This window comes from Bos javanicus, chromosome 20, assembly GCF_032452875.1.
Source record: "Bos javanicus breed banteng chromosome 20, ARS-OSU_banteng_1.0, whole genome shotgun sequence".
NCBI lineage: Eukaryota > Metazoa > Chordata > Mammalia > Artiodactyla > Bovidae > Bos > Bos javanicus.
This window is the reverse complement of record NC_083887.1, coordinates 27,520,375-27,633,234: the sequence shown is the minus strand read 5'-3', so window position 1 is coordinate 27,633,234 and position 112,860 is coordinate 27,520,375. Positions and strand designations below refer to the sequence as shown.

Genomic DNA, 112,860 nt, shown 5'->3' with positions numbered 1-112,860 from the left:
AAAGGAAGCCCATGCCAGAATTCTAAGACAGCCTCCAAGGTTCTTAACCTCAATTATATATGCCTTTTCATTGTGGACAGGACCTTTAAATATGACGGCATCTCACTCCAGTTATTAGGAGACAGTATGTAGCAAAAGTGAAAGGACTCTGAAGATGTAATTAAGGTCCCAAATCAGTTGATTTTTGAGTTAAAGGGAAATTATTCGGAATCCCCTGACATCATCAGCTGAAGCCGTTAAAAGGACTGCATCCTTCCGGAAGAGAGAAGGTCCTCTCCTGGCCTTGAAGAAGCTAACAGACACGTTGTGAATTATGGAGAAGGCTACATGGCAGACTCCTGAACTAGATGTTGCGAGTAGTTCCTGGCTAAAAGCTGGTATGAAAATGGGAACCTCAGTCCTACAATTTCTAGGAAATGAATTCTGCCAACAACCTGAGTGAGTTTGGGAGCCGATTCTTCCCCCAGTCAAGCCTCCTGATGAGAATGCAGCCTGGCTGACATCTTGACTGTAACCTTGTAAGACCTTGAGCAAAGGACCCACCTAGGCCACGCCCAGACTCATGATGCAGGGAAATTATGAGATAATAAACAAGTGTGGTTTTAAGTTCATAGATTGGTGGTAATTTGTTATGCAGCAATAGATAACAAGCACAACAGTTCACAGGTGGTATGGTGACTCTAGAAAATAAAAGAGATCCAGAAAACCCTTCCTCATGGTCATTCCAAAGACACAAAATGGCTGCTGGAACTCCAGGCACAATGCCCAAGTTCCAGTCAAGGAGAGAGAGGAAATAAGAGCAATAAAGATGCATACCAGTTGTCAGTTACCCTTTAAGTAGTTTTCCCAGGAGACCCACATATATACCCCCACTTAAATCTTACTGGCTACTCCTATCTTCAAGAAAGGCTAGGAAACAGTGTATTTTAGCTGAGACTATAGCCAATAGGCAAACAAACACCAAATAGGATTCTATTAGCAAAGAAGAGGAGGAGAGGAATGGATCTTGGTAAACAAATAGCAGTTTCTTCCACAGAGAGGGAAAAAAAGGAACAGTTTTCTGGCAACAGCCTTCCAGATGTTCCTTTCTTCTGCTTTAAAAGCAGTAAGCAAAATAGATGAAGGGGGTCACAAGCTGCAAACTTCCAGTCATAAATGCTTTGGGTATATAATGTACAGCATGGCGACTATTGTCAATAATACTGTGTTGCATATTTTCTAACTTTGAATAGTGATGGGGTAAACTCATATGAAGAAAGGTTTCTAGTCAACCTTTGTGATCTAGAACTCCTTATTGCCAATTCCAACTTAAATTTAAGAAAGTAAGGAAAACCACTAGACCATTCAGGTATGACCTAAATCAAATTCCCATGATAATACAGCAGAAGTGACAAATAGATTCAAGGGATTAGATATCATAGACAGACTGCCTGAAGAACTATGGACAGTTGTTCCTGACATTGCAAAGTGAAAGTGAAGTCGCTCAGTCGTGTCCGACTCTTTGGGACCCCATGGACTGTAGCCCACCAGGCTCCTCTGTCCGTGGGATTCTCCAGGCAAGAATACTGGAGTGGGTTGCCATTTCCTTCTCCAGGGGATCTTCCCGACCCAGGGATCGAACTTAGGTCTCCTGCATTGCAGGCAGACGCTTTAACCTCTGAGCCACCAGGAAAGCCCATTGCAAAGGAGGCAGTAATCAAAACCATCCCCAAGAAAAAGAAATGCAAAAAGGCCAAAGGGTTGTCTGAGAAGGCCGTAGAAATAGCTGAGAAAAGAAGCTAAAGGCAAAGGAGAAAAGAAAGATATACCCATTTGAATGCAGAGATCCAAAGAATAGCACAGAAGGATAAGAAAGCCTTCCTCAGTGATCAGTGCAAAGAAATAGAGGAAAACAATAGAATGGGAAAGACTAGAGATCTCTTCAAGAAAATCAGACACACAAAGGGAATATTTCAGGCAAAGATCAGCACAATAAAGGACAGAAACAGTATGGACCTAACAGAAGCAGAAGATATTAAGAAGAGGTGGCAAGAATACACAGAAGAACTATACAAAAAGACCTTCATGACCCAGATAACCAGGGTGATGTAATCATTCAACTAGAGCCAGATATCTTGGAATGTGAAGTCAAGTGGGCCTTAGGAAGCATCACTACGAACAAAGCTGGTGGAAGTGATGGAATTCCAGTTAAGTTATTTGAAATCCTAAAAGATGATGCTGTGAAAGTGCTGCACTCAATAAGCCAGCAAATTTGGAAAACTCAGCAGTGGCCACAGGACTGGGAAAGGTCCAATCCCAAAGAAAGGCAATGCAAAAGAATGCTCTAACTACTGCATAATTGTACTCATCTCATAGGCAAGCAAAATGCTCAAAATTCTCCAAGCCAGGCTTCAACAGTACAAGAACTGAGAACTTCCAGATGTGCAAGCTGGATTTAGAAAAGGCAAAGGAACCAGAGATCAAGTTGCCAACATCCGTTGGATCATACAAAAAGCAAGAGAGTTCCAGAAAAAACATCTATTTCTGCTTTATTGACTATGCCAAAGCCTTTGACTGTGTGGATCACAACAAACTGGAAAATTCTTAAAGACATGGAAATGCCACACCACCTGACCTGCCTCCTGAGAAATCTGTATGCAGGTCAAGAAACACAACAGTTAGAACTGGACATGGAACAACAGATTGGTTCCAAATCGGGAAAGGAGTACGTTAAGGCTGTATATTGTCACCCTGCTTATTTAACTTTTATGCAGAGTTCAGTTCAGTTCAGTCACTCAGTTGTGTCCAACTCTTTGCGACCCCAAGAACCACAGCACGCCAGGGCTCCCTGTCCATCACCAACTCCCAGTTTCCCTAAACTCATGTCCATTGAGTCAGTGATGCCATCCAACCATCTCATCCTCTGTTGTCCCCTTCTTCTCCTGCCCTCAATCTTTCCCAGCATAAGGGTCTATTCAGCTCTTTGCATCAGGTGTCCAAATTATTGGAGTTTCAGCTTCAACATCAGTCCTTCCAATGAACACCCAGGACTGGTTTCCTTTAGGATGGATTGGTTGGATCTTCTTGCAGTCCAAGGGACTCCCAAGAGTCTTCTCCAACACCACAGTTCAAAAGAATCAATTCTTCTGCTCTCAGCTTTCTTTATAGTCCAACTCTCACAACCATACATGACTACAAGAAAAACCATACCCTTGACTAGATGAACCTTTGTTGATAACATAATGTTTCTGCTTTTTAATATGTTGTCTAGGTTGGTCCTAACTTTCCTTCCAAGGAGTAAGTGTCTTTTAATTTCAGACTGTAGTCACCATCTGCAGTGATTTTGGAGCCCCCCAAAATTAAGTCAGCCACTGTTTCTACTGTTTCCCCATCTATTTGCCATGAAGTGATGGGACCGGATGCCATGACCTTTGCTTTGTGAATGTTGAGCTTTAACCCAAATTTTTCACTCTCCTCTTTCACTTCCATCAAGAGGCTATCTAGTTCTTCTTCACTTTCTGCCATAAGGGTGATGTCATCTGCATATCTGAGGTTTTGATATTTCTCCCAGTAATCATGATTCCAGCTTGTGCTTCCTCCAACCCAGCGTTTTTCATGATATACTCTGCATATAAGTTAAATAAGCAGCATGACAATATACAGCCTTGATGCACTCCTTTTCCTATTTGGAACCAGTCTATTGTTCTATGTCCAGTTCTAACTATAGCTTCCTGACCTGCATATAGGTTTCTCAAGAGGCAGGTCAGATGGTCTGGTATTCCCATCTCTTTCAGAATTTTTCACAGTTTATTGTAATCCACACAGTCAAAGGCTTTGGCATAGTCAATAAAGTAGAAATAGATGTTTTCCTTGAACTCTCTTGCTTTTTCAATGATCCAGTGAATGTTGGCAATTTGATCTCTGGTTCCTCTGCCTTTTCTAAAACCAGCTTGAACATCTGGAAGTTCATAGTTCATGTATTGCTGAAGCCTGGCTTGGAGAATTTTGAGCACTTTACTAGCATGTGAGATGAATGCAATTGTGCAGTAGTTTGAGCATTCTTTGGCATTGCCTTTCTTTGGGATTGGAAGGAAAACTGACCTTTTCCAGTCCTGTGGCCACTGATGAGCTTTCCACATTTGCTGGCATATTGAGTGCAACACTTTAACAGCATCATCATCACAATGATGTGATCACTCACCTAGAGCCAGACATCCTGGAATGTGAAGTCAAGTGGGCCTTAGAAAGCATCACTATGAACAAAACTAGTGGAGGTGATGGAATGCCAGTGGAGCTATTTCAAATCCTGAAAGATGATGCTGTGAAAGTGCTGCACTCAATATGCCAGCAAATTTGGAAAACTCAGCAGTGGCCACAGGACTGGAAAAGGTCAGTTTTCCTTCCAATCCCAAAGAAAGGCAATGCCAAAGAATGCTCAAACTATGCACAATTGCACTCATCTCACACGCTAGTAAAGTAATGCTCAAAATTCTCCAAGCCAGGCTTCAGCAATACGTGAACCGTGAACTTCCAGATGTTCAAGCTGGTTTTAGAAAAGGCAGAGGAACCAGAGATCAAATTGCCAACATCTGCTGGATCATGGAAAAAGCAAGAGAGTTCCAGAAAAGCATCTATTTCTGCTTTATTGACTATGCCAAAGCCTTTGACTGTGTGCATCACAATAAACTGTGGAAAATTCTGAAAGAGATGGGAATACCAGACCACCTGATCTGCCTCTTGAGAAATTTGTATGCAGGTCAGGAAGCAACAGTTAGAACTGGACATGGAACAACAGGCTGGTTCCAAATAGGAAAAGGAGCTCGTCAAGGCTGTATATTGTCACCCTGTTTATTTAACTTATATGCAGAGTACATCATGAGAAACGCTGGGCTGGAAGAAACTTATATTATGTCCCTTGATATATACTGGGGGAGGGATGTGGTGCTATGTCATTCTTGGTAGCCTTGTCGAGAGTCACTATTCAGTTACCTATCTAAAGTTTTTACTTATACAAAGAATGTCTTGATGAGGAGAGATTATGAAATGAGGCAAAATGCTAAATCTAGTAACATAAGAGATATACCTGAAAAGTCCTGAAGATCCACAGGCCAATAACAACCAATAACCTTTATAAATCAGTGTTACACCAAAATAAATGGTATTGGTGCTGAGAAAGAATGCAGTGTTGATAACTAATTGTTATCAGGAGTATTTCTATTATTGAACCACAAATAATTTTCCTCTTTTTTTTAACATTAAAAATCTTTAAGTGTCTTCTGCCATGAGGATACTCTCAGTAGCTACTTTGGGCCTAGCAAAGATCAACCTGACCTTGGCCAATCAGCTTGTACTTTGAAGAGTATACTTAGTGAAACACGTGAGTGGAGAAGTAGTCATAATTGGCAGAATTTGCTGTCTCTTCTGCTCAGTATTTTACCATGATTAATCCCCATCCATCTCTCTTCACTGCTGCTGCAGTGGCCGAAGTCAATGCTGTCAGTCTCATATTTCTTCTCTGTAGCAGACGCTTTTCAAATGTTGTTGGGCTCTGGCTGGGTATGACCTTTTATGGGCCACTGCTGCCTCCTATCCGGCTTTTATGGGCTTGCTGGTTTGTGCACATGGGCAGACACTCTGACCTCATGACCTCCAAAATAGATTCTTTGAGGACAACTGGATCTAACCTTCCCAACATTTTGGACACCCCAACTCTTCCCAAGGGCAGGGGTGCAAAGAATGCTTCCTTGTGGTTTTGGCTTACATTCTTCTCACATCAAAAGAACGAAGTCTGGGAGACTGTGAAGCCAGGTCAGAAATGCTAACAGAGCAGCGATTTTCTGGCAGCCCTTCAAGTTCCCTGGCATGAATTTGAGCAGAGAGCAGTTTTTTCACATCTTTCAGTTTTTATTATGGTTTAAATGAGCAGTTCCAAATATGTGAATTACATTTTCTGCTATAATCCAACCTGTAGAAAGGGCAACAACTGACCAAAACTCTGGAAAACCCCAAAGACATTTTTGAAAATTCCTTCTCAGTTCTAGTTCTTTCTTTTTTTTTTTTTTTGAGTCCTGAATCTTGTTGTTAATGAAACCAGTTACAAGAAAAATTGTAGGAATCCCTTCTATGGTATTTTAGTAACTTTAGTTTGTCTTTTCTATGCTGATTCAGTTTACCAACAATGGGTTTATTTTTGGTGAGCATTCTAGTATTGGTTTGGGGAAAAAAATTGACTCAGGCTTTTCTGTTCCAAAAACCCTAACAAACTTTTGGCCAACCAATTTAAGATACTTAAAGGTACAGTGAAACTTTTTAAAATTATTGTCAAATAGTCTACAAAAACCTCCCCCCTAAAAAAAGAGTTTTAAAGTTTAAATGCCAGATTACAGTAACTATAAAGTCTATTTTTCCCATCTTCTTTCTCAACCTCCATCTACTGCTAGTAAAGATCTGGGTGCTGGATGAACTGGGTCACCAAGACCTGTTGCTTTGTTCCTCTTGACATTTACTCTACTTTTTTCTTTTCCTCACTAAGCTTTCTCTTACCCTTCTCAAAACTGAATACTTTACTCATCTTAGTCTAATATCTATTTTCAGCCTCTCTTTTGATGGCGGATAAAGTTATGTACACTCAATTCTTTCTCCACCACCGTATTCAAAGGAGTGATTTTCCATCCACTTACCTTTTCTTCCACTTTGAGAGCTGCATTCATGTTTCTTCCTCACTACTGGCATCATTCAAAAGACTATATTGCCCTAGCACAGCATATCCAAAGTTACATCAGCAGATCTGCAATGACTTGGGTACAGGATCACAAAGAGGCACATCACGTGACATTTGGCTCAGCTAAATTACTGTCTCAGGATTGGAAGAAACACACCATTAAGATCTAAAAAGATAAGATTTCTATTCTTCCATATAGCATAGGAGATTCCAAAGCCAGTGAAACTATACCCAATGCTTGTCGTCACTATCACCAGTTGTTCATGCAGCTCATAAAAAGGAGAGGGAATAATAAATTTTCACACTGAGCAAAGAAGACAAAATAGCACATTGTACCACACTCTAAAGTGAGACATAGCATACTTCAAGTCCTGATATACAAGTGAAAGTCAGCAGGATGCTAGTTATAGGTAGTATTGCAATATCCCATTTTGCATTACATTTGATGCAGTGATCTTCCTAGGCTATTACATATATCTGGAGAGTGAAGGGAGGATTCTTAAAACTGGCAAAACATTAACTACACTCAAGTGAGAGCACACGTGATACAATAGTTCAATGTTTTTGTAACTAAACTGAACACTCTGAGAGCATAGTGGATAGCTACATATACACAAGTGAATCTTCTTATTGTTACTATCTTTTGATAGTAGACTCTAAGTAGCATTATAGAACGTAATATTCACTCTTTCACTTTATATGAATATCTTGTAAATCATGGGGTGATGAAGCTATCTAGTAATATTAATATATTAATATTTACATTTAAATAAAGAAGAGCACAATACTGTCAAACCACAAAAGTTAATCATAGTCATCCTTAGGCATTATCTAGGACTTATTTCTTGCTGATATGATGTGACTGGAAATTTCAGAATAGCATATGTAGAATACGTATTTTAAATGCACAACTGAAATAAAATGCAATTGTGCAAAACAGAAGGTTATCTCCTTATCGAATTGACCTGTAGCAACCTAGTTAGGAACCATTATGTTTGATGGGATTTTGGTCCATGAAGTTTCAGATTTTGTTCTTATTACAAAGCGCCCTGAATATCATTTTGAAGCTTGCTAATTATTTTCTTGGAAGGAGAGTATTACAGTGTAGTATGAAGTGACATTTCAAACATTTCTTTCTGGAATTACAATATTAAATAATGCTATCATTAGCACATAATTATAACATACACAAATATATACAAAACTTTATAACTTGTAATGTTTTTCATACATTTCTGAGGTATGTACCATCTACACACAAAAGTCAGTTAACAGAAACCTCTATTGCCGTCATTACCTTTTTGCCTTTTTTTTTTTTTTCATTTTTGGATCGAATTTTGTACAATGGAGGCATTCCAGATATAAGTCAACAATAGAGAATCAAGTAAAGGCAACAAGGTAATTGTTGCGTCTCGCCTGATGAACTCTTAAATCAACAAAGAAGCCTGCCTCTATGACTAATCAGCCTGTGAGGGTCTCCCGCCTGATAGGAGAACAGAGAAGTGAATCTACGCTGTGGGGTTTCTCTCTTGTTTTCCAATTCAAACATTTGCCACACGAAGTGAGTAAAATAAACCTAGGGAAAAAATGCCAACTGATACTTGGGGCTACTTATATTTTAGAGGTGATAGTAAGAATTAAACTAGTCACTCCGACGTTCTGTATCAGTAACTATGCCATCACTTCCGGACGCTGCCACCAAGGCAAAAGCAGAGGGAACGTCGTCCTCACAATTTTCCGGAATGTAGGCGCCCAGAGCAAGTTGAGCCTCTGGCAGATGGCATAAAGAGGTGATCTGACAAAGAGTTTGAAGCAGTTAACGTGGTACCTTGATTCTTTCATTTCCAAGTATTCATTTGGGGGGGAACCCTGGGGATTGGGGTATGGACAGAGAAGGCGTAAAACCTAACACCAAGTTTTACCTTCCGAAAGGGTTTAGTCTTTGCGTCTGTCTGCAGCCAGGAGTTGCGCTTTCTGCTCCACTCCTGGTCTAGAGGGTTAGAGGGTCTCCCAGCAGGGACCCCCCCGCACCCCCCGCAAGGTGGCAGACAGACACTCGGGCCCTTTTAGAGCTCTGGTACCGCGAGCTGGAGATCTGATTCATCTTTCCTTTCGAGTCCCCCTACCTGGGCCCACCAGTGCGCGACAGAGACAGGCCATCAGGGGAGCTCTGCTCCCAAAGATGGGTGGCAAAAATTCACAGTAAGGAAGTGGCCTCTGGGGGCTAGACTCGCCAATCGGACCGAAAGAGGTCTGCAGGACGTTATTTTTTGTTTTTGTTTTTTGTTTTTCCTTAAGTCTAATAGGAATTAGGGCCGGGAGTGTAGCTCCAGTTTGATTTTTCCGCGCCTTACAATGGCAAGACACATTGAAAAATGCCCTTAAGCGCAGAACCTTGAGGGTGGCGGAGGTTGGGGGTTCCCAGCAGAGGTTTGCAAATCGGAAATTCGTAAGGGAGGAGGCCAAGGGACGGCGGTTGCTGGTGGGGGAGGGGGGTGGTCTCTTTGTTTCTCGTTGCTCTTATCCTAGGACTTCGGGTAGGCTAAATTAGTACGACCTACGCGCTTGAACGTAGGCGAGTGGGGTTCTAGGAAATTCCAGAAACTTGATCGCAAAGCTCTTCAAAGGAGAGTCAGGCAGGATTTCCTGGGCCTCGGTGAGAGGCTACCTGTGGTAGGAGTGGTCGACCCGGCGCCGCGCGCTGCGCCGGTGGGAAGAGAAGGCGTTCTTGACCCCTTCCGGGAGACCAGTTATTAACTCGGTTGAGTTGATCAAATGACGTTCTTCCTAAAAGGGGTCGTCTCCTGAGCCCCTTTCTCAGTTGGAATTTAGCAGGTAGAGGAGCGAAGCAAATTCTCCTTTCAACCTAAAGTCGGGGAGAATTAATGAGAGTGCTTAACAGCACGGATCGGGAGGCGTACAAAATTCTAAAGGCACACGCGCCGCGGGCAAAGCCTCCCATTCACCTCCACGGAATCGAATCAGACAACCACCTTTAAGATTTTCCCTAAAATCATATCTTCCGAACTGACTAGCCATTCACTGGGGTTTGCAGAATTTTCTCCAGTCCCGAAACCACATTTTCTCCCACGATCTACGGGTAGATGCCACCAATGACTGCCTCTCCACTTAAAGACAGCCCCCACCCACGCTCCTCTCAAGCTACATTAAACGGCCCTGACACGCTTTAGCCACCAGTTTAATTCATAGAAAGTAGCAATAACTCTTGACATCGCTTCCGCAGCCCACCCGAGGACTCCAGCCCAGGACACCTTATTTTGAGGCTGATTTTTTGAGCGCTGAATTCTGAGACCTGAGAGAAGGTTATTTGAGGCTTCCTGGGTAGATTTCCTGGCCTCCAACTCCCTCCCGCGCTGAGCTGGTAATTTTCTGCTGCTCCTCCTCCTCCTCTTGACCTCCAACAAGGTACCTTCGCCTCCCCTCCCCCTCTCCTTCCCAGTAAACCTCCAGTACGAGTTGGAAATCAATCCTTTGGCGCTAAATTCAGACCTGCCGGTTCGACAGGATTGTAGTGGGGGAAATGGTGTCACTTCTTTCAGAAAGAATGTCATTTGATCAGCTACACTTGAGTTAATTCGCTCCGGGTTTCCCGAGAGCTCGGGTGGGTCCGTGGGTGCTTTGCTGGATTCCGTGCATTTCTGGTAGCTTTCAGCTGAACCGCCCAGGACCTTAGGGGATAAAGCTTTTTCGCCCTCAGGACTCCAATTACCCCCCCCCCCCGCCCCCATGATAATCCGGTACATTTAACAAAGGTTTTGCCAGAGGTAGGGTTCAACGCATCCTGGGGTCAGAACCTCTTAGCCCTTTGCACTCATAGGCTTCAACCTGGGCTCCAGGCATAACTCTGGTCCTGTTAAAAACTGTTCCTAGTCACATAGGGTTTCAAAAAAGAACAAAAAACTTTTTAAAGGAAAGGGTTTCACCTGACATGGCCGGCGCTTTTGTGAAATTATAGTAAATACTTCCAAAAGCACAATTTTAAAAGGAGGGTGCAAATTTCTGTCTTCGCTTGGTCGAAGTCCTATCGGTAATGAGATGCGGAACCTCGCATTCTCAAGACTGATCTGAGGTTTGTGGCTTCGCCGCTGCCGGGAGCGTGGAATTCTATCTTGGCTGGGAACCGAGCAGCAGACCGCACAGGAACGCGGCCTCCCGGGCTGCCGTCTGCCAGTAAAGAAGAGCTGGTGACAGACACAACTACCTGAACTCAGGCTGAGAAGCTCTGCGCGCGAAAGAAAATTCGTGCTAATTCACCCAGATTGTTTTAACTGGTTAATAAAGCAACTGACACTCAACAAAACCACAATCACAGCAGGAGTCTTTGGCAATATAGTAAGAATCAAGACTAAAGTTTTGTTGTTGTTAACAACTACCTTTATTATTATTATTGCTTAGCATTATGGGGCTGGGGAGTAAAAGGAGAGGGGAAAGAAGAGACAATCGTTTCCTATCCAATGGTACAAACAGAACTTCGCTTTCATTTTTCTGTGAAATTAGAGTGCAGATTCTCTTGATTCATCATTAAGCCACCACCAGAAATTGGAAGAGAGGCAAAGTAGCTCTAAATATCCACATCCACTGCCTTCTGGTTGGAAAATAAATAGTTAATCATGACTCCCTTTATACACATATAATTTATCTGACACTTGGATGTGATTTAAGATACTTATGGTTTGTATAGCTGTATTCTACATGATAGACTACACAGGAAAAGTAAAAACAAAAAGTGTGAGTGGGATAAATATATATGTATTCCATTCCACATTTTCTGAGGTGAATAAAATACATCCATGTTTCATTTTGACCCCCAAAATTACATATTTGTGGATATCAGAAAATACAAGTCCTTCAGTTATATTTTTTCTGCCAGAACACCTTATTTGTGGGAAATTGGCATTCCAATTGTTATTCACAAACTTGATCTTGGTGTGAGCTAAACATCACCTCCCTGGGAATAAGTTCAGGGAAAGCTGATCAAAGTTGCCTTTCCTTCCTAATTTTGGTTAGTTGGTGAGGAAAAGCTTTCTCCCTTACTGTACATAATTCCCCCCCCCCAAAAAAAAAAACTTTTTAACAACAAAATTAAAAATCCACTTATATCTGCCAGAAGTTGTTGGGAAATAAATCCTAAATATGTAATGCTACTTGACAATTGCAGTTAAAACCTATTTAAATATTTGAAATGTATCTTGAGAACATGATATTTGTATAGGAATCTGTATTTGGCATTTTTGATACAGAATGTTTAAAGTTTAATCAAAGGACAGAAAGCAACAACACACAAAAGACAGGCATAAAGCCCACTAGGAATTTTAGGTGGAAAAGCCCAATAAGCCCATGTGGGCAGATGCCACAGGCTTACATAGAACTTAATAAATCTCAGCATTGTTTTTATATTCAAGGACACCAAGTATATTTGGGGTGGCCTGGAGGTAATGGTAACTAAGTACTCATATTTTTCTTTTCTTTCTCATCAGTAGAGGAGCTTACAGAGGGGATTCACAAAACTATTTTTAAGGGTAGATTTTTTTGACCTAACAGACTATCAAAGGTCAAAATTGAGTCCATTTTTGACAAGAGGGTCTAATCCCCCCTTTGAACACAAGAGGTCGCTCCTGTGATCAAATACTGGGGGAAAATATTGCTAATCACAGTTTGATGTATTCTATAAAAACATTACAATTTTTTTTACAGACATGTTTGATGCATTAATGTGTATAGAAATCACTTAAAGAAACAGGGGAATAATCTGTGACCAAATTTGAATCTCAAGGTGAAGGGAAACAATAATGCCTGCTATCCTAACTTTGATTTTAACGCAAAATGTATTAGCAACACACAGACCTCCGGAGTACATCCATCGTGGAGCAATGTAACTACTGGGTTTCTTCAGATTACTCCCTTTGCCAGAGGGTATCTTCTGCATGATCTTTTTACCTCTAACAGCTTAAGAACTTAAGAAAATACTACTTATTTACAGTAACAGTATGGGCTGAAGAAAGAGAAACACTCGTTGTCTTCATTATGATGAAATTGCCAGTTACTAACGCTTTTCCTCCAAGCCACATACCAGGTTTTCTTTTTGGACTTGCTATCATCAGCACTAATTCTTTAGTGTGTTTAGTGTGTGTGTGTGTGTGTGTGTGTGTGTGTGTGTGTGTGTGTGTGTGTGGTTGAAGAAGGATGGATAGTGAGGGTGCTTTCTGGATCTCAAATATAAGTCATCAGGCTTCTGGCAGCTTCCGTTGTTTAATTCCATGTTATAAAGGTGACATGATGGAATATGATTGGTTAAAATTCTCTATTTACTTTCTGGGGATATAGTACCTTTTGAAAACAAAACAAAACTAAACTAGTGTCAACTTGGTTATCTGTACAGGAAACATGCCCATATACTGGGACGATTTGCTTCATGTGGTCATTATCAGCATCAGTTTTACCAAAGCAGCCTGACAAAAGACTCCACGCATTTAATACCGGAGACACTAGAAAACTATGAGCAAAAAACAAAAACAGTAACATCCTGCCCCCCACCCCCAACCTGCTAAATCTATCAACATCTAACTTTCGATTTCACACACCCACACCGATATAACTTATAATAGAAATAGAAGGAATGAGATCCAGTTAGAAATTTTCCTTGAGAGAAAACAAAAGCATGTTCTTGGTAAAGCCCCAGCCATATCACTAGGAAATTCACCGTCTTTGCTTCTCTCTGCGCTCTAGAGAAGCATACTGCTGTAAACCGAGCCACTCAGGCCGGCGGAGGGCTCACTCCTCTTATCGAAGGCTAGATCTGACGAATGATACAAAGAAAGGAGTTTCCTAACACACCGGGTTTTCTCAAGGCAATGAGACACCGAAATTAAACCTACTACTGCGTGCATTTGCGGAGCTTTTCAGATAAAACTGGCAGTCACACTAGATAAGGAATCAATGTTTAGAAGCTTTTGGAGATGCGGACGGGGTGAGGGGGGTATTCTTCGTGGCCTCCCTGTGACTTTGTTTTGGAGAGACAGTAAGATATGATGGAACATGTAAGAAATTATTCAAGAGGGTTACCGGCGAGTTGAAGTCACCATTCTTCTCTCTCCAGGTTGTTGCTCGAGATAAAATGATAAGGTAAACACAGCCGGTGAAATGAAATAGGTATTTCGCTGTTCTTCTGTGTTAGACCCCTCCCTACTCAGGCCCTTAGATTGACGCATTTTTAAAATCTCTAGAGACGTGGAGACTTGTCCTTACAATGATCTACACACCACCAGCTAACTGTACACAGTTGCTTAAAAACAAAAGCAGGAGACCGGCAGAGAGAGGAATCGGATAGGCGTAATAGCTTTACAAACTTTAAACTACTGGAAGACCACTTTGCACTTAGGCTTCGGGTTAGTTCTAGAGTTAAACTGCAAAGCAGACCCCGCGGGTCCGAAAGAGAGAGAAGTCCGCGGAGTCAACTTGGTTATACCTGTGCACTTCCAACCTGATTCTCCGCTTAGGTAAGAAGCGCCCCTTTACCCCCACCCCGCGTTTCTGGAGATCTGAGGTAAGGGGTTTACGGGGTACTGGGGTAGCAGCAGCGAACAATTCCTCTGGGTCCATTCATCCCAGAACCAGCGTCTTCCCCTAGGCAGCTCCCAGCGCGCCACGCGCAGAAAATTCGGGAACTCACCCGCCCTGGCAACCAAGCCCGGCCGGGCCCGGAGCTGTGTGCCAAAGCGCGAGACCAAACCGAGACAAACGGCCTGTTCCAAGTCGCCCTTTTCCTAAAGTCCGGAAGGGTCCTCGTCATCTAGAACACCTACCCACCAGCCTCGCCACCAGAGGCGGAAAAGTGAGCCCCGCGCGCAACGCGGCCAGCCGGACTGCGGGGACCCCAGGAGCGCAGGGCAGAGGAGCAGCGCGACAGGAGGCGAGGGCGCTGGCGGCGCGGCCGGCTAGGAGCAAGGGGGAAGGCGGGGCGGAAGGAGGAGAAGGGAGGCCAAAAGCCAGGGCCGCCGGAGCACCGGGGGAGAGCGGTCTGAGCCCCGAGCGAGTCGCCTCGGGAGCCCTAATCCTCTCCCGCGGGCTTGCAGAGCGGTCAGTGGCGCACCGCGGCAGCGAGGCTGAAATATGATAATCAGAACAGCTGCGCCGCGCGCCCCGCAGCCAATGGGCGCGGCGCTCGCCTGACGTCCCCGCGCGCTGCGTCAGACCAATGGCGATGGAGCTGAGTTGGAGCAGAGAAGTTTGAGTAAGAGATAAGGAAGAGAGGTGCCCGAGCCGCGCCGAGTCCGCGCCGCCGCAGCGCCTCCGCTCCGCCAACTCCGCCGGCTTAAATTGGACTCCCCGATCAGCGAGGGCGCGGCGCAGCCGGGCAGCGGGCTCTCTCAGCCTTGGCAACCCCAGGGGCCACTGTTTCCCACTTAGCCACAGCTCCAGCATCCTCTCTGTGGGCTGTTCACCAACTGTACAACCACCATTTCACTGTGGACATTACTCCCTGTTACAGATATGGGAGACATGGGAGATCCACCAAAAAGTAAGAAGCGATTTTACCTTGTGGGGCTCGGTGTGCTGTTCTTGTGCGGGGGTCTCTCAGGCACGGGTGCCAAGGGCTCTTCGGAGTTGGAGTCATTGCTTGGAGAGAGAGAAGGTGGCTTTTTCTTGTTGCCGCCACGCCTGCATGCTTGCTGTCGGTTCCGATCTTCGGGAAACTGATCGTACCTTGTGTTTGAATTCGCCTGCGAGTGTCCTCCAAAACCTTAGCCTTCCGGTGCTAAGCGGCGGTTTTCTCCTTGGGACTCTGGAGCTCTCCGAGAAGGTTATTCTGTTGCAAAGATCTGCCAGCACGTACAATACCCGGAGATGTGAATTAGCATTAGACTTGCAAAAGAGAACGAGTGACAACTGTATTGATGTCTGCTCTTGCTAACAATATCCAGTCCTATGTGCTATTTAAGAGCGTGCTTCATGGAAAATATAGACATCCCTGCGTTCACTTAACGCTTCTAGTCAAAACCTTTTCTTTGACTTGACTTATCCATAATCTTTCCCAATGATTATGGCAAAGAGGGAGGAGGGAGGGAAAAGAAATACAAAATGAACGGGTTTGATTGCGTGCTAGGCTTGCAAATGCAGACTATTCAAATCTGCATTTTATATATATTCCACCTCCTTTTAAAAATGAGTCAAGGTTTTGATGGCACACTTCAATTACCATCCCAAAGTGCAATACTCTTAAAAAAAAAAGAAAGAAAGAAAGAAAAAAAAAAAAACTCCCAGAGTACGCCCTATAAGAGAACGACACTAAAAGTGTGTTTATCTCTGTAGGAAGTAAACGGTTAGTCAATCATGTATTTATTTTCATTTCAGAAAAACGTCTGATTTCCCTGTGTGTTGGTTGCGGCAATCAAATTCACGATCAGTATATTCTGAGGGTTTCTCCGGATTTGGAATGGCATGCGGCATGTTTGAAATGTGCGGAGTGTAATCAGTATTTGGACGAGAGCTGTACGTGCTTTGTTAGAGATGGGAAAACCTACTGTAAAAGAGATTATATCAGGTACGCCATTTATACCGTTTACTTAATTTTGTGAGAGTCCCCTTCCTCTCCCCATTTATTTTGTGTGGCTTTGTCTTTTGCCAGAGTATGCCTTAATGGGTACTAGCGTGCAGAAGTTACCCCTGTAAATGTAGTAAATTAAACTATGCTGTTCATTTCACTTTTCAGGGGGAAAAAAATGAGACTCAATAGTGGTTTTCATAAATAACGTGGTCTGAAGCTTTGTTTAATTGCTCTTCGAATTTGTGATGCTGAAATTATTTTCCTGTTACCCTCCCCTTTCCAAAACAAACTTAAAAAATTCAGGATGAATAAGTTGGGGTTTCTAAACTTTTTGAAAGGTTGGATTTTATTCTGTTATACATTGTTTTTCCTTTTTATTTTAATTCAGTATTTTATTAGTAACTTCCAGATTCTTTGAAGACGTCAATGCAATAGGTAAAATAAAAGTTTGACCTAGGCATGTTTAAAAGTGTACTTTGCAAGAGCAAATAGAGGTGTTGCCCTTTACTTTTTGGGTAAGGGATCCTGCTTGGAAAATTTAAAAACCAACTCAAATATTCTCTGTAAAAACCACTGGGAGATTTAATCTTTTTAAATATTAACCCTTTGGTGACATCTGACTGTCTTCTTATCTTATCTGAGCTGATGAACTAGACAGAGCAGATCAAATTGCCCATCATCTGTCTATGAACAATCGGTATATTTAGATAATTGAACAGCTTCCTTTCTCACATTAAAATCTGGTAACTGATAAAATGAGCGAATTGCCCATACTGACAAGAATAAAATCACATAAGGAACGTCCTGAGTTTTTTTCTTTCAATTTATTTTGCATCTAAACTTCATGCATTGCCAATCTCAAATTTTCTCAGACTTGTGTATACATATGTCAGAAAGTTTATTTTCTGCCTAAGGAAGGAAGTAGAATTTCCAAAGAAAATATTATTGTTTTAAGAACAAAACAGGAGAGATAACACCTTCATTATTACGTTGAATAATAAAGAATATTATCTTTAAAAATAAATTGTCCAGTGGCTATTAACAAGTAATTAGCTTTGGAAGTTACAGAGTTTATGGAGCTGAGAACTTAAAGTTTAGTTAGGATTTAAGTATGCAGTTAACGATTTTTTTTTTTCTACTCACTTGGTGTTCAGTATTTTTTCTTATTTTCAAACCATGAAGTGGAGAGCATAATTTTAATAGATAAAGGTGAACAGTGCAGGGGGGGGGAAGTTTATAAATACTTCGGTGGTGGGAGAGGAGAATGAGAGCAAAGAGGGGAAGTGGGGAGCTGGAGGAAGGGGGAGGGATTTTCCCAATTGTTTGGTCACAGGCAAGGTAAAGTCCTCATCCTATGAAATGGCAGATCTCACATGGAGTAGGCGGAGGGAAGGAAAACTTTTGAATCTACCTTCTAACCTCTGACAAATGAGCCGTTTTCAATTGTTTACTTGATTGGTGTATGAGCTCCAGATTCTGGAGAGGGGGCCATCGCTCCTGTGGGGGTCGTGTTTTGCTCAGCTGTATTCAGACCTGCATGTGCCTAATTCTGCATACATGCTTGTGGAAGGAACCAATTGCTTTTACCTTTTCTTCTCCACTCTTTCAACTGTGTGTCTGTGTGTGTGTGTGCGCGCGCACGCTTGCCCGCGTGCAACTGTGTGTATCCCTTTGAAATCCTGTAGTTTTAAGAGAACAGAGAGACCGTTGAGATTTCCCAAAACCTTTCTCCCCTTGGGGGAGCGAGGTTCCCCCCACTGCCCCTCTTTGTCTGGGTCTTTGCCTCTCCTCCATTCTGTTTGTAGGAATGCCCCCTCTCTGGTTATGTGGAGAGGGGGCCAGGGCAGGGCCTCTAGATGAAACCTACAAGGATTGTCTGTTGGTAAGGAAAGGTGAGCTGCAAGGAAGACTTTACAAGTGAGTCTTTTCATTTTTCTGGCAGGTCAGAGTTCTCAGACAGACAGAAATAGAGGTAGATGTTTCAGCGACTGGATAAAGATGGAAGGAACCCAAGCAGATTTAAAAAAATTAATGAGAGGAAGAACAGAGAGGAAACTTTCTGGTAACATTGTTGCCTGAGGAAAAAATCTTTAGCTGGGGAAACAGCAATGGGCTCCTGATCCAGAAAGGACTCTGGAAACCCTCAGAGGTTTCATTTTGTTCTAATGCCTGTGCATTTGTGTATGTTTTGTGGGGTGACAATCTCATTGCCCAACCTCATTTTCTTTTGAAAGGAGGATGCAGGTTGCAGTTTTAGAGATGTTTCTAGCAGCAGAAATTGGGGGATAGGAAAATGTGGGACCAGTGGCTCCCGGATTCACCCCGGGATTCCTTCCTGCCAAGAGGAGCAAGAGCCACCCGGGTACTGGTCGCTGGAGCAGCCGCCCAGGCTTCCAGCACATCAAACATTTCTCTCTAGTTTGGACTGGGCGTTCTCAACTAAGAGGTACAGACCGAGACACAGAGGTTCATAGGCAAGGGAAACAGAGCGGGAAAAGAAAGAAATCTAATCGTTTCCATCCTCCCATTCCCAGCTTGCCTGCTAATGCTGATTTCAGTGTCTCAGGGAGTTATGGCCGAGGTCGCCAGCGACCCTAGACCCGGGGCAGCGCCCGCCTTAAGTGACTCCCTCTCTTTGCTTCCCTTCCTTCCCGGCCCGCCCCCCATCCCACTCCCGCGCAGGTTGTACGGGATCAAATGCGCCAAGTGCAGCATCGGCTTCAGCAAAAACGATTTCGTGATGCGCGCGCGCTCCAAGGTGTACCACATCGAGTGTTTCCGCTGCGTGGCCTGCAGCCGCCAGCTTATCCCCGGGGATGAGTTCGCGCTGCGGGAGGACGGGCTCTTCTGCCGCGCCGACCACGACGTGGTGGAGAGGGCCAGCCTGGGCGCCGGCGATCCGCTCAGCCCCTTGCACCCGGCGCGGCCGCTGCAAATGGCAGGTACTCCTGGGAGCTGAGGGAGGCCCTCCTCGGGGATGCCGGTGCCAGGCGAGGCCAGCGCCGTGCCGCAATCTTGGGACCCACGCGGCAGCCGCTGCAGCTGCCAGTTACACGGAGGGTTCTAGGTGCGGTTTGCACAGTGCTTCCCTCTTTTTGCGGCCAGCTTCAATGCACTCAGTGTCTCCCTTGACTCGCCTGGCACACCTACACTACACGTCTGTGTGTCTATGTGTGGGTGCCCGCGAATGTACACCACTTGTGCACGCATGTATACACACGCCCAAACAGTACTTCCAGTTCACCTTGGCCTCCAAACCGTGGCTTTCTGACAACGGGCTTCAGCTTCCCTCCAGGTATTCTCTGCCGCTTCCTAATTAAAGGGGTGGAGCTCTGGGCCCCTGGAGCTTCCTCCTTTAACCCAATGAAGGAAGCTTAAGTCAAGTTAGCCCCTCAATTCCTTTTTTCCTTGCCAACTGCCCCGCGGCTGCCGCGTGGGTCCCAAAATATTTTTGAAGTGTATCTTCATCCCTTTGTGAGACAGGGGACCTAAAAAGATACAGTTTTAATAATTGCAAACCTTCGCACAGAGCCGTCATTTAAAACTGTCAACAAGCTAATCTGCAGTAATTGCCTTTTAAAGGGAGCCTGCCTCTTTAAACTGTTCATTCTACTTGATTTGGTGAGAATTTCATCTTCGGGCCTGTTGCTGTGACACCGAGTTGACCTCATAGGTGTTGACCTGACCCCGGGGGTCCTGGAAAAATGCAAGATTTGTAACATACAGATCTGAGGGCCCTTGGCCCAGGAAGGAGAGTAGAAATAGAACAGGGTTGGCCCGGAGTGGGGGCCACAGGTAGGAAGGCTGACAAAGTTTCCAAACCTGCTTTCCGGTCTTGAATGGAACTGTCCTGTGTATAATCCGCCGGGAACCCTGGTGGTGAAAAATCTACAGCTCTTCCCCCTCTGCTTTTCTGGCAGAATTCTCTTAAGAATTCTGTCAGGGGGATGGGAGGGGTTGTGACTTAGCTTGCGGGGAAGCCAAGCCAGTGGTGGCAACTTCTGTTAGTGCAACCTGGGCTCTGCTGTGGAACACGTAGAGTATTGGGAGGGGGTCAGGAGCATACCCCAACTGTCTTTTCTCTAGAGGCCGGGCAGCTCTAAAGAGTATCGGTTTTCCTTTTTTGGGGAGCAGATAGCATCGGGAACCATCCAGGTAGATTTAGTAGATCCAGGTAGAGTACGAAGGATCAGAAGCTGGAGAGACAGCCGAAATACCGAATTTCTTTATCCTCTTGACATAACTGTCCTCCGGGGACTGAAGTTCAACGCTCTCCGGCAGAATTCTTCTCCGCCTTAGTTGCAGACATCCCACGGGGGTAGTGTCTCTCGGTGTCACTGGGTGTTCTGCCTTTCCTTCCCTTGCAAGGCCTGTGACGGGGGGAGGGGAATCTGGGCCCCGATCTGGATCCTAGGAAAGGCGAGAAGGGAGGAGAAACTAGGAAGAACGATGCCACCCTTGCTGTAAACCGGGAGACAGAACCTGAGAGATGCGCCCCTTTGCTAACCCCGCCGTGTTGACTCGAGCAGGGGCGGAGGCCGCTTTCTTGGGTCCAGACTACTTAGCATTGACCTCTTAAGATTAGAGAGCGAGATTTCATTCTCCTTTTGCGTCCCGCACCCCTACCTCTGCCGCCTCTGCTTTGTCTGTCGAGGTCGCAAAGCGCTGGCCATTGTCCCATTTTCCCGGGATCAGCGCGGGCAGGCGGGCGGCCGGCCCGCGCTCACTGCGCCCCTTGCCCCGCAGCCGAGCCCATCTCCGCCCGGCAGCCAGCCCTGCGGCCCCATGTCCACAAGCAGCCCGAGAAGACCACCCGCGTGCGGACTGTGCTGAACGAGAAGCAGCTGCACACCTTGCGGACCTGCTATGCCGCTAACCCCCGGCCCGATGCGCTCATGAAGGAGCAACTGGTGGAGATGACCGGCCTCAGTCCCCGTGTGATCCGGGTCTGGTTTCAGAACAAGCGGTGCAAGGATAAGAAGCGGAGCATCATGATGAAGCAGCTCCAGCAACAGCAGCCCAATGATAAAACTGTGAGTGGGCCTGGGCCTGGCAGGGGGCTTGAGGAGGCCTGCGTGCTGTCTGCCCAGATGGGTTGGCTCTCTCCCTCCGGCTCCCGAGCAGGAGCTGGCCCTGGCGGCCCCTCACTCCCACCCGCACCCCGGGGAGAGGCCACTGGCCCCGGCCTACCCGCCAGGGCCCCAGATGCTCCCGGAGGCCCCTCTTGCTGGTTGGAGGCCCACCCGCCCCCAGCCCACATGGGTGGGCTCTCCCGCCCTTCAATTTCACCCCCTTGCCCCATCCCAGATCTAGAGGGGCAGTCGCCCCCACCGTGAGCAGAGAGGCCTTGAGCTGGTTTGCCAAAGTTGTGGTTGTCAGTTCCTCAGACACCCGAGGGGAGGAAGGGAGGAATCCTTGCTTTCCTATTTAATCCAGGGTCACTCTGGGTGCCCCTTGGTGGGAGGCCTGCTGCAGAGCCCCCAGGCCAGGAAAGTCCCCAAGTTGACCCATGAAAATAGGACACCCTCTGCTCCAGGTCAAGCCCAGGTCTCTAGAGATGTCAGGCCCCTGGCATCCCTGGGCCGGGACAGCACCCACCAGGCAGGCCTCCTGGTTAAGTTAAAGAGTTTTTGTTTTTTTTTTTTGGCTTTTCCTTTTTACTGCTTAGGCCCTATTTTTAAATGCCATAAAACCTGCTGTCATTAAATGTGGCAGACCAGCCAAGCCTGGGCCAGGGCACTTTCGAAGTTGGTTAGTGCATAACAGCACAATAGCTGCCAGACCTAAATGCTTGGAAGTGGGGGTTGGCTCCCAGAGAATTGCCTGGAGAAAATCTAACCAAAAGTCTGATTCACCGAAACTGCCCAGAAAACCACCATGTCTAGAGGCTGAAGGGAGGCCCTTCCTGCTCCAGTTTTCTGCTGAGATGCTGTGGCTTGGGAAGGCAGACAGGGGAAACTGAGATGACTACTGAATATAAGAGGAAAGAAGAAAGTTCAGACAGAATTTCACTTCCTAAGGTTCAAGCATAGCTAATAGCTCAGCCCACAGAAGCAGAAAAACAAAACATAATAAAACAAAACTGAACCCTGGCTAATATCCATAGGTGCAGCAGATTAACTGAGTCAATAAAGGCAACTATATAGATAAGATAATACCAGGGTATATTTGTTTAGCCTGCACAGACAATGGAGGGAGGGAGTTTGCTCATTAACATGTTGGGGTTGGGGGTTGCCTATTCACAGAATATCCAAGGGATGACAGGAACTCCCATGGTGGCTGCCAGTCCGGAGAGACATGACGGTGGCTTACAGGCAAACCCAGTGGAGGTGCAAAGTTACCAGCCGCCTTGGAAAGTACTCAGTGACTTCGCCTTGCAGAGTGACATCGATCAGCCGGCTTTTCAGCAACTGGTAAGTGTCAGCTCCCAGGTTGGGGAGGCTGAATCTCCAAAGAAAGGAGATTCTGATCAAACTGTCACACAATTAAAGATTCTGGGAGTATGGAGGGGGCCACTCTAGCCCCAGGGTTGGGGAGAGCCTAGGGAGGCCTGGTGGAAGGAAGGAATGCAAGGAAAACAGGCCTCTTGTGAGTCTATTCTATGAGACTTCGTAATGTGACCATTTACGTTGAATTTTCTATCAGTCAGGCCTGCTCTTAGAGATTAGCTTCAAGGTACCTAACTCACTAGACACAATGTGGGAAGGGGTGTACTGGGTTGCAGCATCATACATCTCCAACTTGTAGAGTCAAAAGGGACATTAGAGATCATCTTGGCATTTTGATCAGCAGCTAGTAAATATACTCCTTCCTCAGCTCCTAGAGAATGATCTTGTTAAGGCCCTAAATCAAGGTGATTATAATAATAATCAGTGTTGTTATACATAATCAATTTTATTATCAGTGGTTAGCGGGCACCCATATTGCAATTTTCAAACCTATCAATAAAGAGTTCAGTTATTCAGAGATGTGACTGATGCTTTTTGTAACTATATCCCTTTCTGGGACTGTATCTTAATCTAAAATGTTGGACTGCTTAAACATTTTTTTAGGGTATAAGTTCAAATAGCATACACAGTCATATTCTGTGCGGCATGTATAGCAAATGGAATCAGAGTTCTATCAATCGGATAAGAATATAAAAGCCTCTCTTAGCATTAATGTTTTACACATCCAGAGAAGAGAAAATCAACTCACCTTTCATCTACAAAAGGCTTAAGGGTAAAGATAACTAAGATTATTAAGTGTATGTCCTTGTGTTATGACATATGTTCATAAGGCTTTTTTTTCCTTAAATAATAAACAGCCCTATAGAATCTTGTTCTATAAAACATGATCCATCATAAAAACTTGTTCCCTTCTTTGAAAATAAAGCTTGATTTGAGGTTAGTATTTTACCCTCACATTTACCTGGAGGGCATTTTCTTTCTTTGTGGCAACAGTTGGGTTATGGACCACAGGCAGTGCATTAAAAAGGGCTTGGCCCAGGTGTCTGTTTGCAAATGGGCCAGTCTAAAGGAGGCGAATTTGAAAAGTCCCTTGACCGTCACAGGGGGAAAGTTCAATAAGGTAGGAAGAAAGGTAGACCCTGGAATTAGGAAAAAGAGCTGATTTTTAGTGTCACGTTAATCTTGCCAGTTATTTGGATCATAGAAGGCAGGTAAGGGGAGGTTTCAGGGCAGCCAAGTGTTTGCACCTTCTGAATCTTTAGTGTCAGCTGAGAGCAGCCAAAGAGTGGGGCGGGGGCGGGAGTGTTGAGAGCAGAGTGGAGAAGAAGGTTTACAACAGCAACACAATACTTTGGACTTAAGAGAAGGAGCCAGATATTTATAATATGGGTGACGTTATAATATATGGGTCTCCTCTTGGAAGGAAGAGCCTGATTGAAAGAGAAAAAGAGGCCAAAGGCAGCAGGACCAACAAGAAGGAAGAAAGCCCCTGCTGTGAACTCTCTGAGGAGTTAATCATTGTTCTCTGGAGCCTCCTCTGAATCTCCCATCACAGGATCTAAGCGTTGTGTTATGGATTTTTCAACTGGAGAAGAGAGGCTTTGATGCCTGGAGACTGAGAACTCGCCTGCTCCCAGGGAAACATGTAGCCGGCAGGATAATTTTATTTTCAGCATGCATGGTAGAGTTGCAATGCCATTTTACAGTGGGAAACACATTTGTTCTTAAATAATTTAATGCAACATAATGTTGGGAATTCAGTTTCATTTAAAACAGATCTCTTGGAAGATGGGAAAGTGAGAGGATTTCTTCTCATTTTTTTTTCCTTATAGGTTTTCTTTAAGCCTGTTAAAATTCAATTATATGTGCAGATATCTCTATATCTATCTGTCTGTACACACACACAAGACAAGTTTATAATCCTTTTGTGAATACGATCATAGCCTCCTTTATTCATGTCTCAACCTTCTATGCAGGTTAATTTTTCAGAAGGAGGACCGGGCTCTAATTCCACTGGCAGTGAAGTGGCGTCGATGTCCTCTCAGCTCCCAGATACACCTAACAGCATGGTAGCCAGTCCAATTGAGGCATGAGGAACATTCATTCAGACGTATTTTTTTTTTCCCTGTTGGAGAAAGTGGGAAATTATAATGTTGAACTCCGAAACAAAAGTATTTAACGACCCAGTCAATGAAAACTGAATCGAGAAATGAATGCTCCATGAAATGCACGAAGTCTGTTTTAATGACAAGGTGATATGGTAGCAACACTGTGAAGACAATCATGGGATTTTACTAGAATTAAAACAGCAAACAAAACCCAAACCCAACATAACGCTATCCAATGACCTTAGGAATACTGAAAGAAAAAAAAAAAAAGACGTTTTTGAAACGTAGAGGATTTATATTCAAGGATCTCAAAAAAAGCATTTTCATTTCACTGCACATCTAGAGAAAAGCAGAAATAGAGATTTTCTAGTCCATCTTATTCTGAATGGTGCTGTTTCTATATTGGTCATTGCCTTGCCAAACAGGAGCTCCAGCAAATGAGCAGGAAGAGAAACTGGCCTCTTTGGCTGAAAGAGTCCTTTCAAGAAGGTGGAGCTGCTTGGTTTGCGATGTTTTTAGTTGACTTTAACAAGGGGTTAATTGAAATCCTGGGTCTCTAGCATGTCCTGTAGCTGATTTCTTTTTTCCTTTTGCCCCTCCCCCCTCTTTTTTTTTTGAGATCCATCCTCTATCAAGAAGTCTGAAGCGACTTTAAAGGTTTTTGAATTCAGATTTAAAAACCAACTTATAAAGCATTGCAACAAGGTTACCTCTATTTTGCCACAAGCGTCTCGGGATTGTGTTTGACTTGTGTCTGTCCAAGAACTTTTCCCCCAAAGATGTGTATAGTTATTGGTTAAAATGACTGTTTTCTCTCTCTCTGGAAATAAAGAGGAAAAAAGGAAACTTTTTTTTTTGTTTGCTCTTGCATTGCAAAAATTATAAAGTAATTTATTATTTATTGTCAGAAGACTTGCCACTTTTCATGTCATTTGACATTATTTTTTGTTTGCTGAAGTAAAAAAGAAAAAGATAAAGGTTGTACCGTGGTCTTTGAATTATATGTCTATTTGTTTTGTCTTTTTTTTTTCTTAAATATTATGTGAAATGAAAGCGCCATATGTAGAATTATATCTTCAGGACTATTTCACCAATAAATGTTTGGCATAGATAAATAAATAAATGCAATGATCCAGGGTCCCTCTTTTATATGTTTACAAGTTAAGTCATTAAAATGTCTGAAATTAAGGACTGCATGTGAATGGGGTAAACGGACATACAATAGGTGTGATATTTTATTGCAAATAGTTAAGGTGGAGCTTGCAAATTTGCATTTCAATAGTTGGGGAAAACTGGTCGGAAGCTTATAACTCTCAGCTGTGATAATGTTATTGGCTTTTTAAAAAATATCCTCAGTCCTGTTCCCCACCTTTCTTTCCTCCTCTTTTCTTGCCCTACCCTCCATCCTATCCTATGCCACCCCACCGAAAATAGGAAGAAGGTCCTGCTTAAAAAGGATTTTGATCGAGTCACTATTTTTACCTTAGAATGCTTTCTACCAAAGTCGCCTGCTTAGGATTATTGAAATGACCCATATTTCAAGTATAAGCTCTTGCTAAAAGAGAGGCTTTCTGCCTAGCCAGTGAAGTATGACCATTATTTACCAGTGGCGGCTGTCAGCCGATAGAGAAATGCTGCTTTATTTGCGCAGAAGACCAGGCCAAGAGAGGGGAGTTTTCTCACCAGTTCCCAGACGAGCCAGCGTGGGTCTTTGCTTGCCTCTCCCTCCCACCGCCGCTTCCAACTCGTTTCCTACGCGCCCCCTCCCCTTCTCTCTCCCCCGACTCCGACCCCCCAGACCTTAGGAGGGTGACGGGTTAGGGTGGAGAAGCGCTGCGGGGGCTCGGTCGGGAACTGCCTTTTATGGGCAGGGGTCCGTGTAGCGTGCTCCGCCGCCCCGTCGGCGGTCTGAGTTTCGTGGACGTGCGGGCTCCACACCTTTCCCGCTGGCATTGAGCCGTAGCTCCTGTGCTAGAGGCAGAACCTAGGGACGGAGAAATGGCCCTGCTCGAAATCAGCTGGCTTCTCGGTTCGTTTGCGGGTATAGAGCCAGGATTTGGGGCTCCACCCTGTCCCCTCTGCTCCCCCCACCCCGCCACCATGATACCCTGGCTCTTTAGAAACGGGATGCATTTGTACGCACGAGTGTAATGCCTTTTTAAACATCTGACAACTCGTAATAAACACGAAAGCTAACGTACCCTCAATCGTGTGTCTCTGGCGTGCGCCCCTACGGACCCTTGGCGAGTGGGGCATGCCCGAGGCTGGGCTGGAGACGGAAGAGCCCCGCGGCTCCCCACCTCTCAAGTCGCTTTCACCCTCTCCAAATCTGCCGCAAGTCGGGAAACGAGCTTCAATTAGGCTTTTGTTTGGCCTCGTTCTACATAACGGGTTAATTACAGGCTCTAACGTGGGGGCAGAGAGAAAACAAACTTTGCATTGAAAATGCTACAGTGCATTAGACATGCCCGTTGATTACTTTGATTGTTGTGTCTAATTCTTGACAGAGGGGTAATAATTTGGCCGGCAGTAATAATGGCTTGTAGTCGTCCGTTGAGAAAAACACGAGTTATGTCTTATCTCACAGGGATCGAGAAAGGCTCCCCCCAACCCCTTTTTTTTTCTTTTCTTTCCTGTCTCACTCCTCTGTCTCTTGGACCAAACTGGACTTTTCAGCTTCCCATTCACTGTTCCTATTCACCTGTCTTTTCGATTTTAATTTTTCCTCACAGTCATACCTGGGATATGTGCAAGGATGGCAGGTACAACATGAATCTGGCGTCAGGAGCCCAAAGTTATCCATTGCCCAGGCCCTGGTTTGAAAACTGTTAAATCCTCTTCCCCAGGCATAGCCTTTAGTAGACACTTGAAAACCTTAGGGCTTAGAGACGGGGGAATTAGGAATTGAATGCAGTGGAGGTACTTAAGTGAGGCACACATCTTTGTGATAGATTTTCATACTGACATTTATTTCTAAGATTAGGTGTGTGGGGTGGGGGGTAAGGGGAGATACTATTGTATCTCCTGTGTAGATACCTGTCTATTCTGAAGTCCACAGCTCGAATTTAAGTACAGTAATTTGTGAGGGAAGTGTTGAATGATTTTGTTTCACTTGGTAGATTCAAGATATTTTCTGCCTGTTGGCTGAGAATGGATTGACTGGTCGATAGCGTTCCAGTTCTTGTATTATTCATATGAAAGGTGTGTTCCCTTCTAGACTCCTCAGCATGTTCTCTAAAACGTGTAGCTGAGATGTCTTCTTGTTTGCAAACCATCTTCAGCACATACTCTCCTTTTCCATGCACACCTCTGGAGACCGAGTTTTGAGTGGTGCTCTTCTAATGAAATTCCTCCTGTTTGCCATTATCTTTGATCCTCCCTCCCCTTATTACTCTGAATTCTTCCTTCTGGACATTATGACTCATTTCCTCTAGCTTCTGCAAGCTAAAATTGAATGCAACCAAAAAACATCCAGGACACTCTCCTTAAATCAGAGAATCCGTATCAACATCTATACTCAAAACGACTGGATTTTTTTTTCTCCCTATTGTTTCAGAGCAATAACATCCTGTATGACAGTTTACTATATCTGTCTTTCCCTTGCATCAAATGGACCTGGGTTTTCTTACTGTTTAGAAAGAAGGTCTTCTCAAGTTAGAATCATACTTAAAGAGATTTTTTTTTCTAGGTTGAAATAACACTTTCAGTTATTTGAGATTCTGTGTGGGTGTGTGTACCCATTTCCCAATTCATAACTTTTTTGGAAGTCAAGATTTTGTGATGGCCTGCTGCTCTTCACTCTGATCAACTTGTTAAACTCATCTATTGACTTCCTTTCTGGTCTGTCTTACCTTTTGACTAAAAGGCATAGTGTGCTTTTTAAGGTACCTCAAAGTACTTGATATTTTTCTAGCACCTTGAATTTTTAACCCTTAAAAACAGTCTTATTGAAATCTCTTTTAAAAGTCCCATGTGGATTTTCCCTTTTCTTAAAAAAAGAGGGGAAAAAAGTAAAACTAGGTCCAAACCACCAGAAGAGCTAAATTTGGATGAAACACAGCCAGTTTGGGTCTAATCTCACCCCTAATACAAGTAAACTATCTGAGCAGAAAGTACTTATTTTCTTATCTGTAAAGTTCAGTTTATTTCACTTTTGTAAAAGAGATTTATAATCCAAATTATGCTTGGGTTCTATTCATTAAAGACTATTTACTTCCTCACTGCTAATCAACAATTAAAGATTATGTCACAACATGGCAAGTCATTTTCTTTGTGGGCACTGGGAGAAAGGGAGAGAGGATTTTTTCTTTTCTTTTATGTTTTTGTCTTTAAAGTGTTACTTTCAAAAATGACTCCAAATCCTGAATTCTCATTAACTATTTAAAATAAAAAAATTAACTTGTACAGTGTGAGTTGGTGTTTTTAAAGTAAAATGCAAGTAGTTAATTCAGGGCGCTGGCAGCCGATTCTGTTTACTGATCTTTTCTGATTGTTGTTTTCTTGATAACCGAGCAAGCCACTGAATGGCTGTTTGAGCCCAGGCGCCACAAACATAAACTTCACAGCTTACAATGTCCCAAGTCGTGATGGAGGATCTCTCCACACCTCCCGGAGACTTCTGAAGTGTAGACAGAGAAGTTGGTTCACGGGAAGCGAAGGAGGGGGAGGGGCGGGAGGGGAGGCTGCTGAGTGTTTGCTGGGAGCATTGTTACTATCACATCCTTTAATTTTTATGGCGCTTAAGCCGTTGGCTCAGAGAACCCAGTCTCTGTGCATTGGAGAAGCCAGGCTCTCCCAGGAACCCCACTTAAAGGCTACTTGATTCTTTTAAATTTTTTACAATTTATTTTGCAAGTCTTTCTGCATAATTATGCCTCTGCAAAAGCTCTCAGCAATGATAAGCAAAGCATTCTGAAAAGAAAACCATTCTCCCCCCAAAAGAGGATGCCTATGATTTTGGGGGTGGGGGGGTGGGGCATGGGGGTAGGGGGATTGTGGGGTAAGATTTCTTTTCACCAGGTGGGAAGAAAGGCACCTTAACCTGAGCTTTAGGACAGCCCCAAGCAGAGATTCTGCTCAGCCCCTCTGCATGCCTAGGACCCTCTTTCCCTTCCACTGAGCAAAAATTGGTGCTCATTTTAAGGCGATGTTATTTGTGGATTTGATTGAATTGCAACTTATTTTTCCGGTCTTTCTAGGGGCTTCTCCCCACTGGTGTGTTTCTCACCTCCAGAGAGCAGGGCAGAGCCGGGCTGCACTCGGGTTTGGGTGTTAGGAACGGGAGTGTGTGTGTGTGTGTGTGTGTGGTGGGGGGAACCCGACACCGGGACACCGGTCTAACCAGCCCTGTTTCTCCCGCGGGCAAGCCAGCCCTTGATCCCTTAACGTAGGGACAGTCGTGGCACCGGAGAGGAAAAAAGGGTGTTGCTGGCCCCGTCTCTTTCAGGGGTTGATCAGGTTGGCAGATCTGGAGGGCTAATCCAAACAAGGCGCTTGACTTGTGAGGTCGCGAGTCTAGACAGAGCTGGTGGCTCGGCGGCTCCTTATCTTTCCCTGGAATCAGCCGAAGAGGCGCTCCCCGGGCCACTGCGCCCGGCTCGCCCCGGCCGGAGCCACCGCGCGGCGCAGACGGCACAACAAACACAGCACCTGAGGCTTTACAGCTCGCTTTATTGTTTAATGGGGAGGGCCGCGAAGCAGTCATTTGTTTTCTCGGCCCCCGAGCCGGGCAGTTCTGCGTGGCGGCGGGCCTCGGACGCCGGGTGGGGGGCTCGCCAGCCCCACCGTCCTCTCGGTGTCCTCGGGCCCCCGCGCGCGCGCGGTGGCTACCCGGGCCCGAGGCCAGCCGGAGACCCCAGAGCTGCCCGCATCTGGATCTGAACCCGGGGAGTGAGGGGTGGAGGGGCTGTGGGAGAAAGCTCAGCGTGAGTGTCCTGGACTGCTCCGGTATCTCTTCCTGCTGCCTGGAAATGACAGTTTTGCGCTATCACCACTTATGGTCTTCGGGGTCAGTGGGCTCTGACTCAAGGGTGATCGATAAAAACATTTAGTTCAGTAATAAGCTTCTCCCCCCGCCCCCCACCATGTACCGAGAAAGATGCGTCACCATCTTGGACAGGGTGTCCCTGAGCGGCGAGCGCCCTTTCTTTTCCCAGCAAGCACAGAAAGTGGCGTGACTTTCTTGTGTTTTCGTGACCACTTCACTGGGCACACCGTGGAATCCTGCCTTGATCGTCCAACTGGCTTCCACCACAGAGCGGCTAACACTGCCGTCCACTTGGGAGCCGGGGGACCATTGGGAAAGCGCTTGCCCTTTTCGGAATGACGAATAACCCAGCTTGGGGATTTATAATCCAGGATTTTGTGGCTTGCATTTCAAATTAATTGAGTACGATTAAGTTAATTATAATTTTGGTCCTTCCCTGTGGCGTTTTTCTCTTGTTTCAAAAAGAAGGGAGGGTTTCTAGTTACATCTGGCTACTCACTATTCTAGTTTGCAAACATTGTACGTGTATATGTGTCCTTGGCATGGAATAGATAATACTGCCTCTGTTTAAAAACTAACCATCAGTGGAGGTCAGGAAAATTGGTTATGTGCTTCACGTGATAGTAATACAGACAACCCCATCTCCCAGCTTTGAGGTAGATGAGTTCACATCATGTTCTTCCCTGCCTGGTCCCAGTCTCACCAAAGTGTCAAATAAAAAAAGACAAAACTCAAGTTTTCCTGAAATGAAAGAATTTCCATAGGGAGCTTTAAAGAAAAATTTTTTTATTTCTCCAGAAAATAATCCTTAACTGTAACTCAGGCACTGACTTTCCTTTTTCTCATGGGTAAGAATTGCTGTTTATTTTGAACTGTCACAAATACAAGTGTTGTTTGAAACTTGTTAAACTTAGCAGGTATATGGAGATAATACTAGACAGGCCACTGAATATGATAAGGTAAAATATGGTGGGAATGAACTTTTAGGGGCTATAAAGGAATTTAGTTTTTCCCAATAGTTTTTCAATTAATCTCTTCAAAATGTTTCAACTATTTTTTCACATTTCTGTAATATCATACAGTAAACAGTTGTTCAAGGTGCGTTAAAGACATGACTAGCAAAATGCTACTTGTGCAGGTACTGGTCTGCAGTTATTTTGCGTATAGTCTCAATTAGTTTTAGATAAGTTTTTTTACCTTTAGTAAAAAAAAAAAATGCCCACACTTAGTTAAAAATACATTTTGTCTTAGAAATTTCAACAATTACTTATTAGATCAAATATTGATTTGTTTTTATTATATACAGGAGGTTTGTTGTAAAAATAGGTTTAGCATACTAAAAGGAATATCTGACTTTGGGAGAAAACGATCAGGAAATAGAAAAAAAAAGTTATATTTGGGATGAGAGCGTATATTACTTTGAAACAGTATATTTTAAGCAATAAAAGAGAAAGTGCCTGTTGGCCAAATAGTTAAAATCTCATGTTAAATTCAGACTATAATTGATTGTTATTTGAAATTATGTAACAGTTGTCCAAAAATTTTTGTTGCGGGGATATAAGTTCTCAAGAAGAAATACTTGAAATAAAAATAAACTGGCAACCTAAATAACATTTAAGATTTAATTCATCAAACAAAATGAGTGACTTTATTTGTAAAATACAATAATTTTCTTCCATTAATGATGAATGCAGATGTCTAAAATAATTAAATGTAGAGAATACTTTATTGTCAGTTTCTGGAGAATGAAACTGATTATCATTTTTTGGAGAGTAAAAATACAGAGTAAATTCTGAAATCATTCATTTACTTTCTTCAGTAATGTATGGAAATACTTTAGAGACTTATTGCTTAGACTTTTATTTTTGTATCAAAGTACATTTCCTATTTTAAGACTATGCTGCATCTTTGAAGACTTTGCAACTTCTGAGATACTTGTCACTAAGGCATTCTATGCATGACCAAATATCTACCTGTTTACCAGAAGTTGAACACTTGGATGAAGGATTGTAAATCACTAATAAAAATTCACCTTTTAGCTCTATTATCCCATCAATGGATTCATAGGTCTCATTAATGTTAATGGAAAATGTCCTTTTGTGTCATTTGCAAAACAGGGCTTGGACATATTTCACCCAGCAATGTCTTTATAGCAAGTATGTCAAGGCCAAAACGACCTAAGAAGTAATTTCAATCACATCTGGGCCTAAATAATATATTAATCTCACAGGTGAAAATGAGCATATGAAGTGGTAAGATTAGAATTGACTTTAAAAACAAACACTTTTTTTTTTAAAAGGCTTGAAAGTATTTCCCCCATCTTTTAGAATTCTGAGAATAACCCTTATTAGTTACCTGATAGTTTAGAAATTTTCCTGCCAGGCAAATCATATAACTTCTCTACCACTGAGATCTAGGACCAAAGCTGGTCCTAGAAATACTGCTTACTCACCATATAGGAACTTGTTTTTAATGAATTATTTACTGGAATTTGAGTGATGCTTTGTTTATTTGTTTTCATTTTGTAGTGGTGATGGACTCTGTGAAATCATTCTTGTGGATAAATGCGTTCATTTGTAATGTGTATTATGGCAGCCTTTGGCCCTAGAATACAGTTTTCTCTAGGGCCAAGCCAAGTGGCTGTATTAGAATAGAATCTGTAACATTACAGAATTGAATGATGGTCAGAGTATAAATGATGAATATTGTTCATTGTGAATGCTGTTTTGGTTATATTCAAGTTAAACACTTCTAGAATCATTGTACTGTCAAAGAATATTTTAAGTCTTCTTTATAGGGAGTATCAGGGAAGGAGGCTGTTTCTCCTAGAGCAAGAGATGCAGAGTGGTTGTTTCTGCCATGACATGACACTTTTCCATCTGTAAAGCACTTTACAGTCGTTAGTTATGCATGAGAGGCACTGAGCCTGTTTTCCTAATGACTTCTCTACCTGTTTCTCAGCACAATTCTCAGTTCCCTTGTCTTTCCCTCATATGTGTAAGAGCAGAACATCAAAGAAGCAATATTTTGTCCTTGATGGCTTTAGTGAGGACTATGTTAGATCAGAGAATGGAAACTGTTTCATAGACATTTTCAGTGAGGTCCACTCTCCTTACTTCCAGGAAGTGAGGGGAGATGCTGAATGGGGAAGTTGGTGAGTTCAGTTGACTACTAGCAACATTGTCCCTCAGTTCAGTTCAGTTCAGTCGCTCAGTCGTGTCCAACTCTTTGCTACCCCATGAATTGCAGCACACCAGGCCTCCCTGTCCATCACCAACTCCCAGAGTTCACTCAAACGTCCGTCAAGTCGGTGATGCCATCCAGCCATCTCATCCTCTGTCGTCCCCTTCTCCTCCTGCCCCCAATCCCTCCCAGCATCAGAGTTTTTTCCAGTGAGTTAACTCTTCGTATGAGGTGGCCAAAGTACTGGAGTTTCAGCTTTAGCATCATTCCTTCCAAAGAACACCCAGGACTGATCTCCTTTAGAATGGACTGGTCCCTAATCTCCTTAAATAAGGGACTCTTAAACTTTTGATTTCAGGACCCCTTTACACTCTTTAAAATTATTGAGAATCTCAAAAAGTTTTGGTTTATGTGAGTTATATTTGTCATTGTTTACTGTATAAATTTTAAGTGAGAATTTTGAAATACTTATTACTTGAAATAATATGCCATAGGATCACATAAATTACTTTTTAATGAAAAATAAGTATAGATTGCAAAGCAAAAAATCTAGTGAGAAGAGTGGTATATAGTTTTCTATTTTTGCAAACCTTTTAGATATCTGGCTTAAAGAAGACAGCTTAATTCTCATATCTGCTTCCTCATTCCAGCTGTGGTCATATCACATCCTGTAGCCTCTGGAACAGTTCATGTCCTCATAAGAGAATGAAAGTTACAAGGTAAAAAATGTCAGCGTTATTATTATGAAAAGACTTTTGACCTCATAGACCCCCTGAAAAAGTTTCAGAGATACCTCCTAAGAGGTCCCCAGATCACATACTGAGACCCTTTGCCTTAAAAATGTGCTTTTACAAAAGGATTATAGAGAAACTACTGCATGAATTTAATTTAATTGCTTAGGCTAAGTTCTAGTGATATGGGTTTGCTTTCAAGGCAAATCTCGGTTGCAGTTTTACTTTGTGACTTTTCAATTCCATTATCAAACACTGATCTGAAAATCGCTTAGATCCAGGGCCTTGAAGAAAAAAAAAATATTGTGATATTATATAACTGAAAATTTAAGACTTCTTTCTTAGAACCTTTAGGAGAAACAGACCCATGAGTGTGGACTAGCAAATGTCATATGTGCTGGACTCATTTCTCCTTCACTTTAGTGAAGCTAGAGGATGCTGAGCACAGAAATCCATAGCAAACAATTCTGACGATGTATGTGAGAATTGCTAGCCAAAGCATTTTGAGACAACAAATTAAAAATGATGGTTATAATTTGAAAAAGTCATTTGGATTTAGGAATGAAATAAGCTTATGAGATGAAAGACTAAAGTCTAGAAAAGCAACAAGTCAAGGATCACAGTGGTTCAGGCAGGGGATGGTCTTTTTTGATTTGGCAGGAAGAGAACAGAAGGAATTGGTCTAAAAAATATTCTGAGAAACTAACTGATGTGGAGCAGACTGGCAAGTGTCTCATCAGAATGTGTTTTTCCCTTTTCATAAGCTCTTGAATAATAGGCTCATATCCCAGGTTCCCTTACAGGTGTGTGTTGGCGGAGGGGACACATGATTACATCTTTACCAGTGGAATCTAAGCAGAAATAATGTAGGTTATTCTAGGCTTGAGCATGTGATTCATTCATGTTTTCTTTTTCCGTCTAACTAGCTGGAGCCCAAGAAAGTCCAGCTTTGAAAGGACAGATGATGAAAGTGCCCTATGGGTATGGTGGCTCAACATGATAGAAATAACTTATGTTCTAAATAATTTCAGGGACTGGCATGCCCAGCTTCCCAGTGGAGCTTGAAATAGCTCGAACTATAAGTGAGAAGTAATTTTTTATCTTCTTTAAGCCATTAAGTTATTTTTAGGTCTATTTATTACTTAAGCCTAGCTTACCCTAATACAATACTGAAACTCCAATACTTTGGCCACCTCATACAAAGAGCTGACTCATTGGAAAAGACTCTGATGCTGGGAGGGATTGGGGGCAGGAGGAGAAAGGGACGAGATGGATGAGATGGCTGGGTGGCATTACTGACTCGATGGACGTGAGTTTGAGTGAACTGCGGGAGTTGGTGATGGACAGGGAGGCCTGGCATAGTGCGATTCATGGGGTCGCAAAGAGTCGGACACGATTGAGTGGCTGAACTGAACTGAACTGAATATAATAGGATATAGACTAGAGCATTGAGGTAGTGAGAAATCGAAGGATGGTTCTAAAATTCTGAATCTGAATGACAGATTCTGAATGAATCATGTATTTATTTACTGAGTCATTCACTCATTCATTAACCCATTATAATTCTGATCTTATAGTTACTTCATCCTAGGTAGTGTTTTATATGTTGGCTATATAGCAATAAACACGAAGCTTTCATGAAATTTATATTTTTGTGATGCATTCAAATGACATACAAATAAATGCATACTACAGTGAAGGCAATAATAAATGCTCTGAAGAAAAATCAAGCATATTTTAGAAAGGGAGACAGAATTTGAGGTAGAGTGATCAAGTACAACTTCTCGGAAGAGGTGACATTTGAAGAGATAGTGAGCACTGGAAAAAATGAAAATGAGATAATATATGTACTGTATCAATTCAGTATACTGAAACTGTATATTTGAGTTTAAATGTGCCCTTGATGTACAGAAAGAAATGGATCAATGTTAGAGAGGTAGCCGTAAATTATTAGTTTACATAACTTAGTGAAAACAAAAGAATCTCTGTAGAATTAAAAAAAGCAGGAAGACACAAGGAAAACAGTAATTCATCAGAGATATGTTTGGAAGAAAAGTGACTGGAAAGGTATAAGGAAAAAAGAAAGACAAAGCAACGTGAGAAATAAGTGAAGAGACCAGGGTGGTGATGAAGAAAAATAAATGACAATAGAAGTGTCTCAGGAACTAAAGCCAGAAGCCTTCAAAGGGGCAGGTATGAAAAGCTGTGCCCCATACATCAGAAAGATCAAGAAGATAAGGACAGAGAAAATGCCTTTGAACTTGGCTGAATTGAGATCATTGGATGCCATAAAGAGGCAAAGATGGAAGCCAGATTTAGAGGGGAATTAAGGGGAAAATATTTTAAATATAGTTCATCTAACTCTTCACCATTGTTATTGGACATTTATTGAGTGCAGTGATTCTATAGAGTGCTGCTCTGATAACCAAAGTATTCACTGAGTCCAGTTACCAGTTCTGTGAGGAGTGACAGAAGTACCAGAGCCTGGTACTTCTATTTTAGAAGGGCTCTGGAGGACAGAATTACCTAAAATGTTTTCAATTCCTTGGGCCGTCTGGCTTTGCTGATTTCAGGAAGACTCAAGTATCCACAATCTAAGCAGACAAACCAATTAGATGTTAAAATCCCAGAGGCTAGAACTAAGCTGTCAAAAGAGAGTGAGCGTGGAGAGGTCATTATGCAGTAATTATAAGAACCTAGGCAAAAACCTAAAAGAGAAAAAGGCGTATTGGCATGTTGTAAAACTCTTTGAGAGGTTAGCAATTTGCTTAGTTTTGTTGACAAGTAGGCTAGAATAGACGATGTTTCATCAGAAAGTAGGATTCCTTGCACTGTATATTATCATGCTATTGAAAACTCAGCTGAAAGCACTTTGAGAAAAAGCAACAGGTTTGAAAATCACCTGAAGTAAGGAAAAAAATACTTGGGCCTTAGAAACTCAAGTGGCAAGAAGCAAAGCCTTCATATATTTTGTCTTATAACTCATCATCCAGCTGATGTTTTTGCCAGTCTGAAAACACCACAGAATCAGATGGTATGTTGGTTTGTATCACAGAGGTGTCTGTGGGAAGAGAAAGCCAGTGGTAACATCGGCCATAATTTACCTCTCATGGATTGATTGCCTACCAAGAATATATATTTCTGTTAGTTTTATTTTACTCTCTGAGAAATGATAGGGTATATATGTACCACTACAGATGTGCATAAAATGTAGACACTTTGGAGGGAAAAGTAAAGTCTAAATCTATTAACATAAAAACATACTATGTATTAATAGTTAGATAATTTTAAAAGATTAAATACTTTTAATCCAGTACTTGGAGTATACACAAGAAGGTAAAACATAAAATCTTTGTTAAAAGAAGGAATGGATGGAGGAAGAAGAGAAAGGCTTATGTGATTATAAGGGCCAATGTAGAGGAAATAGGAAATCTCATCTGATGCGTAAATGCACAAGGTATAGTATGGAAAAGTGTGTAAAGACAAAGCAAAGGACTTTAGTAGGGATAGTTGAATTAGTCAGTTTTGAAAATGTTAAATCTTGATGAGTTCTTACTATTTTCCCCTAAAATGAGAGAGATCCCATCTCTCCCCAACCCCGATCTCTAATTTTGAGATTGTGTTAAAGTGCATCAAACAATAAAATGAAGACACCTCCATAACTGTAAAGGTTTTAGTTATTCTTTTCTTTGTGGAATCCAGAATTGGCATACAAAATACTTTCCAATACAATCTTCTGTTTTCTTCTGAATGAAATATCATTTGTGTTCATCTGATGAACTTTCTAAAATACGCATCATATAAAAAGTATATTAATAATGTAAATGTAATTTACCTGTTATAACTAAATTAATTTGATGGACAGGGAGGCCTGGCGTGCTGCGATTCATGGGCTCGCAAAGAGTCGGACACGACTGAGCGACTAATCTGATTTGATCTGATATTAGTTGTCTTTTTTTCCAAAGACAAAATTTTGGTTGTTTCTATTTGTGGAAAAAAAATGCCACAGCAATCCAAACTACATTCGTCTTCAGAAAAGTGGCTTTCTGAAACCAATTGATTAGAGAGAAAATCATTTTTCTTCAAAATGAATGATGATAAATCTATTTTTATGCTTGAGAGTTAATGAGAATTGTTTTCTTCCCCACTACCCACTATCTCAGACTGGCAGCTCTGAATTGCTCACTATTGCTTAGCAAGACTGTATGAGCATCATAGTCTAGAAAGTTATAGAGTTAAATAAATGTCTTGGTCTTGACATTATGCAATAAACTCTCAGAAGGAAACATGCCAATAAATTCACGACAGTTAGACTCTCTACATGAGTCCCCAAACCTCTTGGCATTCAATTAGCTCTATAGCAAGCCGTGCATAAGCCAGATGGGTGGCTAGATGACACAGGCAGTGAATGAGAACTTTTGTGACCCATCCTATGAAGTGTAGGCATGTTCTAACTGTGCCTAGAAGCCTTATCCTCAATGAATCAAGGCTTCCATTCCGATCTATAGCTATTGATCTGTAGCACATATTCTTATAGGCAACATGAATGCATATGGAATAAGAGAAAGACAGGGGAGCTTTTGAGTCATTAACAAGGTTGAAGTTTGCTGTCAGTAAAATAATCATGTATTTAGTCAGTTGGTATTGGGAACAAAGTGTGAGGCAGATAAGCAAATGGTTCTTCCTTCTTTTTTTTTCCCCCTTTCCTTCTTGTCACTAAAATGATACTTTTTGGGTATTTGGCTTTCTAAACTATTCTACTATATGTGTGTGCTCATTTGCTTCAGTTGTGTCTGACTGTTTGCATCCCATGGATGGAGGTCACTAGGTTTCTCTGTCCCTGGGATTCTCCAGAGGCAAGAATTCTGGAGTGGGTTGCCATTTCCGCCTCCAGAGGATCTTCACAACCCAGAGATCAAACCGGAGTCTCCCGCAGCTCCTGTATTCGCAGGTGGATTCTCTACCACTTGAGCCACCTGGGAAGTCCCACAGTCTTCTACTATAGTTGTTATTTAGTGATGTCTTCAGAGAAGGCAATGGCACCTCACTCCAGTACTCTTGCCTGGAAAATCACATGGACAGAGGAGCCTGGTAGGCTGGAGTCCACTTTTCACTTTCATGCATTGGAGAAGGAAATGGCAACCCACTCCAGTGTTCTTGCCTGGAGAATCCCAGGGATAAGGGAGCCTGGTGGGCTGCCGTCTCTGGGGTCGCACAGAGTCGGATACGACTGAAGCGACTTAGCAGCAGCAGCAGCAGAGAGGAACAGAAAAAGAGGGCTATTTCAAAGTTATGGCTGGACCTTAATAAAATGATGATGATGATGGTGAGGAGAGAGAGATATGTGATGTAGAGCAAAGACAGAATCAGGCAGCAGTCTTGGATATGAACACTTGCTGTTTGACCTTGGACATGTTACTTAGCTTCTCAGAACTTGTTTCCACGTGTCTAGGAATGGCTTGTTAGATTAGTTTGATGTGTGCCTGCTATGTAGGATGATTATTGTATTCTGAAGGGTGTGAGAAAAGTATTATTCTCTTGAGTGAATGTACTTAGTTCTTTGCATCTTTTTCTTTGTTACCTATTGAAATAGATACTGAGCCTTTGTGTTTTTTTCTTATTTTTATTTTTTACACTTGTTTTCCTTTCTGTGGTTACGTTTTCCTTCATGAGAATCCTTGTATGCATAAACTTCTATGGCTTCCTTTAACTGAGGAGAATATGCAACATTAAAAGGATTTTAGCAAATGACTAAAAGACAATTTTAAAGAATTACACCACCCTACCTAGCACAACCCATTCCCTTTTTTACATGTAGCTTCCCACAAGCACAGATTATCATATAGTTACGATTATAATGTATATGTATACCTATATTTACTGCATATATATTAAAGTATGAGTGAATATAAGATTATATCAATATCATATATATATATATATGCATTGTTTTCTACCTTTCTGCTCAATATCCCATAGTAAGTGTTATGTGCACTTCCAGAATCAAAAATACCTTGGGAAAATGGTTCTATTACATCTGTGGTTCTTTAAGCCATTTTCATTGGTGACCATTACACAGTCTTAATGCAGTAGTCCATTTAACATTTATTGTGTGTGCTTAATTATTTCATCACCTTTCTTGTGGCATAGACTCCTAACCTTTTAATTATGGGAAAATATTCAAGAGGTTAATGAAACAAGCCCCAGAGGAGCTTCTGGTACAGTGCAGTGGCCCAGGCTTATTTCCTTGGCTGAAATCTGATTGTGTGAAAGAATAGTGTGCACCTCAGTGTAGGCTAGCAATTCCGCCATCAGATAAATGATTGCGCCTTCACTGGGCTGGCTCCCTTTATTTGAGCTACTGGTTGTGGAGCTGAGAAACAGAAGCCTGCATGGAGAATGAAGGCCCAGACTTTTTTTTTTTTTTTAACTGAAATGTCAAGCTATGTGACTATGCCCGGCAGAAGACGACCCCCTGCGAGATGTGATAAGCCCCAGGCCTGCTCCACACACTCGCTGAAAATGCCGTGGGAGGGCTTCCCAGGCTGATGGAACTAATGACAGTAATAGCTCTGGGTAATTTGTCTTTTTCCTTACTGTGCACATTCTCTACATGGGGTGCACTTTACACCTACCACCGGGCTCACATCTGGAATGCTACCACCCTCTCAGGCCTGATTCAGCTAGGTTGAATTCTCCTAAAGCAAATCTGACCTCTAATTTTCTTAATAATTCAGGATTATGCTAATGTTACTCAGCAGCCAGTGAAGAGCAGTACAGGAGCACTGAAGAAAGCTTAAGCCAGCGTATTGGGCGCATGACCAAGTTTTCCCTGCATATTGAGTTAGAATTGTTTTCCTCTACAGCCTTCTAAGAGAGAAAATGTACATTTTGGAAAAATGTGTATTTTACATTATTTCTACATCATTTCCGGTTGTAGGACATCCTCTGCTTAAGAATTATTTTGTTTCTTTTTCTTGGTAAACGGATTTTCTACAGAGGATTTATAAGAATCCTAACGATAGGTTTGGGTTTTTAATTCTAACTGTAAAAGATACTTAGATAGTTAAAGAGACTGACAAAATAATTTCAGGAATAGATAAAGCAGACCTCACAGCAACTTAATCTCATAAATGCAGAGTGCTTTCAGGAATATTTTAACAATAAAAATCCTGTTTTAGTGCTGGTTCCATAACAAGAAGACTCTACTTTTAATATCATATTTATGTCTCATATTTTCTGTATGTATGTATAAAATAGCCATATTATTAAAAGTGTGAACATCAGAGCATATCTTTTAGAAAAACATAAATGGGCTTAAGTTTTTAAGAAATGTTGTATACATTAAAAGGGTCAGCTCTCCAAACCTAGCTCTCTGTGAATAAAGGGAGAATAAAATATCTTCATACATTAGTTTGTGAAAGATTCCCCCAGAGAGCAAGAGATTTTCAGCCATCCTGGAGTGTGGAGAACTACACTATTTGCCAGAAAAAATAGATATGCTTGTATTGGTATCTGAATCATTCTGTCAACATACCTGCAAAGTTATTTCTAAGTTATAAATAAACAGTTTTATTAGTTTTTTCTTCAATTCAGGTACAGAAAGGTGCTAGTGGAGCATTTTATTTCGAAGACTAAAGATTGTGCACAGAAACCCACAAATTACAAAATTTTTGTTAATAATTTATGTTTCTCACAAAGTAGAAATTGTAAATAATTTTCTATAAATAATGTCTGTGGCTATAATTGGTAAACAAAATGATAAATCATCAGCAATTGTGGCCTCTCTCTCAGTATCTCTATTGACTCAATTACTCAAAGTCCACACTGATTTAAAGGCAGAAGAGTTTGCATCTCTAAGTATCGAATCACCTTGGAATTTAACCATGGACTCAGACCACTCTGTTAAACCTAATAAGTATGTCCTAAACAGGTGGTGGGACTTCCCAGGTGGCGCAGTGGTAAAGAATTTGCCTGCCAGTGCAGGCAACGCAGATCTGGGTTCAATCCCTGGGTTGGGAAGATCCCCTGGCTTGGAAATGGCAACCCACCCCAGTATACCTGTCTGGGAAATTCCATGAACCAAGGAGCCTGTGTGTCAGACAGAACTGAGGACATGCACACACATACACACACACACACAGATGGTACAGGAGGATTTAGCAAAGAATTTTTTTTCTTGGACTCCTAAGAGGTAGGCACTTACTCCTTAGTTTATGGTAAAACCATTCAAATTAGGGAGGTAAAAACAGATAAGAGAGGAATGGCAAGCGGAGTGTCCCTCCAGGAACCATTCCCTTCTGCCAGGTCTGAGCTGCTAGAAAGGATTACTTGAGGGAAATAATGATCATCATTATCCCTGGGTGAAGCAAAGGAGGCTGCAGAAGGATTGCTAGAGAGGCTGACTGTGACAGGTGTACTCTGTGTACTGAGCTGACCCTTCCGGGCCTCATCCCCTGGGCAAGACTTGGGCACAGAGTGGAGCCTTCTGCCTAAATGATAGATCATGTGGAATGAGGTTGCTAAGAGCAGTTCAGCTCATGAGTTTAGGGTTAAACGAGGGTGACCCTTTATATATATATATATATATTTAAAGACTGTGTAATATATTTATATACTGTAATAATATATTTATATATAATATAAATATATATAAAGAGTGCATACTATACTATATATATATAAATATATATATAAAGTATATAATATAATATTATATATATATAATCCTTTTAAGATATTTTTGACAAAAAAACAACAACAACAAATTAGGTGATATAATGTGATACAATGTGATTTCAGTAGAATCTGTGAAGGATGAAATATCATTCAGTTCATTTCACTGAATTAGTTGATAGTCTAGTGAGGAGAGATCTACAAGGACACTCTATTCATGACAAGACCAAAGTTGACCATCCTGGCTGTTTTAACCAACACTTTCCATTTTTTGAGTTCAGGATCCTCATATGCACCACCTTAAACACTCCTCACAGCAGCTCCAGATGGTCCAAATTGTTATTGAGAAGGAAGCTGAAGATCAGAGGAGTTCAGTACAGATATGAACCAAGCTAAGTCTCACAGCAAAACCCTCCGTGGGCTTCCCAGGTGGCTCCATGGTAAAGAATCCACCTGCCAATGCAGGAGATGCAAGTTCAATCCCGGGGTCAGGAAGATCCCTTGGAGAAGGGAATTGCAACCTGCTCCAGTATTCTTGCCTGGAAAATTCCATGAACAGAGGAGCCTGGCATGCTTCAGTACCATGGGATCACAAAGAGTCAGACACGACTGAGTAACTGAACAGTAACACTAACGCCCTCTGTTTATTCATCTCCTCTCTCATTCTCTAGACCACTCTTCCTCCTCTTCCTCATCCCTTTCCCCAGCATTTGTCATTTTACTCTCAATAGTCAGCAGAGTTCTAAGAAAGCCGAGATCTGTAGGAAGAAAGAATCAGGTGTATGGGGCCTTGAATTCTACTTCTGCCAGTTGGGTGACCCCAGGCAGTTACTCAAACTCTCCAGATCTCACTGTTCTTCTTGACAAACCATGGATAATCCTAACTCAGAGAAGACTTAGTGAGAAAAATCAGATGAACTGCCGAGCATGGCAGGCACTCAGTGAGTGCCAGGCATTAATTTATAATGATAACTCTTCTAGTCAGAGTTTAAAAGACTTTCTTTTCTTTCCTTTGAGAATCTGAAGTAGAGGTCTTTACAAATCCATATCCCTTTTCTTTAGAAGTCTCCTAAAATTGAAGCACATTTATACAGAAAGGCATATTTACTTATGTTTTTATAAAACAAGGCATCAGGATATTTGGGCACAGTTACCATATGCGAAATAGTCTTTGAAATATTTTTCTTTAAACCAGTTTCTTTAGTTGGTAAAAATGATAAGCATGGAATTTTGATTTAGGAAGTAGTCAAGATTTTATGAGCTTCCTTGGTGGTCTAGTAGGTAAAGAATCCACCTGCAACGCGGGAGGCCTCCTGCAATGCAGGAGACCTAAGTTTGATCCCTGGGTCAGGAAGATCCCCTGAAGGAGAAAACGACAACGTTCTCTAGTATTCTTGCCTGGAAAATTCCATGGACAGAGACTGGCAGGCTATAGTCTGATGGGTCTTATGGGTTGGACATGACTTAGCGATTAAACCACCATCAAGCTTTTATAGCTGATTCTAGAGAGATCCTGATAGTCATTTATCTTGAACTGCCTTCCTGCTAGTACCACCTTTCCTCGAGAGGTGCTTCTTTGTATATTGAGGGTAGAATGGGGATGGTAACTAGTCCTTAAGAGAAGAGAGTATATAGATAAGTATTTTGGCCACCATCAGCCATTATGCTTTCATTGCTTCATTGATTTCATATATATTTATTGAACTCAAGAACAATGTCTAAATTCAATGAGATTACAAGAGTATGTTTAAAAAAAGGCCCTTTGATGCAAAGCAAAGCAGCTTATTGTTGAGTAGGGGTATATAAACTGATGCAAACCTGTGTAGTGGGGAAAAATTGACTTCAAAAGAGGAAGGAATCACTTCAGCTGAAGGGATTAGCCTTCATGGATGGGTGATTTTTGAACTGGGTTATAGGGTTAGGGTTGGGGTTGAACTGGGTTATAGAGTAGGGGCTTCCCTGATGGCTCAGAGAGTAGTGTCTGCCTGCAATGTGGGAGACCTGGGTTTGATCCCTGAGTTGGAAAGATCCCCTGGAGAAAAAAATGGCAACCCACTCAAGTACTCTTTCTGGAAAATGCCACAGATGGAGGAGCCTGGTAGGCTGCAGTCAATGGGATTGCAAAGAGTCACACATGACTGAGCAACTTCACTTCTCAAAGAGTAGGAAGGATTTGGATGAAGATAAGGAGAAGGAAATAAAACAATAGAATGGGAAAGACTAGAGACCTCTTCAAGAAAATTAGAGATACCAAGGGAACATTTCATGCACAGATGTGCTCAATAAAGGACAGAAATTGTATGGACCTAACAGAAGCAGAAGGTATTAAGAAGAGGTGGTAAAAATACACAGAACTGTACAAAAAAGATCTTCATGACCCAGATAATCATGATAGTGTGATCACTCACCTAGAGCCAGACATCCTGGAATGTGAAGTCAAGTGGGCCTTAGGAAGCATCACTACATACAAAGCCAGTGGAGGTGATAGAATTTCAGTTGAGCTATTTCAAGTCCTAAAAGATGATGCTGTGAAAGTGCTGCACTCAATATGCCAGCACATTTGGAAAACTTAGCAGTGGCCACAGGACTGGAAAAGGTCAGTTTTCATTCCAATCCCAAAGAAAGGCAATGCCAAACAATGCTCAAACTACCGCACAATTACACTCATCTCACATGCTAGTAAAGTAATGCTCAAAATTCTCCAAAGCAAGACTTCAACAATACATGAACCATGAACTTCCTGATGTTCAAGCTGGTTTTAGAAAAGGCAGAGGAACCAGAGATCAAATTGCCAACATCCACTGGATCATCAAAAATGCAAGAGAATTCCAGAAAACCATCTATTTCTGCTTTATTGACTATGCCAAAGCCTTTGACTATGTAGATCACAATAAACGGTGTAAAATTCTGAAAGAGATGGGAATACCAGACCACCTGACCTGCTTATTGAGAAATCTGTATGCAGGTCAATAAGCAACAGTTAGAACTGGACATGGAACAATAGACTGGTTCCAAATAGGAAAAGGAGTTCTTCAAGGCTGTATATTGTCACCCTGCTTATTTAACTTATATGCAGAGTACATCATGAGAAACGCTGGGCTGGAGTAAGCACAAGCTGGAATCAAGATTGCTGGGAGAAATATCAATAACCTCAGATATGCAGATGACACCACCCTTATGGCAGAAAGTGAAGAAGAACTAAAGGGCCTCTTGGTGAAAGTGAAGGAAGAGAGTGAAAATGTTGGCTAAAAGCTCAACATTCAGAAAACAAAAATCATGGCATCTGGTCCCAGTGGAAACAGTGTCAGACTTTATTTTCTTGGGCTCCAAAATCACTGCAGATGGTGACTGCAGCCATGAAATAAAAAGGTATATACTCCTTGGAAGAAAAGTCTGACCAACCTAGTTCAGTTCAGTTCAGTTCAGTCGTTCAGTTGTGTCTGATTCTTTGCGACCCCATGAATCGCAGCACACCAGGCCTCCCTGTCCATCACCAACTCCCAGAGTTTACCCAAACTCATGTCCATTGAGTCGGTGATGCCATCCAGCCATCTCATCCTCTGTTGTCCCCTTCTCCTCCTGCCCCCAATCCCTCCCAGCATCATGGTCTTTCCCAATGACTCAACTCTTCGCATGAGGTGGCCAAAGTACTGGAGTTTCAGCTTCAGCATCAGTCCTTCCAATGAACACCCAGGACTGGTCTCCTTCAGAATGGACTGGTTGGATCTCCTTGCAGTCCAAGGGACTCTCAAGAGTCTTCTCCAACACCACAGTTCAAAAGCTTCAATTCTTCAGTGCTCAGCTTTCTTCACAGTCCGAATCTCACATCCATACATAACCACTGGAAAAACCATGACTAGATGGACCTTTGTTGGCAAACCTAGATAGCATATTAAAAAGCAGAGACACTACTTTGCGTACAAAGGTCCATCTAGTCAAAGCTATGGTCTTTCTAGTAGTCACATATGGATTTGAGAGTTGGACTATAAAGAAAGCTGAGTGCCGAAGAACTGATACTTTTGAACTGTGGTGTTGGAGAAGACTCCTGATAGTCCCTTTGACTGCAAGAAGATCCAACAAGTCAGTCCTAAGTGAAATCTGTCCTGAATGTTCATTGGAAGGAAACTTTGGCCACCTGATGTGAAGAACTGACTCATTTGAAAAGACCCTGATGCCGGGAAAGATTGAGGGTGAGAGGAGAAGGGGACGACAGAGGATGAGATGGTTGGATGCATCACCGACTCAATGGACATGAGTTTAGGCAAACTCTGGGAATTGGTGATGGACAGGGAGGCCTGGCAAGCTGCAGTCTATAAGGTCATAAAGAGTTGGACAGGCCTGAGTGACTGAACTGAACTGACTGAAGGAAAAGGCATTTCAGATGGAGAAAGAGCTGAGCAGAACAAACAAAGGTTCAGAACCAGTAGTCCGAGAGGCACGTGTGCAGAGAACAACAGAAGGCTTGCTCTGATGAGCACAGAGAAGGAGTTCAGCCTAAGTTGACAGCCAGTGACCTGTGGAGCTTATGAAATGTCCATGCTCCCAGGCCCCTCCCCAACCTGAGACAAGGTTCAGGAATCAACATATTTAACACATGTGTGCTAAGTCATTTCAGTCATGTCCAGCTCTTTGTAACATTATGGACTGTAACCTGCCAGGCTCCTCTGTCCATGGGATTCTCCAGGTACAGATACTGGAGTGGGTTACCATGCCTTCCTCAAGGGGATTTTCCTGAGCCAGGGGTAGAACCTGTGTCTCTTATCTCCTGCATTGGCAGACAGGTTCTTTACCTCTAATTGCTGATAGAACCACTGAGAAACAGAGGCATGGCTTGGGTGACTGAAGTAAAGGGATGGCTGGAGGGTGGACAAGTAGCTCTTTGCCCAGGATGCTCCTGCAGTAGGGTCACAGGGAGAGTTCCCTCCTCCTTCCTACTTTCCTTCCTCTTTCCCTTCCTCCCTATCTTCATTCCTTTCTTCTTTCTGTAATTTTCTTTCTTCCTCCTCTTCTTTTCTTCCTCCTGCTTCTTCTTCTCCTTCCTCTTTATTTCTGCTTCCTCTTTTTATTCTCTCTCTGCCTCTCCTAGCTGAGCCTCAGGCCAATTACATTTGAATTTCTGAGGTTAGGGCCTTTGTATCAATGTATATATGCATTTTGCTTTTTGTTATGGGAAGATTTAAATATGTATAAAAGTAGGCAGTGCAGGATAGTGAACACCTCTGCACCCACCCCATCACCCAACTTCTGCAATTGTAAACTCTCCTCCACCCAGTCTCATTTCACTTGTACCCCTACCGCTCCCCATCTTCTATATTGTTATGAGGCAGATCTTGGACATTATGAAATTTCATCCATAACATTTCAGTTCGTGTGTGCTCAGTCGCTTCAGTCATGTCTGACTCTTTGTGACCCTATGTTCCTCTGTCCATGGGATTCTCCAGGCAAGAATACTGGAGTGGGCTGCCATGCCCTCCTCCAGCGGATCTTCCCGAGATCAAACCCACATCTCCTGTGTCTCCTGCATTAGCAGGCAGATTTTTACTGCTGAGCTTCCAGGGAAGCTGCAACATTTCAGTTTGTATTGCTAAATAAGGGCATACAATGATACCATACTTTTATAATATCATGAAATAGCCAGTTGTGTTTTAATTGGTTACTGTTTCATCAGTGTGAGTGTTTGTGCACAGTTTTCTACAGATTGAATTAGAATTTTGATGGTTAGATAGCATCACCAACTCAATGGACATGACTCTGAGCAAATGCTGGGAGATTATGAAGGACAAGAAAGCCTGGTGTGCTGCTCTGGGTCTCCAAGAGTCAGAAATGGCTTAGTGACTGAACAACAGCAACACAATAATGTTGGCTGGTATATCTCTTTTAATATATAATATTCCCTCTCCATTTCTCTCTCTCTTTGTTCAAAAAACTAGACTGTTCTACCAAATTTTCTTTACTCTGCATTTTGCTGGTTTCTTTCCTATGGTATCATTTATAATCTGTTCAATAACTTATTCATGTCTGACTCTGCAACCCCCTGTACTGCAACATGCCAGGCTTCCCTGTCCATCACCAACTCCCAGAGTTTGCTCAAACTCATGTCCATAGAGTTGGTGATAGAGTCAGTGATGCCATCCAACCATCTCATCCTCTATTGTCCCCATCCTCTCCTGCCTTCAATCTTTTCTTTCCCAGCATAAGTGTCTATTCTAATGAGTCAGTTCTTCACATCAAGTGGCCAAAGTATTGGAGCTGTAGCTTCAGCATTAGTCCTTCCACTGACCATTTAGGACATATTTCCAACTGGTTTTGATCCTCTTGCGGTCCAAGGGACTCTCAAGGATCTTCTCCATCACCACAATTCAAAAGTATCAATTCTTTGGCACTCAACTTTCTTTATGGTCCAACTCTCACATCCATATATGACTACTGGAAAAAACCGAATTGGACTATAAGGACCTTTGTTGGCAAAGTAATGTCTCTGATTTTAATATGCTGTCTAGGTTTGTCATAGCTTTTCTTCCAAGGAGCAAGCGTCTTTTAATTTCATGGCTGTAGTCACCATCTGCAGTGATTTTGGAGCCCAAGAAAATAAAGTCTCTCACTGTTTCCATTGTTTCTCCATCTATTTGCCATGAAGTCATGGGACTGGAAGCCATGAACTTTGTTTTTTGAATGTTGAGTTTTAAGCTAGCTCTTTCACTCTCCTCTTTCACCTTCATCAAGAGGCTCTTTAGTTCTTCTTCACTTTATGCTATAAGGGTAGTGTCATCTGCACATCTGAGGTTGTTGATATTTCTCCCAGCAGTCTTGATTTCCGCTTCTGTTTCATCCATTCTGGCACTTTGCATGATGTCCTCTGCATGTAAATTAAATAAGCAGGGTGACAATATATAGCCTTGACTTACTCCTTTCCCAATTTGGAACCAATCCATTGTTCCCTGTCTGGTTCTAACTGTTGCTTGCTAAGTCGTTTCAGTCGTGTCCGACTCTGTGCAACCCCATAGACAGCAGCCCACCAGGCTCCCCCGTCCCTGGGATTCTCCAGGCAAGAACACTGGAGTGGGTTGCCATTTCCTTCTCCAATGCATGAAAGTGAAAAGTGAAAGTGAAATCTCTCAGTCGTGTCCGACTCTTAGCGACCCCATGGACTGCAGCCTACCAGGCTTCTCCATCCATGGGATTTTCCAAGCAAGAGTACTGGAGTGGGGTGCCATTGCCTTCTCCAACTGTTGCTTATTGACCTACATAACAGATTTCTCAGGAGGCAGGTCAGGTGATCTGATATTCACATCTCTTTATGAATTTTCCATAGTTTTTTGTGATCCACACAGTCAAATGCTTTGGCATAGTCAATGAAGCAGAAGTAGATGTTTTTCAGGAATTTTCTTACTTTCTCTATGATTCAGTAAATGTTGGCAATTTGATCTCTGGTTCCTCTGCTTTTTCTAAATCCAGCTTGACCATCTGGGAGTTCTTGGTTCACGTACTATTGAAGCCTGACTTAGAGATTTTTGAGCATCACTTTGCTAGTGTGTGAGATGAGTGTAATTGTACAGTAATTTGAACATTCTTTGGCATTGCCTTTCTTTGGGATTGGAATGAAAACTGACCTTTTCCAGTCCTGTGGCCACTGCTGAGTTTTCCACATTTGCTGGCATATTGAGTGCAGCACTTTCACAGCATCATCTTTCAGGATTTGAAATAGCTGAGCTGGAATTGCATCATCTCCACCAGCTTTGTTCATAATGATGCTTCCTAAGGCCCACTTGACTTCACATTCCAGGATGTCTGGCTCTAGGTCAGTGATCACACCATCATGATTATCTGGGTCCTGAAGATCTTTTTGTACAGTTCTTCTGTGTACTCTTGCCACCTCTTCTTAATGTCTTCTGCTTCTGTTAGGTCCATACCGTTTCTGCATACTAGCATATGAAACGTGTTTAGCATATTTTCTAGTTATTTATAGTTGGATTTATAGGTTTTAAAAGATTTGCATTCCAGTTGTTTTTTTTTTCAAGACCAATATCTAGGTAATGATGTGTTCTTTCATTAGAAGCACTTGATATCTGTTTGCTTCTCTTATTAATATGTTAGCAACCACTGATGAGCAATGCCTTGATCCATTAATTTAACAGAAATTGCAAAATGATGATATTCTATCATCACTCATTAACTTGTTGAAATGCTTCTATAAAGAGACATTTTCTTTCATCTGCTAGTTGCTTAAAAAGTGGTACAGTATAGACAGGAAAAGCAGGATACATGATTCTTTTCCTTATTTACCAGTTTTAAAAATAATGAATTTGTTCATTAGCATCGTAAATTCAATTATTTAGTTAGTTTATTTAGTATTACTCTGAATTTAAACATGTTTGGCATATTCCAGGCCATTGCAATGTTACTGTTACTGATTCTCAGGTCTTTCTTTGCCTGGTAGGGACTTCTTAGTTTGGCTCCAGCATTCTTCTGACATGACCTTGGCTGCTGCTGCTGCTGCTGCTGCTAAGTCACTTTAGTCGTGTCTGACTCTGTGCGACCCCAAGGACGGCAGCCCACCAGGCACCCCTGTCCCTGAGATTCTCCATGCAAGAACACTGGAGTGGGTTGCCATTTCCTTCTCCTTAATAGTATTTAAAACATTATTTACTTTCTAGTATGACAGAATGTGTCAGGACCATCTAGGACACTTCCTGTCCAAAACCTGAGGTGGAGCTTTGATATCTTTCATTAAGAAGCCATATTTTAAGATTACATGCTGGATACTAGTGGTTTGCACTGCTATTAGGCCATGTTTCTAAGCCTTTTAAATGGAAAGTGCCAGAGAAGATTTTATTTTCTAAGATACTCTCACCTCAAAGATCTATAGATACATTCCATTCAAACTCAGCACCACAGGGTTTGTTTTATGTCAGTATGTTTTTTCCCTAAGTCTCTTCTGAATCCCAGTTTTCAATGATATGAGGAATGTTAGAAGAATATTTTATAATAAGCCATTTGCTTTGACTTGTAGTGATCACACAAAAGTTTCAGATTAACAACAAACACCTCTTTTCTAATAATATTGTTACTGGAACCTTTGTTATCTTTTTATTCTTAGTGTATATGCCACTAGGGGTTACAGTCAGTTTGTATGCCTGCTCAGTCACTTCAGTCATGTCCAGCTCTTTGTGACCCCATGGACTGTAGCCCGCCAGGCTCATCTGTTCATGGGGTTCTCCAGACAAGAATACTGGAGTGGGTTGCCATTTCCTCCTCCAGGGGATCTTTCTGACCTGGGGATCGAACCCGTGTCTCCTGTGTCTCTTGCACTGCAGGCGGAGTCTTTACCACTGAGCTCCCAGGAAGCCCACAGTCAGTTTATCCATTTGATTGCACCAGCAATTGGTTATCTGTTAAAGCCCATTTTATTTTCATTTACAGAGGCTAATTTATAAGTTTAATTTTCTTTTATAATTGTATAGGATATTTACACGTTTCCCATGTTAAATTTACAAATCAAGTTACTGTCAAAGTAATTTAGCCTGTCCCACCAGTTCACTCCAGTCCTCTTGCCTGGGAAATCCCATGGACAGAGGAGCCTTGCAGGCTACAGCCCATGGGGTCACAAAAGATTCAGGCATGACTTAGCAACTAAACAACAACAAAACTACACCAGCCTATATACTTCTTCCCCCTATGGATAACCATTTAAACAATGTGTGGTTTGTCATTCTGTTGTTTATGTTTAGTACATCACTATTAATCTCCCCCAGTGATCTTATGTGGAGTAACTGGAGATCCTTTACTATAGAAACTGATGAGCTGAAATGTTAATCTTGTGGAACAGAGATTTTGTTCAATGTTTTAAAAACTGTATTTCCTACCTCTAGATTAGTGGCCAGGACCTAGCAGGTGATCAATAAATGTATGAATGAATGAATGCTTATTAGAAACCTGGTATCAGAAGAATGAGAGGATCAAAGATGAGCTCTTTTGAAAAGTTAATCTGACAGCAGTGATTAAGGTAGCTTGGACAGAAAAGCTGAAAGCTGGGTCATCAGTTTGGAGGTGATTAATTGGAAGATAGTAATTTTGAAGGAAAACACAAACACTCAAGAGAGTGTGTGTGTGAATTCCATGGATTGGCAAGGTGCACTGGGCTGGCTGCACTGATCTTACTTACTCATGTGTCCATGGTGAGCTGGCAGGCTGCTTGGCCCCACTATATCCCTGGCAGTTGGAAGACTTTTGCCTGGAGCTGTCTGTTATCTGTGTCACCTCACTTCTTGGGGTCTTTTCATCTTTCATCCTACAGGAGGCTAGCTTGGGTTCTTTTTCATCCATGATGGTCATAGGATACCAGTATAATAAAAGGCAAGCTCCAAGATGCAAGTGTTTCTTACTCATTTCTCTGCTGTGGCATGTTTGCTGTGGTTCTACTGGCCAAAGGAAGCCATAGTGACAACTCTGATCCAGGCAGTGAAGAGATAGACTTCAGCTCTTGGAAGGGAAGATTTATGGCTACTTTGAGTTTCCCCATGTGAGACTGTTTGAAACAGATACATGAGAAAGTCATCTACTTCTTATAATGTTTAGTTCTAGTCCCTTACATGGTTATTAGTTTCAACTTTGTGTCCTTTCTCATGTCCTTTCCTGAAACATTTTTTTTAATCCACACTAGTTCATTTTGAGTTCCATATCCTCATCCAATTGCCTAGTATTTCACTTCTAAGAATTTCTCTAGTATCTCTGCTATTACCTTGGTGATTGCCTTTTTTTTTTCTTTTTAAATATAAATTTATTTATTTTAATTGGAGGTTAATTACTTTACAATATTGTATTGGTTTTGCCATACATCAACATGAATCTGCCACAGGTATTGCCTTTTAATTATACACTGTTTTGTGTTTTTGTTCTCTAAATTCTTTATGTGTGCTTCTCCTGAATTCTCCTCTAACTTGTCTTATGTTTCTGGTGGAATATTTGGTGAATTTCAAATAGTACTGGAATCTAAGTTCTCTATAAATAATTATTACTTGAATTTTGGATTGACTAAGAGAACCCTTCTGGAATTCAACATTACCATACCCTCTTTGCTTCAGTTTCTAGTGGATCTGTCCAATCATGATTTGCCATGTCTAAATACAATGGTTAAAGCTTCCTTTGTGGCTCAGCTGGTAAAGAATCTGCCCACAATGCGGGAGACCTGGGTTTGATCCCTGGGTTAGGAAGATCCCCTGGAGAAGGGAAAGGCTACCCACTCCAGTATTCTGGCCTGGAGAATTCCATGGACTATATAGTCCATGGGATCACAAAGAGTCGGACACAACTGAGAGACTTTCACTTCACTTTCAAAGCATTCTGGTTAAATTCAGTAGATGACTTGTTTTTAAGTATTTTGGCAATGGGATCAAATCAGTTAAAATAGTTTTATTGTGCTTTTTGAATGACTTTATACATGCAAGGATACCACTTTTAAGCCTTGTATGTATAAAACCCTTAATAAGCCATGTGCATGTCTAAGGAAAGGCCTTGCTGTGGTCTGCATAGTAAAACAAAGCAAGCAGCAGAGATTGTGATAATCCAGAGTGTGGATTATCACCCTCCCAATGAGAAACCCTTGTTGGGAGACCTCCTTTATCATGTTGGAGAAATCTCAAGAAGACTTAGTGGTGAGAGAGAGAAAATAAAGATGAAGGCTAACAGGACAGGTGGGAGAGAGCAGGGTAGGTAGTGCAATGCTAGGACAGCAGAATAAACTACAGCTTCTGCTTTGATTTAGTTTCCATGGGTTGCAGAAGAGTATTTAGAAATCCTCGGAGTAGGAAGAACTAAAGAAGCCCTTTCCTTATCCTTTTTGAACATTGCAGAGAAATGTGAAGGCAAATGGTGATGCTGCTGAGAGAGGAAAATATTGGCTGGGATCATTCTAGATCCTGGAAGAGAGAAAGAAAGAGAGGTGAAATGGAATTTGTGCAAAAGCCTCTCCTCTTAAGACAGTGTTGACCTTTGCACCATGGTTGAAGAGATCTCTACCCAATTATGGGTGAAGTTTTAAATTCAAATGAAAACTGCCCATAAGGCCTGACTCTAATAAAATTATCTGTGATATGATCCACCGTTTTGGTGTAGGATGCTGGGGTATTAAAAATTGTGTTGTTGTTTTTTTTTTTTAATAGAAATTTTGTTTTGTCTGAAGAATATCAATCTAGACTAAAATGAACCTCAAAAGTCTACATCTATCTCCTATTTAAAAAAGAACTACAAAGGAGTTAATATGTATATATGGAAAGAAATGAGACTTAGCAGTATGCATAGCAATTCATCAGTGAGACAGCTACTAGTGCACAGAAGTCTAATAGATGCTGTCCTTGTCAATAATTGTTGGAGACTGCTTATCAGCAGATTGGATTATTTGTCATAGGCATTGACAAACTAAAGTATCCAGATCTTGAACTTACTGCATATGTTTTAAATATTTAGGTAAATATATTATACATGCATGTGTATATTTTTAATGAGATGAATGTTTTCCTTTGTTACAAAGTTTCAGGATTTGTCTAATGAGGCCTGAAATCTTTTTACTAAATGGTGGAACTTGTTATGATATTTATATCCCCTAACATCCAATCATCCTGGTTTTAATGAAAATATTTTCCTTAAATATTTTGAAAGTAAAGCATCTTCACTGAATCAAAACTGACATTTTAATTTGAACTCTTCACTCTGGAAAGAGTTTGCAGTCAAAATTTGTCATTAAAAAACTCGATTAAATGAAAAATAATGATATACAGGCTTGCTCCTACAAGCCTCTGGAGCAGAAATGCTGAAGTTACTGTATTTTAATGCTTGGTTTGCTTCTTTTACTGCCATGCAGGGATTAAGTGGGAGGCAGCTCTCAGCGCAGTTGGAAAAGGCCATGGCCTTAAACTCAGAAGAACTGCATTTAAGACAGAACCTCCCCTGGTGGCTCAGATGGTAAAGAATCTGCTTGCAATGTAGGAGACCTGGGTTCTATCCCTGGGTAGGGAAAATCCCCTGGAGAAAGGACTGGCTCCCACTTGAGTATCCTTGTCTGGAGAATTCCATGGACAGAGGAACCTGGTAGGCTATAATCCATGGGGTTGCAAAAGTCAGAGATGACTGAAGCAATTAACACACTTGTCATTTATCAGTGGGATGATTTTGTTGAAGTAACTTAGTTTCTTCATCCTTAATTGGGATGAATAATAGATATATTACAAAGGCTTCAGACAATACTGTATGGAAAAGTATTACATGCAAAATCTTATAGAAATGTAAGATTATTAAAAATATGTTTTATATGTTTTCTAAGAAATGGTCTTGTTTATATTCAGGTCTTTAAAAATACATTTGTTTCTATATTCTTATTACAAAAGCAATACATGGTAAAGGCAAAAAAAGAAAAAAGAAAATTAAACAAAGGAGTAACAGAATCATCTATCATCATTCCAATTATTATCACAGGTTTATATCATTTTAATCTGAATTTTTACCTATGCATATAGGTTTTAAAAGTATACACTGTTGTTGCTGTTGTTTTTAGTTGCTAAGCTGTGTCTGCCTTTATGCAACCCAATGGACTGCAGTACGGCAGGCTTCCCTGTCCTTCACTATCTCCCAAAGTTTGTTAAAATTCATATCCATTGAGTTGGAGATACCATCCAACCATCTCATTCTCTGCCTTCCTCTTCTCCTTTTACTTCCAATCTTTCCCAGCATCAGAGTCTTTTCCAGTGAGTTGACTCTTTGCATCAGGTGGCCAAAGTATTGAAGCTTCAACTTCAGCATCAGTCTTTCCAATGAATGAATATTGGGGGTTGATTTCCTTTGGATTGACTGGTTTGGTCTCCTTGAAGTCGAAGGGACTCAAGAGTTTGAAAGCATCAATTCTTTGGCTCTCAGGCTTCTTTGTGATCCAACTCTCACACATGTACATGACTACTGGAAACACTATAGCTTTACCTAAATGGACCTTTGTTGGCAAAGTAATGTCTCTGCTTTTTAATACACAGTCTAGGTTTGGCACATCTTTTTGTCCAAGGAGCACATGTCTTTTCATGGCTGCAGTCACCATCTGCAGTGATTTTGGAGCCCAAGAAAATAAAATCTGTCACTGCTTCCACTTTTTCTCCTTCTATTTGCCATGAAGTGATGGGGCCAGATGCTATGATCTTAGCTTTTTGAATGTTGAGTTTTAAGCCAGCTTTTTCACTCTCCTCTTTCATGCTTATCAAGAGGCTTTTTAGTTCCCCTTCACTTTATGCCGTGAGAGTGGTATCATCTGAGTATCTGAGGCTGTTGATTGTTATTTCTTCTGGCAATCTTGATTCCAGCTTGTGTTTCATCCAGCCCATCATTTTGCATGATGTACTCTGCATAGAGTTTTGCTGAGAGAACACACTGGTCATAGTAAACACTCTCTTCAGCAGCACAAGAGAAGACGCTACACATGGACATCATCAGAGGGTCAACACAGAAATCAGATTGATTATATTCTTTGCAGCCAAAGATGGAGAAGCTCTATACAACCAGCAAAAACAAGACTGGGAGATGACTGTGGCTCAAATCATGAACTCCTTATTGCCAAATTCAGACTTAAATTGAAGAAAGTAGGGAAAACCACTAGACCATTCAGGTATGAGCTAAAGCAAATCCCTTCCGATTATACAGTGCAAGTGAGAAATAGATTTAAGGGACTAGATCTGATAGAGTGCCTGATGAACTATGGGTGGAGATTTGTGACATTGTACAGGAGACAGGGATCAAGACCATCCTTCCAAAAAAGAAATGCAAAAAAGCAAAATGGCTGTCTGAGGAGGCCTTACAAATAGCTGTGAAAAGAAGAGAAGCCAAAACCAAAGGAGAACAGGAAAAATATACCCATTTGAATGCAGAGTTCCAAAGAAGAGCAAGGAGAGATAAGAAAGTCTTCCTCAGTGGTCAATGCAAAGAAATAGAGGAAAACAACAGAATGGGAAAGACTTGAGATCTCTTCAAGAAAATTAGACATACCAAGGGAACATTTCATGCACAGATGGGCTCAATAAAGGACAGAAATGGTAAGGACCTAACAGAAGCAGAAGATATTAAGAAGTGGCAAGAATACACAGAAGAACTGTACAAAAAAGATATTCATGACCCAGATAATCATTATGGTGTGATCACTCACCTAGAGCCAGAAACCCTGGGATGCAAAGTCCAGTGGTCCTTAGGAAGCATCACCACAAACAAAGCTAGTGGAGGTGATGGAATTCCAGTTGAGATATTTCAAATCCTAAAAGATGGTGCTGTGAAAGTGCTGCACTGAATATGTCAGCCAATTTGGAAAACTTAGCAGTGGCCACAGGACTGGAAAAGGTCAGTTTTCATTCCAATCCCAAGGCAATGCTAAAGAATACTCAAACTGCCACACAATTGCACTCATCTCACATGCTAGTAAAGTAATGCTCAAAATTCTCCAAGTCAGGCTTCAACAATATGTGAACCATGAACTTCCTGATGTTCAAGCTGGTTTTAGAAAAGGCAGAGGAACCAGAGATCAAATTGCCAACGTCCGGTGGGTCATTGAAAAAGCAAGAGAGTTCCAGAAAAACATCTACTTCTGCTCTATTGACATGCCAAAGCCTTTGACTGTGTGGATCACAATAAACTGTGGAATATTCTGAAAGAGATGTGAATACCAGACTACCTGACCTGCCTCTTGAGAAATCTGTATGCAGGTCAGGAAGCAACAGTTAGAACTGGACATGGAACAACAGGCTGGTTCCAAATAGGAAAAGGAGTATGTCAAGGCTGTATATTGTCATCCTGCTTATTTAACTTATATGCAGAGTACATCATGAGAACACTGGGCTAGATGAAGCACAAGCTGGAATCAAGATTCCTGGGAGAAATATCAATAACCTCAGATATGCAGATGACATCACCCTTATGACAGAAAGTTGAAGAACTAAAGAGCCTCTTGATGAAAGTGAAAAAGGAGAGTGGAAAAGTTGGCTCAAAACTCAACATTCAGAAAACAAAGATCATGGCATTTGGTCTCTTCACTTCATGGCAAGTAGATGGGAAAACAGTGGAAATCGTGGCAGACTTTATTTTCTTGGGCTCCAAAATCACTACAGATGGTGACTGCAGCCATAAAATTAAAAGACGCTTACTCCTTGGAAGGAAAGTTATGATCAACCTAGACAGCATATTAAAAAAGCAGAGACATTACTTTGCCAACAAAGGTCTGCTTAGTCAAAGCTATGGTTTTTCCAGTAGCCATGTATGGGTGAGAGTTGGACTATAAAGACAGCTGAGTTCTGAAGAATTGATGCTTTTGAACTGTGGTGTTGGAGAAAACTCTTGAGAGTCCCTTGAACTGCCAGGATATCCAACCAGTCCATCCTAAAAGAAATTAGTCCTGAATATTCATTGGAAGGACTGATGCTGAAGCTAAAACTCCAATACTTTGGCCACCTGATGCAAAGAACTGACTCATTTGAAAAGACCCTGGTGCTGGGAAAGATTGAAGGCAGAAGGAGAAGGGGACAACAGAGGATGAGATGGTTGGATGGCATCACGGACTCAATGCACATTAGTTTGAGTAAACTCTGGGAGTTGGTGATGTTCAGGGAGGCCTGGCGTACTGCAGTCCATGGGGTCGCAAAGAGTCAGACATGACTGAGTGACTGAACTGAACTGAAGCGACTTCATATAAGTTAAATAAGCAAGGTGACATTATATAGCTTGACGTACTCCTTTTGTGATTTAGAACCAAATTTTCCATGTCTGGTTCTAAGTGCTGCTTCTTGATATGCGTGCAGGATTTTCAGGAGGTAAAGTGGTCTGGTATTCCCACCTCGTTAAGAATTTTCCACAATTTGTTGTTATCCATACAGTCAAAGCTTTAGCATAGTCAATAAAACAGATTTTTTTTTTTTTTTTTAGAATTCCCTTGCTTTCTCTATGATCCAAGGAATGTTGGTAATTTTATCTCTGATTCCTCTGCCTTTTCTAAACCCAACTTGTACATTTGAAAGTTCTTTGTTCACATACTGCTGAAGCCTAACTTGAAGGATTTTGAGTATAACCTTACTAGCATGTGAAATGAGCGCAATTGTACCATATTTTGAACATTCTTTTTTTTTTCATGGTTTATCTTTTGATGTTTCAGGTTTTTAATTTCTTTCAATAAAGTTTTAAAATTTTATTCCTAAATCCCTTATATTTTTATTGCTACTGCAAATGTCTGTATAAAAAATATACACAAATTCTTTCTTTGTACCTGTTTTTTTATTATAATTTATTTATTTTGATTGAAGGCTAATTACTTCACAATATTGTATTGGTTTTGCCATACACTGACATGAATCTGCCACGGGTCGACACGTGTTCCCCATCCTGAACCCCCTCCCACCCATACCATCCCTCTGGGTCATCCCAGTGCACCACCCCTGAGCATCCTGTATCATGCATCGAACCTGGACTGGTGATTCGTTTCATGTATGATAATATACATGTTTCAAAACCATTCTCCCAAATCATCCTACCCTCACCCTCTCCCACAGAGTCCAGAAGACTGTTTTATACATCTGTCTCTTTTTCTGTCTCACATACAGGGTTATCATTACCATCTTTCTAAATTCCATATATATGCGTTAGTATACTGTATTCGTGTTTTTCTTTATGGCTTACTTCACTCTGTATAATAGGCCCCAGTTTCATCCATCTCATTAGAACTGATTCAAACATATCATTTTTAATGGCTGAATAATACTCCATTGTGTATATGTACCACTGCTTTCTTTATCCATTCATCTGCTGATGGACATCTAGGTTGCTTCCATGTACTGGCTATTGAAAACAGTGCTGCGATGAACATTGGGGTACACGTGTCTCTTTCAATTCTGGTTTCCTCTGTGTGTATGCCCAGCAGTGGGATTGCTGGGTCATATGGCAGTTCTATTTCCAGTTTTCTAAGGAATCTCCACACTGTTCTCCATAGTGGCTGTACTAGTTTGCATTCCCACCAACAGTGTAAGAGGGTTCCCTTTTCCACCCCTTCTCCAGCATTTATTGCTTGTAGACTTTTGGATCGCAGCCATTCTGACTGGCATGAAATGATACCTCATTGTGGTTTTGATTTGCATTTCTCTGATAATGAGTGATGTTGAGCATCTTTTCATGTGTTTGTTAGCCATCTGTATGTCTTCTTTGGAGAAATGTCTATTTAGTTCTTTGGCCCATTTTTTGATTGGGTCATTTATTTTTCTGGAACTGAGCTGCTGCTGCTAGTGCTTCTAAGTCGCTTCAGTCGTGTCCGACTCTGTGAAACCCCATAGACAGCAACCCACCAGGCTCCCCATCCCTGGGATTCTCCAGGCAAAAACACTGGAGTGGGTTGCCATTTCCTTCTCCAATGCATCAAAGTGAAAAGTGAAAGTGAAGTCGCTCAGTTGTGTCCTACACTTAGCGATCCCATGGACTGCAGCCCACCAGGTTCCTTCGTCCATGGGATTTTCCAGGCAAGAGTACTGGAGTGGGGTGCCGTTGCCTTCTCCGGGAATTGAGCTGCAGGAGTTGCTTGTATATTTTTGAGATTAATTCTCTGTCAGTTGCTTCATTTGCTATTATGTCTCCCATTCTGAAGGCTGTCTTTTCACCTTGCTTATAGTTTCCTTTGTTGTGCAGAGCTTTTAATTTTAATTAGGTCCCATTTGTTTATTTTTGCTTTTATTTCCAATATTCTAGGAGGTGGGTCATAGAGGATCCTGCTGTGATTTATGTAGGAGACTGTTTTGCCTATATTCTCCTCTAGGAGTTTTTATATTTTCTGGTCTTACATTTAGATCTTTAATCCATTTTGAGTTTATTTTTGTGTATGGTGTTAAAAAGTGTTCTAGTTTCATTCTTTTACAAGTGGTTGATCAGTTTTCCCAGCACCACTTGATAAAGAGATTGTCCTTTCTCAATTGTATATTCTTGCCTCCTTTGTCAAAGATAAGGCATCCATAGATGTGTGGATTTATCGCTGGGCTTTCTATTTTGTTCTATTGATTTATATTCCTGTCTTTTTGCCAGTACCATACTCTCCTGATGACTGTGGCTTTGTAGTAGAGCCTGAAGTCAGGCAGGTTGATTCCTCCAGTTCCATTCTTCTTTCTCAAGATTTCTGGCTATTCGAGGTTTTTTGTATTTCCATACAAATTGTGAGATTATTTGTTCTAGTTCTCTGAAAAATACCATTGGTAGCTTGATACGGATTGCATTGAATCTATAGATTGCTTTGGGTAGTATACTCATTTTCACTATATTGATTCTTCCAATCTATGAACACAGTATATTTTTCCATCTATTAGTGTCCTTTTTCAGAGAAGGCAATGGCGCCCCACTCCAGTACTCTTGCCTGGAAAATCCCATGGGCGGAGGAGCCTGGTAGGCTGCAGTCCATGGGGTTGCTAGGAGTTGGACACTACTGAGTGACTTCACTTTCACTTTTCACTTTGATGCATTGGAGAAGGAAATGGCAACCCACTCCAGTGTTCTTGCCTGGAGAATCCCAGGGATGGGGGAGCCTGGTGGGCTGCCGTCTATGGGGTTGCACAGAGTTGGAGACAACTGAAGCGACTTAGCAGCAGCAGCAGCAGTGTCCTCTTTGATTTCTTTCACCAGTGTTTTATAGTTTTCTATATATAGGTCTTTTGTTTCTTTAGGTAGATATATTCCTAAGTATTTTATTCATCATTGCAATGGTGAATGGAATTGTTTCCTTAATTTCTCTTTCTATTTTCTCATTATTAGTGTACAGGAATGCAAGGGATTTCTGTGTGTTGATATTATATCCTGCAACTTTACTATAATCATTGATCAACTCTAGTAATTTTCTGGTGGAGTCTTTAGGGTTTTCTATGTAGAGGAGCATGTCATCTGCAAACAGTGAGAGTTTTACTTCTTCTTTTCCAATTAGGATTCCTTTTATTTCTTTTTCTGCTCTGATTGCTGTGGCCAAAACTTTAAAAACTATGTTGAATAGTAGTGGTGAGAGTGGGCACCCTTGTCTTGTTCCTGACTTTAGGGGAAATGCTTTCAATTTTTCACCATTGAGGATAATGTTTGCTCTGGGTTTGTCATATATGGCTTTTATTATGTTGAGGTAAGTTCCTTCTATGCCTGCTTTCTGGAGGTTTTTATCATAAATGGATGTTGAATTTTGTCAAAGGCTTTCTCTGCATCTACTGAGATAATCATATGGCTTTTATTTTTCAATTTGTTAATGTGGCGTATTACATTGATTCATTTGCAGGTATTGAAGAATCCTTGCATCTCTGGGATAAAGCCCACTTGGTCATGATGTATGATCTTTTTAATGTGTTGTTGGATTCTGATTGCTAGTATTTTGTTAAGGAATCTTTCATCTATGTTCAGCAGTGATATTGGCCTGTAGTTTTCTTTTTTTGTGGCATCTTTGTCAGGTTTTGGTATTAGGCTGCTGGTGGCCTCATAGAATGAGTTTGAAAGTTTACCTTCCTCTGTAATTTTCTGGAAGAGTTTGAGTAGGATAGGTGTTCAGATCAGATCAGATCGGTCACTCAGTCATGTCCAACTCTTTGCGACCCCATGAATCGCAGCACGCCAGGCCTCCCTGTCCATCACCAACTCCTGGAGTTCACTCAGACTCACGTCCATCAAGTCAGTGATGCCATCCAGCCATCTCATCCTCTGTCACCCCCTTCTCCTCCTGCCCCCAATCCCTCCCAGCATCAGAGTCTTTTCCAGTGAGTCAACTCTTCGCATGAGGTGGCCAAAGTACTGGAGTTCCAGCTTTAGCATCATTCCTTCCAAAGAAATCCCAGGGCTGATCTCCTTCAGAATGGACTGGTTGGATCTCCTTGCAGTCCAAAGGACTCTCAAGAGTCTTCTCCAATACCACAGTTAAAAGCATCAATTCTTCGGTGCTTAGCCTTCTTCACAGTCCAACTCTCACATCCATACATGACCACAGGAAAAACCATAGCCTTGACTAGACGAACCTTTGTTGGCAAAGTAATGTCTCTGCTTTTGAATATGCTGTCTAGGTTGGTCATAACTTTCCTTCCAAGGAGTAAGCGTCTTTTAATTTCATGGCTGCAGTCACCATCTGCAGTGATTTTGGAGCCCAGAAAAATAAAATCTGACACTGTTTCCACTGTTTCCCCATCTATTTCCCATGAAGTGATGGGACCAGATGCCATGATCTTCGTTTTCTGAATGTTGAGCTTTAAGCCAACTTTTTCACTCTCCACTTTCACTTTCATCAAGAGGCTTTTTAGTTCCTCTTCACTTTCTGCCATAAGGGTGGTGTCATCTGCATATCTGAGGTTATTGATATTTCTCCCAGCAATCTTGATTCCAGCTTGTGTTTCTTCCATCCAGCGTTTCTCATGATGTACTCTGCATATAAGTTAAATAAACAGGGTGACAATATACAGCCTTGACGAACTCCTTTTCCTATTTGGAACCAGCCTGTTGTTCCATGTCCAGTTCTAACTGTTGCTTCCTGACCTGCATACAAATTTCTCAAGAGGCAGATCAGGTGGTCTGGTATTCCCATCTCTTTCAGAATTTTCCACAGTTTATTGTGATCCACACAGTCAAAGGCTTTGGCATAGTCAATAAAGCAGAAATAGATGCTTTTCTGGAACTCTCTTGCTTTTTCCATGATCCAGCGGATGTTGGCAATTTGATCTCTGGTTCCTCTGCCTTTTCTAAAAGCAGCTTGAACATCAGGAAGTTCAGGGTTCACATATTGCTGAAGCCTGGCTTGGAGAATTTTGAGCATTACTTTACTAGCGTGTGAGATGAGTGCAATTGTGCATAGTTTGAGCATTCTTTGGCATTGCCTTTCTTTGGGATTGCAATGAAAACTGACCTTTTCCAGTCCTGTGGCCACTGCTGAGTTTTCCAAATGTGCTGGCATATTGAGTGCAGCACTTTCACAGCATTATCTTTCAGGATTTGGAGTAGCTCGACTGGAATTCCATCACCTCCACTAGCTTTTTTCATAGTGATGCTTTCTAAGGCCCACTTGACTTCACATTCCAGGATGTCTGGCTCTAGGTCAGTGATCACACCATCATGATTATCTGGGTCATGAAGATCTTTTTTGTACAGTTCTTCTGTGTATTCTTGCCATCTCTTCTTAATATCTTCTGCTTCTGTTAGGACCATACCATTTCTGTCCTTTATCGAGCCCATCTTTGGATGAAATCTTCCTTTGGTGTCTCTGATTTTCTTGAAGAGATCCCTAGTCTTTCCCATTTTGTTGTTTTTCTCTATTTCTTTGCATTGATCACTGAGGAAGGCTTTCTTATCTCTTCTTGCTATTCTTTGGAACTCTGCATTCAGATGTTTATATCTTTCCTTTTCTCCTTGGCTTTTCCCTTCTCTTCTTTTCACAGCTATTGGTAAGGCCTCCCCAGACAGCCATTTTGCTTTTTGCATTTCTTTTCCATGAGAATGGTCTTGGTCCCTGTCTCCTGTACAATGTCACAAATCTCATTCCATAGTTCATTAGTCACTCTATCTATCGTATCTAGGCCCTTAAATCTATTTTTCATTCCACTGTACAATCATAAGGGATTTGATTTAGGTCATACCTGAATGGTCTAGTGGTTTTCCCTACTTTCTTCAATTTAAGTCTGAATTTGGCAATAAGGAGTTCATGGTCTGAGCCACAGTCAGCTCCTGGTCTTGTTTTTGCTGAATGTATAGAGTTTCTCCATCTTTGGCTGCAAAGAATATAATCAATCTGATATCAGTGTTGACCATCTGGTGATGTCCATGTATAGAGTCTTCTCTTGTGTTGTTGGAAGAGGGTGTTTGTTATGACCAGTGCATTTTCTTGACAAAACTCTATTAGTCTTTGCCCTGCTTCATTCCGTATTCCAAGGCCAAATTTGCCTGTTACTCCAGGTGTTTCTTGACTTCCTACTTTTGCATTCCAGTACCCTATAATGAAAAGGACATCTTTTTTGGGTGTTAGTTCTAAAAGGTCTTGTATGTCTTCATAGAACCGTTCAACTTCAGCTTCTTCAGCGTTACTGGTTGGGGCATAGACTTAGATTACTGTGATATTGAATGGTTTGCCTTGGAAACGAACAGAGATCATTCTGTCATTTTTGAGATTGCATCCAAGTACCGCATTTCAGACTCTTTGTTGACCATGATGGCCACTCCATTTCTTCTGAGGGATTCCTGTCCGCAGTAGTAGATATAATGGTCATCTGAGTTAAATTCACCCATTCCAGTCCATTTCAGTTCGCTGATCCTAGAATGTCAACATTCACTCTTGCCATCTCTTGTTTGCCACTTCCAATTTGCCTTGATTCATGGACCTGACATTCCAGGTTCCTATGCAATATTGCTCTTTACAGCATTGGACCTTGCTTCTATCACCAGTTAGGTCTTCTCTAAATTTTTGGTAGAATTCAGCTATGAAGCCATCTGGACCTGGGCTTTTGCTTGCTGGAAGATTTCTTAATACAGTTTCAATTTCCATGCTTTTGATGAGTCTGTTAAGATTTTCTATTTCTTCCTTGTTCAGTTTTGGAAAGTTGTACTTTTCTAAAAATTTGTCCATTTCTTCCAAGTTGTCCATTTATTGGCATATAATTGCTGATAGTAGTGTCTTATGATCCTTTGTATTTCTGTGTTGTCTGTTGTGATCTCTCCATTTTCATTTCTGATTTTATTGATTTGATTTTTCTCCCTCTGTTTCTTGATGAGTCTGGCTAATGGTTTGTCAATTTTATTTATCCCTTCAAAGAACCAGCTTTTGGCTTCGTTGATTTTTTCTATGGTCTCTCTGTCTCTCTGTCTCTCTCTCTCTCTTTTTTTTTTTTTTTGCATTTATTTCTGCCCTAATTTTTAAGATTTCTTTCCTTCTATTAACCCTAGGATTCTTCATTTCTTCCTTTTCTAGTTGCATTAGGTGTAGAATTAGGTTATTTATTTGACTTTTTTCTTGTTTCTTGAGGTATGTGTGTATTGCTATGAACCTTCCCTTAGCACTGCTTTTACAGTGTCCCATAGGTTTTGGGTTATTGTGTTTTCATTTTCATTCATTTCTATGCATATTTTGATTTCTTTTTTGATTTCTTCTGTGATTTGTTGGTTATTCAGCAGCATGTTGTTCAGCCTCCATATGTTGGAATTTTTAATAGCTTTTCTCCTGTACTTGAGATCTAATTTTACTGCATTGTGGTCAGAAAAGATGCTTGGAATGATTTCAATTTTTTTTGAATTTACCAAGGCTAGATTTGTGGCCCAGGATGTGATCTATCCTGGAGAAGGTTCCGTGTGCACTTGAGAAAATGGTGAAATTCATTGTTTTGGGGTGAAATGTCCTATAGATATCAATTAGGTCTAACTGGTCTATTGTATCATTTAAAGTTTGTGTTTCCTTGTTAATTTTCTGTTTAGTTGATCTATCCATAGGTGTGAGTGGTGTATTAAAGTCACCCACTATTATTGTGTTACTGTTAACTCTCCCTTTCATACTTGTTAGCATTTGTCTTACATATTGTGGTGTTCATATGTTGGGTGCATATATATTTATAATTGTTATATCTTCTTCTTGGATTGATCTTTGGATCATTATGTAGTGTCCTTCTTTGTCTCTTTTCACAGCCTTTGTTTTAAAGTCTATTTTATCTGATATGAGTATTGCTACTCCTGGTTCCTTTTGGTCTCTATTTGCATGGAATATCTTTTTCCAGCCCTTCACTTTCAGTCTGTATGTGTCCCTTGTTTTGAGATGTGTCTCTTGTAGACAACAGATATAGGGGTCTTGTTTTTGTATCCATTCGGCCAGTCTTCATCTTTTGGTTGGGGCATGCAACCCATTTACATTTAAGGTAATTATTGATAAGTATGATCCTGTTGCCATTTACTTTATTGTTTTGGGTTCAAGTTTATACACCCTTTTTGTGTTTCCTGTCTAGAGAAGATCCTTTAGCATTTGTTGGAGAGCTGATTTGGTGGTGCTGAATTCTCTCAGCTTTTGCTTTTCTATAAAGCTTTTGATTTCTCCTTCATATTTGAATGAGATCCTTGCTGGGTACAGTAATCTGGGCTGTAGGTTATTCTCTTTCATCACTTTAAGTATGTCCTGCCATTCCGTCCTGGCCTGAAGAGTTTCTATTGAAAGATCAGCTGTTATCCTTATGGGAATCCCCTTTTGTGTTTTTTTTGTTTGTTTGTTTGTTTTTCCCTTGCTGCTTTTAATATTTGTTCTTTGTGTTTGATCTTTGTTAATTTGAGTAATATGTGTCTTGGGGTGTTTCGCCTTGGGTTTATCCTATTTGGGACTCTCTGGGTTTCCTGGACTTGGGTGATTATTTCCTTCCCCATTTTAGGGAAGTTTTCAACTATTATCTCCTCAAGTATTTTCTCATGGTGTTTCTTTTTGTCTTCTTCTTCTGGGGCTCCTATGATTCGAATGTTGGGGCATTTAACATTGTCCCAGAGGTCTCTGAGATTATCCTCATTTTTTTTAATTCGTTTTTCTTTTTTCCTCTCTGTTTCATTTATTTCTACCATTCTGTCTTCTACCTCACTTATCGTATCTTCTACCTCTGTTATTCTACTGTTGGTTCCCTCCAGAGTGTTTTTGATCTCATTTATTGCATTATTCATTATATATTAACTCTTTTTTATTTCTTCTAGGTCCTTGTTAAACCTTTCTTGCATCTTCTCTATCCTTGTCTCCAGGCTATTTATCTGTAACTCCATTTTGCTTTCAAGATTTTGGATCATTTTCACTATCATTATTCAGAATTCTTTATCAGGTAGACTCCCTATCTCTTCCTCCTTTGCTTGGTTCGGTGGGCATTTATCCTGTTCTTTACCTGCTGGTAATTTCTCTGCCTTTTCATCTTGTTTTTATTGCTGTGTTTGGGGTGGCCTTTCCATATTCAGGCAGTTTCTGGAGTTCTCTTTATTGTGGAGTTTCCTCGCTGTGGGTGGGGTTGGACCAGTGGCTTGTCAAGGTTTCCTGGTTAGGGAAGCTTGTGTCGGTGATCTGGTGGGTAGAGCTGGATTTTTTCTCTCTGGAGTGCAATGAAGTGTCCAGTAATGAGTTATGAGATGTCAGTGGGTTTGGAGTGATTTTGGGCAGCCTGTATATTAAAGCTCAGGGCTGTGTTCCTGTGTTGCTGGAGAATTTGCGTGGTATGTCTTGCTCTGGAACTTGTTGGCCCTTGGGTGGTACTTGGTTTCAGTGTAGGTGTGGAGGCATTTGATGAGCTCCTATCAATTAATGTTCCCTGGAGTCAGGAGTTCTCTGGTGCTCACAGGATTTGGACTTAAGCCTCCTACCTCTGGTTTTCGGTCTTATTCTTACAGTAGTCTCAAGACTTCTCCATCTATACAGCACCATTGATAAAACATCTAGGTTAATGATGAAAAGTTTCTCCCCAGTGAGCAACACCCAGAGAGGTACACAGAGTTACATGGAGAAGAGAAGAGGGAGGAGGGAGATAGAGGTGACCAGGAGTAGAAGAGGGGGAATCAAAAGAGGAGAGAGCAAGCTGGCCAGTAATCATTTCCTTATGTGTGCTCCACAGTCTGGACTGCTCAGAGATGTTCATGGAGTTACACAGAGAAGAGAAGAGAAGAGAAGAGGGAGGAAGGAGAGAGAGGTGGCCAGGAGGATAAGAGGGGGGAATCAAAAGGAGAGAGACAGATCCAGCCAGTAATCAGTTCCCTAAGTGTTCTCCACAGTCTGGAACACACAAAAAGATTCTCAGAGTTGGGTAGAGAAGAGAAGGGGAGGGAGGAGACAGAGGCGACCTGGTGGAGAAAAAGGAGAGTCCAAAGGGGGAGAGAGCAGTCAAGCCAGTAATCTCACTCCCAAGTAAAAATGGGTACTGAAGATTGGGTTCTTAAAGGTAAAAAATTGATAACAAATACCAAAAAGCAAAGATTAAAAATCTAGAGTAGAGGTTGGAGTCTCAAAAATACAATATTAAAGGAAAAAAAACAAAGTCACAAAAATTATAAAATATGTATATATATGAAGTTTGTTTTAAAAAATAGGGTCTTTTTTTCTTTTACAAATAATAGTAGGTTATAAAAATGAAAATTAAAGGAGTAATAAAGGACCTAAAAATTTTAAAATTTAAAGAATGATAATAGTAAAAATATATCTAGGACTTTCTCTGGTGTTGTTGTGGACAGGGTGGAGTCAGTTCATTTTCAGATAGTTCCTTGATCCGGCTTATACTTCTCAAGATTTATAGGCCCCTTCCTATGTAGTCGGTGCTAGCTACAGGGTTTTAATCTATTGCACCTGTCACTTCCAGGGCAATTCCCTCTGATTTAGCTTCTTCTGTTCGCTGGTCTCTTCAGTGACCCAAGGGGGCGGTGGTGGACACTTTTTTAGGCTCACTTTTTCAGTCGTACTGTGGGGAGAGAGGAACGCTGCAAACAAATAACACTGGCATGTGTGGGAAGTGCTCCCAGCGTCTTGGCCACACTGGGTTTGCCCCCGCTCATGCCGTGTGTGCTTTCCCAGTCTACACTGCTCAGGTTCTAGCTTGCTCTGCCAGGAACTGTCTGAGGCGGGCCCTGGGTTGCATGCACTTCCCAGGTCTAAGGCACTCAGGTTCAGGTACTTGGGTACTCCTCAAAGGCGCAGACTCAGTTGGGCCTGCGTTTTGTGCCCTTCCCATGTCCAAGCCACTCAGGTTACCAGGTGTTTGGTGAGCACAGTAATTGCAACTTTTCACCTCCCCCATCCCTGCCACTCGGTTTTCTGAGTGTACAACCAGCGCACCTTCTCAGGCGAATGTCAACTGTCCAGAATCCCAAGAAGTCTTGGTTAGCAATGAAGCCTGCTTGCAGTTTGGTAGATGATGCCTCTCTGGACCTGCAATTTCCCCCTTCTGGCTCTGGCTGCCCTTGCCTGCCTGTCTCCGGTGGGGGATGGGCCAGTCTGCAGCTGGCTAGCTCTGGTCAGTCCTTTGTTCTATGAGCAGGCCTGGCGGTGTTTTAGTTTAGGGTTTTCGTGGGGTAGCTATCCCATGGTCTGGTTTGCTATCTCAAGTTAGTTCCCTCAGATTGCCCTAGGGGCATTCAGACCTGATCCTTACTCTGAGCAATGCAGCCTGTGCCTCCCTGCCCAGCCCCCGCTTGTTAGTGGCGGATGCACGTGTCTGTGCTGCTTCTCCGCTGGGAGTTACCATTGGGCTCGTAATCTGTGGGTTTTAATTATTTATTTATTGTTCCTCCCGGTTGTGTTGCCCTCTGAGGTTCCAAGGCTCGCCACAGACTCACCAGTGAGAGTGTTTCCTGGTGTTTGGAAACTTCTCTCTTTTTAAGACTCCCTTCCCAGGACGGATCTCTGTCCCTACCTCTTTTGTCTCTCTTTTAATCTTTTATATTTTTTCCTACCTCCTTTCAAAGACAACGGGCTGCTTTTCTCGGTGCCTGTTGTCCTCTGCCTGCATTCAGAAGTTGTTTTGTGGGATTTCCTCAGCGTTCAAATGTTCTTTTGATGAATTTGTTGGGGGGAGAAAGTGGTCTCCCCATCCTATTCCTCTGCCATCTCAGGACCGCCCCCCAATTTGAGCATTCTTTGGTATTGCCCTTCTTTGGGATTGGAATGAAAACTGACCTTTTCCAGTCCTGTGGCCACTGCTGAGTGTTTCAAATTTGCTGACATGTTGCGTGCTGCACTCTCACAGCATCATATACCCTATCATTGCAGTGTACAGTATGCACTTTGCTGTTTGTTCCTTTCCCCTTAGCATTAAATTATGATCATGTTTTTATGACAGTTACATGCATTTTTTGGATTGCATCCATTAATATATACTCTTTCATCTGAATGAACTATAATTACAGTTTGCTTGCAATTTTCCTATTCACAAAGCTTTAGGATATTTCTAATAGGTGAATTCTTTCTATTAATCTTTTTTATTAATAAAATAACAAATATAATCTTTATTAATATATAATTAATATATATATAATTAATATAATCTTTTTATTAATCTATTATATGTTTACTAGTTCCTGGATGAAAGAGTGAACATCATTTTGAACCTTTTGATATAAGTTATCAACTTGTCTTTCAGGTAGACTGATAGTTTCCTCTCACCTCAGCAGTATGGATAAGAGCCTGTTTCCCCACATCCTACTTATTACAATAATTGGATGCATTTTGCATACAAATGATGTATGCATTTCTAACTCACAGGTAGTAATGCTTCATTTGGTATTGTCCAAGACTGAGGGCTTCCCTGGTGACTCAGATAGCAATGAATCTGCCTGCAATGCAGGAAACCCAGGTTTGATCTCTGAGTTGGGAAGATCCTCTGGAGAAAGGAATGGCAACCCATTCCAGTATTGTTGCCTGGAGAATTCCATGGACAGAGGAGCCTGGCAGGCTACAGTCCATAGTATCACAAAGAGTCAGACATGACTGAGTGACTAACACAGTTACAGTTACAAGAATGAGGAATTCATATAAATAAAGTTTCAAAATAATTGAAGCCCTTTTTAATGCAAAACATTAAAATGGGACAATTTTTAAATGAGAAATAATTTAAATGAAAAAAATCCTTCTAAATTGTATTATATACCTCTCTGTCCCCTTATACAGAGTGTATTGAATGAATACGGTTATATTAAGGTGTTATGAGCACTTCAGTTTTTTGCTTTTTTTTTTTTTAGTCTTTAAAATAACCTTGCAAAATAGTTATTGTTATCTCCTTTTACAGCTGGGGTAACTTGGGTTAAATACTAGACCCAGCTTATAAATGGTAGAGCTATAATTTGAATACGAGCCTAGACCCACTGCTTTTGCTAGTACACTCAACACACTTCTATTGTGTGTTAATAATCTGAGGCCCTCAAGTCTGTATAATGTACAGGGATTTATTTGCATGACACCTGCATTGGAGGTTCATGCTCATTTTTAAAAAATAGATTTTATATATACTTCCTCAGTTTCAGCAAGATAACTCTAAATGTGTCTTGCTGTTACGGAACTTGCTCTGATTTGGCAACAATAACAAATACAGTTGACCCTTGAACGACTTGGAAGTTTGGGGCACCAACACACTACATAGTGGAAAATCTGCATATAACTTTTGATACTCCACAAACATAACTACTAATAGCCTACTGTTGACCAGAACCTTTGCCTGTAACATATACAGTTGATTAACAGCATATTCTGTATATTATATTATATACTGTACTCTTACAATAGAGTAACTTAGAGAAAAGCAAATGTTATTAAGAAAATCATAAGGAAGAGAAAAAGCATTTACAGTACTGTACTGTATTTATTGATACCATAAGTTTACATCATCTGTTTCACAAGATGAATGTCTGTTGGTACCTATATCAATACTGTCTTATATGATTCAGAACACTGAGAATGTCATATGTATTACTAGCACTAGACATCAAAAATGAAAAGATAATGTGAAAAACAAATTCATGTTTATTTGTTAAATGTGGAATCAAAAACTGACACAAATGAATTCATTTGCAAAACAGAAACAGATTAACAGACTTCAAAAAAACAATGTATCGTTACCAAAGAGGAAAAGTGGGGGTGAGGAATAACCATTACAGTGGTTGCTTGGAGCTTTCTCTGATCATTGTTTTGATTTGCTACTCTTAATCTGCTGTAGGTTGGAATATAGATAGCTGGATTTGTAAAAACAAAAAATGGTTAAAACTTCTTTTCTCAAGTGATGTCTGACTTTTCTATCGGTAGATCCTGAGTATGTTTTGCCTCAACCTAATTCTCAAATTTATTCATGCCCGTGTCATGATCTGCAAGTAAATACTTTAGTAACTTTATCTTGTTTAGTTATTAATGTAATGCTGCAGTTTAGAATTATTACCCATTTTCATTATATAGCTAAGGGAATAATTTGCCTGATATTCTATTACATAGACTTTGGGGCTTCTGTTTGGAACCTGAAATTTTTTTTAATGTATTTGTTTTATTGAAGTATAGTTGCTTTACAATAGTATATTTGTTTCATGTATACAGCATAGTGATTCAGTACTTTTGCAGGTTAAAGTCCTTTAACAGTATTAGATGAAGATTGCTTTAATTCCCTATGCTATACATATATCTTTGTTGCTTATCTGTTTTGTCCCACTCCCATCCCCTCTACCCTCTGGTAACTGCTAATTTGCTTTCTAATCTGTGAATCTGCTCCTGTTTTATATGTACATTCATTTGTTTTATTTTTTATATTCTACATGTGATAGCATTAAGTGTCTTTGTCTGACTTATTTCACTAAGCATAGTACATTCAGGGTCCATCCACATTGTTGGAAATGGCAGAATTTAAGTCTTTTTTAATGACTGAGTAATATTCATATATGGGGTTTCCCAGGCAGTTCAGTGGTAAAGAATCTGCCTGGCAAAGCAGGAGATGCAGGAGACATGGATTCGATTCCTGGCTTGGGAAAATTCCTTGGAGTAGAAAATGGCAATGCACTCCAGTATTCTTGCCTGGAAAATTCTATGGACAGAGGAGCCTGATGGGCTACAGCCTATGGTATTGTGAAGAGTCAGACACTACTGAGCAACTGAGCACGCATGCACGTGTCATTCATATATATGTCTTGGCTATTGTAAATAGTGCTGCTATGAAGATTAAGGTGCACATATCTTTTCAAATTAGTCTTTTCATTTTTTTCCAGATATATGTCCAGAAGTGGAATTGCTGGTTCATATGAAACTCCTTATTGCTGACTTTAGGCTAGGTTGCAAGATAAGTAACCTTCAGTTGTAGGAGTCTGACAGAAGAGTGTGAAAAGTAGAATGTTTTAAAAATTTGTTTATGTGATTTAAGCCATAAAGAAAATGTGCATTTTTAAATAAAGTTGAATTTAATGCCACAACATGACATGCAGATTGAGTCTTCTTTCTTTGCTTTTATAAACATCTTGTCTTCTGCTAAACATGTTTGCAGTGTGCTACAAAATGAGGTTCCTCTTATGAGAATGTTTATATGGAATAAATCAAAAGTGATTATAATAGTATCAGATTTGACATTGATGATTCAGTTCAATCTGTATTTGTTGAATGCTTACCTATAGTGTTTATAGGTATAGTTTGGAAAAAGTACTAGCATGTTTAGTAACTATGCATTACAGAATAATATTAGCATGTAACTCTATATTTACAAAGCACTACCATATTAGATTTCCCTGGTGGCTCAGATGGTAAAGCATCTGTCTGCAATGCGGGAGACCCGGGTTCAACCCCTGGGTCTGGACAATCCTCTGGAGAAGGTAATGGCAACCCACTCCAGTACTCATGCCTGGAAAATTCCATGGATGGAGAAGCCTGGTGGGCTACAGTCCATGGGGTCGCAAAGAGTCAGACACGACTGAGCAACTTCACTTTCACCATATTAGAGTTATACCTAAGTGTGTTCCTAACTGAAAGAAATCAATGGAAGTCGAAGAAAGACATACCTTGGGTTGCAAATGAAGGTGAGATTTTTGAGACAGAATGAGAGAAAACTCAGATAAGGAGGAAATAAAATTGTATTGATCGTCTTTTGGCAGCAAATAACAAAACTGACTTGGTTTTTTAACCGTTTATTTTATATTGGAGTTTAGTCAATTGACACTGTTGTGCTGGTTTCAGGTGTACAGCAAAGTGAGTGGATTACACATGTACAAATTCTCTTCCCATTTAAGTTGTTAGATAATACTGAGCATAGTTCCCTTTGCTATACAGCAGATCCTTCCTGGTCATCCATTTTGAATACAGTAGTGTGTGCATGTGGTGGATGCTGGGGTCTCAGCTAATTCCATCATTTTCTCATTTAGTTGGCCCCTGTTGTTGTTCCACCAATTTTCCAAACATAGCCAAATATATCTGACCCCCAGCTTGTGTTTAAGTTGATATTTCACTATAGATACAATATTATTTGCAATTGTCATCCCTTTTTTCCCTCTAAACCAAACCAAAAAGGCCAGTTTATTACTAACATAGTTTTTCCTTTATATTTTTACACATCTGTTCTGATCAGTAAAAATGAGGAGATAGTATAGCAGCGGAATATGGAGCCAGTCCGCTGGGTTCAAATCCTGAGTCCACCTCATACTGTTTGAGCTAACGAAAGTCACTTAAACTCTTCGGTTCTTAATTTTATCATCTATAAAACAAGGGTCATGACAGTACCTAACATTTAGAATCGCTCTGAGGGTTGAAAGAGTTCATACATATGATATTCTTAAGTCTGTCTGTGCATGGATTAACTGTTACTATTAGTGAAAAATCTACATGGATCCCACCCTATATAAAAAATCTTTTAGATTCATTCAAAATAATTAGGATCATATTTCTGAGATTAATTAATTGATCTTTAAAAAATTAAAAATATCTTAATGTCAAACATTTCAAATAAAAATTATTACTTATAAAACCTAAAATGTACTATTTATTTATTTTTGTTGTATTCTAGTTTGTCAAAGGATTAATACTAATTACTCTCTTTTTAAATTGCTCAGTTGTGTCCAACTCTTTGCAACCCCATGGACTGTAACCCAACAGGCTCCTCTGTCCATGGGATTCTCCAGGCAAGAATAAGGAAGTGGGTTGCCATTTCCTTCTCCAGGGGATCTTCCTGACCCAGGGATTGAACCTGGGTCTCCTGTGTTGCAGGCAGATTCTTTACTGTCTGAGTCATCAGCAAAGCCTCCAACTATATTTAACAGTTTCACTTTAAACACTTCATAGAGGATGATAATAATGCATTTTTTATATGATAAAATATCTCTGGGTTTAGTAATGCAACCTTTAAAATTCTTTTGCTGTATATTTTCCCACTGTGTTTTAATCAGTTAAAATTCCAGATTTTAGGAATAGCCATTCCTTTTTTTCATGAAGTGGTGAAACTAAGGGGATTGCAGGGTAATTCCTCTTCTGCATAATTGTTAATTGGATTATATATGAGAACATTTTTCATAATTTTGATAACTTTAGCACACTAACAGAAATTTACTTCATTTTGCTTTGAGGTTCTGTAAAAGACCACACAAAAATTTAGTGAAGATTATATCACAAAATCTTTCTTTATTTGAATTATTAGTCAAATGTCTTTAACCTATGACAAGAAGAAAATTTCAAGTTTAAGTGGTCTTTATATGAAAACAAAATAAAAATCTACTGGTTTTTTAAAAATACCTTGAGTTTTCAGAATGGAGAAAGACAGCAGGAATACATAAGGAACACAAAATTGTGGAAATTCTTATTTTTTAAATGTTAATTTTGGTTTTTCCATTTGTGATTGATGTCTCAACATCTACACTACAGAATAATAATTGTGTTAAGTTTAATGGCTAGCTGATGTGTAGTGCACACTTGTATGTAGTAAACAGGAACAGTGTTAAAGCCAGTGCAATGAAACAGTGGTGTTTTTTGTTGTTGTCATTTGTTTGTTTGGTTTTTTGCCAAGCCTCATGACTTGCAGAATCTCAGTTTCTCCGAACAGAGATTGAACCCAGACCACAGTAGCAAAAGCTGGGCTTAACTACTGGCCACCAGAGAATTCCCAGGGAGTGGTGTTTTTTATGTAAGAATTCCCAAGTTAGACCAGAACTGTAAAAGCGGAGACATTACTTTGCCAAAAGAGGTCCGTCTAGTCAAGGCAATGGTTTTTCCAGTGGTCATGTATGAATGTGAGAGTTGGACTATAAAGAAAGCTGAGCGCCGAAGAATTGATGCTTTTGAACTGTGGTGTTGGAGAAGACTCTTGAGAGTTCCTTGGACTGCAAGGCGATCCAACCAGTCCATTCTAAAGGAGATCAGTCCTGTTTATTGGAAGGACTGATGTTGAAGCTGAAACTCCAATACTTTGGCCACCTGATGTGAAGAGCTGACTCATTTGTAAAGATCCTGATGCTGGGAAAGATTGAGGGCAGGAAAAGAAGGGGATGACAGAGGATGAGATGGTTGGATGGCATCACCGACTCAATGGACATGGGTTTGGGTGAACTCCAGGAGTTGGTGATGGACAGGGAGGCCTGGCGTGCTGTGGTTCATGGGGTCACAAAGAGTTGGACATGGGGTCAGACACTGAGTGACTGAACTGATGTTCAGAAATTCTTAATTTCTTCTTTTTCTCAGGAATTTTACATTCCTTGATGTCAGTCTACTAAAAGTCATAATCCATGTATATTACTTTTTTCCAATTTTAATGGTATATCATTTACTGAAATAAAGGTAATTCCCCTCGGGAACCTCACTATATAAATTGTAGCCTTCAAGGATGATCCTCTGTTGTGTTAAAGTCAGAGCTGCTAATTATATGTCCAATAGAAAAGGAGTAAGTTCTCAGGGGGTTTCTTCTCTTCTGCTCTCACAATTCCCATAGATACACTTGTTAATTTTACCTCCAACAAATGTGGAATAAACATCTTGAGCCAAACTCCATAAAAGAGAGACAAGAGAAGTTTGGGCAGTTATATAGGCAGTGTAGATATCATCTCTGCTTAGCGTGTGACTAAATTGTGATTCAAAAGGCTATATGTGTTTTAATATTTTATTGCTTTTTACAGCATCGTATATGGTCATGTACACATCCTCTTATTAGTACATCATTATTGTTACTATGTATTTTCCAATTATTATGATGACAGAGCCCAGAAAGTATATTCCATTTTCAGTGATAGACTGTGGAAGGGGGGCAGCTATGGGGTACTGAGATAAGATGTTATGGGAGATATTTTGAAGTACTCCACGAGGGCATCACTTACTTGATGGACATGAGTTTGAGCAAGCACTGGGAGTTGGTGATGGACAGGTTAGCCTGGTGTGTTGCAGTCCATGGGGTTTCAAACAATCAGACCACTGAATGACTGAACTGAATAGAACTGATTCTTTACCATCTGCACCACCAAGGAAAACCTTATCTTTTACTACAAAAGTAATGAACAATATTACATATTTAACCATGATTTTAAGCATTTTGAAGGTAGAAATAAATATAAACTGTGATCTATTACAACAGATATTTTAATCTAGTTTTCTTCAATTACCTAACTCAGTTGTGTAAAAGATAAGTTTTGCTTGAATTATTTTGGTAATTATTTAAATGTCCCCGAATGAAAACATTCATAGATAGTCTCTGAATTGACTTCAGCTCCCCTTTCATATTGGTGGTTGACACTCTGCTTGGCAGAGGGTAAAGGAATTTTTCCTCACTTAAATTAGACCACTCTTCAATCAGTCATTTTCATGTTTTACTTAGATTAAAAATGTCTTAGTGACCCACATCCAATGGGATATGTATTTCTAATTTGTTTTTTTTTCAGGTTCAGTTCAATTCAGTTCAGTTGCTCAGTCGTGTCCGACTCTTTGTGACCTCGTGAACCGCAGCACTCCAGACCTCCTTGTCCATCACCAACTCCCAGAGTCCACCCAAACCCATGTCCATTGAATCGGTGATGCCATCCGACCATCTCATCCTCTGTCCCCCCCTTTTCCTCCCGCCCTCAATCTTTCCCAGCATCAGGGTCTTTACAAATGAGTCAGCTGTTCGCGTCAGGTGGCCAAAGTATTGGAGTTTCAGCTTTAACATCAGTCTTTCCAATAAACACCCAGGATTGATCTCCTTTAGGATGGACTGGTTGGATCTCCTTGCAGTCCAAGGGACTCTCAAGAGTTTTCTCCAACACCACAGTTCAAAAGCATCAATTCTTCGGCGCTCAGCTTTCTTCACAGTCCAACTCTCACATCCATACATGACCACTGGAAAAATCATAGCCTTGACTAGACAGACCTGTGTTGGCAAAGCAATGTCTCTGCTTTTCAATATGCTATCTAGGTTGGTCATAACTTTCCTTCCAAGGAGTAAGCATCTTTTAATTTCATGGCTGCAAACACCATCTGCAGTGATTTTGGAGCCCCCAAAAATAAAGTCTGCCACTGTTTCCACTGTTTCCCCATTTATTTGCCCTGAAGTGGTGGGACTGGATGCCATGGTCTTAGTTTTCTGAATATTGAACTTTAAGCCAACTTATTCACTCTCCTTTTTCTCATCAAGAGGCTCTTTAGTTCTTCTTCACTTTCTGCCATAAGGGTGGTGTCATCTGCATATCTGAGGTTATTGATATTTCTCCCAGCAATCTTGATTCTAGCTTGTGCTTCCTCCAGCCCAGCATTTCTCATGATGTACTCTGCATATAAGTTAAATAAGCAGGGTGACAATATACAGCCTTGACAGACTCCTTTTCCTATTTGGAACCAGTCTGTTGTTCCATGTCCAGTTTTAACTGTTGCTTCCTGACCTACATACAGGTTTCTCAAGAGGCAGGTCAGGTGGTTTGGTATTCCCATCTCTTTCAGAATTTTCCACAGTTGATTGTGATCCACACAGTCAAAGGCTTTGGTATAGTCAATAAAGCAGAAATAGATGTTTTTCTGGAACCCTCTTGCTTTTTCGATGATCCAGCAGATGTTGGCATTTTGATCTCTGGTTCCTGTGCCTTTTCTAAAACCAGCTTGAACATCTGGAATTTCATGGTTCACGTATTGCTGAAGCCTAGCTTGGAGAATTTTAGGTATCACTTTACTAGCGTGTGAGATGAGTGCAATTGTGCGGTAGTTTGAGCATTTTTGGCATTGCCTTTCTTTGGGACTGGAATGAAAACTGACCTTTTCCAGTCCTGTGGCCACTGCTGAGTTTTCCAAATTTGCTGGCATATTGAGTGCAGCACTTTCACAGCATCATCTTTCAGGATTTGAAATAGCTCAACTGGAATTCCATCACCTCCACTAGTTTTGTTCATAGTGATATTTTCTAAGGCCCACTTGACTTCACATTCCAGATGACTTTTTTCAGGTAGGGGTTATGAATTAAGCCTTACTCTTTTATAGCTTTATTTGTCCCTTGGTATATATTGATAACATGTTGATTGGGGAAAAGTTATCACCAAAAGCTATTACCACTGCATTTCTCTGTCTGTGATGATATCTGTATTTTCAACAATAGCACTGACTGTTAATAATATTCCTAAGAATTTTTCCTGGGCTTCCCAGGTGGCTCAGCGATAAAGAATCTACCAGCAGTTCAGGAGATACAGGAGACATGGGTTTGATTCTTGGGTTGGGAAGATTCCCTGGAGAAGGACATGGCAACCCACTCCAGTATTCTTGCCTGGAGAATCCCGTGGACAGAGGTGGACTGCCATCCACAGTGTTGCAAAGAGTCGGAGATGACTGAAGCCACTGAGCATGCACACATGCCAGCAAGAATTTCTTTCAATCCAGGTATCCCTGAAGTCTCTCTCTTTTCCTCTGTCTCATCTGGGAATGAGAACCCTCTTGTGCTTCCTTTTTCAATGGCTGAAATAAAAATGTGAGTCCCTTAATTCATGGATAAGACAGAACAACTTGTGTATTTCTTTAATAAGTTAGGATTGCAAAAATATGCAGTTGTGAATTTTACTTATTTGTTTTACATCAGTAACTTCAGCAATATGCTCTTACTTGAGATATTTAACAGGTAAGTGTTGATGATTTTTTAAATTGCTTTAAATTTAAAATTGTTTTTAGTCATGTCATATATGATAGAAACACCTTGTCTGACCAAATATGGCTCAGTTTCATGTTTGACCAAATGTGAAAGAATAATCTATTCCTATGTTGTTTATCTTCCATATTTTAAAATAACTAACCTCTTGAATCTTCCATATTTACAGAAGAGCAAACATTGGAAATGTTATTTTATAAATAACTCTAACATACCTTTAACATATCTATTTTCTGAGCTATAATGCACACTCTATAAAATGTACGCATGTTAAAGTATGTTTCAATGAGTTTTGAAAGATGTATCTATCCATGTAACCACTACCACATCAAGATACAGAACTCCATCATCCCAAATGTTTTCTCCATTCCCTTTGTAGCAACCACTGATCTGCTTTCTGTCACTATAGCTTGGTTTGCCTTTTCTAAAATTTTAAATAAATAGAATCATATACAGTGTTTTAAGTCTGATTTCCTTTGCTCACATGTTTTTGTGATTCATCCATGATGTTATGTGTATCAGTAGTTAATTTTGTTTTATTTCAGAATAGAATTGAATGGATATACCATGTTTGTTTATTCATTCATTTGTTGTTGGACATATTTCCAGTTTTTGACTAATGTGAATAGAGATTCTCTACTTTATGTATGTAAGTCTTTGTATGAACATACTCAGAAATACTGGGTGATGCAATTAGTAAAAGATACAATATAAAATGATATTTTAAAGAACTTCACACTCAAGAAAAAAAACTAGATTAATAATAATTGTCAATAATATAAGCTGGTAAGTTCTGTAACAGAGGTGTCAATAAAGTGTAGAGAGAATAGACAAGGAAGGTATTAAGTTATACAAAATCTTTGTGTGGATATATGCTTTCATTTCTTCAGGTAAATACGGATGATTAAACTTGCTGAGGTGCAATTGCCTTAAAAGTGTGGAGCACAGTGACAAAACACCAGCTGTCGGCTCTCTGTATCCACCACCATTTGCACATCCTACCCACAGGCTTCCCGTGCTTCCCAGCCATGATTCAGCACAATAGGGAAATTAGAGACGCCCATGAGAAGGCAATGGCACCCCACTCCAGTACTCTTGCCTGGAAAATCCCATGGACGGAGGGGCCTGTTGGGCTGCAGTCCATGGGGTCGCTAGGAGTCAGACACGACTGAGCGACTTCACTTTCACTTTCATGCATTGGAGAAGGAAATGGCAACCCACTCTAGTGTTCTTGCCTGGAGAATCTCAGGGACGGGGGAGCCTGGTGGGCTGCCGTCTATGGGGTCGCACAGAGTCGGACACGACTGAAGGGACAGCAGCAGCAGCAGCATGCTACTGAGATGTGAGACTCCTCCAATGGATGAGTTTGACTTCAGTTTTTTTGATCTCATCTTTCTTGAAATTGTACAAGAATTCAATATACTTTCTACCAATCCTTTCTTCCTTCCCTCTGTGTTTCACAGGTTATCAGACGTGTATCGGTTTGAAGGCTATTTCTCCACCTTCTCTGGGTCCTACCCTTTATTGTTTAGAGGTGCTCCTCCAAACAAATTCCTTGCATCTCTCAACCCAGTCGTGACATCTACTTCATAGAGAACCTGAAGTAGTAACAAGTGGGTCTTATAAATGGATATTTAAATCCACTATAAACTGTCAAACTCAGTTCTAAAGTTATAGTACCATCTTACTAACTAACACATTCTCACTGGAAACACACAAGAGTCCCAGTTGTTCCAGATCCACCAACACTGAGTATTGTCAACCTTGCACTGAAAAAAAATATAGACATTGTGATTCTGTCCCCATTAGCCCAGGTTATTAATCAAGACTGAGCTTATTCTATTTGAACTTCTATTAAACATGAATTGAACAGATAAATTACAAATCAATATTTTAAGGTCGGTTAAAGCTTAAAATTAAAAGAACATAGAGCTAGCTGTATTGAGTTGTTGAAAGATTTCCATAATTAATTTTTAGCAAAGTGTAGCCCTAAATGTGGATGGCAACAACTCAATTAATTTTACAAATATCAGGGTTTCATTTTCTCTTTATTTTATTCTTTAATTGTGATTTTATTGGTTCTAGGGAGCATGTAGTGGTATCTCATTCTGGTTTTAAATTTGCATTCGTTGGATGACTGAAGATGTTGGGAAATGTTCTTCTCTGAATTTTATGTAATGCTTATTGTGTATTTCTGTAAAATATGGCAATAATGAGGGGTTGAATGAGAGTGAAACCCAGAGAAGAGCGGAGGTGGGGCAAGGGTGGAGAAAAGAAAACAATGAATAATGAAGGTATTTATGGAATTCCAAGCCTTAAATTGTCTTCTGTTTTCCTGTTGTTGGCTTGGGAAATATACTGATGGTTCTACCAATTGTGCTTTGTAGATTATGAGTAAATGAATCAGTCTAAGCAAATAGTGTGTGTGAATTTCAATAGGATGAAAGCAATTAAACAGTGCAGGTTATTCATTTTAAGAATATAAAAACTAGACATAAAAAGGAGAGAACAGACTTCTGGGCTTCAAAAAGCTAAAATTATTCCTTCTCTTCAAAATATAAATTTCCATTTAAATTTTCATAGAAAAGTTGTCAATAAAGATATATTGCCTCTGAAAGCAAACAGATAGTGTGACTCTGACTTTATTAACCCAAGTTCCTGATCAACACTGAGTGTATTCTACTTGAACTTCTGTTAAGTGTGAACAGATATTAAACAATAACATCAGTATTCTAAGGTCAATTAAAACTTAAAATTAAAGGAACATACATAATAGAGCCATATTGAGTTATTAACAAAAGATTTCCAAACCCACCCAAAGAGAGATGGCAACAATCAATGAATTTTAGAAATATCATGCTTTCATTTTCTCTTCTGCAAAGAAGCCTGTGGAGAGTCAACAGATGCATGTGGATTGCAGCATATCTGTCACGAAGCTTTCATATGCAAATCCACACAAGAGAATTTCTGTCTACATGCTAGCGTGACATTGTATAGTTTTAGACACTATGTCTTGGTGATTACCACATAACCCAACTGCCACATAAATTATCTTTATAAATAAAACTTTGCATACATATGCAACATCTAGAATGGAGTAATAAATTGGTCATGACTCCCTGTCTCCAATGGCGCCACTTCATCGCTTCCCTTGGCAAGTTGGGACTGAGGGCACACTGGTGAACGCCTTTGTCTAATCTCCAATCATGATGCACCTCATATTTCAATATAAAACTGGTACAGTTGGCCTTTGGAGGGAAGAAACATTCAGTTTCCTACATGTCAGTATTTTTACTTTCCTGCCTACAGTAAACTTAAAAAAAAAAAAATTCCTTGGGAGAAATGTTAAGCAACCAAACCTTTTACAAAACATGTCAAGATTAATTGCTGGTTTCACTCATGAGCTATGTAGACTGTTTCCTAAAATTCTCATCTTATTAGATACAATGATTCATATTTCCTTTCTTGGCCAAACATCTGCTTCTTTGCAGATATCCCCATCAATAATGTAGGCAGTGATGGGGGTTCTGCCAACCCTGAATTCACTTAAAAACATAAAGAATAAAAACCTTTTAAGAACCTCTTTGCTATCTTTGACATTAAATATTTGGTCATTCAGAACTCTCATTCTGCTTAACTCCATTATAAGAATGATCTGAATGCATACACTTTTTAAAAATTGGGGTACAGTTGCTTTACAATGTTGTGTTAGTTTCTGCTGTTCGATGAAGTGAATCAGCTGTATGTATACAGATATCCCCTCCCTCTTGGCCTTTCCTTCCCCTCACTGCCCCTCACCCCCCTGCAATCTAGGTCATCACAGAGCACCACACTGAGCTCCCTGCGCTGTACAGCAGGTTCCCACTAGCTGATTTACATACGACAGTGCACATACATCAATTCCAATCTCCCAGTTCATCTCACTCCCTTCTCCCCACCTCTGAGTCCACGTATCTGTTCTCTACGTCTGTGTCTTTATTCTTGTCCTGCAAATTTATTCAACCCAAATTGGAAAGCTGTTAATATGAGCTACTGAGTATTCTTACCCATATTCTTCTCTTCCATGATATTACAGTGCTAACCAGGAAGCTTCCTGCAATACTTGCTTGATCTTTTCTTCTTGTAGTCTAACTATGGCAGAGCCTGAGACTGGCTATTTTAAGATCAGTTCTCAACTTCATTTTCTCTACACTGTTTGTTTTCTTAGCTTCCCTTGTATCAAGAAAAGGTTGTGTGATTTGTTGCTGTTCTTTAGTTGCTCAGTCATGTCCAACTCTTTGTGACCTTGTGGACTGTAGCTCACCAGGCTCCCCTGTCCATGGGATTTCCCAGGTAAGAATACTGGAGTGGGTTGCCATTTCCTTTTTCATGAAATCTTCCCAACCCAGGGATCGAACTCATGTCTCCTGCATTAGCAGGCTAGTGTTTAACCACAGAACCACCAAGGAAGCCCAGCCAGGCCTGTGAACCACTGTCAAAAGCTATACCCTGTCTCCAGATTTCTTGTCCTGTGAGAAAAACATTCTTCTACTTACTCAAGCCACTCTGTGGCAAGATTTCTTATCTTTGCAGCTGCAAATAAACTGATAAGATTGCAGTTGGATACCATAATAGAAGTCAGCTTTACATTTGGACCCCAAATGTCCCACTGAATGAGAGGGAATCTTTCATCTAAGAATAGATCTAAAGAGCAGTGAAATAATAAAGTAAGCTTTATTTTTGTCATTCTTCAGACAAACTTTTATTATAGCCAATACTGGGTGAGTGATAAAACCAGACCTTGTATTTGTAGTGATGATGCAAGCTCATTAAAACCTAAACTCTTTAGATAGAGATTAAAGATCTTTTCCTCCCTGATGGGAGTATCTATTCAGAGTTTCTGAGAAAAACATGTGAATTCTGACATCTACTTTTTTCTCATGACTTACTCAAAATGATATACCAACTCATTTGCTTTGTTCCTATTTCTTCCTTTCATTCAAAACCACCTAAGCCACACCTTACCTGTTGCTACAATCTACCTGACACACAAATCACCGTAATCATTCCCTGTCCTAAAGTAGGCCTTGCTTACTTATCATTAATTATTTTTCATATTGCAGCTCTTATAGCTCTTTATTCTGTTCTGGGGTTTGAATCTTCAACTAGACTAGGTGCCAGATAAGAGCAGAGCATGTGTGCACTCAGTCACGTCCAGCTCTTGCGATCCATAGACTGTAACCTGCCCACCTCCTCTGTCCATGGGATTATCCAAGCAAGAATACTGGAGTGGGTTGCCATTTCCTCCTCCTGGGCATCTTCCTGACCCAGGCATCAAACCCATGTCATCTGCATTGGCAGGTGGATTCTTTACCACTAGAGAAGCCCCTTGAGAACAGAGAATGTGTTTTATACTGAATGTAGTATTACAGCAGCTTCTTCTTAGTAGATACACAATGAATGTTTGTTGAATTTATGTGTGTCAGAGCAGATACTTCTAATTATTTTTCTTTCAAGCTTTTTGTATAGCTACCACCATGTTACATATTTGCCTACTTTTAAAAACCCTACTACCTGTTAAAGAAAATATGAGCAAGCATAAATTACTGTGATAAATCTCAATATAAAAACACTAGATCTAGAAATGTTAATATGTCTCACTATAATTACATATATTTTTCTTTCCTCATATTTCCTCTGATTTTTAATATATCTTTGTTTCTTTGTTGCTAGGTGTCTAATGGTTTATGATGTCCTTCTTTGTCAATTGTACCATTTATCATTAAAATATTCATCTTTGCTTCATTTAAAAATGAATAAATTTAAGTGAAAAAATAAAATGAATATCCAAAAATTAATAAAAATCACTAATGTTGGATTCTTTGTGACCCTGTGGACTGTAGCCTGCCAGGGTTCTCTGTCCATGGAATTCTCTAGGCAAGAATACTGGAGTGGGTTGCCATTTCCTTCTCCAGGGGATCTTCCTGACTCAAGGATTAAACCTGTGTCTCCTGCATTGCAAGCAGATTCTTTGCCATCTGAGCCACCTGGGAAGCCCCAAAAGCCAAATAGAAAAGTTCAGAAGAACTTGATTGGATAATTCACCAGTAAGCTGAAAGACAAGAAAACTCTATGAAAAGAAGTCAATCTTACTAATACTGAGAAAAATGCAATTTAAAATAACAAGATACTATTTTTTCAACTATCAAAATTAATTTTTACTTCTAAGATAGTATTGTGGTGCAGGGAAAGAGTCATTCTCATAATGCCTCGGGAATTTCACCCTCACTCTTTCTGGAAAGCATTATGGCAATATATTCAAGAGTTTTAAGAGTTCATAGCCCTCTACCTATTTTTAGCAATATTCTCATAGAGAATAATGAGAAAAGGAGTAAAAGTTAACTGAAGTATTTTTTAAAGTAAAATCAAATTATTAAAAAAAACACTTACCAATCCAGAAAGAGTTAAATTGTTCATATGAGACTAGGTCACAGTGACAAAGCTATCAGAATATTTTTCTAGGAGCTCTAGAAAAAGAAGAAAGAAGAACATTTCTAAAAAACTGATTAAAAAAAGATAGAATTGGATATAATAACACCAAGGTGGTGAAGAAGCTAAAGATAAGGCCACTATTTTTTATAAGTATTTCATATATGAATTTATAAGAAATGAAAGATCTTTAACATTAGTATTTTGATAATAAAAATATTTTAATGCATTTTACCACTCCTAATATATCTATATTTTGGAGAAACTAATAATAAGGATTATAATTTCTAATATTTATTGAGTGTGTAGATTCCAAATACTATACCGAACATTTTATACATATTTCCCACTTAATTCTCTCTACAACCCTATAAGATAGTGAATTATTTTACAAATGAGACACTGAAGCTTCAAAAATGAAATAACTTTGTCAAAGCAACACTGTTACTAAGGGATGGTGCCAGAATTTAGTCTTGTATTTATCTGACTCCAGCTCCAAATTTTAATAACTTTTTGGGTAATCTATTTTGCATATTTGCCTATGTACATTTTAGTGTTATTTCTTAAGGCTAAATAATTACCTGATAGACAGAGAAGCCTGGAAGGCTGCAGTTCATGGGGTTGCTGAGGGTCAGACACGAACTGAGCAACTTCACTTTCACTTTTCACTTTCATGCATTGGAGAAGGAAATGGCAACCCACTCCAGCGTTCTTGCCTGGAGAATCCCAGGGTCGGGGGAGCCTGGTGGGCTGCCGTCTATGGGGTCGCACAGAGTCGAACACAACTGAAGTGGCTTAGCAGCAGCAAACTTCAAATGTATTTACATGGGAAGCATCTAAGTAGCAAAGAATGCAGTTTCTCTGACTCTCAGTTCTGTCTCCTGGCTTTGGGCAAGTTATTTACCCTTTATAAACCTTGGATTTTCCTGTAAGATGTGAATAATAATTTCTACCTTGAAGGATTATTGTGAAGGTTTAAGTAATGCATCCATCACAGTACCTGACACATGAATGCAAAAGGTAATCTTTAATACTGTCAATCTACCAATAATATGATTTGGTTCACAAATACTGGGAAGCAGCATCATTAGTTATAAAGTACACATAGAAGGGAGTAAGCTGTTTTTTTTTAACTGAAATATATTTGACAAATAGCTTGTGTTAAGTTTAAGGTACATAGCATTTTGATTTGATACATTTTTATATTGCTCTATGATTGCCACTATAGCCTTAGCTCTCACCTCTAGTACATCACCATGCTTGTCATTTCATTTTTATAATGGGAATAATTAAGATCTAGTCTCTTGGCAAGTTTGGTGTTTATATACAACACTGTTACTTATAGTCACTATCTTGTGTGTTAGGTCTCTAGGACTTACTTATCTACAAGTTGCAAGTTTGTACCTTAAACAACATATTTCCTATTTCCACACCCCTTCAGTTCCTTGTAACAACAGTTTCACACTTTGTTTTTTGAGTTAAGCTCTTTTTAGATTCCACATACTGTTGTTTTTCAGTTCCTAAGTCATGTTCAGACTCTGCAACCCCATGGACTGCAGCACGCAGGTTTCCTTGTCCTTCACTGTCTCCGGGAGTTTTCTCAAATTCATGTCCACTGAGTCGGTGATGCTATCCAATCGTCTCATCCTCTGTTGCCCCCTTCACAGTATTTGTCTTTCTCTGACTTATCTCACTAAGTATCATGTCCTTAAGTTTCACCCAGGTTGTAACAGTTGGCAGGATTTTCTTATCTCATGGCTGAATAATATTCCATTGTAAATAATCTTCTTTTTTAATTATTAGAATTTGTAATCGAGGAAATATTTTTGTATAATAATATATCAGGTTTTTTTTTTACCCATTTTGCACTACCTTGACCCCTTCCTCTCTGGTAACCACTTATCTGTAATCTGTATCTACATGTTTGTTTTGGTTTTGGTTTGATGTGTTCACTTATTTTTGTTTCTTTGTTTTTCATATTCTATGTATGAGTGAAATCATAAAGCATTTGACTTTCTTTGTCTGACTTTTTCCACAGCATGATACCCTCAAGGACCACCCATGTTGTCTCAAATGGCAAGATTTCATCTTTTTATTAATGGCTGAGCAGTATTCATTGTATATATTTACCACATCTTCTTTAGCCAGTTATCCATTGATGATCACTTAAGTTGTTTCATATGTTGTCCATTTTAAATAATGCTGCAACAAGCACAGGTATATATTTATATATACATTTTGTATTCTTTGGATAAATACCTAGAAGTAGAATAGCTGGATCATATGGTAGTTCTCTTCTTAATTTTTTGAGGACTCCTCATACTATTTTCTATAGTGACTGCAACAGTTTACATCCCCAAAAATAGTGTATAGGGTTTCCTTTTCTGCACATCCTCATCCTCACCAACACTTGTTATTTTTTGCTTTTTTGACAGCCATTCTAACTGGCACAAGGAAATATTTCATTGTAATTTCGATCAGCATTTCCCTAATACTTAGTGACATTGAGCATCCTTTCATGTACCTATTGGCCACCTGTATATCTTTTTTAGAAAGATGTCTATTCAATTCCTATGACCATTTTAACAATGAGCTTGTTTGGTCTTTTTGTTTTTGGATAGTATGAGTTTCTTTAAAAATATGTATTTGGATATTAACCCCTTATCAGATGTATAATCTACAAATATTTTCTTGCATTCTGAAGGCTGCATTTTCATTTTCGTGATAGTTCCCTTCGTGAGCGGAAGCTATTTGGTTTGCTGTAGTGCCACTTGTTTATGCTTGCCTTGTTTCCTTTGCCTGAGGAGACGTATCCAGAGAGATACTGCTAAGACTGGTGTCAAAGAGCATACTGTCTGTTTTCTTATGGGAGTTTTTATGGTTTCGGGTTTTACATTCAAGTCTTTAACCCATTTTAAGTTTATTTCTGTGTCTGATTTGAGATAGTGGTCTGGTTTTGATTACTATAGCTTCATAATATAGTTTGAAATCAGGAGTTTGATGCTCTCAGTTTTGTTCTTTTTTTCAAAAGAATTGCTTTGGCTCTTCAGAGTGTTTTGTATTCTGTGTAAATTTTTACAATATTTGGTTCTATCTCTGTGAATAATGTCCTTGGGATTTTGGTAGGGATTGCACTGAATCTATAGATTGCTTTAGGTAACATCTTAATGATGTTAATTCTTGCAGTCCATGAGCACAAATATAATAATGGAGGAATTTTGGCCATGGCTTTGCAAAAATGAGATCATGGAATATATACTTTTCTTACTGTTCCTTTCAATCAGTATCTTATAGAAATTCTCATATCAACTTGGGCAGCTCTAATATATTATTTTGGGGGCTGCATATTATTTTGCTGTTGATACACTATGATTTGTTCAGCCATAATAAACCCAACTATAAAACACTCATTTTGTTTTCCTTCAGTTACAGTTTGTTGGAACCCTGAACAATTTATCTGTATACAGCCCTTTCCATATATCTTTTTTTTCCCCATATATCTTTATATACTACTATTTGATTCCTTTAAGATATATTCCTAGGAATAGGGTTGCTTGATAGAAGGGCAGCTGTATTTTTAAATTAATAAGCTTTCTCAGATTACTTTCCAAAACAGCAGCAAAATGTGCATTTCACCAGCAATGCTGGGAACATATTCTTGGGAATATGCTTTTCTGAAAAATTTCCCTATTGTTCAATTTTTATTTTGGCAATATGATAAAACAAAGTAAATCAAGACAGCAGAAAAATGGGCGTGGGAAAGTACCATAAGCAAATGTCTTGCACACATACTTTAGAAAAACACAAAGATAAATAAACTAAGATGAAATGCATGCTGTCGCTTCAGTCATGTCTGACTCTGTGCGACCCCATGGACAGCAGCCCACCAGGTTCCTCTGTCCATGGAATTCTCCGGGCGAGAATACTGGAGTGGGTTGCCAGAAATGGCAATGAACTATTACTTTACACCTAATAGATTGACAGGGTCTTCCTGGGCACTGGTCTTTGGGGATCTTTTTCTGGGAACTTTGTTTTGTTGATCCTTCACTCACTTGGGCCTGGAGGCTAGAGAGCACCACTTTGTTCTCTGACTCCTCCTTTCATGCTTTACCTACCTTCTCATCCCAGAAATCCCTTCATTTGGGTGATACAGCTGGCATCAGAGTTGGTAGAGGAGAGGAGAGATGGTTGTGTCACAAGTTATTCTTGTCCCAGAATTCCCTGGTCTTTAGGCAAAGTTGATTAAATTTAGAATTTTAGGAAGACAGTAAAATGTTCTTTGAAAATGATTAAACTCATATTAGGGTGTAAAATTTTGTGCTCTTTATTATAGGGGGCAGTCTCGCAAATTTGTTACCTTCCTGGGCCCTGAAAGGCATAAATTGGGGCCCCTAATCTATTTGTAGCAGAGTTATTTGAGGCTCACATTCAGCATATGTAATCTCCATGGCTGGGCTGTGTGACTAGTTTCGGCTAGCAGACTGTGAACTTCTATACACACGTGATGCATCTGTGATGAGACAGGGGGAAAAGCCTGTACAGTCTTCACCATCTCCCTTCTTGGAAGCCACGTATGGAGAATATGGGGACATAAGGCTCACTGGTTATACAGGAGATGCAGGTTTGAGCCCTGCACCAGAAAGATCTCCAGGAGGAGAAAATGGCAACCCACTCCAATATTCTTTCCTGGAAAATTCCATGGACAGAAGAGCCTGGTGGGCTACAGTCCGTGGAATCACAGAGTCGAACACAACTGAGTGACTGAGCACGCACACACAAGGAGAAAGCATCCTTGAGTCAGCTCCTGGATGGGAGCTTCTGTGGAGAAGTCCCAGGCCCATAGGAGACTTTGGGTAATTGAGAGAATAAATTCTTATGTGTTAAGCCACAGAGATTTGGGGGCTTGTTACCACAACGTAGCTTAAGCTACTCCATTATACTTTTGGACCTATCCTGGGGACAACTCCTATATGTAATTAATGTCTCATGGATCAACCAAGTCATTTCAATGTTCAATTACCAATAGACTACATGTAACTAAGGATCACAACTAACAGCAAATCCTAGGTGAGCACTAGACAAAGAGCAATATGAATGTTTCAAGCCTGATGTAAGCTAACATACGTTAGAGGACAGTTTCCTGGTGGTCAGGGTTAAAATGGCACCAGTCATATAGAGGCAGACAAAGAACTGGGAAATATGGGATGCATTTCCAGGGAATTGCTACTTGGTACCAGCTTTTTAGTGCTCAAGTTAAGATGTTTTAGGTTTTGTAAACCAGACAATTTTCATGCTTAAAATTATTTCTTTTTTATTTTCTTATATTCGGTAAAGTGCTTGTAGCAATGTCAGCTAGTGTGTTAGTAGTAGTCAAGAGTTTTAGGATTTCCCTGGTGGTCCAATGGTTAAGACTTTGTCTTTCAATGCAGGGGTGCATGTTTGATCCCTTCTTGGCAGCTAAGATCCTGCCTGTCTTGGGACCAAAAAAAAAATCATAGAAATAGAAGCAATGCTATAACAAATTCAATAAAAACTTTTAAAATGATCCATGTCAAAAGTATCTTTAAAGAAAGAAAAGAGTTTCACCCATACTTGGACCAGAACTCTAAAGCGAGATTGCCACAACCATAGTTTTAGGGATGTGGTGATGGGTAAAAGCACTAAGAACTTCCAAGTGGATGAAATTTGAGGAACAGAATTCTTCTTCCAGGGCTGACCTTAGACATTCTAGTTATTAAGTTAGACTTTGAAGGATAGATGGAATTTCCAGAGATTGAACTGGGCTGGGCATTCTGGGTGGAGGACAGAATGAGCATAGAGGCAGGATAGCTATTGCTGGGTAGTCATGGGGAGGTGCCGAGGGAAAACCCCCCTCCCATCCATTCTTCTCTCAGTGCAGAAAGGAACAGCTACCCATGTAACTCCATCTGATTCAGGTCCCTCTTTGTGGCATTTGTAGGGAACCAGACCACTGCCTGCAAGAGGTCTGGAAGCCAGTCCTGTGTTTGTGGTATTCTCTTCCTCGCATGAAGCTGATGCAGAAGGCTGCCCTGCAGTGCCTGTCCACTCTGGTGCCTGCCCTCTCTGGTGCCTGCCCACTCTCTGCTTCTTCCAAAGGAGCTAAGTAATTTTCTAAGTTCACTCATATCCTTTGCCTCCCTCTCTTAATATACTGATGGGGAGGTTTTGGGTTCAGCAAAAGGGAAGGGATCCCTTCAAACTTGCAGGTTAGGCTCGAGGGACCTGGAGGACTCTGCATTGGGCATAAATGGGTATGATTGTGATTAAAAATCAAATGACTTTGTGTCCCATATACTGTATTCTTCAGGAAGCTACTGAAGTGAGGAAGGGACAGGATTTGGGCATTCTTTGTTCCTAGTCAACTATCATCTAAAATCAACAAAACTCTAAAAATAACCTCTTTAACAAGGGATAAACCAATTTCAGGACCTAGAAAATAAGGCTACTGATAATTTAGCAAACTCCCTCAAGAGTGATTAAATGGTAAATGATTAAAAACACACTTCATTAAATATATGTGTATGTGTGTGTGTATATGTGTCTAATTTTGAATGGGTGAGAGTTTGACTCAGCCTTTCACAATTTATCAGCACAAAGTAGGGAATTCTACTTTTGGATTCTTTGTTTTATGGTGTGTTTGCAATAACCTGAAAGTATACTGAACCTTTCTGCTTCCTAATTCTTAAGTACACAAAGATATTCATAGTAGGACTCATATATTCAGATCAGTAATAATATATCATCCATTTAAATTCAGTAAGGAAGTTTTAAGCACACACACACACACAAAAAGAAAACCAACTTTCATAAGTCTATTCTATTTGTTGTGTACTAGCTTTTGAGATTTTAGGGAAAAAAATGAACATGGAAATGTCAAAAAGTAGAACAAATTCCCCTTTTTACTCCAAGAATGCAATAGGCATGAGTGAACCTCCTACTGCTCAGTACACATCAGTGAACAGTAGGATAAAAATGAATACTTTCAAGATGTTCTTCCATATGAATTCTTTAGAGTTCAGCGATATTACTCTATGTAGAATGCAAACGGGGGTAAAGAAAATACTCTTTTTTTTGCTCAATGAAATACAATAGATTTGGCATTTTTGGAGACCTCCTTGTAAAGTTTTTAATTTCAAATGTCCCAAGATTTTCTTTAGATGCTTGAAGCCCTCAACTGTTGTTTCCCAGATACTTAGAGCTCTGTCTTTCTTCTGAGGATAGAGACTTGTGATAATTACTTTGTTTAATGTCTGTAGTTACTGATTAAAGGATTCAGTACTTTCTCAATCCATATATTAAATAAGTAAAGCTAAAGTCTATAACATATACATCAATATATAAAAACATTTAATTCTACTTGCTTCTATAAGTGACTTGAGGCAGCAGTAATATAGCACGTTAAAAACCATGGTCTTTAAGATCAGCACATTTATAGGAAGCTATTCATGACTAAACCTCCCCAAGTCTAAGTTTTTCATATGTAAAATAATAAATAATGTTTAATATTTTATCAGGGTTTTATAAGGACTAGAACTTTCATCAAGGTCATCAGTGACCTAAAGCTCTTCTAAGCCTCTAGTCTCAGTGCATTAGCCATGTGTGGTGGGCTTGACCACTCCTTCCTTCTTGCAATAATTTTTTCCTCAGTTTCTGGGATACCTGTTGGCCCAATTTTGGTTTTCCTGCTTTCTCTCTGGCTACTTCCTCTAGCAGATTCTTATTCTAAGAAAGTATAATTTGACTTATCAGGTAGAACTTCATAGACCACCTCTAGGCTGGCCATAAGCTGATAAGATCCAGAATTCTGTTATCAGCCAGATCTTTTTCTTAAGTTCCAGCATCATGTATATAACTCCATACCTAATGAACATTGCATATGTTGCCTAATGAACATATGCATATGGATGCCTAATGAACATTGCAGGATTAACATGATGCAAATAAACTACGGATAATCCCTCTAAGCCTTTGACGTCTCAGTTAATGGTACCATCCTCCACCTAGTTTCTAAGACCAAAATCCTAGGAGTCATTGTTGGTTCTATTTTTTTCTCACACCCCATACTTCAGTAAATTCAGTTAACTCTGCCTCTAAGATATATCCAATTATCATCATTTCTTCTGCTACAATCCCAATTCAAGTCACTCTTTTACTTGCCTGTCAATCACAAGCATCTCTGGTTTCTCTACAACTGCACTTGCCTTGTTGTAGAGCCTTTCCACCTAACAGCTAAAGCGATGTTTTTAAAAAAATTTTTTTTAAATTTACAACCCCCAGAATGGGAAAAAAATTTTTTTTCAAATAAAGCAACTGACAAAGGATTAATCTCCAAAATACACAAGCAACTCAATATCAAAAAAAGAAACAACCCAATTTAAAAATGGGCAGAAAACCTAAACAGATATTTCTCCAAAGAAAACATATAGCCAACAAACACATGAAAAGATGCTCAACATCGCTCATTTTTAGAAAAGTGCAAATCAAAACTACAATGAGGTATCACCTCATATTAGTCAGAATGGCCATCATCAAAATATCTACAAACAATAAATCCTGGAGAGAATGTGGAGAAAAGGGAACCCTCTTGCACTGTGGGTAGGAATGTAAATTAATACAACCAATATAGAGAGTAGTATGAAAGTTCCTAAGAAACTAGGAATAAAACTACCATATGACCCAGCAATCCCACAACTGGGCACATACTCAGAGAAAACCATAATTCAAAAAGACACATGTACCCTAATGTCATTGCAACACTATTTACAATAGCCAGCACATGGAAGCAACCTAGATGTCCATCAACAGGTGAATGGATAAAGAAGATGTGGTATGTAGATATAATGGAATATTACTCAACCATAAAAAAGGAATGAAATTGAGTCATTTGTAGTGATGTGGATGAACCTAGAGTCTATCGTACAGAGTGAAGTAAATCAGAAAGAGAAAAAAATATATTGTATGTTAACATATATATGGAATCTAGAAAAATGGTACTTATGAACCTGTTTGTAGGGCTGGGATAGAGACACAGATGTAGAGAATGGATTTGTGGATCCAGCAAGGGAAGGAAAGAGTGAGACAAATTGAGAGAGTAGCATTGACAAGTGTACACTACCATGTGTAAAATAGAAACTAGTAGGAAGCTGCTGTATATCACAGGAAGCTCAGCTTGGTGCTCTATGATGATCTGGGCGGGTGGGATGGGGGGGTGGGAGGGAGGCTCAAGAGGGAGGAGCTATATGTATACTTACAGCTAACCTGTATTGTTGTACAGCAGAAACTAACACGATATTAAGTCCATGGGATTTTTCAGGCAAGAATACTGGAGTGGGTAGCCATTTTTTTCTCCAGGGAATCTTCTGAACTCAGGGATGGAACCCAGGCGTCCTGCATTGCAAGCAGACTCTTTACCATCTGAACCACCAGGGAAGCTATAAAGCAAGTATACTCCAATTAAAAATAAAATTAAAACAATTTTAAAAGATATTGGAATATAGTCAATTTACAATGTTAGTTTCAGATGTACAGTGAAATGAATCAGTTATTGTTGTTGCTCAGTCTTTAAGTCAGGCCTGAATCTTTGTGACCCCATGGATTATAGCACGCCAGACTCCTCTGTCCTCCACTATCTCCCAGAGTTTGCTCAAATTCTTATGATTATACATATATTCACTTTTTTTTTAGATTAAGTGGGGGGAAAATTGGGAAATTGGGATTGACACATACACACCACTATATATAAAATAAGTAACTAATAAAGACATACTGTATAGCAGAGGAAACTCTACTCAATACTCTGTAATGACCTACATTGGTAAAGTGATCTTTTCAAAGCACTAACATGATCTGTTTAAAGCCTTTGACTGGTTTACCATTAAAATTAAATTCATTTCTAAATTCCCCACAAACCTTCCCATGATCTAGTCCTTGCCTACCTGACAGATCGTATATCCTTGCTTTCTGTATTTCATTGATTTTGCTCCAGAATCCTGGTCTTTGTTCTGTATGTCACAGTTTTTTCCTATCCAGAAGCTTTCACCACATTCTTGGATGCTTGTTTCTAGATTTGTTATGGCTGCCTTCTCATTTGTTCAGGAGTTGATTCAAATATTGCCTTCTTAGGGAAGTTGTCCCTAAGTTCCCTAATGAAAACAACTCTCCAACTTGCCCTCTAGGTTACTCTGTTTTTGTTGTTTGGGATATAGCACTTACTAACACCAGAAATTATTTTGTTATGTCTTTATTTATCACCTGTATCCCCTGTCCTCACCAGTAGAATATAAGCTCCTTGTGGTCAAAAAATTTAGTTTCCCATATATTGCTGTGAAAACAGTGGCTGGCAGTATGCCTGGCATGTTGTAAGGGATGAATAAGTGGGTTAACTGGAGCTGTTGTTGTATTGTTGTGTAGTATTGCTGAAGTTCAAACACTCACATTAGTGGAGATGGTCTAGTAATAATTTCTACCTTTTTTAGTCTTTTTTAGTCTCAGAAGGTGTTAACTATTGATTGCAGTTATTACTATGCAAAAATTTTCGTTAACTCTGATTCCATTAGTAAAGGGAAGACTGGTAACTACAGGGCTGTGTGTTACTTACACATCTGCCGTTACCATCAATATACATTATCCCTGAGCCACAGAAACTCAAGGTCTTCAAGATCAGCTAGTTAAACCACCTCAGATTAAAGGCAATAGACTAAGTAGAACTTTACCCCCAAATAAATAGCTTTATTAATTACTGAGAAGTGTAATTAATTATTGGAGAAGGAAATGGCAACCCACTCCAGTATTCTTGCCTGGGAAATCCCATTTTCAGAGGAGCCTGGCGGACTCCAGTCAATGTCGTTGCAAGAGTCAGACATGACATAGTGACTAAACCACCACCACCACCCTAATTAATTATTCCACTGATTAACTTCCCTAGTTTCTGCATTAGCCAGTATTTATTCTTCAGTCAGCCACTATTCCCTGTTCCATCCTCCACAGTTTCCTCTATTTACTTTTGTAAAACAGTTGATTAATTTTAGTCATTTGAATTTTTGATTCTGTTAGTGTTCTTAGAAAATATACAGACTGACTCTATTGTTTACATACTCTTCTATATAGTGTCAGAATCCACTTTCATTTAGAGTATTATAGTCCAAATATGGATTTCATATTTCTTTACCATACTGAATTTATTAAAATGAACCTTTAATGGCTTAAAAACCTTAAGTAAAAGTTAGCTGATTTTTATTTTGGAATTATTATTATTTTTTAGTCTTAAGATATTACATATTGATTAGAATTGTTACTATGTGCTTAGCACAGTTTTATTTTAGAAATATTTTCTGTGAAAGTTTAAGCCATCTTTTTTGCCAAACAGAATTCAGGTATAGTGGGAACCTGAATTCTTAAGATTTGATGGTTCCTTCCAGGTGATTAATTCCATGCACTAGATCCTTTGCATTGAGAAACCTCATGAAAATACTACAGTTGGTTGAAAATCTGACTTCATGCTCCATCCTGCTTTTTACCTTTGTATCAGACTAAATTAGTAAGTGGGTCCATATATACAGTTAATCAACTAAGAATTCATATTTTTATTTTTCTCTTAGAATGTATTGTATATGTGTCATTTTGTTAGTCGTATTTTTTATTCTTTTTTAAAAAATAGACTATTCAAAGGTAGGTGAAAAGAAGTTTTGACTATAGAAAAAAAACTGAGGGACATCAGACCAGGGGGAGAAAAAAGAAAAGCTCTTGTTCTTAAATCCACTTGGATTAACTGTGAGGATACAGAGTAAACTCTCCTCAGTGTTCTCTGGAGACCTAAATGGGAAGGAAATCCAGGAAAGAGGGGGTCTATATACACACATATAGTTGATTCACTTTGTGGTACACTAGAAACTAACACAACATTGTAAAGCAGCTATACTCCAATAAAAATTAATTAAAAAAAAAAACAACTATGATGTGCATTTGCTACTGGCTCCTAGGATAGTAGGAAAGCAAGAATAAAACAAGAATGGCGGGATCAACTGCTTAGGAATTTGAAACCACAGGATATTGTAGTCCTTTGGGATTCTAAATATTCAGGCATCTGTTAGGTAGCAGATTCAGCTAAACACGGATCATCAAAGGAATACCAAAATTATGTTGAGAACAAGTTTATAATCCATAAAAAAGAAAATCAGTCACTGGGGACGTTATCCTGGAAGAATGTAACTATTATAACTGTGCTAAGTAGAAGTTCTTGGAAAAAAATATTTCCAGAAATTTAACTCCTTCACCTCTCCTTCCCAGCCTTGCCTTGCCAAAAAGAATACCAACTGGAGGGGAAGAGTCTGGCTTGAGAAAATCAAGTTGGAATGCATATATGAAAAAAAACATTCATCATTAGGTACTAATGGATTATCACAAATGAAGTATAATTTAGGACAGTTACCTCAATTATTTTCTATCTACATTTTATAGTCATAAAGGGAAAGTAAGTCTTTCAAAATATTTTCTTTCCTTAAATTATCGTTTAAGTCATAGATTTCTAGAAGAACAAATTAAAACGGGAAGCCTAATCTTTAAAGGAAGATGTAATATGGAATGGAATTCCAAATAAAGAAAGCTTAAAATGGGGTAGAATCTCACACTCGCTTCACTCTGTTGTCTCAGTAACTTTAAGAGTATTCCTTCTTTCATTCAAAAAATACTTGTAAACAAGAACTATGTGCTAGGTTTTAAGACTGTATTACCGAAGAAAAAAATGAGCAAAAATTCCCGTTTCTATGGATCCTCCCTCCTTATAGGAAGGAAAGTGTTTGGAATTACAAGCTTGACTGAGGGAGGAGTCTGCCAGGAAAGGGTGACGTGAAGGGTATATCATATTCACTCATCTGCCCCTTTCCTCTTTAATGGTAGCAATCCTCTCGGCAAAATGCTTTTTGGAATATTTTATATTTAATTTGTCTTTGCCCTTATTGCTTGTCACCAAATAATGAACCAGCATGAACCTTTACACACTTGATAAAGTGGGAAAAACTGGAAAATGCATACACCTACTTTATATTTGCTCACTTGTGGGTTTTTATGGTCTCTGGTCCTTTGTCCCTTATACTGCTGGTGGGGCCACAAATCTAGCAGAGTTTAGAGAAACCAAATACATGCTGAGGATTCTTTGGTGAAGGATTAAGTGGAGGAGAAAGTCAGTTAAAAGTCAGCTCTTTTACAAAATGCATCATGGATCAAAATTTGAATTTATTCTACCACCAAGATTCTTCTCAATAACACATGGAAACCTTCTCTCTCTCTCTCTCTCTCTCTCTCTCTTAGATATCTCTGCATTGACCAATTTGAGCTCCCAGTTTATAGAGCCCCTTGAAAATTTCCTCGCAAATCAGAGAAATGACTTCTCTGTTGGAAGCCAAAATATGGCTCTGATGCATAGCTGATTTACCTGTAGATGATAAATTAGAGCCTCCATGTTATCGCCATTTAAGACTTTTTCACCTTTAGTTGCTATTGCACATAAGTTGGGTATCATTGCTGTCCTTTGATTCCTTTCTCCTCTTGGTACCTTTACCTCCTGATCATTTTATTGCTCACTGACAGCTCTATTAGCTGTTTCTCATATTAATCAATTCTGAGAGTTGTATGATTTAGTTTGGTGTGGGGAGGAAGTTAAAAACATTTGCTGACATAGGTTTGGGGGCCTATCTGTAATTTTGACATTGGGGACTTGCAACAAATTTGGCACAGGTAAAAGACATTAAAGCTCTAACCCTTCTGAAAATTCCCAGGGCTTATTTTAATGGGTTAGGCATAGTCTTACCGTATAGCTCAGTTGGAGCCTTCATATTTACTTTTACAGCTCACCTCTTTAAGAGAGAATGTTCACAATGGAAAACAGCAGCAAGAGTTAGAAAACTTTAAAAAGGAAGCTGTTAATGCAGCAGTAAAACTTGGCCAGGTAAATTTTTTTCTCTCTTATTAGGTTTCAATAATCTTTAGTATTATGATTTATCCAAAACAGACTAGCATTGAATCCAAGCTTTCAGTTTTTCAGAAATTATGACATGCTTGTCTAAGCTCTATTTTAACTTGAATAACTGTACTCTGGGCTTGAATGTCAATAATTCTTTTATTAACATTTTTAGAATAAGAATATCAAAAGTAAATGCCTGAGCTATATCATTAGTTAGGTTTTCTAAAGATTTATTGAACTTAAAATTAATTAAATCTCTTTAATAGCTCCATAAGTATAGAAACATGAGCTCTTATATTTATGTATTTTTCTTTTAAAAAACTTTATTATGAAAATTTCCAAACACAACAAAAAGTAGAATGTACAATAAACCCCATGTATCACCTGGCTTAAACAACCATCAATCTTTTGCCATTCATGTTTATGTTTTTAATAATCATGATTACTAGATATCCACAAGAAGAATCTTCATGTGCTATTTTTTTAAATGCTAGTAAGATTCCTTAGTTTGTAAAAAAAAATGTAATTTGGGGTGAATTTCATTTTTAAAAGTAGAAGATGAATTGTAGAACACCAACCCAGATATGTTATGTTGGCTGAATTTTAAAAAGCAGTTCCTGTTTCTGCTTTCGTAGCTATTATTTAAAATATTGGTGGAGTATGAAGTTTTGTTTTCTAAATGTCAGCTGTTCCTTTCTTTATTCCTGGTTCAAAGCCAGCATTGTCAGAAAGGAGACAAGCTGGCAACTAGCCTAAATACCAGTGGGAAGGCATCGTCTCTTTTGGACTTATATTCTTAAATACCACCTTAAAAATCTGTAGATAATTAGTGCTGCAATCTTGAAAATATTAATTAAGAAAAGAGCTAATAATTACTATGCTTGAAACTGAAAGTGATATAATTAGACTTAACTGTGAGGTTTTTATTTGAAATTGATTAAGACCTTCAATGAATTACTTGGCAAAGTGTGATTTCCCATTTCGATTAAGTCTTTACTGGTTAATAAAATATCAACAGGCCCAGATGTCTGTTTACTTATAGATTTTTTTGTCTAATTCTATCTCATTTTAATTATTTATGGGTAAAATATTTTATTTATGATGATGAAACTTAGCAGAGCTGGTCAAATGTGGTTGACAAAAAGTGGATACATTCAATTATGCTCTCAAAAAGAGCTGTAAGCATACAGACCTTTTCTTTACTGACATCATATTTTCTACAAATCGACTTTAAGTTTTTCTCAAATCATTGTCCGTGCATGTTAAATAGTGCTTTGAGGGTTTCCTCCCCCATCTCATAACAAAGAAATGGTGAATTAGAAAAAGAGCTCAAGCTGAATGATGCCATTTTGAATGGCTCAGTGTTGACAGGTGGGTGATGGGTTAGGAGGGTTGGCTGTAGACAGTATCCTTGCTTGGGTGGATGAACAGAGATCCCTGTGAAATACACCACCCTGCTCTGCCTTCAGAGAACATAACCACATCAGTCAGCCCCTGTTGCCTGAACCTATGAGGTCATCGTTATTACTTCATTTTTTATTCCTATATAATCCAGGCTGAACTTCAGAAGCCTTTCTGCTTTTCCCATCACAAGTTACTACTCTGAAATATGGAAATAATCTGAGAGATCTTTTATGAAACATATATGCTTCTATTCGTTCTAAGTACGCAGTTGAAGCAACAGACTCATTTTCTGAGCAAAAGAGCCACCAAATTTAAATCAGCCTCGGGTGAATGAAACAGCGTCTTTCCATAAAAATAATCCTCTGGGTAAAGAAGACGGATACATAATGCTAATGGAGCAAGGATGGGAAAAGAAAGACGGGGTTTGGTGAGAATGAAAGAAGTTTGAAAGAAAACAATTCCTGAACTAATGAAAAAGCTCCAGAGATTGTTAATGTCACTAACGCACACAAATTATTTTAAACAATAGTGAATTTCTACACCTTTTAAAAATGGTTAGAAATATGGGCTCTGGAGTTTGGATCTGGATACAAATCCCAACACCAACTCCTGTGAGCTATAATATCTCTACCTTGCTTCCATCCATGGCAGGGATTAGCAGTTCTTTTTTTTTTCTTTGTAGCTTTTCCTCTTTATTCTAGCTTTTTGCAGAATTTCTAAGGATCTGGGTTCCTGTCTCAAATGACACATACTTTCTTTGCTCAGTTGTCATCTCCTTTATTTTCTTATTTTAATTTAAAAAATTTTTAAATTTTTAATTAATTTTTATTAGAGTACAGTTGATTTACAATGCTCTTTTAGCTCCTGTTGTGCAGCAAAGTGAATCGGTTGTACATATATATACATCTACTTTTTTGAGGGGTTCTTTTCCCATATAGGTCATTACAGAGGACTGAGTAGAGTTCTCTGTGCTATACGGTAGGTTCTTGTTAGTTATCTATTTTATATATGTTGATAGTAGTATGTATACATCAAGCCCAATCTCCCAACTTCCTGCTTTCCCCCTTCTCCCTTAGTAACCATAAATTTTTTCCTACATTCCTGACTGTTTCGTAAATAAATTCATTTGTGCCATTTTTCTTAGATTCCACATATAAGCAATATTATATGATGTTAATCTTTCTCTGTCTGACTTACTCTGGGGCTTCGCTGGTGGCTCAAATAGTAAAGAATCCGCCTACAATGCATGAGACCTGGGTTTGATCTCTGGGTTGGGAAGATCCCCTGGAGAAGGGAAAGGCTACCCACTCCAGTATTCTTGCCTGGAGAATCTCCATGGACAGAGGAGCCTGGCGGGCTACAGTCCATGGGGTCCCAAAGAATTCGACATGAGGGAGCAACTAAGCACGCACGTATGTCTGACTTACTTCGCTTAGTATGACGGTCTTTAAGTTCATTCATGTCACTGCAAATAGCATTATTTCATTGTTTTATATTGCTGTAAAAAAGGTGTGGTACATAAATACTGTTTTATATCTTTATTCATTTGTCCGTTGATGGACATTTAGGTTGCGTCCATGTTCTGCTTTGTAAGTAGTGTTGCAAAGAACATTGGGGTGCACGTGTCATTTAGGATCATATTTTTCTATGGATATATGCCCAGGAGTGGAATTGCAGGGTCATATGGTAGCTCTATTTTTAATTTTTTAAAGACCCTCCATGTTGTTCCCCACAGTGGCTGTACCAGTTTACATTCCCACCAAGAGTATAGTTGGGTTCCGTTTTCTCCACACCCTCTCTAGCATTTATTGTTTGTAGATTTTTTAATTATGGCCATTCTGACCAATGTGAGGTGATATTGCATTATGGTTTTGATTTGCCTTTCTCTCATAATTGGTGATGTTGAGCATCTTCTCATGTAATTCTTTTTATTGTGGTATAATTGGTGTTATGTTAGCTTCAGGTATCCAACATAATTGTTCAATATATGTATACATTCTGAAAGGATCACCATAAGTCTAGTTAACATCCATCACCACACATAATTATATCTATTTTACCTGTGATAAGAACTTTTCAAAGCTACTTTTAACAACTTTTGAATATATAATACAGTATTATTAACTATATTCACCATGCTGTATGAAATTGGCAAAAATCTTTGAAGGGCCAGATAGTGAATACTTTAGGCTTTGCAAGCAATGCTGTTTCTTTCATAGATGCTCAACTCTGCTGCTTTATGAAAGCAGCCATAGAATAGATATTATATAAATGAATGAGCATGATGTGTTCCAAGAATGCCTTATTTATGACTATGGAAATTTGATTGTCATATGATTTTTATGTGTGACAAAATTTTCTTTTGAATTTCTTTTCACTATTCAAAACTAACAGCAAATTTAGCTTGTGGAGCAAGCAGAGGAAGCCCAGGTGCTTGGATTTAGCTTGTGGGCCATAGTTTTCTGAAACCTGATCTTTGACCTTCGTTTTCAAAAGTGTCGCACATATACCAGCAGTACTAGTGTTTCTTGGAATCTTCTTCAAAATGCAAATTCTCAGGTTTTCCCCTAGACCTCCTGAATCAGAAAGTCTTGGGTGGATACAGCAAGTGTCAGAACAAGCATGCTAGGTGATTCATGCAGGATTAAGTTTGAGAACAACTGGTCTATTGATAATGCTTCCTAACTGCTCTGAGTTCTTGTGAAATTAGTAAGATACAACTGAGGTGCTTAGCAGGATGCTGACCACCTCAGTAGTGCTAAACACCTGTTTGCTATTGTAATTAAGGTTGAAGAAAGTTGGTTTTGATTTTGATCATATGTTTTCTTTTTAAAAAGGTGACTATATATACAGTCACCTCTGCAAGAATTCCAAAAGCAAACTAATGGGAAAGAAAATAAGAGCTGATAATTCCAATCTTCTTTGATTAAACTTATAAACATGAGGATTAAGAAATTCAACTCTTGACAATGTGATAGACAATGATTTTCTTGGGAAAACAGAATTCCTTTATTGTTACTATTGTACTTCTTTTGACTTGTTAGTTATTAGAAAATGATAGAAACAAAGTTCGTGGTATGACAAATCTTACAGCTGAAGAAATTCTTGCTAAAAAAGCAAATTATGAATTTATGTTTAATAGGACAAAACACCTACCACACAGTGCTCCACAAATGTGTGAGCACAAGGAACACCCCTGGCTATTTCCACCTAGTGTGTGATAGTTATGCTGACTGACCCATCATAGGCTCAGGTTCAGATAGGTTTGAGTAGTGGAAAGGCAAAGGCAACATTAGTATTATCTCACAAAATAATTCGTGTTTGTCTTGTATAGAACTAATGTCATGGAAACCTACTTTTTTAGGGACGCTTCCATTATTATGAACTGTGTGTTTTGAAACATAAATAAATAAAGGAAGATAAAAGAAGACAGTACTTACAGAAAAAGACCATTTACAGTTTCCTTGACTTTGAGCTTAGTACTGGCGGTAAAATTTTCTAAATAATTGCAGGTGAACAGAAAACATAATGAAGTTATGAACTGCCATTTTCGTGAATATGGACTTCATAGCAAGCCATACCTAACACAGTAGAGGGAAGAAAGGGAGGTTCTGCCTTTCTCACAATTACCTGGATAATTTTTTTTTAGACTAAGATTTTTCTATGATTCATCTGGATAGCTATGACCATGTGTGTAGGTTTGTCTAAATGTTCCACACAAAGCAACATGAATTTTTACTTTGCTTTTACATGCACCTATTTTATTGCAAATATTCACAAAATTTCTTGGGTAATAGTTGGCCTCTTAATGTCCTCATCATGACAGTGAATCTGCAAAAGCAGATGAAATCCTTCTGTAAACTCAAGTGAACTAGAAATTTAAAAAAAAAAAGAAAAAATGCTTGGGCAAGTCTCTGGAACAGAAATGCTTTGTTAAAAGTTTTCCTGTGTTTTGGTATTTTAATAAAGACCACATGATATGAGGCTTATTTCTTGGTTATGATACTGAACTCTGGTTGCCATTTCTGTGAGAGTTTACCATATAAAGGTCAGACTTTTGTCCTTTTAGCCATGATTTGTTAGAAAAACAGCAGGAGCGATGTCACAGCATGCCTCTTTGCAGCATGTTGATGCATTTAGATAGTTGAGTATTTCTGATCAAGAGAATACTAGAGTTCATTTTTGTGTATTATGTAACATTTGACACTGTAGCATGTTTCTTTATTCAGTAAGCTATTAGTTATATCTGCAAAAAATAGCCCCAAAGGGAGAATTTCTAGAAAATGTTGACTTTCTTGGTTCAGAGTGAATACTAAATAGTAACAGCTATGAAGCAGTATCAGTTTGGTTTAACCCCAAATATAATAAACAGCTACAATCCAGATGTTTTCTACTTTCCTATCTGTAGGTTTCCTATGGTCACACTCGATTTTCTCATCTAAATCAACTGCCTTGAAATCTACTGTGGGAAGCTCAGAATCTTCACTATTTGGTTTTTTTTTTTTTCCCCCCCGAGGGTGTGCATGCTTCTCTGGGGGTGCTCTTCCATAACTTTTATATGCTTTTGCTTTCTCCTGACCACACCCATTCATTCCTGCGGGCTCTCCCTGCCTGTGCTGGCCCAGTGGGAGATCTGGTCCCTCTTCCTGCGGGCCAACAAAGTGCTGCAAACTGAGGCTCACCTGAGTGGCAGCCTTTTACTGCCGATTTGAAGGTTGCAGAAAGTAATCACAGGTCCAGAAACACTTCAACTTAGATGTCAAGTACAGGCATCAATGTTCCCAGTAATGTGTCAGCCATCCCCTTCCATCAGTTTTTCCATGACCATGTGTCTGTATGCTCCAGCCTCCAGGTATGTGCCAGGAGCCCTCTGACTTTTGTTCCTAGTTCTTCCTGGTAACTCCTTTTTCTCCTCAGTCCCAGGCCCTCTAAGCTGCCTGCAGCAAAGCCAACATTTTCTCTCTTTACTACTCAGAGTAACAGTACAGGTTTGTTTTTTTTGTCACACCATCCATCCAGCCCAGACCATCCAGGTCATGGACCTGAACTTTCTCAAGGGAAATAAAATGCTTATATTGTGAAGATGTTTTCTCAAAAGAAGAGCCATCACTTTGGGGGATGAATTATGCCACTTTTCTGGAAGGCAGACTCAACCGTAGTCCATTTTCACTTCTAGTAGCAATTGCTTCTCCCTCAGGTGTGCACAATGTTTCTGTCCATGCAAACCACTGTGCACTCTCACAGGTAGGTTATTTTTACCCTCTTGGATATATGCTTCATACTGCAGCTAGCCGATCTTTATAAAGGGGCGCTCTGACCATGCCATCCTTTTGGTGATATATATAAGTGACATCTCACTGCTCACAAGACCAAGTTTTCAGTCCATAAAGACCCTAGAGAGCTCTATGATTCTGGCCCCACTCTGCCCTGGCCTCCACCAGCTTTGACTTGTCTGATTCTCCTTTGTCCCCGTCTCCTCTCTCTGAAGGTGCTGGCCTTTTGGCTTCTGAAACGGGGTATGCTCCTTCCCACCACAGGCCCTGTGTGTTTATTGTTCCCTCTGCCCAGAAGTCCCTTCCCTTCACCTAGTTATTTCTTAATTATCATTCACATCTTGACTTAAGTATTGCTCCCTAAGTTTTCTCCACTCCATGGCTAAGTGTAGGGCTCCTGATTGTACTCTCTCAGCACTCTGAACTTCTCTTTCGTAGCATTTATCAAAACCGTAATTAATTCATTTTGAAAAGAGGGAGGGTGTCTTTCAGATGACTATGGCTTCCTCCATGGAGAGCTGCCCAGGATTGCCTGTGTCGTTCTATTGAAGGCTTCTACATCCAACTTTTTCTTTTCTATTCTGTTAACATCCCAGCCCCTTTCAGTGTTCCTCTAAGCTTGGGGGTAGCAATCACTGTCCTTTGTTGACCCAGCCAGGGACATGTTGCTCAAATGTGTGCTCAAATGTGCTCAGCTCCTCTCTCCACCTTCATATGGGTCCCCAACATCAATTGTCTGGATTCCAGTAATGTATTTCTAAGCTTTCATCATGTTTTCCAAGGTTTTGCATTGCCGCTTAATGATTGGGCTTTATCTCTTGTCAGAGATTCTCTCACCTTCACAATCTTTGCTCGAGCCATACTCAGTTTTTTCCTCACATCTTCCCATGGGTCATGATCTTTCTGCCTTCTGGGTCACCATACATCCTGTTTCCATAATAAAAAATAGAGAAGCCTATGGACTTCCCTCAGGGTCCAGTGGTTAAGATTCTGCCTACCAACACTGGGGAAATGGGTTCGATCATTGAGCCAGGAAGATTCCACATGCCACAGAGCAATTAAGCCCATGTACCACAGCTACTGAGACCTCTCTACAGCCCATGCTCTGCAACAAGAGAAGCCATTGCAATGAGAAGGCCATACACCTTAATTAATTTTTAATTATTTAAATATCATTTAAACAACAACAACAAAAAACAGAGAAGCCTACATTTCACTCTGCTAAGACCTTCCTTTAATTATCTAAATTCTACTTATCCTTCAACACTGATCTTACATTTCAATCCTCTAATTAGCTTTTCCTTACTCTTTTTCCTCCCCACTGCCAGTCTGCCTATGACAGACAAAGAAATGGTCCTCAAAGATGTCCACATTCTAGTGCTAGTCTCTGGAACCTATGAATATGTTGTTTCCTGGCCAGGAGAAATTAAGGTTGCAGATGGAATATCATTTGCTAATCAGGTATTCTTAAAATGGAGACACTCTTGTGGATTATCTGGAATGGACCCAATGAAAGCATGAGTGCTTATAAGTGGAATAGGAAGGCAGAAAAGCCAATGTCAAAGAGACATGGCATGAAAAAGATTCTACTGGCAACAAATGGCTTTCAAGATGGAAAGGGGCCACAAGCTAAGACATGCAGGCATTCTAGAAGCTAGAAAAGGCAAAGAAATGGATTCTGTCCTGGAGTCTCCAGAAAGAATATAGCCCTGCTTACCTTGCTTTTAGCCCAGTGAAATGCATTTTAGACATCTGTCTTTCGGTTTATGTTATAATAATTTGCATTGTTTTAAGCCACCAAATTTTGACAATTTGTTACAGCAGCTCTAAGAAACTAATAAAGTGCACTTCTCAGGGACTTCTATATTCTGTACTTCTTTGTGATAGCATTTCTCATCCTGTTTGCTAATAGCCTATTTGTTCATCTGATTCTTTTACTAGACTCAAAGTTCCCGAAACAAAGGCAATGACTTTCTTATTCCCTGTCGTGTATCCAGTGATGGCTGTATTGCCTGGAAGATAGGCTTTCATTAAGTATCGCTGAGTAAACTAATGGCAGAGCCAGAATTCAAACACGGGTCTTTGACACTATGCAGCAACACTTTGGTCCGGAAGCAGAAATTATTTGAGGTTTTCTTCTGCCAGGAATTCCTCCTAGAGGTCATCTGCAATCAGATAAAGGTTGACCAAATTTAGTTATTTGAAAAAAGTTTCCCAAAGATGTATAGATTCACTGTGTAATGACATCTCAGTTACTATCTAGAAGGAAATACATTGTAAAATAATTTATTGGATCCCATTAACGTCTTTAAGTGGGAAGACGGTATAGTTCTCGGTTGCCCTTAAGGTCTGTTTACGTACATATGTTTCCATGACACATTGTCCATGAATGACCAGAATCAGCTGGGTAGAGAGACAGTGAGTGCGTATGGGCCGCACACTGCATTCCAGATCCTGTGGTTCACTGTTTCTCAAACCAGGGCAAACTTCACCTCCTTTGAAGTCTATTTTCTCAGGTGAAATAACCACAGTTGCATATGTTTCAGCTACTTGCACAGCAAAACTGGGACATCTTAGCATTCCCAGAGCAAATGCTGTGGGGAAGTCTGCTAGTACCTCAACTTGCCAGCATGCATGCTGGAAGTTCGTGGTTACCACCTACATGACAAAAGAGAGTAAATCATAAAGTTTTAATATGATGAAAACCAGACATTTTGTTCTTTCCTTTTTGGGATTTCTCTCAAGTGAAAAATTTGGTGGGTGAATATCGAATTTATTGGAACTTGGTGCATTATCACTCTCCATGCCTTATATTTTTAAGATAGAATGAAAGAAAAGAAAAAAGATTCCTTCTAAATGATTCTTTTTATCTTTTCTAAATACAGTAATTCTACCAACTCAGAACACTAAGAAATTAAAGCTGATTAAGGAACATTAGGAAAGCTGTCAGTGCATTTTTAAAAATCAGAGGGAAAGTTGCAGTATTTATTAAGCCCTCAGGAGAGGAAAGATATATTCCCCTCAAATCACAATAGAAATGTATTTCTATTATTATTTTTTTGCTCAAGATTCTTCAAGCACTTACACTAAATTTCAGAATGCTTCAACAACTTCACACAGGTAGAGTATTAAATGCCAAGAGGAAAGTGGGAGAGAGGAGAAGAAAAACATTTTTGGATTTCTAGCTTGTCACCAAGTTATTTAGTGGAAAATAATTTTGGTTTAGATAAACTTGAAAATTTGCACACATTTTCTTTCAGACCGAAGAGGAAAGATTTTTTTATAAATTTTGAGGGCTAAGTTTTAATATAAAGGATATTTATTTTATTCAGATAGAATCTAAATTACACAAAATTGGGGAATTCAATAATAGTTGACCAAACTATTTTGGATCTTAGGGAAGCTTCACCAGAATGTTCTCCAGCATGGCTTCTATCTATCAGCATTGTTTTGTGAGAGGAGCCAAAGAGACTGGGCTGCTTACTGAAGTGTAAAAACCAAAGCATCAAACAGGCTATTTCAACTCATCACAGCCCCCCTGAATTCACTCAGAGTGTGAGCAGAAGCCTACAGTCTGGCTCAAGAGCAAAACACATGTGGCTAGATCTATCAGAAAAAAAAAATTTTTTTCCCCAACATAGATCAGCAACTTCAGTTCAGTAAGATGAAAGATTCTGTAAAATGATGTGGGAAGTCATGCAGAAGAAAATAGAGTAAAAGTGCAACAACACAATTTGGTTTCTATGTAGAAGTGAATAGGCAAATAATCCCTCTGATAAATCTCTCT

The 112,860-nt window shown here is 40.0% G+C and overlaps 1 protein-coding gene and 1 long non-coding RNA gene across 5 annotated transcripts; both read left to right on the top strand.

Moving 5' to 3' along the window:
• Positions 1–8,132: 8,132 nt before the first annotated feature.
• On the top strand, positions 8,133–11,339 carry LOC133233608 (uncharacterized). Of its 3 annotated transcripts, none has more exons than XR_009731778.1 (3): positions 8,133–8,261; positions 9,945–10,126; positions 10,741–11,339. It is a non-coding gene; the product is annotated as an uncharacterized LOC133233608 (long non-coding RNA). The 3 variants fall into 3 exon arrangements; XR_009731779.1 differs by lacking the exon at positions 8,133–8,261 and adding an exon at positions 8,392–8,524 and having other exon boundaries at positions 10,780–11,339; XR_009731777.1 differs by lacking the exon at positions 8,133–8,261 and adding an exon at positions 8,392–8,524.
• A 3,336-nt stretch (positions 11,340–14,675) lies between these two features.
• On the top strand, positions 14,676–75,314 carry ISL1 (ISL LIM homeobox 1). 2 transcript variants are annotated; one of them, XM_061393563.1, is made up of 6 exons: positions 14,676–15,239; positions 16,073–16,262; positions 18,948–19,207; positions 21,012–21,298; positions 22,511–22,678; positions 75,103–75,314. In XM_061393563.1, the coding sequence occupies exons 1-6, from the start codon at positions 15,212–15,214 to the stop codon at positions 75,136–75,138; spliced, it is 969 nt and encodes a 322-aa protein (XP_061249547.1). In that variant the 5' UTR covers positions 14,676–15,211; the 3' UTR covers positions 75,139–75,314. The 2 variants fall into 2 exon arrangements, with proteins under 2 accessions (XP_061249547.1, XP_061249546.1); XM_061393562.1 differs by lacking the exon at positions 75,103–75,314 and adding an exon at positions 24,691–25,945 and having other exon boundaries at positions 14,933–15,239.
• The last annotated feature ends 37,546 nt before the right edge of the window (positions 75,315–112,860 follow it).

Excerpts from the sequence above, each read along its gene's own strand:
- ISL1 (XM_061393562.1), top strand. The coding sequence starts at position 15,212 with ATGGGAGACATGGGAGATCCACCAAAAA. Across the intron at positions 15,240-16,072 it reads CATGGGAGATCCACCAAAAA|AAAAACGTCTGATTTCCCTG; the intron begins GTAAGAAGCGAT and ends TTTTCATTTCAG. Across the intron at positions 16,263-18,947 it reads TGTAAAAGAGATTATATCAG|GTTGTACGGGATCAAATGCG; the intron begins GTACGCCATTTA and ends ACTCCCGCGCAG.